The sequence below is a fragment of the Cyanistes caeruleus genome, chromosome 2 (genome assembly GCF_971803275.1).
Source record: "Cyanistes caeruleus chromosome 2, bCyaCae1.hap1.1, whole genome shotgun sequence".
Classification (NCBI taxonomy): Eukaryota; Metazoa; Chordata; class Aves; order Passeriformes; family Paridae; genus Cyanistes; species Cyanistes caeruleus.
The window spans coordinates 108,440,029-108,584,207 of record NC_141702.1 but is presented as its reverse complement, the minus strand read 5'-3'; the positions used below and the strand labels follow the sequence as shown (position 1 = coordinate 108,584,207).

Below are 144,179 nucleotides of genomic sequence, written 5' to 3'. Positions count from 1 at the left end.
AGATAGATTATTTATATGCCATTTGTTTCTTTTATTTTCTGTATTACCCACCTTCTTTGCCTTTAAGCAATCTCTGGGAAGGGATATCTCTTATTTGTAGTTAGCTACAGCACAGGCATGTTTCTTGCTTTGGTTTTGATGGTTAATGAGTTGACTTTGCTTTTAAAATGGTGAAAGTTGTAAGACAAGATATCAAAACAAGTAAGAGTGCTTAGAAATTCTATGTCAGTTCACTAATACACACAATTCAGAGAAATCAGTGAAGTCTTTCCAGCTTTGGTTTTGTTTAGCTGAATATTGGTTGGTGTGGTAAATGTTGTCCTGCTAAAACTGTTGTATTCTCCATCTCTCAGCAAAACTTGAGAAGCATCCCTTTCTGAGTGCATGCTACTCTCAGTGAGGCCACGATGCTTTGTGTATGTAGAAACCACCTCAAAATAACACCTAAGCAACCCAGAGATGAACAGTCTGGGCAACACCTGTAGGGGGGAAAGCCTTTTCCTTTTAAGTGTGGCAGAGTCTGTCTTTTTTACCACATCACACAGAAATTCTGTTACAAAACAAGAACATGAACCTGTGTCACAAAACTGTCCTCAGGAGTTCAGAAAATGTCAAATTCATAAGCAGACCTAAAAAAACAAACCAAGGACTCTATTTCTGTTACCACCCGTCCTGGGACTACATATACCTGTTTGATTTTGTACATGAAACAAAACTACCAGCTTCTTTGGTGTGTTGAAAACACAGTCACTACCACGTGTGCACTGGATGAAAATTATTTATTTGCACTTGTCCTGGCTGCCTTCCCTGTGTGTCTCCACCTTCGAGCTGTACAAGAAAATGATGGGACGGCTACAGTATGGAAAAACATGGCTACAAGAGCCACTCCTACCAGGTTGGATGTAGGTCTCTCCCACTTACTGAGAAATGCAGACAGGCAAACAAGGCCAGAAACTAAATTAAAAATGATTGAAATATCACACATGCTTTTCAGAACTCCTTGTTCCATATGTCAGTGTCATTTTCCCTGAAGGGACATATAAAAGTCTCAACTTGGCCCAAATGAATCAAGATCTCCAGCCAGACTGAAAAAATAGGAACTTCTTCAGAGGTAGGAATAATTAGTTCATTCTCCCAGCTGTCTCCTTCAAAGCTCACCACAATCCCAGGGTGCTCTCAAAGACCACTCTTTTTTTGAGAAGTAGTCCCTAGGTAATGTGTAGAGAAAACTTCATCATGGAAGAATTTCTGTTTGGAGCAATCCTACAACAAACAAAATGAAAAAATTCCAAGTCCTTCACCCTGGATCTTTATTTTTTTTCCCCTTACTCCTCTAAGCAGCCATCCATTCTCATCATAATTTTATGTTTTTTCAGGGGACAGATATCTGTACTGGGGAGTAACCATCAAACTCAGAATGCTGCTAGCAGGTATTATCAATGGTATCTCACATATCTTATTTTAAGACAAGGACATGAATTCCAGGAATGTAAATTTAAATTACCTATTTAGAAGAATATTCAGAATCCAAAATCTATAAAACAGGAACTGCTGGAATCAGTACTGCTCAAGCAAGCAAACTTTTAAAGCAGGCATAAACTGTTGTAAACTTCTCCTCTGGCCCCAACAATTTCTCTTAATTACAGATCTCTGTATTTCTCTATAGTGCTTTATTGCTGGCACTCTGCAAGCCAAGGAGTTTCTGGCTAGATGACCCATCCTTACCATGAAAAGAAAAATGGGAGCAAATGTGCATGTGGGAGAGTTCAAGGTACAGTTTTTGGAAAGAGAGAAGTGCCTCTTAATTCTATTGACTGATGGGAACACAGAAAATTTACAGCATTCCTTGTGACCTGGCCCTGCATCCAAGTGTTTGAATAGAATTAAGTTACGTTTACAAAACTACTATTACTGTCAGCTGAAATAAGCACTGCTGGCAGTCAAGAGACCTTTTAGAATGATAACAACTCACTTTTATTTGACATGGAGAGACACTTCTTAAGTAACTCAGTTTTCTGTACTTGATGCTTTTGTTACTCACTGCTGAAAATACACCCTTTACTCTTCTAGGAAATGGTTCTAAAAAATAACCCTTTTTTCTACAAACTTCCCTACTGACGTGTTTATAAATTACCATGCATTACAGCATTACACAGGAACAGTAAAATAAAACAAATCCCTTCCCTGCTGCAAGCAAAAAAAATTCAAATCAACCCATAAAGGTCATTATCTTCATAACATTGCCAATGAAGGAGTTCAGTTAAAAATCATGGAAAAGAGGCCTGGTTATAAAAGCTGTGGTTGTTCTGTGGATGAACTACACTCAGCTGTGGAATAATTGCAGCATGTCATAACCTCCTGCCCTACCAGTCTGTCCTTGAAAGGGGATCATGACCTGATTTAAAATCCACACCAAGGAGGCAGGCAGGAAGGAGGCTCTGTGCAAACTCTGTGTGGTGTTGCCAAAACAAACGAGCCTGATTGCTGCAGGGTTTTCTGCCAAAAACAAGAGACAAAGGGAAGGGGACAGAGGAAAAAATTGACGTCTGGCACCTGAGCTGAGAAGGGACAGAGCATGGTGTCACCAGGGTAGGACTCCTCAAACCAGTGGTCATTACAGGAGGACCTTTCCTCTTAACTCACCCGGGGGCACCTTGGCATCCTCAAGGAGAGGCATCCTCAAGGAGAGGCATCCTCAAGGAGAGATGTCCTCAAGGATGGAAACACAGAGGCTTTGTGGCTCTGGCAACTTCCTCTGCTTCCAGCAAGTGCCTCAGAAAGATCTGCATCTACCCACAAACAGATCTATGTTTAATATTCAGCAATGGGGTGTTCAAACAGTACTCGAGGTCAAATATCTGTCCCTCAGCAGCCTGCTCATGAATGTGAATCTGGATCCTGACTTTTGTGTATGGAAATCAGTTGCAGATGTCAAATTATATTAATTTCTCCTCTTTCCCCTCCTCTTTCCAGGAATTTGATTTGATGATCCTTGTGTGTCCCTTCCAGCTTGAGGTATTCCATGATTCCATGATTTCATGACCTATTTTGCTTAACAATTTAGGTGACTTGAAGTTCCACCATTACTACCTGAGGTTTTCTGGAGCTCTGCTGATTCCCTTTGATTTGCCTGCTCCTCCATATGTGACAACAGCCTGTGAAACAGGTGAGATTACAGCAATCATAGTGAGAGCTGGGAAAGGAAACAAACTCCACAAAAGCTTTAGTCATAGAGAAAGAATTATTTTCTGAGGGCACGTTCAGCCACCACCCGTTCTGCTGGTAACTACCATTCACAAAGGAGAGGCTGAAAGCAGAGAGTGAAATGGTTTGTGAATAACATTTGCACTCTTCCCAAGCCCATGCTCAGCTCCAGTGCTTATGGGACATGGAAGCAGAGAGCACAATTTCTCAACAATCTGTGCTCTGCAGCACTGCAGCAGGTTAGTGCTGGGAAAGGTTATGTTGCCTCTCAATAGGGCTGAGCTCAAAGAAGGAGATGCAAGATCTGAACAGAGAGTTGGGATATTTGATCCTAGACTGAGACATTTTCAGCTAAGGGATATGCTTCTGTAAGCCAGGGCCAAGAATTCTGGAGGGGCTCTAGGCAGAGCACTAGTGCTGCATACCTGCATTTTGAATATGGCAGCTTCATCATGAGGCAAGGGACGTCTGGGAAACCCTCTTCTGGTCCAACCTCAAGTAACCTGCTCATGGACTTGCAGGACTTGTCATCCAGCAAACCATGACATCGTAAAATAGAAGCAAATCCAAATCTTTCAGATTGTAAGAGCAGCCTTCCCTGCACAAGTGATAATAGACTGAAGGAAGAATGTAATACAGGAGGGGGCTGATGCAAGCAAGCAGAAAGCAGTGAAAAAGCAGTAAGTGCTTTCCTGATAAGCTCTCAGGGAACATCTATACTGCAGTGAAAAACAAGAGAGCTGGCAGCAGTGCATGATGGATGTTACAAGAAATGTAGTTAACACATATCTGTACCCAGGGCAGAAACCAGTGTCGTAGCACTAAAGATATGGGACTTTTGATGAGAAAAATACAAGCCACAAATATAAAGATCACAGGTTCTTAGAGAGGATTCAGCATTTTTTTCTTCAGGTCACCTTTGCTGCAGCAGCACAAAACTAGCAGAACAAAACTTGAGTAATGAACAAACTCTTTTGTTCCCCTGATGTTTTCTGATCCCATAACTTCCAGATGGCCAGAGTGTGGGGAAGAAGATGGGGCACTTCTATGTCTCTCACTTTCTTATCTTCTTTCTCTCAGTCTTTTCTACCTTTTCGAAAAGACAGCCTTCCTACCTTTCCTATGCCATTCCTGCCAGCTCAGCCTGATTGCCTGTCAGCAGTGGCAGCAGGAATTACAGAAGTTCTGGCATTCTTGCAGTCCCTTGATAGCCCTCACATGGGTGCAGGGTGCATATCTTTCTTCCTCTGCCCTGCAGAAAGCAGTAGGACTTCACTGAGAAGGAGATGAATGCCCAGGAGAGATCTGACCCAGGGTGCAAGAAACACGTCGGGTTCTCCTTGCTGGCAGGAGCAGTGTAAGCTGTCCCACTGGTGAACTCTGTCTAGATGAGGTTTAAGAAGTGCTTGAAAAGCTGTCAACCTGCCATTGAGGAAGCGGGATGCATTTCCCTGTAGTCAGGCTCCAGCAGACAAGCAGAATCAGCCTGGAAGCACAAGCCATGGCCCCAGAGCAGCAGCCAGCACTTATTAGGAGCTCAGGAAGAATGAAGCTGGCAGGCACAGGGAAACACATTGCTAAAAATACACTTGGCAATTGGCAGGAGAGAAGCCAGGCAGAAACCTGCTTTACTCGGCGCTCCTTGGCCACATACCCTTGAAACAGCAGGAGGACCCACAGCAGGCCTTCCCTGAACATCACCTGCAGTGGGAGCAAGTAGTAAATCTGTATCAGTGTGGCCACACCTCAAATACTGCTTCCAGTTCTGGGCCACTCACTGCAAGAAAGACATGGAGGTTCTGGAGAGACTCCAGAGAAGGGCAGTGGAGCTGGGGAAGGGTCTGGGGCACAAGTCTGATGAGGAGCAGCTGAGGGAGCTGGGGGTGTTTGGCCTGAAGAAAAAGAGGCTTGGGGTGACCTTATCACTCTCTATAATCACCTGAAAGGAGGTGTAAGCCAAGTGGGTGTTGATCTCTTCTTTCAAGTAATAAGTCACAGGAGGAGAGGTCAGCCTCAATCTGTGCTAGGAAAGGTTTAGACTGGGTATTGGGACAGATTTATTCACCAAAAGGATTGTAAAATATTGGAACAGCCTATGCACAGAAGTGGTTGAGTCACCATCCCTAGAAGTCTATGTGGCACATGGTTTAGTGATGGGCTTGGCACTGCTCAGTTAATGTTGGACTCTATGACCTCATACATCCTTCCCAATCTACACAATTCTGTATTCCTATTGTATCTCACCTGCCAGCTACATCTGGTCAAGGAGTGTGGGGAAGGTATCAGGTAATTAAGTAACAAGCTGCAATTGCATTTTAACTGTCAAAGTTTTTTTCTCCAAACTTCCTAAAAGGTGTAATTTTGTCATCATAGCCTTCCATTTCATTGTGAAGGCACTGAAGCAGGTCAGTCTTGGCGTTTTATAAGGAAAGTTTAAAAAAATCCTCGTCAATAGGAAAGCTAGAAAGGAAGAGAACTCAGGGTGGGAGAGCAGATATGGAGGAGGAGATGAGGGGGAGGTGATTTTTATTTACAGTCAGGGGTGATATTGCCTCCTCGAAGAGGAAAAGTGCACAACTCTTTCAGGGCTTCTGCTGCTCCAAGTATTTGTATTCTGCCTCTTACTGCCTGATGCGTTTCACCCACACAGTGTGGTAAAACACTTGACCTCCTTTTGACATTCCCTTCTAGGGAATACCATCCAGGGGCAAATGGAGAGTGTCTCTGAGACAGATTGGGGTTCCTTGCAAAGACTTTTAATAAACCCTTGCACCTTCTTGTCAGATTTTTACATCCTGGATGCTTCTGTGAGGGCAGAGCTCCGATACAACTTTGGGGAAGATGAATCACTCCATCCCAGCGGCAATAATGCTTAAGGAAGAACTTTTCATGCTTTCTAAAGCATCACTTGCAGTGTCTAACTAGCTGACTTCTGACTCCTCAGGGGGTAGGCCTGGTAGAGCAGATGCAGTTTAGGAGTATCTTATTTCTCCTGGTTATTTTAAGTCCTCCACCTTGCAGGTCTCTGCCTTGGTCTGGTAACCAGAGTGGGAAGGTAAGGAAAAACTGCTTCTGGCAGCAGAATGGGAGGAGAGTACGTGCTGTCTCCTGCCTTGCAAAGTACAGCAGTGTTTCTGGTAAGAGTGTGGGTGTCCACAAGTGACTGCTGATGATGGTCTCTGTTGGAGTTTAAAACATTTTTCAATTTATGAAGAATAGCAAAGTGCCTGGCAATCCTGAGTGAGTCCCACACAATCTTTTGGGGTAAGGCTACTGTAGTTTGTACTCTTCACAAATACAAGTGGCCAGAAAAAGGTGTGCAGGGACGTGGCCCTCTTCATGTGACTCAGAGCTTTAAATCTGTCCTCTTGCTTAATCCAAGAGCTGTGATTGCAGCACAACACTTTGCTGGCAAAGCACAGTTCTGCTAAAAGCAAGCTGCTTCCTATGGGCCATTCCATGCAGAGAAAATCTCTTTGGAGAGCTTCTTAAAAGGTTAGCAAAAGAGATCCCCTACTAACTTCTGATTCACAATACAAACCCATGTTACCTGCTATGCAAATAATTCCTGCCAGGCTATGTTTCACTTCAGCAAAATTTAAGAGCAAACTGTAGCAAAATGAAATTTTTACATTAAATTGCCTCTGAAAAACAAGTTCTTCTATTTGACTGATAATTTAGTAAAAAAATTTATGACTGGTCAAAATCTAGATTTTCTGGCATTGATTCAAAACCAACCTGAACTTCTGTGTGTCAACAAGTTTATACAAGGTTGGGATTGGTGTATGGCATCTGGAGAAGGAGCATAATTTAGCCCATTCAGCTACTTCTTTTTGTAAGTATGCCTCATATTTTATAAATTGTTTTCATCATAGCTATTGTGACACCACGGATGTAAAAACTCAACAAACTGGCTGGAATACTGGAACTGGACTGAGAAAACCTCAGGACTTCAAATGATGCTTTTTCTCTTTTCTGTAAGTTACTGTGGGTATCTCCTGTCCCATATACTCCTTGCTGCTTTTCAGCACATAATGGTAAAAATGTGAAAAATCCCAGTAGAATATTAATTCCATTTTTCTCACCGTTCAAAAACTCTGAAGAGTCCACTTCAAAATGTTCTGTATTTTGCCTGTGATAGTTTCAAGTCTTTGTTACAGGATGCTGATGTCCCCAGTTCAATATGAGGAGACAGTAACCCTGCAAACAGGAGTGCTGCAGTTCCCTGCCTGTCATTAGTACATGTCAACACTTCATTAAACTGTCCAGAACCTGAAGCATAAGACAAATGGACTTGATTCTGCAAAACAAGCAGGAGCAAAAGTAATCATTTTTCATCCTCTGTGTTTTGTGGATTAATTGGACAGACATTCAACTGAGCAGGATAAGAATCTGAAAGGACAAGAAAGGCAGCAGTTTAAAATATCATATTCCTACAGCTGGAAGTCGGGTGTCTGTGATCCATTAGGCCTTGTAAAGGCTGGGAGATTGATGTTTCCTGGCATGGGCCATGAGCTAGCCACCTCCAGACACCCTGGGAAAATCAAAAGCTATCATGAGGTCCATTAGCTGCAAACTCCAGTCTGTAAGGTCAGGGCTGAGGCACAATGGATACAAGAGCGCATGAGGCATTTAAATTGGTGTTCTATCTCTTTTGTAGACAAAAGTCGTCAATTTCTGGTGGTATTTCTCTTGCTGAAAGCCATTCTGTATCCCTGAGTGTTTGTGATTTCTAAATGTAAATGTTGGGAGCTGCTGAATTGCAGTGGTGCATTATCTGTGGGCAGAGAGATCAAGGCATTCTGTGGAAACACACTGACCTCAGATCTGGGGAGAGAATAAGGGCAAGAGAAATGAAGCAGAAAGAGAAGCACATTTATGAACATAATTTTGAAAATGTAGAGCTAAAATAATATTTTGTAAAAATTAATTTATTGCAGACATTGAACATACTTTTATCAGGTTAAGAAGGAAAAGAAAATCAAGTATAGGGACTGAGCTTATTTTTAGTGTACAGGAGGAAGAGTATCTAGCAAAGAGGATAGAATTGTGGTAAAGTGATGCCAGATAATAGGGAGTGAACATAGAGGAGAAAAAGGATAATTATCATCCTGCAGTGGAAAATGAACCTTTGGGATGACAGGTGTTACTGTGTAGGATGGCTCAAGCCTCTTTATCCTGTTCAAATTCATGAGTGACCAAAACCATAACTTGTTTGAAGTCATACGGTGTTCTCAAAGGAAATCTAAAGTATTATTTCATTACAACTCTTGGCCAGTTTTTATTGGCTGAAAGATGACCTGGTTTTCCATGTCTACCTGATAAAACCTGGTTTTGAGCCTTATTACCCTCCTAGACCAACAATACTACTACTGGTGCTTTAAAACACTGGGTGATGAAAAAACCTGAAATAATCAGAGTGAAAAATACAAGAACACTGAAAATCAGTGGTGGTGGGGGAACGTAGCTTAACTCTGCAACAGTTTATGGGGAAATAAATTATTTAGGTAAAGTAAAACTAGATTTCCCTGAAAATCACAGATTTATTGCAGGGAGACAAAAATTGTTCAGAAAAATGGTAACAAGTGCACAGTCTGTGACTGTGAGATCCCAAAGAGATGCAGAACTCTTTGGTACAGCCATGTCCCCACCTCCACCCTAGGGCACAATATGGATATCCACCATCCCAACCAAGAGCAGAAAGTTGGGTGAAGGTGCAGGATTTCCAGATCTAAACAGAGTTGCTGTCTCACGAGAGAATAAAATCCCCTTTTTTTATCTGCTGTGTCCAAAGGGCACCATCTCATACTGTATTTCAAAATCGATCTTCTCCTGCTCTGCTTGCAGAACTTCCACCCTTAACACTGGAAATATTATAAACAAAGGCTGAGGGAGTGTTCATGGCTCTAGCTCCCTGCTCAGTTTTCATAACATAGACCTTGTTTCTTGAGAAAATGGGAGCTTTTTTCCCAGTGCCTCTGGAAATATTTTTTCTCCTGAATCTCAGTCTACTTAGAGACTGGAAAAAGACCCAGCTGGGCAAGACAAGAAAATGCAGCACCAATAGTCACAGAACTACAGCAGGTATTCATGACCATCACACAGGTTTTAGAGAGGGAAAAGCTTTCTACTGCTAGAAATTATCTACCAGAATATTTTTATACGTTTTGACGCTTTTGACAAGCGTGAGACTAACCCTGATAAATTACTTACGAACTCAGACCTATCTGAACTCATGCAGCAGCTGTCTGAGAATCTGAGAAGGGATAGCAAGCTCCTGAACAACTGATTTAATTGAATGCAATTAGGGACTAAGAGGTATCAGATGCATGCAATCATATTCTCTCAATTTAGAAATTCATATTAACAACTCTCAGAGAGCATTTTCAGATTTGCTATTTGCTGGTGCTCAATTTTTTTGTGTGCATGAGATTTGTTCCTGGGATACATCTCATTGTATTTAACCAGCAAATTCTGCTTTATTGTGTTGTTATTTATTAAAATTCTCTTCAGGGAACACAAGCCAGGCCTAGAAAATCTGAAGAGCAAGGGATTCTCTCTGTCCAGTGGAAGCTACCTAAAAGCTAAAAAATACTTGCTTCAAGAATTTCCTGTGAGTATAAAATGCAATCCTTAAAAAACATGTTTGGGCTCATTGTGTAAGTAATTTTCATGTGTTAACTACATTTATTTGCTCTGTCTGACACAAAGATTGGTTACCAGCTCTATCTCCAAATTATTTTGGCACAAGTTGTGCAGCACCCTTACAGAAAATACAGTCTGAACCATATTATGAACTAAAATATTAGAAGACCTAACAAGTAATTCCTTCTTAGCAAATAATAAAATAGAAACAAACATCAGATATTTACTATAGAGGACTATTATTATTTCAAAGCTTATTCTATAGAAGCAAAGTATTAAGAGAATTAGACCTGTCTGGCAAAATATTAAAGCAAGTTACTTTTCCCACCCATAAAATTGATATTTATTTTTTTAGGTGATGATGAATCTACCTTGTGTTTTACATATTACCCATTACAATTTCTTTAACCCATGTCAGAGGGTTTCTGTTTAACAGAAATAATTAAACTGAAATTACTCTGTGCAAAGCAGAGTAAAATAAAGGTAATAGTTTAAGAATCTGAACATCAGTTTTGGTGAAGTCAAGCTGTCATCACTCATTAAGAGCAGGCTGGAATCTGAAAGAACCAGAGAGTCTTTCTAAATAGAAAAATTAAAACCCACACTTTGGCAAGTGCTTCCTTGATGGGGGCCTGCGTTTGTCAGCATCACACAAAGACAAAGGAGAGCAAACATTGTGTTCCTGGAAACCTTTCATCTCTTGCTTCACTGAACATGCCAGACATCTTGAACTCTCCACACTGCTGGGTGTGCCCAGAATACCATCCAGGCATTCCAAGTTTCCATAGGTATATTGCAAAGGAAGGCTTGGGCTCTCTAGAATGGTGTGGCTCTTCTTCTATTCTCAATGTTGTCACAGAGTGTGAAAGGACAAAGGCCATCCAGGATCCCTAAGAAATATCCCCTGTGAAGAAGGGACCATCCCATGGCTTCCAGTCTGGGGTTCCTTGAAAAACTTCTGGAGCATCTAAGCTGATACAGTGGGATGCTCACAGGAGACACTACCCAGTTTTTGCAGTCCCTGCACTGTTTAAATGACTTACAGTCCTGTTGGCTCTTGCACTGGTAGAGCTGTTCCTCTATAGGAACTTTTAGGGAATACTGTAAATCCTTCAGTAATTTTATGGTCAAAGCAGTATAATGCAGTTATTTTGGGCTCCATCTCACAGTGCCATACAATTACATCACATTCTGCATTTTCATGAAAAAGAAATGGCAAGTTTCTTGCCCTTACAGAAAGCTTTAAGCTTTAAAATATGAAATTGATGCAATGTCATCTGCCTGAGGGCCTGAAACAAGAGCTCTAGAGAGACTGATGCAATGTGATATGCTTGAGAGCCTGAAATATGCTCCAAGGAGTGTGAACTCCTGTATGCAACTTCATTTCATATTTATTCCTGAATCCATGGTCCCAGCATAGCTAGCGACAACCATCCCTGCAAAGAGCAGTGAAAAGGTAGGAACAGATAATTGTGGTAAGCCCTGCCTTCTCACTATATCATTGTGCCCTGCAAATTAATGTAGGCATTACAGGTTACCCTGCTGCTCTTCCTTCTTCTTTTGCAAAAAATATGAAGAGGCTTTTATTTTCCACTGCTATTTGCTCTGGTTAGGTACGACCAGGAGTGGAAGGCTCCTGAGTACAGAGTCATGGAAGGCTCATTGGCAATACTTACGGGCTCTGAATTATTTTATTCCAGCCACCACGTATTGGGAATGTCATTTAATAAAAGGATGTAATGAAAAGTAATGTTGAAAGTTCATGAATGTTGCATAGCTTGGTAAACTGTTATTTTTCTGTGTAAAGAGCCCTGGAAGTACCCATGGGAATAAAGGAAAGCTGAATCTGTCTGGAAACCGTGTTGAACAATTAGGCACTTAAGGCTAGCAGCAGAAAAAACAGGACTCTGCAGAAAAGTAGGATTAATGAAAGCCATTCTTCCATTTGAGCCATAATGTTACCAGCCTGCTTTACTCCTACTTTATAGAATTGGCTCTTCTCCATTTTTTAAACTCAATTATGTGATATAACTGAAAGCATCATCTGGTCTTTCGGTACTTGTTACTATTTTCATCTGTTAAATCATTTAAGTATTTTTGTAATTAATAAAAGCTTTTAAGTGGGTTTTAAGTGGGGGGGGGGGGGCTCTTTAGGCAAAGCTGTTGTAGTTGCTCAGATTCTAATCAGCTAATAGTAGTTGGTTTGAATATCTGTGATCTGACAGTGTAATCTCAAGGGAATGAAAATGTGCGTATTTCTGATTTACTAGGAGAAACCACGAGATTTAACTGAGGTGTCTATCCTACAGTGAACTCAGTATAACCTTTGGTATACTACTGGCTTGCAGAATAAAGAAAATCTTAACAGGGAGTTAAAAGGAAAGAGAACTGAAGGTGGGAGTCACAGTAAACCATCTCCAATATGAATAGAAGCAGAAATATAACTATATAATATAACTATATGTGAAAGCACTTCTCCTTATTTCCCTCTCAGTAGCCCCATTTATCTGGCTACATTTCTGAGGAAAAGAAGCAGAAATAAAGAGATGCTCAGCCTTTATATTTTTTTAGGAAATAAGGGAAATAAATTGACAAACAATAGAAGCAGAAAGAATGGAGAACAGTAGTGTAGGCTACAGCCAGATTTGCTGCTGTTAGGTAAGAGGTTACTGTTGGAACTCTGCTCACCACCTCCCCCTCAGTGTTACTGCCTCTCCAAGATCTGCAGGCGTCGCTGAACATGCAGATTTGAGTTTTGTTCTCTGACTTCAGGGAGTCACTGAGTGTGTAACCCTGCCAGCAGCTCCAACGCAGCACCGCTGCAGGGGCAGGAGCACCCACCCAAGGATCCAGCCTTGGGGTGGCAGTAACCCCAAAAGCCCAGCTCAGCTGCCAGAACAGCACTTCTGACCAGCTACACTGGTGTCACGCCAAACCCACCAGATTTTTACTACTGTAATAAGAGCAGAATGTGACGCATAAAAGCTGCAAACAGAACGGGAACGAAAGTGCATCAGTTTGGAGGAATAGGAAATGAAGGAGAAAAAGTTTAGAGAAAAAAAATAATTAAATGAGACAGAATCTGGCTCAGATGTATGAACCATCTGTAGTGTGTATCAGTGTAGCAACAAAGATCACAGAAGCACAGAATCACAGAATATGCTGAGTTGGAAGGGACCCATCAGGATCATTGAGCCCAACTCCTGGCCCTGCACAGCTTTGTCCAAATGCTTGTTGAACTCTATCAGGCTGGTACTGTGACACCGTCCTGGGGAGCCTGTTCCAGCACCCAGCCACCCTCTGATATCTGATATCCTGATATCTAACTTCAAGTCCCCTGACACAACTTCAGGCCTCGGGTTCTGTCACTGGTCACCAGAGGAGAGATCTACAACAGTAGAAGCTTCAATGACAGATGGAAGCTGAAGAGACAAGATCAGTGGTTTGTTTATAACCAAGGTCTGCTCCAGAGGTTCAAAAGGTTCCAGGTTTCCAGAGTGGTCTCTGGCAGTGATCTGGGCTGCACAGGTTGCCAGTGAGTCTCCCTGAGCAACTCAGGTTTAGAGAGACTTTTTTTTACCTTTAAGGCTATAAGAAACACTACTTTTGCCAGATAAATATTTTCTAAGATGGAGCATGATTGTGCAAAGCAATCCTGGCTTTTTTCCTGCCTGAGTATGGATCTCACCATCTTGTCGATAAACCGTGAAATCCCTCAGTTCACCCTGCACAGAGGAGTGTGAATGGAGGTGCTGGGGTGACACACTGAGAGACCACTTGAGCACGAAGTCTTCCAGTTGTGATGCTCTCAGGATACCTGTTTTAGTGGGAAAAAACAACTGCTGAGTGCTCTCTCAAGAGCCAGTTGAAATGTGGGAGGGTGCTTAGCATAGAGCTAGTCCTCAGCACAGTAATCCTATAAATCCAAATAAGTTAAGGGAATAAAGAGCTGTTTTTCATGACTTGAGAGCCCCCTGTGGCTGCAGAGTTGGCAGCAGCATCTGACTTCATGTTCCAGAAATCTCACAAAAAAATCCTTATGGTGGAAAAGCGAGGCACATTAGATCCCTAAGCCTGGAACACATATTTCTCATTATAAACCCTGGGGGTTTTTGTCCTTTTTTGCAGGCTTGTGGATTAGTTTTGAATGTCTTACAAAAAGACTGTAGCTTAGTCCTCCATATTATTGTGCCCTCAATGCATACTTGCTTTTACCTCCTACAGTATTGGCAGTATTGGCACCCCATAGGCAGTCAAAGCATTTGACATCGTGAGTTGGCTTTGATACCAAGAGGGAAGGAGTCTTGTGCCAGCCCAGCTCCCTTCTGCTGGAGTCACTCTTTTTTATTTATTAAGAATCAGTATACTTTTCAAATTGGCTTCCACAGTTATGAGACTTTCCAGCACAGCACAGCTTTGAGATGTCATTTGGACTGGGCTGGTGACTCAGACAGAAGTGTGTCTTTGCTAATTCACAGTTTATTCTGTATTTTAAAAAGCTCCACAGAAGGGGCTGTCACTGTCTGAGAAGAGACTTCTGAAAAGTGACTACTCACTGTCATTTCATGACTTTCACACACAAGTAAAAGGCGTGTTCTCACCTCTATAAAATAAAGGTAACATGAGAAAACTTTAGACTGTGCCCAGGAAACCTGTGAAGATGAACAACTACTATTCTCTCCACTTTTAAAACCCCTTAATCTGGTACTCAGCCCACCCTGCACTGGGGTGCCAGCTCTACTGAGCTGCTTTTAGTACTGTAGGGATTGACCAGACCTTACTGAAAATGTGGAATACAAGAAGAGAAGAACATCCTGGCTGGGTGCCACTGCTGGGACCATCCACACCAAATGCTGGGTCACCAGCAGTGACAATAGGAGCAACCCTGAAAGTACCTGGGCCTGGGCACTTTTTTGCAGCACATTCCCTCAGTAATCAACGTAAAAAAACCCAAAAAAACTGTTGGATTTGGGGTTGTCCTGGTTTTAGTTAGGATAGAATTAACTCCTTGTCACTGGCTGGTACAGGGCTATGTTTTGGATTCAGAAGGAGAATAATAATGATAACACGCTGATATTTTGGTTTCTGCTAAGTCATGTTTATTCTATGTCAAGGACTCTTTTTTTTTCCCCCTATGCTTTGCCAGGGAGGAGGTATGGAAAACAGAAAAAAAAACTGTGAGGGGGCATAGCTGGGATAGGAGACCCAGACTGGCCAAAGGGATTTCCACACCAAACATCATGCCCAGAATATAAATATATACTAGGGGAGTTACCAGAAGAGGGAATGATCTGCATTCAGGAATGGGATGTGGCATCAGTCAGTGAGCTGTGAAAAATTTTATTATGCATCATTTGTTTCTTTTTTTTCCTTCCATTTTTTAAGTCATTATTATTTACTATTTTTATTATATTTTACTTTGTTTTCAGTTATTAAATTGTTCTTATCTCAACCTTAAAGTTTTACTTTTGAGTTCAGACCTTGCTATGGAACAGCATTACATCTTTCATCTCTTTTAAACCCATCTCCTGTTAGTTTCAATTAGTGTTCCTCAGCCCCACATTGCACAACTTGCTGAGTAACAGTTCCCTGTCCAGCTTAGAGTGTCTTTGTAAACCTCAGCTACATCCCACTCCTCCTCCTCCTCCTCTCCACACCAAACAGCCCCATTTTGGTATTTCTATGGAAATCAGTGGCTGCATCCTTCAAAAACCTCACTTTTATCTACACTGAAGCATATCTGCCACCTTTTTGACCTTCATCATCTGCCACCTTTTGTGACCTTCATCATCTGTGCCTTGTTTGACTGCTAATCTCCATAAACTTGGGGATATTAATTCCACCAGCCTTCCCAGGTTAAGGATGAAGTCGTTGAATAAAGCCTGCCTCACATCAGGTTTCTGAGAGAACTGCTGTTGACCCTTCTCTGCCCTGAAAATGGCAGTTTTGACTATCCTTTTTGCTTCTTATCACATAATCAGACTTCAAACCATAAAAGCAACTGTCCTCCAATCCCATGGAAACCTATTTTTGTAATACCTTTTCATGCCGAGTCTTGTCAAAGGCTTTTTGAAAACACAAGCATACCATGTCTACCAACAGTCTTTCCTGTAATTCAAAAATCCTCCTTGTCCTTGTAAGTCATCAAAACATGGGGTTACCACAAAAGAACTAAGCCCACTTGTCATTTAGTTTCAGAATTACAAGCACCTTTAAGTTATATACTTTCATTTCTCAATTCCACTGTGCAAGGAATAGTCCAGTTCCCCTCCCACATGGTGCACCTGCAAGCAGAAGGTGAGTGATAGAGCCTCACTTATATATTGGCAGCTCAGAGATTTTCTAAAATAACACCTAAAGAAGCAAATATATTCTTTGTTTCAGTAAAGAAGTGGAACAAATATATGGGGGGATTATTTGACGCCTAGTCAAAAGAGAAGTCTGGTGTTTCTGATCAAAAGAGAAAGTAACAATGATTTTAGGTCAACCTAAATAGTTTTGAAATAAAATACCATTATTTTGTTAGACTTTAATATATTTTCATGCCATCTTAAATAGTCAACTTCAAGGCTAAGCATTATTTTAAAATGAAAAAATATCACACCTCATTAAAATATATTATATTAAAATAAAATTTAAAAATTTTAGGATGTTTTCTGAATTTGTTGATAAAGCTTACTGGGCTAAATTCTGGTCTGGATTTACAAATAATTCCAGTTGAGCCAAAAGTGCATTATCAGCAAATTAATTTTTTGTATGAAAAATTCCAGCAAACTTTATACAATGGGTCTCCCCATTTGTAATCACAAACAAAATTCTGTGTACTACAGTATCGTGTGTGCTGACTGAATATCAAAATACAACGCTGTAATTCATGCACAAAGAAGTCTAGTTTGAAAGTAATTCACACTTCTTCCTCTCCAAACTGTGTAAAGTCAGACTTTCAAACTGCTCCTCTCACACGCTCACTGAGACCTTGCTCATATTGATCCAAGCTACAAAACTGAACTAAGTTGGTGATTTGAGGTTCATAGGGCTGGAGCCCCTCTCATGTGGAGACAGACTGAGAGCGCTGTGTTTGTTCAGCTTGGAGAAGAGAAGCTCTGGGGAGACCTTAGAGCATCTTCCAGTACCCAAAGGGGGCTACAGGAGAGCTGGAGAGGGATGTCTCACAAGGGCAAGGAGGGACAGGACAAGGGGAATGGCTTCAAACCAAAAGAGAGTAGGTTTAAATTATATCTTAGGAGAAATTCTTTACAGTGAGGGTGGTGAAGCATTGGCAGAGGTTGCCCAGAGAAGCTGTGGATGCCCCACCTTTGGAAGTGTTCAGGGCCAGGTCAGATGGGCCTCTGAGCAACCTGGTGGAAGGTGTCCCTGCCCATGGCAGGGAGGCTGGAACTGGGTTAAAAACTTTAAGTTTTCTCCCAACCCAAACCATTCTATCATTCTATGGATTTTCAGTAATTAGTTTTCAGATGTCAATCCTCTTAAAAGCAGATTTGTTTTGTGCCATAACTGTTTTCCTGTCCTTAAATCTGAAAATCCCTGGAGTGGGATGTATACCTGAATATGCCTCGTACTACATCTAAATATTGAAAATTTTTACTTATAACATCTTAGAAATCCAAGTTACAAGAGGTTACCATCGATACTCCAGTCAAAAAGTCAGTCAGAAAGAGGGATTTGCACAGGGTGTAAGTGTGGTAGGAAATCACAATCAACTAAGTATGAATCACTCTTTCAGAAGACAAATGCAGGTACTTAGTGATCTAACCACATGCCTAAGGGAAATTTACATGCCAGTGATGTACTCTCCAGAATTTAATAATGCATATGCATCATTAATGTGCTATTTAGCAAACCTAGGGAATATCATTTCTCAGTCAGGCAGAATTTCGCTTAGCTTCATTTTTTCCTGTTACCTCGCACTACAATTCAAAATGAACAACAATCTAAGTTTTTTACTTAATAAGAATTAATTTCGAAACATTTTTAGTATTCATAGGGGAGTTCTTGCTTATCACACAGCAATTTGGGGATATATTGAACAGTACAGATATTAACTGACTTACCTTTTACCAACAGCAAAAAGACTAGGGAAAGTGGGGAAAAAAAAGTTAAGGGTGTCAAAATGTGTAAGCAGGGGAAAAAAGACTATTTCAGCATAGAAAAATTGAAAAACATTTAGAAGAACTGTGCTTACTAGCAGGATTTGAAAATACCACAACAGGGATGCTCCTCCTGCAAACTTCTTTACAATACTACGTAAATTTGGAATTTTCCTAAAAAAGATTACAAAAATCTGCAATATTACTCTTTTGGTTTGAATTCATTCTTTTTTAGCAAAACACGGGAAGAGGGGGAGTATTGAGCAATCAGGCTAACCAGTGCTCTCAGTGTGTTATATAGTATACATATATATATGTGAGAAAACCCCATTTATAATGTCTTGTAAAGGACCTCAAAATCTTTTCTATTTTTTTGATTCTTAAATGTCTTTAGAAGTCCAGCTCTTGGACGCTAAAACAAAAAAAAAAAAAAAAAAGAGAACAAATATGACTGAAAGTCGCTGTATTTACATGATCAGTTAGGGATGGCGATGGTGTGGCTCCCTCTACTGCAGCATCCTGGATGGCGTTGCTGATCCCTGCCTCGGTTCCTGGCTTGGCTGTGAGAGAACAGAAGCAGTCCTTTTAAATAAAAACAAACCGACCAAAGATTACACCAGCAGGTTTTTGCTCACTCAGAAACAGCTTTATGATTCTCTGGAGTAAGTTTTCATTACCTCATTTCAGGCAGCAGGGCTGGCAGAAAGGCATAGACACTGCTTAAAAAAGAGACTCAGGTAAAGCTGGAGCCTTGTAGCTCCTTTTAAGGCAGGGAGGTAACTTAAGGAGAGATGGGGTATTCCTTCAGAATCATGTCTTAAAATTCCTTTCCCTTCTGCTTCCACTGATTTCTCTTTTTTCAACTACTTTTCTTTTTCTCTCCTATGTACTGATTCTTCTTGTCTCATTTTGTGTGTGTTGGGGTTTTTTTTCCCCCCTCCATTTATTGCTTTGGGTTTATTCTTTTTGATCTTTTGGTCTCACCACTTCTTTATATGGTAAAATGCTTGGAACTGAGTTGTTGTTTTTGTGACAATAACATTGACCATTGCCATAAAATCCTTAAAGTGAAGAATGCACTGGCAGCCCAAAAAGAAACTGGTTCAGCATCCTGATGCTGCATTATTACAGTGCACCAACACCATAAAAATTAAACATGAATCACATTCTTTCAGATGAGAGGAGTATGCTGGGGCAGATCTATGCTTTTACACGTGCCCCATCTCAGTGTGACCTGATGTCACATCCCTGTCCTACGCAAAGCTGGGTTGTTCTCAATCAATCAGGTGGAAGCAAGAGACTGAGGACTGGGGGCTGCAATTAGAGCTGATGTGGGAAATGGCTGAAGGACCACTGGCACTTTTTTTAGGCAGACCTGCTTGAAATCAAGCAGTGAATTTAGACCTGCTTTGCAGGCACCAGGAGTGATTGCAGTGCTTGTGCAGGAGGTCACTGCTTGGTCTCTCTGCAGCAGAGTGACGCTGTGGAAGTGCTGTTGCTCTGATCTTGGCACTGTCAGTGAACATCTGTGATCTGAGCTTGTGTCTGACTGTGTGGTGGAAATAACTGGCAGTGGAGTTGATCACCTCCATCTGAAGCAGGTGCAGAAGGTAACAACCATCCAGCTGGTGGATGACTGAGCACTGAGCTCTTGTGCCCCTCCAGGCAGGCCCATTAGAAGATGTACAGCTGCCCCCTCAGGCTCTCCCTGCCTGCAGGTACTTCCCACAGCTCAGTGGAGAGTTAATGGAAACAGACTCCCCTTTGTCCACTCCTGGAAAGCTGATCTATTTTTGGGAAAGAGAGCTTTCTGAATTTAACACCACGTGTCTGTGTGTACAGACACTAACCCATACCCACGGGCACATGCAGTAGATGCACCCCAGAAGGATGCAGGACTGTCCTGTTGTGCACTGCCACCTGCACAGCTGCAAGTCTCAGGGCTTGTTTTTTTTTTCCATGAAATTCACAACAGATGGCACCTTTCTGTGAAACCCAGTGTTTAAAATCCCCAGGATTACATGAGAATTTATTTGAAAGGAAGGTAAGTTCTTGACTTTCATTCTTCCTGGGAAATATTTGAAAATTAGACCACTCAGCACCTTGGATTGAAAAATCACCAGGCAAATTTAAAAGTTCATTATATTTTAAAAACCTGTTATTTTTTAATGCCCAGAGTTGGCAATGTAGCATAAGTCTGCTGTCAGCTCACAGATTTTACTTAAATTAGATACTAAAGGACTTCAGCAGTCCTTACAAAAAAAATATGGGGCCATCTGTTACCAATGAGTTTCTTCTAAAATTACAAATCTCCATTGCAAGTGTGCTGCCCAGCTGTAATTGGCTGTGAGGTAAGTAAGCCACCACCTGAGGGCAGAAAAAGACAGTGAGGAGAAACATCACCCAGAAAATTATCAGAATTTACTGCATCTATTTAGTCATTTTCCAACACAAAATGCTTCAAGCTAGTGAAATGCATTTTCCATTCGCAGAAAAGACATGTAAAAATATATGCATTAAAAAGTACCAATTCAATGATTAATTTAAGTGTGAAGCAGGATTTTCTCTGAGACACCCCGTGTTAAGATTTAAGGAAGAATGTAGGAGGAGACAGCAGATGCTCCGAGACAAGTGAAAATGATTGAGGTGTACTTCTATTAATACAAAACCTGCACTGTATTATTACTATGAGCACAGGATGTTCAAGACACGTGGAAACAGACAAGTCAAGCAGCGATGTGGGAGTCTTCCGGCTGAAGTTGCCTTCTTGAAACTAGGAATGAAAGAGAATGTGCCAAACAGAAGACCATTAAATGTGAAGCTAAAAAAAAAAATAGTAAGGAAAAGGAAGTGAGTAAAAATGAGGCCTTGTTTCCTGGTAACCCTGTGGATAAGTCAAACTTAGTGATAGAGATTATACCTTAAATTATGCATGAATGAATGTCACAACTATAAGCTTTAACTTCTGAAGTTCAGGCAGCACTGACAGCAGCAGACTTGTCATGCAAGTAGCGTAACCTCCCAACCATTCTGTCAAATTTGTGAAAAAGAGAAATATAGATATTTGCTGTCTGACACAGACACATGAACTCCCATTTCTAATGAAAATCACAGTTCACAGGTTATAGAGTCCCATAGACAAGATGCTTATCATTCATGGCTGCAGCAGTTTTGTTCACAGAAACGTAATTATCCTGCTTCAGCAAAAATATCTAAAACTCTCCAATTTTTTCAGAACTATATACATTGTACATTTTTGTTTCCTGAGTTATACATACAATGAACAGAGGTGCTGCCCATCATTTTTTAACACCCAGCAACGTTCTGCCAGAAGGGTTAGTTGGAGTCGGTTCTGCAGAGCAATGTAGGAATCCCATAGGAGCTATGGGGACTATTCCTCGGATGAGGAGGAGTGCCAGTGAGGTCATCCAGTATTTGAGGGGGAGAGCAGCCTGCATGGGGTCAGGATCACACCAAGGGGCTGCCTAAATGTCAGCCTCAAGGTGTGCACATGAGGACTGGCTGCACAGCCTTCTCAAGATTTCACATAGCAGGCTGCCTGCTCTGTCCTGGCAAAAAGCCTTACACGTGTCTCTTCCAAATTCTCCACAGGAAAACAGACAAGAAAGTACTGCACTGATCCTAAAAATGAAGCTTCAAATGACATTTTTGCTTGGTGCAGACCACCAGGGCTGCAACTGTCAGTGCAGCACTGCAGAATTCCAGGGTGACACAATTGACACTGGATCATGACTGGATTGTTGCCTTTAGCAGGCAGTTAAAGGAAGGGATGGAGGAGGACACCTTTTTATATTTGCTTATTTTAAATATGAATCAATCAATCAATCTTAGTGGTTTTTTAAAATAAAATAGAAACTTGCTTGAGAAAGAAAATAATTTTTCGGGCTGACCTATGGAAAGGATTAGTGTATTTGGCACTGTCCCTAATTTGTCCTTACCTGAAATGAATTAAATTTTAAATTCAGTGCCTCTCCAAGGTGTGCATGCCTGCTGCACAAATAGATCTAACAATTCTGTACCGTAGGCAAATTGACCCTGTGTCACTCCTTGCCTCACTGCTTCCCCAGCCTGCTTAATTGCCATATCATGAAACAGCCTCCATCCGGGTTCACCTCATGTATTTTTATTCTCTTTTTACCACTACAATAGGAGATTATGAGATTAGGAGATTATGAAACTGATTGCAGGTTGTAATATAACTTACTATGTACAAAAACAATTATACTAGTAACTGTTTTCAATAATCATTATTAGGGACACACTAGAAGTACGAGCTTTAGTATCTGATGCTTTGATATTTTTCCAAATATTAAAGCAGTATTGAAAAATAATGAACTGGGCTTTATGTTCAAATGTGGTAGTATCTGTCTGCAGGGATGCTACTGTTTCTGTTGAGTTATGGTGGTCCAAACTTCGTGAAAAGTAGGAGGGGAATGAGGACAGATTGATAACCACCTACAGATCAACACCTTACAGCATAACATTGTCCTCACGTCTGTGAACAGCAGCTTGGTGGAGAATATAATATTAGCACCCTGCATGGCTTCCTTCTCAATGAGAAAGAAAAGAAAAACAGCTCCAAGTGGAGCTCTTGGCAGAGACTGGAGAAGCCTATAGAGAAGAGTTACAGCAAAAGTTAAGTGATGGGAAACCTTGTGTCTGTAGCATGTGAAGGGAGATATGGTGTATGCAGCAGAAATAGGAGATAGCCACAGGTCCTGCACTTGTGAGGGGTGGCAAAAAAAAAGTTATGGACAGGAGCAAGTGAAGTAACACACAGAGCACTGCCATGTACAGGAAGGAGAACAGATTTACCATTGTAGGGATGAGCAGGATGAAAGCCCTGGTAATTCCATGGTGAGCTCTCAGCCTCCACGTTTCTCCTATTCTATAGGGGAATATTTCCTATATTCTACCACACTCACCAGGGAAGGATCCCTGCTGTGCCTTGGGCCAAGCATGACTTGTTTCAAGGAGAGGTCATTAGTGCCACCTCAGAGATCTCAAGCCCTGTCTCCCTGGAAGATTTGTGTTATGTGGCTCCCAAGCTCATCTGCTGAAAGACAACGTGATAGTGAAAACCAAGCTGCATTAAAATAGCAGAGTTATAAAACTGAGGCATCTTAACTGCCAGGTCAGAGAAATGAGTATTGAACCAGCTCCCTAGGGCACCTACAAGCACACAGGCAGTGAATTTCATGAAAACAAACTCCTATTAAGCTTTTGAAATCATGTTGTGAGTACCTCTGCCCTTCTGCCCTCTGTGCTGCTTTGCAAGCACTAACCTGGACATTATGGGGAAAATTCATTTCTAGACTCACCTCAACTGTCACAAGCTCAGTGTATGCGTGCTTAAAAATAAAGTTACATAACTACAAAGCTGCTAACAAAACAGAAACTTCAGGAAAGAGACCTCTCAGAGCATCTGCACAAAGAAGCCTGCAGAAAAGGGCTCAGAGTAGTAGTTCTAATGAGCTATTCATTTCCAGTAGGATGACTGGTTACCATTTCCTTCTAAAAGCACTCATTCAGAAAAGGCTCATAGTTAAACTCTCTCTCTTGCTAGGAAAACCAGTTATCCTCTGAGGTCAGAGTCAGAGGATGGATCTCACAGGGACAGGGCTCACTGGGCACAACACTCCTCCAGTGTGAAACTCAGAGCATCATGTGGTAGCAGAACAGGCCACCTCTCCCCATGTCACCTCACCCTTGTCCCAGCCTACACCCGCACCAGAAAAACAACTTTTGGAAGACATTTCCCCAGATTTAGTGCCAAAGTCACTTGGCAATAGATCAGCTCCACATAAGGAATGAAGTTATAGATTTTAAAAGAAAATAAAGAAGCCTCTTCTTGTTTTTTTGCCACGTTTTAATTAGTTTTAATTAGTGGGAACCAATCTTCCTTCGACTCTCCGAGCAGTATCTGGCAGGGATACAGGACTGAAGCATTTAATGTGGCCATTCTGGTTCTTCATCACCAGGCTGCTTCCCAGTTGCCTCTCTCACACATCACCAATGCTGATAGGTGATGACTCTGAGGCAAGAGGACATCAGGAATGCAAAATACAAATAATTTCTTCTTGCAGCACCGATTTACTGATTCAGTGCTGGGAAAAAGCTTGAAACTTGCTTAACCTTATCCATCCAAGCCCAAATTTATGTCCCCTGCCCTGACAGCTGCAAATATCTCATGGCATTTTATTAACAGACCATTGCCATTATCAGTCTTCACAAACCTTTAAATCAAAACTCTGTTTTCCACAAGAGATCATTTGATTTAAACAGGGATTGACTCAGGGAAATTCAGTGTCAGGTGCTATTCAGGTCAGACTGATAGCAGTTGTTTTTTTCTCTGGATTTGCAAGTTATTTTTTTCTTTGCAAATTGAAATTATCAAACTGTATCAGTGAAAAAAATCCACAAGTGTTCATACTATTAATAGAAGTACAATAAAACAGAAGGCAGGAAACAGGATAACTGTGGGTGGCTACTACACTTTCAAATAGCAGGAGCATCTTGAACCCAACAAAATCAGCAGATGAATGTTCCTGTTCTGTGGGAGCAGGATGGAATCATGGAAAAGAGTTTGATCATCTTCAGCCCTGGCCCATTTTTATTTTGATTCCTGCCTTTTTTTTTCATTTCTGTTTTTTTTAGGACATTCTATTATTATGATCTATACCATATCACATGAAAAACATCCAAATTGGAGATGCAGTCTGTCTGCAGTTCTGGTTGGGAATTAATTTCACAGGTTATGTTTAGACTCTTCCTGATTTTTTAACTCCTGTTTCTGGTAGTTCTGCTGCATGCTGTTCCAGCAGCTCTCATCTCACTTCAGATCTGCATCTATGAGAAGGTACAATATAAGCAAAGCATCCTAAAATGTCATTTATTCAGAAAACTTACAATTCCATCTCTTCCTTTTGGTGCTTTGTCATGGAAAAGAACCCCAGTTTAAAGGTTTTAGTCATACAGTCACATTAAAGGGACCCTAAATAAACATGCAGTTCTTGCCTCATTTCTCACTGCTGTACAAGCTCTTCTAAAACTAGTACAAGGAATCTGCCTGTCTGCAGACATGCAAAAAAGCAAGCAAAGAGGAAATTAATCATCTTTTGCTGCTAAAATAAAAATGGTTTCTCAGCCCAATTACAGGACAATGAGCTACTGCATGAACAGTCTCTGATTCACGTATGCTGGATGCTGACAAGTGGTAAACTTAGTGCTGGGGAAAAAAATGCCCTTTAAACACACTTTTAAAACACCCTACATTTTTCCTGGCCTATACAAAATGAGTGTATTGGAATATGTGACTTTTACCAGCCTACCAGGTTGATTATATTTAGGTCAGAATGCCTTAATACTCACAAATATTTTGGCATGGGCGTATTTTTCTAAAACTTAACATTTTCAGTGGTTGCCTTATTTGCAGTGTTCACCTCATGCTTAAATTCTCCTTTGGGGCAACTTCTGAGGAAGGTCAACATTGTCTTCAGGCCTGTCTATATCAGCACAATGAAACTGTTTCTGTGAATTGTTCCACCTCACGGTCTAAGATTGGCCTGGCAGCCTCTGCCCCCAAGGTAAGGCCTGCAAAGCACTTAGGTGAGCACCTCTGATCTCCTCACCTCTGTGGAGACCAAAGCAGCTCAACTCAGCCTCAGAGAAAGGACACACATTCCTCAGATGAATCAGTGGACTCCTCTTTGCACCCCCCAGAAGCTATTTGCATTCCAGAGTTATTTCACTTTTTTTTTTTTAATAGCTACTGGGTGTTTGCAGCAGCCCTATAAAACCAGTTAAATCCCCTGATCTTTGTCCACAGTCATTTCTTGTGCCAGAAATGAAAAGAAAAAGTATTAAAAATTTTTGAGAAAATGGGTTTAGAATAAAGGAGAAAAGTGAAAACCATTACATTTATCACAGTGGGACAACTGCAAAATATTGGGATGATAAATCTTAACAGTTTTGCTCAAAATGAGAAAATTCTACCTATAATAGTTAGGCCTTTGGGTTTTGGGTTTTTTTTTCTCTCTCTTTAAGAGCTTTCTGTTACCTCTGGAAGCAAATTTGTCACTCAGCTCAGCAGACACATAGAGAGGGGTAGTGCACATAACTGGTGCTTCAAGCACACACCAAAGTGAAATTTCCTAGACTGCTCTTGACATTAACTCTCACAGATAACACTCTCTTAGCAAATTTTGTCTGAAGAGCTTTCAGAAGTTTGATATCAACATTTTTTTTTGCCTTGAGGACCCAGCCCCTGCCTGAGCTCCCTGCAGCTTTGCCTGCATGTAGCCCTCCCTCCTGGATTGCACCCTGGATCTGATCCATGTCCTCACCTTGTCTGGGGCTGTTGTGCTGACCAGCACCCTGCTCCACCCACACAGCTCAGTGTCCATGTGGAAACCAGGAATGAGTTGGTGTCCCTCAGACTGGGACCAGTGATACTTAATACCTTCATCAGTGACATGGATAGTGAGATCAAGTGCAGCAGCAGCAAATCTGCAGATGACACTAAGCCAAGTGGTGCAGCTGAAGTGCCTGAGGGACAAGCTGATGTCCAGGGGGACCTGGACAGGCTTGAGGCCCATGAGAGTCACATGAAGTTCAACAAGACCAAGTGCAAGGTCCTGCACAGAGGTCAGGGCACACCCCAGTACTGAAGGCTGGGGGATAAAGGGGTTGAGAGCAGCCCTGCCATGAAGGACCTGGGGATTCTGGTGGATGAAAGATTCAATGCTTCCCTTGAATGGTCCCATCCAGCCCAGGCCAGTCTGTGATTCATATGCTGGGGGTCTGCATCAGCTGGGTCAGCAAAGGCTCTGCCTCTGCCAGGAGCAGCCTTGCTCCTGCTGCTCCCTAAACCTCACCAATTTGCTCTTGTCTGTACCTGACAACTTCAAGAGCAAGACCCCTCACCTGAGGAATGACTTTTCCTTCCTGTTAATGTATCTTCTAAAGAATATTGATAGATAGCAAACAGTACAGAAGATAAACAACCAGGAACCTGGCCTCAAGAGCACTTTGCTGTTCTGTTGTAGTTATTGTTTTAATTATTCCTCTTGATATAAATGACTTCATTTTTTTTTTCCAGAAAGATCTCAAAATTATCTTGTTAGCCTTTTCCTTATTCCAGCAACTAACAATATAGAAATTAATTATTCTAAGCTCTGGATGAAAGCCTACATACAGCAGAGGGTCACTGTATAATCTAGAAAACCCAGGTAAAGCCAAAGTTGTTTGTTTCAAAAATTTTGAGGTATTGTCTTCAAAAAAGACAAATCCTTGCCATTTCCAGTTTCTAGAATGGAAAATGTTCAGAACCACTTCAGGAGCTAAAAACCTTGGTTAAGGGCTGTGTGGGAGTATATGTGTATGCATTTTTGGGGGAGAGAGGAAAAGAATTATGATAAACACAGTATTTTTTGATGTACAGATGAGTTTTCTGTGAAGTCTGTACTACAGCAACTTTATAATTCCCAATGGCTTTCTCTTCAAAAATAGGAAATTTAAAAAAAAGGGAGGAGGACAGAGTTGTTTGTAGAGCTTTCAGTAATAAACTTTCGTAACCTATCAAACAACTTCAGACTTTCATGTTTTAATTATATTAGAATCTACCCCGTTGAGATTGGCAGATAAACAAGTAGAATTATGCATTTTACTAGGGAGAAGATGATGACTCTGTCCTAAAAACCCCCTCAGCTTGAGTTAGTGTAAATGGCTGTACCAGGCATGAGTGTGGATGGAGAAACTGGCACCAGGAACAAACAGGCTGAAGAGAGGGGATGTGTGTTGCCAAGCAGTAGCACGTGAGTGTCTGCCAAGAACTGATAAACTCCAGAGACTTCACAGTCCTGCTGAATCCACAAAAGCTGATAAACTGAGCACAGACACTCTGCCAAATCTGTCCAAATCCACTGGCATCAGCCATGGCTGTTGTACAATGCAGGCTACATCCACCAAGACTGCTGTATGCAAAACTACAAGACTGTCTATCTGTCATATCTATGGATATGAATATATAAAACACACACACATATATAAATGAAAAAATAAAATCATCTGGAGGGACTTCCTGAACGTCCTGACACATCAACACATGCCTTGGTTTTTAAGCAACCTGCTGGGGTTGGTTTCCCACCTCCTGCTCCACCTGTCAGTGCAGATGTTTGTGAACCACATGAGGGAATAAATGAATGCAGTGTGTAATGAGTCCCTTGTTATTAATAACAGCATAACAAAAGATATCTAATAAATGCTGTTGTGTTCTGTGTTTCCTCCAGCCCGATCCCAGAGGAGAGGGGATATACACCAATGCATTATTGCAAATTCAAATTTCTACTTTTTTGTGGATATCACCTTAGCAAGGCTGTCTGATCCAGACTTTCTAAATTACAGGCTTAGGTATGTTTCCAGTCTGGCATTTTTCAAGTGGCTGTCACCATAAGCGGAGGGATGCCCGGACACAAACACAGGGACACCTCAGATCTGGAGAACTGGTATGGAATGGGACAAATTAAAAACTTGACAAGCCCCACACCCCAGCTTCTGGAACATGTGGTCTGCAAAGTCTAAGGATCACAGTCCCTTTTTGACACAGTCACAGTGTAGCTAAATCAGTAACCTGTCCCTCCTCTAGCAGAGTCACCAGGACTGACTCGTGCTCCTTCCCAGCCTGAATAAACCCCAGGGCAACCAAACTCGACCCCAACAATAAAATGGTTTCTGTGCCACTTGTACCATCTTATCTCAGGAGGCCACCAAATTCAGATGACCCTTCATGTTTTCCTATCATCTCCATTCCTCATATGAACAGACAAGAGTCATCTCTAGGGAGAATCCATCAGGAGACTGTTCAAAACAGCCTTTATCTTTAAAACTGGGTCTGCTTTCTGCATTTGCCCAAGTTTCTCCCCTTCCTGTCTCATCCCATCTCCCTGCTTCTACATGCCAGATGGATGATTACTGTAATTTTCCAGAAAAAAAGTTAAATTGTGTTGCCTATTTACATCAAATTTTGACAAAAATTACCCACCCAAACACTTGTGCAGGTCCTGGTCCTGGTGAGTGTTTTTGCTAGGAGCAACACCTGCTGAGGGGGTTATCCTGCAGCGTGTTCCAATTCCAAGCGCTTCACAGGCCACATGCAGAGGAATCCACTACACTTTTCTCAGGAAAATGAATGTTTTTGTACTTCATTTTGAGGCAGAGACAACACTAGATTGTTTCTGAACTCAACAGATGACAAGTTAAACGGAAGTTATGCTTTGATGTTAAAAGGAAATAGTTCTTTTAGAAGGAACAGACTTTCAAAATCTTTCCGTATCAGCTGGATTTGCAGGACCTCTTGTGGTTAAAGCCCTAACTTGCAGTTCCACGTTTTTGTGGCCTTTTCTCATACAGTTGTGCAGAAAAGGAGGCTGTGGGCTGGAATGTTAAGCAGCAATGTTGGTGGAAGGAAAAGCTGTGCTGACTGGCATCTGGTGACAGCAAATAATTTTTGTGTGGATTTAAGCTTACAAAAATAAGTTGTTAATTTTGGTAAGTGCTCCTGTATCTTAAGTGTACCAGTCAAGAACCATGAAATGGAATTGTCTTACAGAGTCACAGAACCTCAGAATTCTCTGAGCTGGAAAGGACCCACCAGGATCATCAAAGTCCAGCTCCTGCCCCTGCACAGGACAGCCCCAAGAGTCACACCATGTGCACCTTGTGTTATAATTCATCAGAAAACTGCCTTTAAAGGACATAGCCTCACCAATTAATATGCAAAAAGCTCCCCAAACTGTAGGAAGAGATCCTGTTTTTTTGGCTGCCACTTCTTAGCTCTGCTGTGCACCTGTCAGTGAAACCAGCTGAGAAGTGGGGCCAGCAGCTGCCCAAGCTTCTTCTCTGGCCACATACCAGCCTCTCCTTTTCCCAGCACAGTGCTGCAGGGCAGGAAGGAAGCTGTCTGATGCCAGTGCATCTCTTTCCCTGAGGATGTTTTTGTGGGAAGGCTCCAGCTCATGCCATCACACCATTAACCATAACAAACACTGTGTGGACACAGCCACACAGTGGCCCTGTGGCTGGCAAGGAACGGGGTTTGGAGGGCAGTAGCTGTTGTCCCAAAATAGGTTCTTTGACTTGGCATGCCAGAGGCCAATCCACACAGAGTTGAGGTATTTGAATTATTCACAGTTTTGCATAGAAAGGGGTGCTGGGTGGCAAAGCCACAATGCCAGCATGACAACTATCGAAACCTTTCACTATTTATACATTTTAGTAAACAAAGGCATTAATATTAATTGGCTAAAAGTTACATGGTTCCCTTATTAATTAGTATTCTGCCTTCTGCTTATTAATGATTCTCTCGCTTCTTCTGCTAACTAGTCCCATGCTAAGACTTTCTCTTCTCTTGGGTCCGTGAGTTGGTGAGATGGTTGCCACCATCTCCCCCTGCCAGAATTACCTTTTACCCAATTGGAGCTGATACAGCAGCTGCTGGGTTGTCTATTTAGTTTTGGGGTCCTGCCAAATGTCCCTGTGGCCAATAAATTCTGCATTCTTTGTGTCCACTCTCAGCGGTGCATCCTGCTCCCCAGGCACCGATAACCTTCCCCGAGGTCGGAGATCACCTCGAGCCCTAAACCCTAACCAGGTAACTCTACCCACAAGTAATTTGGCTTGTGTTCGTCACTCGGGTATTGCTCGTTAGCTGCTGTTTCACGGGATAAATCTCCTTTCCTGTCGAGTAAGCTTGAAAGCATGCGAAGATCAGACATGACAGATGTCCTTTCTCACGGAAATGTTTAGATATTCCCCGTTCGGCGCCAAAAGGGACAGACGGGCTGGGCCGGGAGGAGCCGGTCCCTCAGCGTTTCCCGCCAAGGCTGAGGGGGGGCGGGCCCGGGGCGGGGCCAGGCGCGCGGGCGGCGCGGGTTTGGCGCGTAGGGCGGCCCGCGCTTCCCGCCGCGGCCATGTCTCGCCAGAGCACCCTGCTCCGCTTCTTCTCCAAGGCCGCCCCGCCGCCGGCCGGCACCGAGCCCCGCACCGAGCCCCGCCGCCGCGCCTCGGGGGAGCGGAATGGCCTCCAGGCCGCCGGCAGCCCCCCGGGCGGGGCGGGCCGAGCGGCGGCGCGGCGCGGTGAGAACGGCGAGGAGGGCGCGGGGGGCGGCGCGGCCACCAAGGCCCCCAGGTACCGGCGGGGACGGGAGAGGCCGCGGAGCGCGGGAGGGGAGGGGAGGGCGGGACGGAGCTGCAGCTGCCGGCGGTCGGAGCGGGACCCTCGGGCTGTCCGTGGCGTTGTTCCCCCCTCGGTGCCCCGGTCCCCGCCGTTCCTTGGCTGTGGTGCCCGGCTGGGCCCGCGGGGCTGGCCCGCAGCGGCCTGTGCTCCCGGCGGGATAATGGGACACCTGCGAGGTCGGGTTTTGCTGTTTGGAAGTAGTGATGCACTCGGGTCTTAAATTAGCTTTCCGTGCTGTGTCATAGAACGACGCAGTGGGTCAGGTTGGAAGATCCCACAGGTGGGGCCCCTGTCCCGAAATCCCTGCTCTGTGAGCAGGGTCACCCCAGAGCACATGGCGCAGGATTGTATTCAGGTTTGAATATCTCCAGTGAGGGAGACTCCACCTCTCTGGACAGTCAGCTCCAGTGTGCAGTCGCACATAGTCAAGTTCTTCCTTGTGGTCTGATGGAACATTCTGCCCTTTGTCTCTTGTCCTAACTCTTGGTGCCACCAAGAAAAGCCTGGCTTCATCTTCTTGGTAGCCCCTCATTTAGATCTTTATATATACAGACTAAGTCCCCTCTCACTTTTCTCTTCTCGAGGCTGAACAGGCCCAGCTCACTCAGCCTTTCCTCTCAGCAGAGATGCTCTATTCCCATAATCATCTTTGTTGCCCTCTGCTGGACCTGCTCCAGGAGCTCCATGTTTCCCTTGTGCTGAACACCGTGATGGCAGGTGCCCCACATGTCAGCAAACTGAGGGCCACAGCCTGCAGGAGACTCCCAGCCCAGGGTGCCCTGAGAAGCTGTCATGCTCTGTCCCTGGAAGTGCTCAAGGCCAGGTTGGATGGGGCTCTGAGCAACCTGGTCTAGTGGCAGGTGTCCCTGCCCATGGCAGGGGGTTGGGACTAGGTGATCTTTAGGGTTCCTTCCAACCCAAACCATTCTGTGATAAGGCTCTGTCTCTGTGGGGATCCAGCAGAACTTGGAGGAACAAATCAAAAAAGTTTAAGTGTTGGTGGTGGTATGGAAGAACTGTGTAATCCAGCTTGCACCCCCTGGGAGGCTTCCAAAGATCATGAGAGGGCAAAATGCTCAGCAGCAGTGTGCAGTAACATTTATGAAGAGAGCTGTTCCAAATGTTAGTGTTCCTTAAATGACATGTTTGTTGTCTCTGCAGTGTCTCCTGTGAGTATTCTCCAGGGGACTTGGTGTGGGCCAAGATGGAAGGTTATCCCTGGTGGCCGTGCCTCATCTACAACCACCCCACTGAAAGGACAATAGTCAGAGGAAAAGGAAAATCCACTCGTATCCATGTGCAGTTCTTTGATGACTGCCCCACAAGGGGTTGGATCAGTGTTAAATACCTGAAGCCATATAAAGGTAAGAGATAGAAACAAACCTGTTTGAAATGGAAATATGCCACTTGTTTTGGAATTACAAGCTTGGAATATAGGCTATATTATTCTCCATAGAGAAAGAGCAGCAAAACCAAGAGTAGAATTAAACATGTTCTGTGCTTTGTAAGTGACAAGTTTTTGAGGGTTATAGGTACATTTGTGTTTATACAGTTCTTGAAGCATAAAACAGTGAGCCTTTTTGTTTATTAGATTGGAACAACTAATTAAGCAAACTTAAAGTTTGCTAATGTTTTAGAGATATTTCTTTTTTTTTTCCTCCCATCAGGGTAAAAATTATGTAAAAAATAAACCCAGTGTTTCTACTTTAAGCTCTGAAATGCTTAAAATATTAGTAGTGTCAAACCCAGTTTTTAAGCAGCAATTTAGGAACTGCTATGTTCAGTATGTCCAGAATTAAAAGGCTAGGCCCAGGATATCGGGATAATAAAATTAATAAATTAATTAAAATAAAATTAATAAATAAATTAATATAATTTAAAATTAAATTAAATAATAAATTAATAAATAAATAATAAAAAATAAATAAACACCAGTATTTCTTCTCAGCAGTGCAGCAGTTTTGTAAATAAAGTATATAACTTGAGAATTGAGTGTTGGTGAGGGCAGTGTTTGTAGTTACACATTAAGAATTGGTGTTTGTGCTACTGAAGAAATGACTTGGCTAACTAGTGAAAATCAAATGTAATCAAGAGTTAACATTTTGCATAATAAATCTCACCTTTTTAGTAATCATAATCTGTTTCCCCCCTTTTTTTTATAATTTTACTGTTGCTGAAAATTAAATCACTGGCTCTAAACTGTCTTGTTAGTCAAATACTTCATATGTAATACAGTATTTCTGTTGCCCCATAGGATTTTCTTGTGTCACTGAAAAAAGCTGAATTTAAACAGTTTCTCCCTTTTTACAAGTCAGAGTCCCATCTCATGATCATGTAGCCACATTTTGTCTCCACAGTACTTCAGAGTGCTGTACTTCAGCCACAGTTTTAAATTAAAATGGTAATGTTATTATCATGAGTGTTGGCATAATAAATCTAATTTATTGCATGTAAATTGGTCCATGGTAATATTTGTCCTTCTTGAAATTATTTGAAAACAATCAAAGTATTTTAAGAGCTTGTAGTTCCACTTAGAAGCAAATAAAGGTAAGGGGAATTAATCTGTTTACCAAAAGAAAATTGCCAAAAAGGAGTTTAAGCACAGATGCACAGATCAATCACAGGAGAAGTGTTGAATGCAGAACAGATTAAAAATATTTAAAATACCTGTTTTGCTTTAAATTCAAACAAAAAGCATCTTTATACACAAAGGAAGAGTGTTAGGAGTCTTTGGGTAAGAAAATGGAGACGTTTCTTGGGTTATTTTTTTGTACCTGAGTAAATGCAGACAGCACAGGGCCAGAATTGTAACAGGTGGGCATGGAGAAGTGGAGGTGCATAGCAGTTGGTTAAGTGAATTTGCAGGTGTTGCAGTGTGCAGCTCAATTATATGAGAAGATTTTTTTCCTGACGTTGTTCAGTTGTATTTAATATTAATGCAAAATATTTTTAGACTGCCTCGTTGCATTTAGAAAACTAAAAGGGAGATCTGTGTTGCTAATGTGTTGCCTTTGTGCTGTAGAAGCAGCTACTTGTAACTCCCTGCTTTGCTACTGCAAACTGGGAGTTGATTGTGAGCAAGAATTTTGATTGAGTTGTTTCTGGGCTATTTGGCCTCCTCCACGTCCACTGCCTTTGTCTGCCACTGGCTTAGAGCTGAAGCTTTATTCAGTAGTGGTGGATGATGGGAGTCACAGGAGTGGGAAAAAGCACCCAAAATCAGTCTGTAGATTGGTCGTCTTTGGGTTTGTGTTGTGTGCAGGTGGTGGCAGGGGTAGCTGTGGTGCCCAGGGGCCGTGCAGGAGGATGAGGGAATGGAGCAGTTATTAACAGCAGGCTTTGTTCACTGCCCTGCAGGGTCAGGCTGAGTGGCCAGTGTGATTGGCCATCAGCTAATCTGGCTAATGAGCTGGGTGCCTGGCTGCCCTTAAAGCAGCAGTGTGGAGGCCAGCAGAGCTTTGAGGTCTGTGCCATAGGTGGCTTGTGCCTAGAAAGTGAAGATAACTCTGGCTGAACTTACCTGTCATTGCTAAAACAGCCCTGTGGTCTCAGTCAGGTCTGTGTGCTGCACAAAGTGTTAAATTCAGCACTAACGACAGGCAGTGTGAGGGTGTCCAGAGCTCAGCTTAGGAGTGCTCACATGTGCTAATGAGTTACAGAAATAGGCAGGAATTTCATTTGTGAGTGTGTACACTTTCCCCAGGGGTAGTTTATCAGGATGAAGGAGTGGGGGGGTTGCTGTATTTAAGACGTGGTGGGAATGAGTGTAGCAGCACAGAAGTTTTGTTCTCTGAGTAGGAATGTTAGTTTTCTGAATACATTTAAAAGTGGACTATGAACACTGGCTAAATGCTAGACTGGCATCAGTTTCTAACAAATCTGTGGTTTTTACAGGTTCATCAGATGGAGAAACTATGAAGGGAGGTACGTTTTACAGCACAAAGCCTGAAATTAAAAGAGCCATGGTGCTGGCAGATGATGCCATGAGCAAAGATAAAACCAAGAGGCTTGAACTGGCAGTATGCAATGAACCTTCAGACACAGAGGAGGAAGAGGAAGAAATGGAGGTAAAATGTTTCTTAATTGCTGTAATTTGCAGAAATATTACTAGAACTTAGAAGCTGTGACTTGGAACTAAGCGTGGAATATCCTGCAATTCTCTGGTACAGTAATCACAGCTTATCTCCTCGTTAATCTTGCACACATATGTATCCATATGTCTTTTTTTTGTACTGCTTCTGTGTTGTCAGGTCATATGCTGGTCTCTCATCTTTTCTAGCTGGAAAGACAAGTCTCTTTGGTGTTCTGTATGGTAAGGACTGACGTCAGAATCTACTTAACTTTTCTGACTCTTCACTCATGACTCTCTGGTGACCTACTTTTTCACTCAGAAATGCTTTTTTTTGGTGCATCATTTTGTCTTCTGTATTTGTTGTTCATAGTCCAAGTTGCCCTAAGTTTAATCTGAAGTTTTAGTATGTCTTAATGAATAAATTTTTAGCTTTTTGACTGTTCATCTAAGGCATTAAATTGAACTTTTGGAGCCCACCCTCATCTTGTGGAGTAGCATTAAAATACCAGTTCTTGCACTGTTAACACCAGTCTTGGTGGAGTAACTAAAAAGTGATGTTTTATTGTATTGTATTCATGTTGTGTTGATTCAGCTATTATTTCACTAGCACCATATGCCTTGGAATAGATTTCTTTGGAGAGGAATGGTATGAGGAGAGTTTCAGTGGGATGGTGGTTTCCCTTAGCTCCTCATCTACTCAGTCTCCAGTGTGATAGTGCCCTGAGGGACAAGTGCCACTCCAGGCATTGTGTCACATGCAGTGGCACTTTGTACTCATTACAGTCCTTCCACTGCTGGTTTTCCATTAAAGTTTGAGGCTGAAAAGGCAAATAATGGAGCTGCTTTTCTTTCTCCTATGCGTGCCATATTCTTTTTTATGTAGTTTAAATGCTTTGTTCACCAGCATCACCTATGCACAGTAATGGTTGAGCCTCTAAAGAACACAAATAAGAGGAATTATGCCACTGGCCAGTAGCAGTTAGTTATCCAGAAAAAACCTGAGTTTTGTTAAGGTAGATGCAATTGGCTGTGGCTCTGCTGTCTCTTGCTTGAAGCATCATAGGTACTGCGTTACTGCACATTTTTGCTCTTCTTTATGCAGCAGTATCTTTATAGCCAGAATTATCTGCAGACAAAATAATTTCTTTTTCCAGGAGATGAGTGAAAATGCATCAGGCAACAGTGAAGACTGCAACAGTGAGGAGGATGTGAAAAGCAATAAGCGAGCGATGAGCAGGGAGAGAGCAATAAAAGCCAAGAGGAGGAGAGTGTTGGATTCTGACAGTGACCACGATGGCTCTGATGTGGAGTTCAAGCCTGATGGGAAAGAAGCAGCAAGCAGTGAGGAAGCCAGTAGTGGGGTGGATGAAAATGAGTCTTCTGACACAGAGACAGAGAGTGTTGCAGAGAGCCCTGTAAAAGTCCCTTCTAAACGAAAGAGAAAAGAGGTGAAAAAGCCTGCTAAAAGGAGTAGCTTGGGAAATGAATGTTCTGACACGCCCAAAAGAGCAGCAGCAGTCTCCACAGAAGCCAAGTCTAAGCTGACATCGTTTGCAGCACCTGAAAGTTTTGAGTCTCAAGCAAGTGCTTGCAGTGGGGGCACTGGTGGCTTCTCAGTGTGGGAACACGAAAAGCTTGACTGGCTGCAAGAAGGGAAGAGGAAAGATGCGCACAGGAGGCGTCAGGGTGACCCTGATTACGACCCCTGTACTCTCTATGTGCCTGAGGATTATCTCAACAAGTGCACGCCGGGCGTGCGGAGGTGGTGGCAGCTCAAAAGCCAAAACTTTGATGCTGTGATTTGCTACAAGGTTGGAAAGTTCTATGAGTTGTATCACATGGACGCAGTCACTGGTGTGAATGAGCTGGGCCTGGTCTTTATGAGGGGCACCTGGGCCCACTCAGGTTTTCCAGAAACTGCCTTTGGCCGATTCTCCGATGTCCTGGTGCAGAAGGGCTACAAGGTGGTGCGCGTGGAGCAGACGGAAACGCCTGAAATGATGGAAGCGCGCTGCAAGTCAACGGGCCACTCCTCCAGGTTTGACAAGGTGGTGCGCCGGGAGATCTGCAGGATCATCACCAAGGGAACCCAGACCTACAGCGTCATGGACTGCGACCCCTCCGAGAACCACAGCAAGTTCCTGCTGTGCGTGAAGGAGAAGGAGGACTCGGCCGGGACGCGCGTGTACGGGGTCTGCTTCGTCGACACCTCCGTGGGGAAGTTCCACGTTGGCCAGTTCCCAGACGACCGCCACTGCTCCAGGTTTAGGACTTTGATAGCTCATTACACCCCTGTGCAGGTGCTGTTTGAGAAGGGGAACCTGTCTGTGGACACACAGAAGATACTGAAGGGCTCGCTTGTTTCTTGCATTCAGGAAGGGCTGACCTCAGGTTCCCAGTTCTGGAATGCTTCTAAAACACTAAAAGTCCTTCTTGAGGAAGGGTATTTCAAGGAGAAGCAGAATTCTGAAAATGGATGTTCTCTGCCTTCAGTAATCAAATCTCTGACTTCAGAGAGTGACTCCCTGGGATTAACTCCTGGTGAAAACAGTGATTTAGCTTTGTCAGCTCTTGGGGGCTGTGTCTTCTATCTCAAAAAATGTCTGATTGATCAGGAGCTGTTATCACAGGCAAACTTTGAGGAATATGTCCCTGTGGATATTGCTGCTGCAAAAAACATGAGTTCAAGTAGTTTGTTTGCCAGAACTGGCCAGCGGATGGTGCTGGATGGAGTTACCCTGATGAACTTGGAAGTCCTGCAGAATGGAACCAATGGAACCACAGAAGGTACTTTGCTGGAAAGGATTGATTCTTGTTGTACACCATTCGGGAAGCGACTACTGAAACAGTGGCTCTGCGCTCCGCTTTGTAATCCTAAATCCATCAATGATCGTTTGGATGCTGTCGAGGACCTCCTGGCAGTGCCAGATAAAATGTCTGAAGTCAGTGAGCACCTCAAGAAACTGCCTGACCTTGAGAGACTGCTCAGCAAAATTCACAGCATTGGGTCACCACTCAAAAGTCAGAACCATCCTGACAGCAGGGCCATCTTCTATGAAGAACTCAAATACAGCAAAAAAAAAATCGCTGACTTTCTGTCTGCCCTGGAGGGATTCAAAGTAATTAATGAAATTGTTGATCTCATGGAGGAGGTTGCCAGCGACTTCAAATCCAGAGTCCTGAAGCAGCTGGTCACCCGCAAAGCCAAAAATCCCGAGGGCCGCTTCCCCGAGCTGAGCGCAGAGCTCACCAGGTGGGACACTGCCTTTGATCACAACCAGGCTCGGAAGACAGGAGTGATTACCCCAAAGGCAGGTTTTGACCCCGATTATGACGGAGCACTGCAGGATATCAAAACCGTCGAGGAAGATCTTCGCAAGTACCTGGATAAGCAGCGCAAGCTGCTCGGGTTCAAATCCGTGCAGTACTGGGGGACGGGCAAGAACCGGTACCAGATGGAAATCCCGGAAAGTGCCGTATCTCGTAACCTGCCTGAGGAATACGAGCTGAGGTCGAGCAGGAAGGGCTACAAGCGCTACTGGACCAAGGAGATCGAGAAGATGCTGGCTGCCATGGTGAACGCCGAGGAGCGCCGCGACGCCGCCCTCAAGGACTGCATGAGGCGCCTCTTCTACAACTTCGACAAGAACAGCAAGGACTGGCAGACAGCTGTGGAGTGCATTGCTGTGCTGGGTAAGAGCTTTGCCTCCTTCTGACACGCAGTAGATCTACCCATGTGGTGATGAAATCTGATCTGAGGAAGCTTGTTGCCAGCTCTTAACTTGTCCTTTGAAAGCTCTTGAATGTGGTAAGGGCTTTGATAATTAACAGTGATTCCCTCTTTCCTTCCTGTGCTAAATAGCAGGACAGTTGCTGGGCCTGTGATGTTTGCAAGCTCTTTCTCCATTGTAGATGTGCAGCCAAGTGTTTTTCTCAGTTCAGTGTAGTCTGGTGGGCCTCACTGCTTCCAGAGGCTTGTGTGTGGATTAGTAGCTTCTGATTAAACGGAGGTATAAAAATCTAACCTGTTGGCAAGCTCCTTTCCATCTGAGCAGGATGCTTTCTGGGCATCCTTTCAAAACAAAAGTACTCGGTGTCAAGCCTTGAAGAAGGTAATTACTAAGAAGGCTTCCGCAAATCTTCCTTAAATTTCTGGGATAGAACAATCTCTTGTATCCCGCGTTCAAGACTGGCATACTTCTGTTCTATGGATTTTCTGCTAACATGAGGCACTCAGGGATGCCTTTGTTCCAGGGAAAAATGAAAGCACTTCTCTGAATGCCACTAGAGCAGAAAAGGGAGGGCAGGCAGGGAGTGCTGGCTGGGAATGGATTTCCTGGGATAGCTGGGAAGCAGTCACATCAGCTACACCACAGCCCAGGGCAAGTGCTGAATTGGTTCCCAGCAGAGAGGAATTCAGTGTCCAGGCTCAGCAGTGTGTACATAAAGCCTCTAAAATCATAAACAGTCTCATTGTGTAGGTGATCAGCTTTTAGAACCTCAGGGCTCAGCTAACTGAGGGGTTTTGTGCTGCTATTTTCTGCTAGACCAACAGAGTTAATAATTACAGTTTTCCTCTGGCAGCTTTAAAGCAGAATTAGGATTTTTCACAAAGTAATTCACTGTCACAGAAGCAGATTTCCTCCTATTTGTTCTAAATGAAAAAACAATGCAAGGAAATTGTATTTTATACATGTAATTTTGAAATGAAATAATGTGGATTTTAAAGACTCTTAAACTAAAAAAAAACTATAGGGGAGCATTTTTACCATGACATCTGTAGAAATCTGGAAGGAATGAGGAAAGACACTGTAAATATTCCCACCTTTTACTTGTTCTGGAGTCCCTCTTGGGTGTTTCTCCTATGAGGAAAATGGAATAAAATAGAAAATGGTTTCTACAAAATTGCTATTCAATGAGTAAATGAATTCCAGTGTATGAAGAAATTTGAAAGCATGACTGACTGAAATTTCTCTTGATTTTTGTAGATGTCTTGATGTCCCTTGCTCACTACAGTCAAGGTGGTGATGGACCCCTGTGCCGACCTGTAATCCTGCTGCCTATGGATAATGCTCCTCCCTTCCTGGAACTTCGAAATTCCCGCCATCCGTGCATCACAAAAACTTTCTTTGGGGATGATTTTATTCCCAATGACATTGTAATTGGCATCAAGGATGAGGGCAGCAGCAGTGAGGCTTCCTGTGTGTTGGTAACTGGCCCAAACATGGGTGGCAAATCCACGCTCATGAGACAGGTGATTGTCACGTGTTCCAGGGCACCTCTGGGGTTTGGGTAAGGGAATTACAGGGCCTGGCTCTCACGGTGTCACAGGAGGTCCCAGAAGTGGCCTTCAGGCTGTGGAGCAATTGCACAGGCTGGTAGAAAATGCCCATGTTCAGACAGATTTTCTGCTTTCTGGAGGGATAAGTTTTATTTGTCCTAGGAGAGGTGGTGGGGAAAAAGTGCTAGAGGTACTGTTTATCTTTTTCCAGTGACTTACCCAGGACTTGGCAGCAGCTGGCAAAAGATGCTTCTGCAGGTTGAACAAGATGAAACTAGAGATCAGCAGGGAGGTTGCTCTATAAACACTGCTTGCTGTGATAATTTGTGTTGTGAAGGCTTTCAGAGTAGTTCAGTCCTGCCAGAGATGATGATGCTGCAGCCTGGAGCTGTTAAAGCAGCAGGGAGCTTTATGTACTCCAGTCCTTGTTTTAGGGGAAACACAGCTTCGTGCCCTCATTGTGTGTGTGGAGCTGAAGCTGCAAGCACTAGTGCAAATGTGAGTGTCCCTGTTTGCTGTGCAGGCTGGTCTCCTGGTGGTCATGGCCCAGCTGGGGTGCTACGTGCCCGCAGAAGCCTGCAGGCTCACGCCCATCGACCGCGTGTTCACACGGCTCGGCGCCTCCGACAGGATCATGGCTGGTGAGTGTCTCACACACAGCTGCACAGAGGGCTGCTGCCACCAGCTTTCTGCTCTTGCTTCCAGTGGCAAGTTAGAAAGGGGACAGTATTTTGCAGGGAGAGCTGGGCACTCTTACTCAGAGTGGAGACAGGATTGTACTTAGGCTTCATTTTTTTTGTGTGTCTGATTTTTGACAGACTCACGGGATCACTTCCTAATGAATTTTAATATCAAAAGCCTAAACTCCCAGCTGGGTGCAAGTCTGAGGAATATATTTTTGTACAACTGATTATATTCTACTCTCATAAATACCTTTTTCTAAGTGTTCTGGAACAGGACAGTGATGCTGGGGCAGCTGTTGCACAGGAGTTGTTTTTGTAACTTCTTGCAAGGACTATAGAAGTCCCTTGTTTCAATCAGAATGCTTCATGTTTGAAATTTGATTTCTTCTGATGAGAAAGAGAGGCAGATGTCCTTCTTGGAAGCAGTAGTTGACAGTTCTTGGAGTATTTTGTTCCTTTAATGGAGAGGAAGACATAAGTGGAGGAGGACACAAAAAGTGAAATGGTAAAGTCTGCCAGTGGTGATGGGCAAAGTGCCACTGGGCTAGAAAAATAAAATGATTGTTGTGGTAATAGTATCACTGCTCATTTAAGGAGGGCACAGATTTTCTGTGATCTCTCTGCTGAAAAATGTGGGTCAGTGAATATGAAAGGAGTTAAGCCCACTGACCTTGTTGCACAGAAGGAATTTGGAAATGAATCATTCCGAGTTCTTAATTAAAAAAAAATATTTACACTTCCCCAAATCAAGGCTTTTCTTTGCAGCTAGAGAATGTTAAGGCTTTCTTTGCTCAGCTTGTCTCCATTTTGTTTAATTTCACTACAAGAAGGAATCAAAAGTGTGGAAGAATACTTAATGCTTATGGTAGAGATGAGAAGGGCCTTTCCTTCATGAGAGATGATCTAGCAAAATGAAGCTATTTTCAATTTTTTTTCAATTAACTGAAAACTACTGATTGTGAGGGCGAACACTGCACAGAATGAGCTCTGAAATCTGTTCTTGATTCATTTGTTTGCACACTGTGTAGATAGGAAAGCACAGCAAAAGTTTTTCCACAGCAATTACTTTGGATGTCAGCAGGACTTTTATGAGGTGTATTTATTAGTAATACAATTTTAGGGCTTTATTTTCTAAAGAGAATAAATGGTTATTAAATATTGTTAAAAACATACTAAATTCTGGTAATTTCTTTAAATAAACGCAGAAGATCAGAATTGGTGGACACTTGTTAATAATTCATGTTACAGAACTTATATTAGAGCAAAGCAGTACTCATGCAGCGTGAGTACAGGAAATAAATGCTTGCCTTTAATGGAATAAATTGCATTAATGCCTGCTACTTGTGATTATTTGTAATGATCCCCACAAAGAACAAGTAAATCCTGATTTTATAAGTGTGGCTTTATCATGTGGAAGAATGTGAATAATTGTGTACTTCTGCTCATAATCTGCTAAAACAAATTTCAGGTGTAAATTTCAAGCCTTGTATTATCTGGATTGCTGAAAATCCCATGAGATGCTCGAGCCTTAGCAGCAGAATATTGCTTTTGTCATACTTCATTAGAGGAGAGCACGTACAAATAAAGCCTTTATTATCCAAATAGTTCCCTCATGACATCACAACCAAACCAGTAATTCCAGTCTCTCAGTCTTTGATTTTCTGCTTGTTTTTTTACTGGAAAGCCACACACACCTTTGGCTTGTCCTGTGCATTTAGAGCAAGAAAGGGACAAAAATTCTCCCCATCTTGTAGCCTTTTTGCTCCTCTTTTTGTCCAGCTGTTAAATTTGACAGGTGCTGTTAAAAGTAATCAGGTGTGTTAGCCTGAAAACTTTGTGAAGTGTGCTGTACTCTAAAGGAACCTGTGTTTTTTCTGGCAAATGGGAACCTGCTGTTTTCACACTGGAAATAAAGTGTCATGGTTTTTGTTCAGCTTCAGTTTGCTACTGAGTTTCACTTTAGCTTAACCAAGATTCTAGTGCAGATTAAATGAGGTTTTAGTTGTGGTTCTCAGATCTTTGACTACTTCATGGCCTTTTTTTTTTTCATTTCCTTTAAAGGTGAAAGTACCTTCTTTGTTGAATTGAGCGAGACTTCCAGCATTCTGCAGCATGCAACAGAGCATTCCCTTGTTCTCGTGGATGAACTGGGTAATTAGACTATTTTGTAATAGATGGAAACTAAATCTGAGGGATGAAAAACTGGCTGCAAAGTTTTTGGGCTATCTGAAAAGCAACCAAGTACACAGGGCCAGTTTCATCATAATGCTGCTGGGTGTTTAACTGGTGTCTCATGAACACATCTTGGGTGCTCTGGGAAGTTGTCACCACCTCCCACCCCCACTCATTATTACCTTTATTTCCAACTGTGGTTTCCTGCTTTTCCTTTGCATAATTACTTGCAGCAAACCTCAGGAGAGCAAAAACATCTTTTTTCTGCAGTGCAGAAGAGGGTGATTGTTACAGGGCCAATACTCAGGTCATCTCTCCCTGCTGGCTCTCACCCCATACTGCTGTGTTTGTCTCGTGCACAGCGGGGAGGGGAAAAAGCAAACACTACAAATGCATTGCTGCATTTGTCTTTAGGGTGTCTGTCTCTCCAGCAGCATTGACTTTACTGTGCCCCTCTGGGTGTGCCAAAGCTGTCCCGTTGTGTCCCCAGGCAGAGGCACGGCCACGTTTGACGGGACAGCCATAGCGAGCGCGGTGGTGCAGGAGCTGGCGGAGAGGATCCGCTGCCGGACGCTCTTCTCCACTCACTACCACTCCCTGGTGGAGGACTATTCCCACCGCGGGGCCGTGCGCCTGGGCCACATGGTACGTGTGTGAGGATGGGGCTTTTCCTGCTGGGATTTCTCCTGCTTTTCTGTGCTCTTCTGGCCTAGGAAACGGGTGTTTTGGTAACAGCATATGAGGCCCCATGCATTTCTTAGGCTGCAGGTCAGTATTGCAGACTCTGACTTGTGACTTGCTCTTCCCCAGGCATGCATGGTTGAAAATGAGAGTGAAGACCCAAGCCAGGAAACAATTACGTTCCTGTACAAGTTCATTGAAGGAGCCTGCCCAAAGAGCTATGGCTTCAATGCGGCAAGACTTGCAGATATTCCAGAGGAAGTCATTCAGAAGGGGCATAGAAAAGCTAAAGAGTTTGAAAAAACAACCATCTCACTGAGAATATTTAGGTAAGGCCCTGGGTTTCTCTATCTAATTTGCAAATTGCTTACAGGAGCCCATTTTAATATTTGGGCAGTGGCTTTTGCTCAGTCACAGCACAAGGTGTATTTACAACTACTTTTGTGAACAGCAGATCTTCAGAGGAAGGGAGGGAGGTACTGTGGGAGGGCAGATATTATGAGCACTATTTTAAGCCTCAGGTCACTGCCAGTGTGAATTTGCACACAGAGATGCTGGGGGGGGTCTGTAAAGGCTGGCAGCCTTTACACTGGGCCCAGCAGCCATGTCTGCTAAAGCTGTTGTAGGAGTGGAAGTGTTAAGCTCTGCCCCTCAGTGTCTGTGTCAGTAAAGGTGGTTGTTTCCCTCAGGTACCTGTGCCAGGTGGTGGATGGAACGAACACTGATGCAAACGCCGTTCAGAAGCTCATGGTGATGATCAGCCGGCTTTAGGAACTCGCATGGGTTTCTCAAGAAGGTGGGAGCAGACAACATTATGATCTAATAAACTTTATTTTTTAAAAATGACCATTTTTCCATTGTCTTTCCTAGGAAATTAAACCCTTTAATTCATACCTACCCTCTACATAATGGTTATTGAGTACTCCACAATATATTAAGTCTAGATGTTATGGTACATGCATACACTTTCAGGCTGTTGATTACCCACTGTCACCAATACACATAAATGGAAAAAAGCTATGAAACTGTATAGGGCTGTATATATACTTGTCTCAGCTTCATTAGAGCAGGAAATTGCTGTGATTTCCAGCAGGTTATGTAAGTAATGTCCAGACTGTTCAAAAAAAACTATGAACAGAGTAAAGTACAAGACTGTTTTGAGGAGACTTTCTACTGTGTACTTTAAAACATAGTAAAATTTCTTTCACAAAACTTAGTTACATGGGTACTTTGTTTTATAGTGCATTATAGTCTAGGAAGTCTCATTAAAACACTTGCTTTTCTTTCTTTTGTTAGGGTGGTTTGAGTACAGACTATTGCTGGGGCAGGGGAGGAGATTATTCTAACTTCAGAGGACACCAGAAAAATTGCTGGATATAATTTAAGATTAGTGTTTTCTCTTTCATAGAAAGAACGTACATACTGGGACATGAGTACAGTTACAGCAAGTCTAGGTGTGCTAACAAAACAGGACACATTCAAGTACAATAAGATTTTTTGCTTGAAATTAGAAACAAACTACATGAGATTAAAGCATTAAAATCATATTTCTCAATCTGAATAAATGTTAAAAAATCAAAAGAAATGCAGAAGTGCTAGCTCACATTTTTACCATGTTACAAAAGCAATTGGTACCCATGTCCATAAAGGCAGCAACAAAGAATGCTGCTTGTCTACAGAATAGTACTACTGCAAATTGGACTGCGTTTCAATGCTACTTGTAAAAACACCAGCTCTCAGAAGTTGGTATCTGTACAAAATTGCAGCTTATTTTTCTTCACTTCTGTCCCTTCAAAGTCTTTGTTTACACAGTAATGCTAAAACGCCCAGTTCTGTTATCCTGAGTCAACATATTGCCACTTTCTTTTTTGGTAGGTTGAGCTCCATAGTGTCAACACCTCACACATCCGCTTTAATACAGTCTCTTTCTGCAGAAATGGGCAAGTGTAACTTCCTCCAAAAAAAAAGTTTTAATAGTTATGATATTAGAATGGCAGGACTTTCTTTCTGAAAAGGAATTCAGTTGTGCTGCAATGTATTAGATTCTATAGGTGGAGCAGAGTCATATAGTGTATCTGTATCGTGTGTAGGCTCTCCGGCGAGCGTACAAGGATTGGACAGTGTTCCAGCACCACAGTCACAGAAAAACCTACAACACAGAGAGACAGCTCTTAGTGGCCATTCCCTCCTGCTCTGGGAGCAGCCCCATGCCCTGGCTGGAAACGTACCTATCATGTCTAATGAATTCTACGTCGTGTCCTTGATGGCACTTCTTGATGCAGTTCACACAGATGGCGTTACGGTCTGTGGTGTTGCAGGTGTGACATCTGGAGGGAAAAGCAGCACGTTAGGCAGGAGCTAAAACCTGACCAGCTCTCAAGGGAAGTGTTCCAGGAGGCTGGAGGGCCACAAATGCACTGAAGGAAAGAGGGTGCACTGGACTGTGAAGTTGGAGAATTTTACACAAACTTGGATTTCACAGCACGCTTTTTGTTACTTGTGTCACAAACACAGTCGAGCTGTGCAACCCCTTGGGCTCAGGTTCACAGAAACAATCTCTTTTCCTCAAGCCCAAAGCCAATTCCAGGAAAAGGGAACTTGTTAAATCCTCTTCTGTTGCAGCTGAGGAAAAGCACACATTTGTGTGTTCACTGACACCCAGCAACTGTTCTAGGGGCCTTGCTGGAAGAGAAAGGGGGTTTATTGGAAAGCCTTACTATAGGTGATGGGAAAGAACCTGTTACCTGTAGAAGTCATGCATCGGGTAGCTGGTGTAGCTTGAGATCTTATATAAACACTGGCCTCTACTGACAGCTTTTTCTATGGCATCTTGATTGTTCATAATTTTGTTATCTGTTGGGGGGAAAAAAATCCAGGACTAATCACATCTGGATCAATGACCTTTTTTTTTTTTTTTTAATTTTCCTTTTTTTTCCTTGAGGCATTGAAGCAATTGGCCCATTTGGAACAGTTAGTTGTATACCTGCATTTCAGTTCTGGCATTTAAGAATATGAAATCCTCAATGCCCACATGCCCAGTGTGCCATGCACTCCTGAAGCAAGTATCACTGTTCCTCTTTGCACACCTGGCATGAAATACCTAATAGCCTCCATTTAAATACTCTTTTTGAACTTGGCTGTTAAATGCTTAGGTACACACAAGCCTTCCTAGCAGGTGTAAGTTTTCTGCTGAGGAGCCTGAAACCCAATGTTTGAAAGCCTCACATTTACCATAAGGCCTTTTACCCATCCCTTAGAAAGAGGAAAAGGATGACTCTTTCCCCAGGAAAGTTTAGGAATAAGGTACTTTCCACACAATGAAAGTGGAAATTAGGTCTGACCAGCTCCAGTACCAACTCCAGTACAAGATGTGTCCAAGGCAGAGCAAATTTGATAATCCCTCTGTTATTCAACTACCTGATCATCTGTCTAATCCCAAAGTGCACCTCAAAAAGTTTTGCCCACTCCCAGCAGCATCAGAGCACAGAGTGATGTCATCAGGAAGTCCAGGTGCTGAGAAGCAGGGAGCCAGAGCTTGTTTTTTAAGAGGCACAAATCATCCCCAGGAAAGGGTTTAACAGCTACAGTCAAGTATGTGAAAATCCTGAAAACAACCTTTTTCTTGAATAACCTCCTGGAGCTATCTGGCATTCAAACCATCATTCTCATCTCATCCAATAGGATCCTGTCTCACGCACACTTCCCCACTGTACAAGGAAATTTTATGTATGTGAACTGTTCATATTTTCTGAGAAGAAAAGTGTTTGGAATTGTGAATGTTCATGCTTTTAGATCCTTTAAGCCAAGTGATGCATGTGTCTTTACTGGACACCTGTTTTTTTGATATGAGAGAAAAAGGCTTTCCATTGTACTAACTCAGAACTGGAGTATGAGATGGGCCAAAGATCAGGAACCAGTTCAGAAGGGATTTTGAGACAAGAGCTGATTACAGAGTTTTAATATGACAACAAAACTTTAAGTTACCTTTGAATGCATCTGTTTGTCTAAAAATCTTAACACAGCTTAGTGTGGCTCATTACCTTCTGCTGAAACTTAGTCACAACTCTGCTTAAGGTGGTACCAGCTGTGAGCCACAGAGTTCCATGTACCCAAGACCCAGCACTAGACAAGTGACCAAACACAAGCCAGGAGGACTCAGGCTCACCTTTCATCGTGACATTGACACCAGATGCTAGAAATAAACCTCCAAAGCGGTTGTTGAAAATCTGATTGCCTTCTAATGTTGCAGTCGCGTGATTTGTTATTTCAATACCTTTAGTGGGTCAGGGGGAGAAAGGAGAGAAAAGAGAGTGGCAAAGTTAAATCCCTGGTGGTTGTGCATTTGTACTGCACTCGTAATCTACAGCTCGGTTGGTTGGTTGGGATTTTTTTTAAGCTATCATAAACTTAAGGGGAAGAAAGGAAAATGACATGGCTACAAAAATGCACTGTAATTTGTTACAAAACTGAGGTTCAAAAGCTGCTGTTGAATCCTTTCAAAGAGCTACAGCTGGCATGCACGGTTTCTGGGAGGAACAACACTCTCTTAGTTTATCTGATAATAAAATGGTACTATGATCATGTTTATTTTCAAAGGGGATATGGTTTTTGGGTGCTTAGAGCTGTCACCTTCATGTACATTTGAAAGTTCTTGTGAACATACCTTACCCTTTTAAAAATATCTTTTTAAAAAAGTTCTCAAGGTGGGCACCTAAAATTCATTTCTTTAATTCTTAGCTTTTATCAGTAACCCGTGTCTTCCAAGTCATTTGTCCGGGACTGCTCTTGACAGCAACCTATCCTTCCCCCCCACCACACTGAAACAACACCTTTAGAGGCTCTTCTCAGAAAACTTGCTTCTTCTGAAAGAAAGATGGGAGAAAACTCAAGAATGCAATTTTAGTTGAAATGGAATGGAATGCAAGACGTATGAAACTGTGATGATTAAACAGTAAAATTGCAAAAAATCACTGTTAAACATTCTTCATCTCTTTTGGAGAAAGAAACATTCATTTTTACAAGTTTTCAACTTTGTGGAGTGAGAAAGTTGCACTTGAGATGCAACTCAAGTATCTTTAAATGTGTATTTGCTCCATTTCCTTGGTTTTAAAGCAGTGACAAGATATTCGTACCAGCATCCAGCACATCAACTATGAATATGTCCTAGACAACTTTACCAATTGCCTCTAAAACAAAATAATGAAAAGTATTTCACAAAAAAATGTGAAGACAGGGTATGTGTCAGTTCCTAACATGCTGTAATTCCAAGACCGCTGAAAATACACCCTGACTACAATTCTGAATTCCCAAATGACTTCTGGAATACACTGAAGGATATCCCAGTCTTTTTAAAAATTTCTAAACACCATGGGGTAAAGAAACTCAGAGAAAGCTTTCTGAAGAGCTCACTCCAAGCTTCCAAATCTGATTTAAACAGCACAAACCTGCAGCAAACCCATCGAATATTCGGTTTTTCCTTAGCACAGGGTGGCTATTGGTGCTAATAAGAACACCAGCTTGTGCATTCCTGAAGATATCATTCTCTTCCAGAAGACCTATGACAGACCAATAAATGTTACATTTGAGCTCGGGAGCGCTTCCTGACCTGTAACCTTCCTGTGGAATCTTTTCAAAGGATCTTATGTGTGATAATCCTGCCAATAATTCCTTTCCTCTGGAGAACATGCACCAGTAGTACTGACATCAGTGATACCAGTTTAAAGTAGTTCTCAGTGTATAATTTTGGAAGTGTATTTTTTCAGTACACAGCATGGAATTTGCGATCATAGGCACCACTACAGAAAACTAAGTCTTTCTGCTTTCCAAATTTTTCTTTAATTTTCGTAACACCTCTCTCTTCTTGTATTCTAACATGAGCAGACTTTCAAAGCCAAGCATTTTTTTGTTATAGGACAGGATTACTTTAAACCACTGACTTAAAATTAAAGCTCATTAAGCGCAAATGATTATCTAAAGAACATCAGAAGCTGATATCGGGACACACAAGAGTCAGGGGATTTCAGACAGGGATCACTTCTGAATTTACAAGTATGCAAAACATTCCTTAAAGATCTGTGGGGTTTTTTCTCCTGAATCTTGAACACACTGGCATTAGTTTAGAACCTAAACTGCTCAGGTGCATGATTTTGACTACACGAATTGAATTCAACACCGTTTCAGTCAAATAACAAAGCTTACAAAAGCAAATGGGATAAAAGTACTGTCCTAAGCAGCAATCTAACATTTATCTTGGATGAGATTAATTACCTCTCTGCCTCCCACAGACTTCAGTATTACTAATGTAATTAAGGCTAAAAAGCATTAGGGTATGTTCGCTATAACTATTTTATCACTTTGGAAGACAAGAGCTATGTTTCTAAAGAGCACTTTAAAAAAAACCACTACTTAAACTGAAATTTAACTCCTATCCAGAACATTCAGTGAAAAACAGTAAGGGAAGAAGTTACCTCTTCCCCCATTAAATATACAGATGCCTCCATCTCTTCCATCATGGATTTTATTTCTTCTTAGTGTAGGATTACTGTCTGTTTTAATCCATACACCAGCCATTGCATTATCAAAAATTTCATTGTCTTCTATAAATCCAAGCCCTAAAATTCAAGGAAGGGTGGAAAAAAAATAAAATCAAAAAGTGTAATAAATGAGAAGATAATATAACACCACAGAACACAAACAATTCTGGATAAACATGGAAAAATAACCTACCAGAATTATAGACAAGAATACCACCATTCTGACCCCCCCAGATCTTGTTGCGTCTAATTTTGGGGTTGCTTCCAGTTCTAGAGTGAAATGTAAACAAAGAAGTCATTTAAAAGTCATTAAAAATAAGTAATTTATAGTCATTTACTATATCCCAAGGCCAAGCATCTCAAACACCTCTAAAAAAGTGCCCCATGGATCTCACTGCTTAAAAATCTTAGTAAAATACAGCTCTTTCCAAACATACAAACGTATTTTAGCTTTACAGACTTCAAGGGCCACACATTCCAGTCAATATCCAGGCTGTATTTGTGGTAACTTTCTTGTAGGTTAAAGCAGAGGGTGTTCAGATGTATTAGATTTCACAAAAAGTTATTTTTATAAACAAAATGACAAGAACAGCTAAAAAGACACAATAGAGCACATAACAAGCTACGTCTGTTTTGGCATAAAATCAGAATAAATGTTACCTTATCTGAACCCCTGAGTACATGTGATTATAGATGTCATTGTCTTCTAAAACGCCATGTCCATTGTCATAAAAATAAACTCCAACCTAACACATCAAGAATTATATTATTAGTTCCAAAGTAATGAGGCACAAAACCACAGGACTTTCTTTTCTGTGGCCCCCTTGTAACCGCAGAGCAAAACTCACTTGTTTCCCACTGTGTATTCTGTTTCTCCTCAAGACTGGAGTGCTCCCTGTTGTCACCCAGACTCCAGCCAATGTATTGCTGTAAACTTCATTTTCCTCAATCACACCTTGTCCTTTTTCATGCTAAATACAAGACAGTTTAAGAGTTAAGAAAGCCTGCCAATCACCAATACTCTTTTTCCTCCTGTACCCATCCCTCCCAACCCTGGCTTCTTTACTGTAGCAAAGTAATTCCTTTCCATTTGAGTCAGCTTTTTAGTTTTTTTTTTTTTTTTAAATAACAGCATATCATGATTTTGAATATTTGCCATGAAACAAAGAACACCCTGCATGTAAATCATTCTGTTTCAAGGCTCTGCAGTGGTATTTGTCAATGTCTGGCTGGCTGTTGGTAGGAGAGGTGCCTCTCCAGTGCTGTGCACTCACATGAAAGCCCTGGCTCGTGGTTCTTAAACCTACACCCTGCTGTGTCCCCCAGAAAGACAAAAAGCTGGCATGGCTCTGAAGGTCACCATCCCCACCACATGTCTGGGCTCAGAGGTCAAATAACCATTTTCTCAGTCAGGGGAAGAAGCTGTTCTGGTTAAATTTACTCAATGAAGAGATGAAGCTGCACACTTGCAGCATTAGCTGGACCTTAGATAACCTTTGGCAGAAAGACAGACATATTTCTGAAAATCTGGTATTGCTTAAGGGAACCTGACAGCTCTTTCAGTTCAGGTAGCAGAGCCCTTGCACACATTGGGAATTGTGCTTTATTTCCCACTTTTTCAATACAACAATTGCAATTTCTATCATCCTGAAGGCAGTAAAAAAATAAATAAAAATCTCTGAGGTTACTGGTAAACACATTACACTGCAAAAGAGCTGAACAGGTTTGTTTAGTTGGTTTTTTTTAAATTATGACATACTACTACAAAAACTAAGACTTCTCAAAAAGCTTTCAACCAAGCAACAATAAAATTCTGTAATCTATCCCATTTTAAATATTTTACTCTGTAATAGGAATAATTTAGTGGCATTCATAAAAGCCTTCATCTTTTAAATAGTAGCACCAGCTCCAGTCGCTTACCGTGAACCTGGTTTATAACATAAGAAGCTCAAGTATTTTAAGCACAAACGTTTCACATAGGGTACATTTTCCCCAACATTTCTAAAACTGAACACAAGTCTGTGCCTAGGTCCTAAGTCCTAGGCTGCACTTACTACATAAATTCCTCCATGTTGACCATCGTGAATCTTGTTGTGTCGAACGATGGGACAGCTGTTTGTTCGAATCTGTATTCCTGCTAATGCATTACCTGTCAACAAAAGTGTTATTTAATACAACTTACACATTAATTTTTCTCAAAAATCAATATGCAGCAAGAAAATCAGCTTACCATAAATGTCATTTCCTTCAATAAGGCCTCTTCCATCACCAAAGATATAAACACCACCTTGATTTCCATTAAAAATTGCATTGCCCCTAAGAAAAAAAAACAACATTTCTAAGTTATTCTAATACACTGTACAATACCACATACGTATGTAGTGGCCAGGACTGTACCCCATTCAGATTTAAAACAAAGAACTTATGTTTTGTTGCTTTGAGAAAGACTTACCTCTAAGTGCACACATAAATTAAAAATGCAGTTCAACTGAACAAAAATACTTTATTTCTACATATACAGGAGCATTTACAGCTCCTCATAATTAAATTAAAGTGCACCTATCCCATCCCCACCAAATCCTCTTCTTCTACATAGTAAAATAATAATAAGGAAAACAATACCTTATTGTCGGGTCACTGTTTGAGGTAATCCAAACACCTGCAAAATTGTTTGCATAGATTTTGTTCTCTATGAATTGTCCTCTTCCTTTTTCATGCACATAGATTCCTCCAGTCTGGCCGTGATGGATTTCACACCGCACAACTGTTGGGTTGGCATATGCTTTCACTTCAAAGCCTGCTATCCTGTTTCTATGGATGTTGCAGCTTTCAAAATAACCCTTAAAATATAAAACATGCAGTATCCTGTAAAAGTCCTTTTTAAAATGAAGGTTATTCCCTCCTCTCCCCTTGCTTTTAAATTCAATCCTCATTTAAAAGGAAACAGTACCAAAATTGACAACATGTAAGTACTTACATAGCTTATTAAAACAAATACATAATTTCATTTTTCCAAAAATAAAATAGTTTCAAAGATACTGTGTTTGCACTGCTATTTATGACTACTCACGGAATACCAAGAAAAAATGGCAATTCTAGATATAGCACATTGAATAGGATTCAGTATCAAATTTCTTCAGCAGTTCCTAAAGATCAGACTCCTCTCAAAGGCCATAATGTCCACAGGCCCAACACAGAAAGGACAATGCTATGGAGAAGACTACCTGCTTGTTTTCAGACCAGGAACTATATACATTTGGCAAAAAAATATGATTTCTTTAGGAAGAAGTGTGCTAAATTTCTTTGAAACAACTGATCAAAACAAGTAATACGAATGTGGGAATTCAGTCATTTTTCCAGGGTTGGACTGGTCTGAGTGGCCAAATGGTACAATTTGTTCCTTTTTCCCTTTTTTAAAATGGTGTACACTGAGACTCTGTGACAGCAGCAACAGACCTACACCACAACTGTATTTGAACAAGAGCATTATAAATATTGCTATGGGCAGGGGAAAAAAAAAGGCCACTGCACAAAGCCATCCCAGGCACGTTCCTTCCATGCCAACCAAGGAACAGCACCATGAACTGGCCCACCTGGAAGTTCATCTGGCAATATAATTGTTTCCTGCCTGATGATTTCTCCAATTCTGCTTCCAGGGCTTTGCTAAGTAACTGTCAGTTCTTGCACAGCATTTTCCTGATGTGGTCCTAGAACATTTTAATATTCAAATTCAACCTATTCTTAAGGTGAACTTTAATGGTATTTTGTACCTATTTTGCCCAACTAGAAAAACAGAAACTAAACTGAAAGACAGGAAGCATCTCTTGTTGTAGATGGTAGACAACTACCAAGTGATGTGCTGCAATTTGTGGATGGCTTACAAGCAAGCTCCTGAAAGCTCCAAGACTCTCTCCAGCAGGCAGCCATTTTTCCTGTAGCCACCTAAGTTAGTTACTTAGACCTCATGAGACTTGTTATAGTTGTGCACTAAAAAACCAAAAACAAACAAACCACAAAAAAACTAAACAAAAAACCCCCCACAATTACTGCTACCACTCAAAGTAACTGGATTCCATGCTTACATGATCTACTACCAGGAATGCTTCAGGCCTGGAGTTTCTACTACCTATCACGTGGAAATTGCTCAATTTAGTGCCAACCTAGGCAGTCAGCACCCTGTTTTCACTGTGCTGTGAATTCCTATGGGACTCCATCAAGCACTGACTACAAGAAAATCAGAAATACATCCAGTTTAACAAGGAAATCCAGACAGCATACTCTTATCCCTACTCTGAGGACTGCAGTCAGGAAAGGCAGTGCATGGATTAAAGATTCTGCAAATAGGTATTATCCATGTGCACAGCTTGGCTCCTCAGACTCCTCTTGGTAACAAATAAAGTCAAATGGAAGATGCCTACTTTCTTTAGTTTTTTTCAAGAACTTTGAAGAAATCCAATCCTAAGTGAGTCAAGATGGTTTCAGTCAAGAGTTCTCCAGGAAGCTACACACTAACAGACATGGGAATCCAAAGATCTCCTCAGAAATATGCCTTCATGCCAACAGGCAGTCTTCTGACTTATCCTGAAAGCAATCACTTCCCTAATTTTCACTTTTCCCTAATCTTAAAATTAAGACCTCAGAAAAACTCACCTAAAATGTTAATTTGGTATATAAAGGCAAGCCTGATTCTCCTGATGGAATATACAATTTAAATTAAAATATTACTAAACATGATCTGACATATTTTTAATTACTTCACACATTATTCTCCAAGTGCCAAATACGTTTTTGACTACAGCACCCTGATGAAAGGAAAGGGGTATTTCAGGTGTGCTTCATCACAGTCATTTTGGATTCCAGGTAGAAGCTGCAAACAAACAGAGCCTTTTACATGTGGCCTGCAGGATCTCCACAAGCTTCAGCATGCACCAGTATTTAACCTGAAAAATGTTGGGCTGCTGTAAGCCTCTGTGAAAGAAATGTTCCTCCAAAGGGGGAGAATAAAACAAAAGAAATCTGTATTTCAGATTCCTCTATAAGCCTGACTAGTGGGTTAGAAAGTCAAGGCTTTCTGCTGAGTAAGATCATACAACATTCAGTATCCATGAAGAGAAACTGAGTTGAAGAGCCCAGTCCACCTTAATCAGAGTCAGCTTAAGCTAAAGGGCTGGCTTAGTGTTGATGCAGTTAAACCCAGTGGATTTCTGCATCTGTTGAGACCAAGTCTGACCATCACATGTGTGCATCACTGTTAAACTCGAGTCAGCAAGACCAGCAGAGCTGCTGTTTGTCAGAAATGCATGCATTTCCATTGTTCTGAGCAACCAACTCATTCCATACTTCCTATTTCCTATGCCTTTGTTTCCTACAACATTCTCTGTTGACACCAGCAACTTTTTTGGCCCAAATTCACCTCCTAGAAAGCACTAATACTGACTTCAGTCTTTAATATGCCCCCAGGCATCTGGTATCTTTTCAGCCACCAGAGGCATTATTGTGCCTCTGAACTACAGCCTCTCAAAGAGGTCTGGTGATGAACTTGCGGATGCCAAAAAATCACACAGGGCTTCAGGCAAAATTTTGTCTCTGGAAAGTTAGTATTTTTTTAAAACGGAAACTGCATTTCTAAGTATGGAGTTCCATGACCCATTATCCAAAGGGACCACCAACACTGCTAACACCAAGCTCACTGCCAGCTCCAGCTACAAGTTACCACCATCAGACACAGCTGCTCCACTCAGCACACTCGAGCTGCCCAACCCTTATGCTCTGTCCAGCTGTTGGGCAGCTCAAGGCCAGATCCTTCAGGGAGACTCTGCCAGGCAGCTATTGAGGTCAGGCAGGTCAATACCCCTCCTCTGCACAGAGGGACTGCAAGCCTTAAATTGCCTCCACCTCCTTCTAAGAATGGTTTTCAAGCGTGCTGGGTGTTTGACTTGGGCTTTGTGGGGTTTCTGGTAATAATTTCACAGCTAACAGAAGAAGAACCTGGAGGGGACAGCACCAGACAGTGCCAGGATTGCTAAGGAAAAAGAGGTCCTTATGATTAATAAGAAGAAATAAAGCATGCATGTGGAAAAATTATTACAGTCTTACACAAAGCTTTCTAAAAACCCTAAATACTAAGAAGTGACTCTGTATATCAAATTTATTTACAATCCCAGGCACGGCATTAGCTGTGGACACAAAATGACAGCTACACTGACAGCATGCGTGGGCAAGAACACTTCTGCAGCCTGGTAAGATATAAGCAGGTAAAGGAATTGGAAACAAACATCACAACAATGATAATGCTGATGTCCCCACCTGGCACACACTGTTCAGAAAAAGATGTGATCCTGCACAGCTGGAAAAACTCAGAAAACTTTTTACATCAAGACTGATTCAGTAATTGAACTTGGATTTTTTTTTCTTTCTGCATGTTGTCTAATCTAACAAACACAGCTTTGAAATGCTTTAGAGTTAAAACCTTTAACTGATGAGATTTTGTTGCTGCTTTTCTTCTCAGATTTCTCTGCCCTTTATTTCTAAAAGGGTGCTTTTTTTTCCTCTCTGTTTTGAAGATTACAACGTTACAGAAACACAGAGGCATTTCATATTAGTTTGAACAGCATATGTATTAAAAGAGAAAAGATATACTTGTGTAAGAATTAACATTTCCCAAATATTTATTGACTCTGGTATTCCCAATAGGGTAGGGGAAAGAAAGAAAAAAATTTAAAAAAAGGACAACAGGAAACAAATACAGAAAAAGAGTAACTGCCTATTCTTACAAAAAATTTACCTTCCAAACCCTGGAAGGGTCCTTATTTAGGAGTTAGTGCATTTTATGAATATTCAAATCCAACATAAAGAAAATAACATCCAAGATGCAAAACAAACCCTTCATTTTTATGCACAGCAAAAGGCAAATTGGATTTTTAATGTAGTCTGTATAGAATCTGGCATATGCTTAATTTTTATTTTTTTTTTTTACTTTATATATATATTTTTTTTAAATTATCTGATTTGTAGTATTTAGAAGACAGAGATATAAACAAGGCATGATCAGCCTTAGACCCTTAGACCAACTTAGACCCATGCTGCTACACTTTTATTTCATCAGAAAGAAACCCCCCAAGCTCCTCATTTGGGGACAATGCGAACTGTTTTGCCTAGAGCTCAGCTTTAAACTGTAAAATTATGTTTATTCTTACATTTAATTGGAACTTCTCTGTTGTTTGCATGCAACTTCAAAATACAATTTATGAGAGATGCCTGGTAACTTATCTCAGGCACCTGAGTGGTCAGGATAAGGAACCCACGGCTGTCAATGCTACACTGCATTTTTAATGCCAGCTTGTTGCGTATTTGTCACAGCACTAAGACAAATGTCAGGATACTGCCAGTTTAGAAATAAGAGGTTGAGTTTCTACAAGTATCAAAACACAAAGAACAGTCTGAGAACATGAAACTGAAAAACAAAGCACTCTTGAACCTTTTGGAGACAGCGCTCCAGCACAGAAACCCAGGGGAAAAAAACGTGTAGGGTAAGAATTCAGCACTGGAATGCACTTATCTCACTTCACAGTTCCAAGCAATAACAAGAAAAAAAAAAAATACAGAAAATATCAGAAGAGAAGTGAGAGAAGCAAAAATACAAAATCCATGAAATACAAAATCCATGAATTTGTTTAGGAATATAGGACTTGTATCTGAAGGATACTATGTCACTTTGTCAGTTAACGAGGATATAAGTATGGCCAATGATGCAATTTCATTGACTCTATCACTAGACATGATGCAAATGCAGAAGGTGTTGCCAGACTGTGAGACATGGGGGGGCTGAATCTTTCAAAGGAGTTTATGACTATGAAATATTTCAATAATATTTTCAGTTGAGATAAATATTATTCATTCTCTTTCATGTGCTACTGTTTCCCTTAAACAAAAGGGAAACATTTATTTCCATTCCATTTTGCTTGTGGTACCACACTGATCACAGCTCTGAAACAGGCATTTCATAGGTAAGAAAAAAGATCAAATACATTTTTCTTTAAAATTAATCAAGTGAATTCAGCCTGGATTTTTAATTTTTTTAATATTTCAGTACTAATATATTTAATATTTATACTTCAGTACTTAAACAAGAAGCAGCTCCTACCCAGACTTTCCAATTAACCCTCGAGCCTACACACAGACATCTCCCCTGCAGGAGTTGCTAAAGCACTTCCCTTTACCAGTTTTTCTATAGCTGAAATCACTTCATCCCATGTTTCCAAGCCTGTTTAAGTCTTGAAGGGATGTACAGATATATGTATCCACTGAAGCAGATTAGAAGTGCTTGTACAGTATGTTAATACTGCTTAATGCAGTCCAAACAATGAGATAATATAAACCAAAGACATCTGCCACCACTCCCTGCAAACCAGCCAAACAACATCATCTCTAGAGAAGAGAAAATGATGTAAAGCCATCCATCACAAGAGGGCTGCCAGCAGGGCATTCTCAGCTGGTGCAATCTTGCCCAACACAGAACAAGTATGGTCCTCAGGATGTAACTGTAAGAGTAGAGAAGAGGCACCTACCCACAGAATCCCACCGTGTTTCACCTTCTACTAGCAAGACTTTATGCTGGCAGCAGAAACAGCAGCCCTGTTTGCCTTCTACTGAAACCAGAAAACTACAAATCCAGCAGCTACTACTAGCACAACATTGATCCTTTATCTCTGCCTCCCCAGCACCCGGGGAGGGTGAAAAAAGGAGAAATGCCTCGCTAGATTCTATCCACAGTGGATTTCATGTTAATGCTATTTCCTATCTGCCAACTCTCATCAAAAACCTGAACAGGTCCGGGTTAGAACTTGTTGAGGGTGCACTTGATCCCACTGTCTGTATCACTGATGAACGGTACAGTACAGACACTGAAAGACATGATTTAGCCACTGGCATCTACCCCCTGGATGCAAACAATTCCTCATCCGCTAAACAGTCTATCCATCAAACCCACATCTTTACCATTTAGAGAAAAGGATGTTGTAGGGGAATGTGTCAAGGCCTTACAGGAGTCCATTTAAAAGACATCCATAGCCCTTCCTTTCTCCACTGATGCAGTCACTCCATCACAGAAGGTCACTGAGTTGGTCAGGCAGGACTTGTCCTTGGTGAAGCTGTGCTGGCTGTCCCCAGTCACCTCCCTGTGCCCCATGAGCCTTAGCACAGCTTCCAGGAGGAGCTGTTCCATGATCTTCCCAGGCACAGAGGTGAGCCTGACAGGTTGGTACCTGCCAGGGTCCTCTTTTCTGCCCTTTATTCAAAATGGACACAATTCTCTTTTCCCAGGCACCAGGGACTTGAAAGTACTGTGATGACTTTTCAAAGGTCATGGAGAATGGCTTGGGACCGACATCTCACTGGGTTCCATAGACTTTTGTACATTCAGGCTCCTCAAGCAGTCACAAACGTGGATCTTCTCTTACAGGGAGTGCCTTTGCTCCCACTGTCCCTGCCTCGAGGTTCCTCCTAAAGAGGTGTGGGAAGACAGACTGCCAGTAAAAACTGAGACAAAATGTTGTTGAGTGACTCAGCCTTCTCCTCATCTCTTGTCACTGCTGTTTCTCATGGAAGGGGGGTGGTGTGATGTGTTGTTTTGTTTTTTTTGCCATTCCTGTTCTGAAAGACATACCTGCAGAAGCCTTCCCTTCCATTCCTTGCCTTGTCAAGTTCAGCTCCATCCATGCCCTAGCCTTACTGACCCCATCCCTACACAACTGGACAGTACCTGGACTCTTCCCAGGTCACCTGTCCCTGCTTCCACTGCCTGTCCATTTCCTTCTTGCTCATCCCAGCAGATCTCTTGCCTTCTTTTCCTGATTTCTCACACCTGGGGATCAAGAGCTTTTGCACCCTATGGAAAGCATCCTTAGAGATCTGCCATTTTAAGAGTGACTAAAAGAAAACTTCTTGTTTTGCCAGCTGAGCATGGGGAATTGGGAATTTGCCATTCAAGCAGGAAAAACAATGATTTGGCACTCTTTGTTAGACATACAGAATATTTTCCTGAAACAAATCAGCAAATCACCTTTTATTTCAGTGACAAAAATCTATTCTATTTCAAGAAATGAATGTCATTTCTCACTACTGTACATGTACTTGGAAGTGATGAGCTTCACCCCACACAAATAAACACATTTATGAAAGAAGGCCTGAATTCTGATAGAAATTCTGTGTTAAATTCCACAACTAATTCCCTGCTACAGAAGTCCTCTTCTTTCCAGAGAAGGTGTACATACCATTTCAGAGTTTTAACATTAAAATAAGGCTAAGTCTCCACAAAGCATGTTTTTTTTTAATTTCTAAATCATCTAGCACCTTATTTTTGTTCCATTTCAAAGAGAAAAGAATGAAGTATAAATGTAAGCTTACAGTTTACACCTTATTTCAAGAGGTATTTTGTCACTGCAACAAAATACAATGTAACACAATGCCAATCAATTGCAAAAAGCTTGCTTAAACCTCTTTCAGCTAAAATTGTCTTCAAGGTGAAGTCTCCCACTTAAGGGCAAGAGAACAACAGTAGGCATATTTTAAAGTATGTATTAATGAGTAAATGCACATTTTTAAAACTCATTTTTCCAATGACAGGCAAAATTTGAAGACTTCAGTTCTATAATGTGTATTTCTTTCTTCAAAAAAAACTATATTATACTGGGACTGCTGCCTTATTTTGGTCCAAGAAAGTAATCAAATATAGGTTACCATTCCGTGGTCAAAAGTGAAAACGCCAACGTCACGTCCGTGGTGAATGTGATTCCGTCTGATAATGGGATTTCCATGGTTTTTAACCCAAATCCCTGCTAACGCATTATTGGATATCTCATTGTCCTCATATATTCCCTGAGGGAAAAAAAAAAAGTAAATTAAGACAGGAATCAAGAAGAGTAAACAACTTTATCAAAGTAAAGAAATTAATATGGAAAATTACCTGTGCGTGGTCTGTAATATAAAGTCCAACATTTTCACAGTCGCTGATGTTACAGTGTTTAATAGTAGGACAAGCTCCCTGGCCACTAACACATACTGCAGAGCCAACTGGAAGAAAACAGTACAGTTACCATAGCTTCAAAGCATAGTGTATTTATAAATAGTCTGGCAGTACTTTCACAAAAAAAGTTAGTGTGAACTGATATTTTAGAAAGATCTGGTGTGCACAGAGCCAAAGCATTGCAAGCCACTGGCAGAAAAACACTAATGTCATCATTTTGCAGATGCAAAAACCATGGTAGGAGTCGCTTTAGAATCACCCTGCCAAGGTTAAACAGCTGCCAGGACAATGGTTTATACAATAATTCATGCTTATGAAAATTTTCACTCATTTATTTCCCCGTGTTAGGCCCACCATATACTGACTGTTCACAGCAGAGGACAACAGAAATCTAATAAAATTCTCTGCTAATTACTGCCTTGTTTTGCTTCCCTTTAAATTTTCACAACTCAGTACTTTCAAGAGGCCAAACAATAATTTTGTAGCATACAAAGACACACTGCCTACCCGATATTCAGCAGGACACAGATGCACAGTCTCGAGTACAGAACAAACATCAGAAACCAACAGGTCTCTTCCCAGTTGAATTACAAAAGTCCTTGAATTATTTCAGCTACCATACCATAACCAGAAAATAAATATTTTCCAGGAAACCAAGACTCAAAACTGTTCAGGACTTCAGCAGATTAGCTCAATTCCCTGAACTCCATGAAGTGTGACAACACAAAATTCCACAGCCTCTAAAATCAACAGTGATTTCTTACAGGCAGGAGCTCATCTGACGGAACCTGGCCTATATAACACACGTTCCCCACAATTAAACATCACCAAACAAAAAAGACAGTACCTATTCTGTTAGTCAGTTTTTATATATCCTTCTAGCAAAGCACCACAAAGACTATGCTTAAATAATTAAAAGACTCATTTACAGAGAGCTTATTTTTTTTTAATTCCTAAAGAAATTATTTTGATTGTCTAGTCTGACCTTATGAATAATACAGGCTACACTAATTCCCTGAATTAAGTCCTGCTTCAATTCCAGTAGCAGGAAGTTCAGCACATATCTTGTAGAAACATATTTAAATTTTGATAACGTAATGATTTCCAGCAACTGAGAAACTAGCATAAAGCCTGTTAGCTGGCTAGAGGGCCATTGTCCTTTTAATTTACACTTTAATTGCTCATCTGAATTCCTCCAGCTTTGGCACCCAGTTCTCTTTATACCAGTGTATGCCATACCCAATGCACACACATGTTCAGTGCAAGCAATTTGCTCCTTCAGCTTCCTCCTTGATAAAGTAGCAAATGGCAGTCACTGTGTTTTTCACTACAATCAAAAGTTTTCTGCTTTACCTTATATGACTTTTCATTGAACAGTTTCTAAATTTTCCAGCATGTTGCTATGGACACCAGAAAAGAGCACTTTATTCTCAAGCAGGACAAGGAAGAGGCGTTAACACAGTCTCTCTACTTTGACTCAGGATTCCCATAGGTGTAACTAAGGATCACATTGATTCTTTTGGCCACTCGACTACATGATGGCTCACATTTAGCAGTTTATCCACAGTGACTCTTTCCTAGCTTTCCAGGAAAGGGGTTTAGCACTTAGAAACAGGAACAAAAACAAGTTGCATGTGCAGCTTTGCACTTTGTCAGACTAATGTGAGTGGTGTTTGACAGTCCACCTACCAGGAAGGTCATAGCAATGCATCCTCCTGGTTATTTTTAAGACTGCAGTTATACTGCATTCATATTGTATCTATAATACTCTATAGTAAAGTCCTTGTTGTCTACAGGTCTCATTAATATGGATCTTATTTCTTTAGATATCTTCAAAATAAACACCAAAAGAAGCCCTTACAGTTACGCTGAAAGTTATTTTTCATTTATTTGGTGTAGGTTCTGGGCATTCTGTAGAACTCTAATTTTTAAGGCACTATGTGTCGATGTCAAATGTTTTTCAAGGATCTGTGCAATTATACTGAGACTGCTACCTTCTTTTGGTCAAAGAAAGTAATCCAAATGCCAACAGTATAATGCAACCATTGTAACTTTCTGTAAATACATACTCATTTGATTCGTCATACATTTTAAATTCTTGATGGACGAAACCCCTGCATTTATACCTCAACATTTTACCCAGGATCAAGAGACAGTACTCCTGCCATACTTCATCCTGTGTAGTCTTGCCCCTGCAAGACTTGTCCTCCCCCAGGGACAAAGACCATCTCATCAAGGTTTCAAGTTACCATTGATACACAATAGGAAGCCAGAGAATTTCTTGGCCAGTTCTTTCTGAACTCCTGCATGATTTTAGAATGTCTATTTTTACAGCTGTTTAACCTCATCCACAGTTATTGTCAAGAGTGGAACGTGTTTCATTATCCCTCTAGGGGATGAGGGCATTTATCATTCCTGCCTATTCTCATTAAATATGGAACAAAAATTACACAACACTTCGCCATTCAAATTTTTCCATTCTATGATGGATCAGCATCACTGCTAAAACTCCCTTTGTTCCCCAAATTAAGACACAAACACTGTCTCTTTTATATAGATGTTGCATCTTGTCTTGTTTATCAAGTTCTTTGTGGCAGTAAAGTTGTGTGGTTTTATTTTGGAGGGAGGTCCCCACAGTTTCCTTCAATCCCTTATTTCCTATTTGTATTAACTGTTAATAACTTCTTCTTTCTTCTGTTTCATAATTGGTTTCACTCTCCTTCCTCTATCTCTTTTTGTGAAACTGAGGAGCTATGGATTTTTGAAGCCCAGTGTGATGTTCTAATAGCGTACCTCTATCACATTTTGCTTATTTAAATGAAAGCAATCTTTATTCTGACTCATTTCACTGGACTTAAGTATTGATTGTTTGAAATTGGTCCTTTTGGAATACAAAGCACATGTACTACTGGTTTAAGCTTTATTTTGTTTACTTAGAATATAATGATTGCACACACTTTAGCAATATTAAAATTTGAAAAAAAAGGATCATTGCCATCCATTGATGGCAATGATTATCCATTGAGGTGAGGACTTACACAGATTTCTTCAATAATGGATGCAACAGAACCTCTAGACTCAGGATCTTGCCATTTAAACTTTATTTGAAAATATTTCAAAAGATGCTTTGGATTGGCAGCAGGAACCTCCAGCTTAATTCACTTGCACCTATATACCTCCCATCTTTATATATGACATACATTAAGAACTTTCCATATGACATAATGTAGAAATATTCTTTAATACAACTTAGACATCTACAGAAAAGGTATCAAGCATTTTTTAGGAAAAAGGTTTCGAATGCCTATGGTCACAATACTTCAGAGATGTCAATTATCTGGAAACAGTAAATGCCTTTTCTGGCAGACTGCCATTCTTCCTCCCTTTTTGCACAAACTCAGGACTTCCTGAGCAGGTAATAGCAAGGCTTGGTAGGATTAAAAAGTCAGTAAAACTTGGCAATTAAAAGTGATGACAGTAGAGCCTGCATATAGCCTCCAAAATTGACCAGAAATTTTAGTTTTGGAGAAGAGAAGCAACAATTCAATACAGTAAACTTTCAGAAATCCAGAGTCTTGGAGGAAGCAAAACTTCAACACTCTCAGAAATGGAAACTGATCATAAAAAATTAACAGAACTGAATTTTCATAAACAACTTGCACAAAAATATCAGGATCTAGTAGCTTATCTATAAGCATGTTTCAAAATGAAGTCATGCAGCTCTTCAAACTGTTTTAATAATCAAGCTGAATGAGGTCTTATCTAATTCCTCTCATGGGCTGTCAGGGTCCCCAACATTGGTATATGATATATTCCAAAACACCTTTTCTTTGTATATATTTGAGCAGCTCACTGTCCTTTGCTCCTCTTTTGTCATTTTTAACACTTCCAAGTATTTGCTGATGTGTCTCAAATAAAAGACATGGTGATGCAAAGCACAGAGCTGCAAAGCATAGAACTGCCTTGACCAAATGCAGTGCATTATAGCCCAAAACCTTCAAGAAAGCTCATCTTCCTCTAGAAGGCACCCACCAGGAATCCTTCCACCATTCTCATCATGGTTCCCTGCAGTATTCTTCACAGGCAGTACCAGAAAAATGTATTTTTTATATATAGTTGGAAAACCTTTGTTCTTTATGTTGAGCTGAGCAACCTCCATGCACAGCCTGCTGCACAGATCCACTCCCTCTCCCTAGCTGACCTTTGGGAAGTTCACATGGCCATTTCCACACGAAGACTCACTATTTTTATCTTCCTGAATGTCTTCTTTCTGACACTCCACTTCATCTGCCCGTGTTCAAAGATGTTCAAGCTGCCATGTCCTGTGTCTAGTGATTCCAAATTGTCATGTCTTCCTGCCAGTGACTAAACTACCATCCAGCTTCTCACTTCCAGACACTGACCCCTTCTTTCCACACTACCTGGACTACTGATTTTTCCCAAATCAGGTGGTGTAAATTCCTCATTGTCTCTGGCGAAATGAGTCTTTCAAGGCTTCTGCCTGTAAAGCTACTACTCATCCTCTGAATATGTCAAATCATTCCACTCAGAAGTGAGCTGAGCTTAGCAGTTACACCATGTAACTGTTTAATGCCATCAATCCCAACACTGAATATCACAACAAACCAAATGAACAAGTCCCATGTGTAACCCCTTCAACTGCCCCATCCTGCCGGCTACAACTGTACACCAAACCCAGGCATGTTTATTTAACTGTCACTTCTCAATTTCAAACCAACTGCCCAAAGAGTCCAAACAGATTCTAACAGAACACCAAGTACACATTATCACAGAGGTTTTGGACACAAAGAAGTCACTCTAATAGTGATGCTCCAAGGCAATTAAGGCTTGCAGACCTGTATTGAATACCTGCATCAAAAAATAGAAATATGCCAATAGTAATCATACTCAATTTGTTGTGTTTCTTCAAACAATAAAAAGCCCACTAACCTGTGCAAGTACTTCGAATAATACAGTGATCTATAATTGGACTGCAGTTCACGGTAATCTCTAAGCAGTGGTGTGCATTGTGGTGCTGAGCAGATTTGTCATCAGGGTTGAACTGAAAAGGAAGAGAACAGAAATGTTGTATTTAACTGCTCAGGCATTAAAATAAGGGTTTTTTTAAGATCTGCTTAAGGGTGTGAGTCTTACCCTGATTGTCATATATCCAACATAGGCATCTTCAGAACCCTCCATAAAAACGAAGGTGGAATCTCTAGTGTTTTCTATTATAACTTTATCTGCTACTTTTCCAGGTGCTGCAAAGAAAGCAATTAGGAAATCTTAGTTTATGCCACTGAAAAAAAAATCCTCAAAATACTTAACAGAATTCTGTTCAAAGCAGCAAAGGAAAATTAACACTACTGTTGGCACATAAACAGTCTTCCTGTCAAAAGGATCTTAAAAAAGGAAGTTTCAAAGACAATGAAGAAACTAGTCTTTAACTAAGACAATCTGGGACCAATTCAGTAATATATAGCACTTGTGAGAAAAAATCTCTCTTTTACAGAGCTAGTTTTTTTACTGCTACTTACAATGAACTGACCAACAGCTTAAACATGGCTACCAGGCTAAAAGTCAATTTAGCTCTGTTCCAAGTACAATTTCTTCTGGTATTCCAAACCCTTTTATTAATGCTAAAAACATACACTCCATCACTGACATGAAGCACTATTTACTAATCTGCTCATGACCTACAAGTGACCTCCTCACACTTCTCAAATGTCAGATTCAGAGTTTTGAATTGGTATCCTCATTATTCTTTATGAAAAAAACCCCAAATCTTACTGAATTAGATTGAACTATACTATTGGTAGTACGTACAGAAGGTTACAAAGTGGTTCACTTGCAAAATGCCATAATGTTTCATTTGATTTCCTGTGTTACCAGTGATGCCAGGTTGGATTCTTTACCCTTAATCCAAACACAGGTGATGTTTACCTTGGGATGGCAGAAGCCAGCAGAGGGAGCATCAGTTAACCTCAGCCACCCACTGGAATAAATTCAATGACGCTCATTCACAAGCAAGATCATTTGTCTGATTCAAACCTGCACATTAAACATGCAAGCCAGAAGCAGCCTTCCCTCAACACACCAAATACAAAGGTGGAAGTTTCACATACTACAGCAGATAATTTACCTGTGATAGCATTTTAAACTGTTCCCAACTCAACACAAACATGAACAGGTATTTCTCCTAAATTCTGTATTTTATTGAAAAGCCTACGCACAGGATTCCTCATGAGCACATCCTTTTCTGTTGTCTGTTGACATTAGTACAGACAAGTGGTGTGTCCTGTTCTTTATCACTCTGGCAGAAAGGTGTCAGTCAGAATGAAGCAACACTTTACATTATTATCCCGCTTGTTCTCACTATCTAAAAGTCCAATCTCCGCTTTCATTACTGCAGAGCTGCAAATATTTTAAGGTAGTCTGGCTCTCCTCTACACCACTATTCACTTGGTACTAGATAACAACTAAAAGAGGCTTTGATGAGGAGTTGTGTCATCACATGAAACAGATTTCTGTGGTTTGGGAACATTTCTATATATTCACTGTGGAGCAAATGCAGTGGCATAAACAATGTGCTTCAGTACATGAAAAGGAACAGCACCACAGTACTGCAGGTGAACCAAACCAGGAAACAAACAGAGCCCCTAGGAGGATATGAGAGCCATAAATCAGTATCAGAACTTTCAGGGTGGCACAGAAAAACTGCACTTCACTGAACACTATTAAACAGAGATTTATGGAATTGTTTGTAAAGCACTTGGATCATGTTCTCTACGGATACCTTCCTCTCATCACATGAGTTCCTAAACAAGTAGTAACTTCTGAGTTGGGAAGGTCCCAGAATACCCATTATGGAACATGCGAGTTAGTAAGATCACTGCACTTAGATCTCCCTAGGAAAATAGTGAAGACTTCCTTAGGCATTAGTTTCATTCCAAATGCACCAATGAAATTCTCTGCAACATTCTAGTGAATCTTCGCAAAATCATCATTCAGAGAAATATCTCTATTTCAGCTGTTGGCTTAGTCCATTTTAGAATAAAGAAATCAGTATTAGAAATGGAAACAGAAGAAAAGGGCCACTACTTCTGTAATCAAGCAAAACACAGCTCCCAAGAAGTCAGTTTGCTGGAACCTAAGGGAGTCATGTTCCCCAGGATCAGAATTCATGCTCGGCTTAAGGACCTGGATAGACCATTTAGAAATAATGAACAGAAAGCCTATAGTAAGGGACTGTCTAAAGAAATACAAATTAACTGGATATTGCCTCAGAATTATTTAATTTATCATAAGGAGTAAAACAATTTCACTTTTCCCTGCATTAGAAGACAAAAAATCACTATCTTCTGCAGGAACTGTGAACTAACCTGCCCAATTGTACAAAGCAAAAACCAGATACTCTTTTAGATCTTACGGTCTACAAGATGTAAACCACAAAGGTCTAAACCAGTCCAAAATAAAGCTTTCAATTCAAAGATGCAGAATCGGTATTTGAGGAACTCAGGCATGTGAAACTACTCTTGCACTCTAAAGTAAAAAAATATGCAATTATAATAGCTTTCTTACCATTTTAGATTTTTCCACCCTTAAAATGCCAATAAACATTCTTACTGGTTTTACTAATTCTTTTTTTCTTGACTGAAGGATCTTTTGATAATCCATTTTCACTTACTTTCACCTTATTTATGTCAAGTGGAAAATAAAGGGAAAAAATGAAAGCTGTAGCTCTGAAAATACACATTCAGTGAAGATTCTCACAACATGTCTGTACAACTGCTAAAACTCAGCAACTGGGAGATTTTGTGTCTCGAGTGAGATGAGCATTCCATGGAAGGCTCCTACTCCTGCAGCAAACACACCCCCTTCTCCAAACCTGGAAAATCGAATTCTTTTTAAAAATTCAAAGGTATTTCTGGCTGCTGAACCAGATGCAACTGTTTCCTTATAGAACCTCTCCTCTTGCCTCTTTCTTGGCAATTCAGTTATGCTATAGTGATAGTAATACTTCCAAAGCCTTCCTTCTGAACCAACTCCTTCCCTCAGATTTAGGGGAAGAAATAACCCCAAAATTAAACAGAGCAAAAAATCTCAGAACACCAGGCATTATTCTGTAAGAACATTTTGTTTATGTGACCAAGCAGAAGCTTCTTGCAAGCTCAAGGTATGTTAAGCTGCCTTTCTAATAATGTTGTGTTTCTTCTGAAGCCAGAAGAATTAACTATTAAAGAAATTTGAGTAGAAATGCAGAGAGATTTGGTGCTGCCTTAATCCTACCATTCTGAAAAGCATGCCAGACTGAACAGAGAAGAGGTAGTTCTCCAAGGCTTAGTGGTTCACTTTAATTTGTTTTCTTTTCCAGTCAAATGAAAATTGACTCTCTCTACAATGTCACTCACCATTCAGTGGAGAAAGTCTGAGGAAGTGAAGTCAGCAGTGCCAAAAACTGAAATATAAATACATCTAGCATTGCTGGATTCCTCTTGGAGGTTTTGCTCCCCAAGACAGCTATTCTATTACAAAAATACACAATAAAGATCCCTGGCTTTTAAAGGTCTGTACTTAAGATAATTGTTTTTCTGAACAACTTAGGTTAATTCCAGAGGAAGGGAAAGCAGATGGCTTTTCAAAACTTAAAAGGAGACAGAGAACATGCAGAAGTTTACCCAGATATCAAAGATTTCATTTCAAGTGTCATGAAGCGACTAAGAAATTCTGTATCTTTGGACAGTGCTAATCCAGTTTTCTCTGCATTTTAAACACTTCATGAATATGACCTGCCCTCTCTGTACTGTCATACTCTCTTCTGTGAAACAGAAGTTCGGAGTTCTTTGTCTGTGGCCACATCTCCATTAGCAAGCACTAATACAGGAGTGGTACCACAGAGGGAACCAGTGCTGAGGATCAGCCACCCCCAGCACATGCTGCAGGACAGGGAGGGGAGGACAGACTGACTTTGCACTAGTCCTTGCCAGATCCCTCTGACTGAACACACACTGGCTACTGAAGGGCAGTAAGAGTGTTCCAGGAACATGTCTCTTGAATTAGTCTCATCCAAAAGGAATCCAATTTGTACTGCAAAAGCTCTCCACAACACAGACCAAAGCACTGTAAGAGGGTATGTTCAGAATGTTAGCTCCAGAAATGTAGTCACAAACTGACAAACTCGCATACTAACACAGCCACATCTTGCGGATCTGTGGGGACAATTTTTCAGAATAACACAGGAACAATCTGACTGCATTGCTCAAAACCATTCTCCCTGCCAAGGCTGCAAAACCCAGGAAAGAAGTGCCAGAACAGTCTCACTCAAGAACAAAACAGTTGGTATGGAGAACAGATAAATACCCGAAAAGAGAGACTTCACAAAACAAATAGCATATACGTACAAAACACACCCACCAAAACAAACAAACCCCCTGCTCCCTTTACAAACAAACAAAAACCTCAAACCCACCACCCTCAATAAAACCCACAACCCAGCAAACCAAACCCACACAGAGAGATAGCTTCTCAGAAAACACAAACAGCAGGTAATTCACTTCTGGTTCACCACAGGAGCAAGAGATCCGAGACCCCTTAACCAAAATCTCTACCAGACAGTAATACTGAATTCCTACCAGTTGTCATGCTGGTAGGAATACTGGGAATTAGCATGCTCCTAGTAGTTACAGGAAAAGCAAGCAGCTCCACAAGTACCACAGTCTGCAGCCTGGTATATGATATTAATTTCCTAAACCCTTCCTATTCCTCCAAGTCTTATTTCCTTCTCCATAAAGGTTCCAGTTCAGAGGAACAGTTGGCAGAGAACAGAGGAAGAACCTCCAGTCTCAGAATCTTTCTGCTGGATGCTCTCATTTCCTTCCTCAAGATGTAATTATGATACTGAAGAAAATGGGACACATACTAATTTGGGCTTGTTCCCACTGCTGGATTCTACTCTGGAGCTGGGTTTTATATATATATGTATGTATGAATATAAAAATTTCAAATGTAGTCCTATAACTGAATAAGCTTTCTGGCAAATTCCATTTTTTTTCTTTTAATGAAATAACAAGATAAATTAAGTTATTCTGAGAACTAGCAAGCAGACAACAGCATTTAAGTCCGAAGCATCAGCTACTTTTGAGTTAGCAACACCTGTACAAAAAGCACTTATTTGCTAGGCAGATGAAGAAATATGGTCATTTATATTGGATATTTAATACACCTGCATATCATGGTAATTAAGGTGGTAATTAACACAAGTTTGAGACAGTGATGTTCCCAGTTTGCATACCTGCACCAATCATGGTGATTGGAGATTCTATATATATCCATTCATCAGTATATATACCAGAGTGAACAAAGATAAGTCCATCAAAATGAGCTTCTTGAACTCCACCAAGAGCATCCTCAATGGTATCATAATACTAGAAGGAAAGGAACAAATTCAGAATAACATCCATTTCCATTTATATTGGTATATAAATATTTTTAAGAACTGCTATAGAAACATACCAGCATATTTTCTCTTCCTTTGTATCTTGTAGGATTACTGTAGAAGTGTTCAGCAAAACCTGGCTTTACGTGTGCTCCTTTGTACTGAAACAAGGAAGAGAGTTTGTTACAAGCTTACAGACAGGTGGGCCTGAATGCACTGCTAGGAGATACAATAATTCCCTAATTAAAAAGCCATTTGCTGATATCAGTTTGTCCCAGGAAGTAAGCATCGTATACCAACCTCTAGGTACACAATCTGAAATGGCAACACCAAAAAAATATCTGAGCCTAAGGGAATGATCAAGCCAAGACTCCAACTACTTGCACAGCCATAAGCCTCAAAACTGACTGAAAAAGCTTCATACACCTGAAACATTCCACAAGAATTGTACTTACTTCCATCTCTTGATTCTCTAGCAGCTTGCCACAAAAACTGCATTTATATGGTGAGGAAAAGAAAATCCCATAGCTTCACCAGTGATTGAATACTAAAAGAAGCCACGTCAAGCATTTCTCAATGCACTTCAGAAATTCATTAACCAATAACACATGGCATTGTGTGATACACTCTATGTTTATTTGCCTACTTATGTCTTCCTAGTATCATGCCCAGCTATTCATTCAATACCTTTGGAATTCTGGATTAGAGGTACAATCACATTCCTGAAAGATGATTTGTTTACCTCCAGTCAGGCCAGCTGTAAAGCTCTGTTTAGCCCAAGTGATATTACCAATAAATGTTTGGTTCACCACAGGAAGGTGCACATGAATCTGATAACCGGCACACACATTGATTTAGTAAGATATGACAACAGCATCTTTCACATTGTCATGGTCTGAGACTCACAATCTTGTACACACAATTTCAGTGATGCAAAACCCAACACAGCAGAGCTGGATACTCAAGGATTCCACTTTACCATGCGCTGTCTCCCTGAAGTGTGCCTCAAAACAGGAAATAACTTCTGAATTCCCCCTACTGCACAACACCGCAAGGATCTTAAAGTCTAAACCCAAGATAATTACTGTTGTCAGCCACATTTCAGAAGTTGGTGTTTTTACTTTTATAAATACCCATAAATTTGAATATAAATGAATAAAACTGTTACCAGCTGCTGGAAGCTTTCTTTCCAGGGATTTGGATGTTCATATTCTTCTGGATTAATCTGATAAAATTTACCAGGTTCAGGATGCATCATTGGACGAGTGTATTCAAATACTTCCATATATAATCTTTTCCTGAGCAGAAAAGAAAATCAACACATTTCTGATTACTCTTCCATTTTAATATAAAGCCAGTATAAAACCTGGGGTTTTTTTGAACAGAATTTGCCGGTGACAGTGACTATGACTAAGATCAGTACCTGCCACTTAAAGACAAATTTTTTGTTGGACTGACTTTTGTGTTTTTCTGACAAAAAATTTGTATGTGTTTTACAATCCAAGAGAAAAAGTTTTCATGAAGAAACTTCAGCAGTTACACTATCTGTGAATCAAACTGCGCATTAACTACAGCATTGCTCTAACACTTACAAAAGCTAGGAGCAGAAGTATAACAAAACTGAAGACCAAGCGTGCCACCACCTCTTCCTCACCTTGTCAAAAGAAGACTGAAAAATGCATTCACTGAGAACAAGTGATGCACTGTACTCCAAAAAAAGTTCATCAGTGAACAAATTACAGTGGTTTAAAAAGAAGAAAACAGCACACAGCAGTTGGATTCTTTTCATTAGTGCCAGAATGCAAATAATTGCAGTCTGAGCCTGCTGATTTTAAGCCCAGACTTACAGGATGCCACTGAATCATAGAAGTTGTAATTCATCTGACAAGGCATCCCCAAAGCTGTCTTTAGGGCAGAAAAAAAGGGGTAGTTCTGTGATGTTATATTCTATTATTTTTCTTTTTGTCTTAATCTTTACTTTTAAAACAAAGCAGCTTAAGAAATCTGTTGGGTTTTTTAACCCTTATAAAAAATTACAAATTTAGTTCCCATGTATTCAAACTCTCAATAACCCAGGGCTAGAGCAGACTCATACGGGGAAAACAGCCCAAGTATCCAACCATTAAACAAAACTCAAACAAAAACCCCATTTAAGTAACGCTAGACAAAGCTTGCATCTAAGTTGAAGAAATGTTTTGTTCCTTCTATGTGAAGTAACACAATCCCCAGAGTAGCCTGAAAAAGGTTAAAGGGAGAAGAAGGAATGGCAGCTAAAGGAACTGATTTCTTTAAAACAGGCATTGTTTAACTAGTATCTATGTTACTAGAGAATCAAGTTTTACTGTTTAATACACATAATCAGACATTCATAAGTAACAAATAATGCTTAACTAAACCAGACATAATAAAATACAACTGGTTTTCCTTCAACTAATTGTAACCAGAACTTCAATTTTTCTATTGTACTGGCATCTTGAGAAGCACATCTAGTATTTCTCAAGATAATGAGGAATAGCTTTTCACTTACCACAAAATTGGATCATTAGCCAGCTCACTGAAGCGTTTACACACACAAGCTGCTCTACAGAGATCCTGCTCCAGCAGGTAGGAGAAGATCTTTAGAACCACTTCATCTGGCAACTTCTCCTGAAGATATTGTTCTGCAGGTGCTGCTATTAAACAGTAATCAATAAAAGGTTATTGATGAACTTAGTGAACTCAAATTCTGACTGCAAAAGATTACCAACTTGTCACTTGAAAGATTCCCATTTAAAATGCCAATTATCTCAAGGCAGCCTTTTTTCAAAGCTTGTTTCTTCTAAAACCAAAGGCAAAAAATCTGACAGAAGTCACAGATTTCAAGTCCTCTTTCCAAACTTCTTATTTCACCTTTTCTATTGGAGGAATCATTCTGCAAACAAGTGCAGATGTAAAGCAGGCTACTGTGCATGTTCCAGAAATGCTGGCCTCTCAATGCTATATTAGCTTCATTGTGGTTCAATTAACCCACATTATCCATACAATAATAATAATGCAGTCCCAAAGCCAAAATGTCTGCAAATGTTTTCAAACACAAAAGAATTTAATCAGAAATAGGCACTGTCTGGAAAACCTACTAGGAAGACTTCCTTGTTCTCCCACGATGAACACTTTAGGGAAAGAGGACATCTGGGATGTAGGAAACCAAGAGTCATCAATAATTCCCAAGTCTCCTCCTTCCACTTACTCCCATTTATGTTCTTCTTTTTAAAATGAAAAATCAAAACCAGAAGTAGTCTTGCCAGATGCATTTCTTCAGAGAGGCTGGAGAAAGTTGTATTCCCATGTCATTGTGTGGAGACAGGAGTGCACTTTGCTAAACCCCTGCTCGTGGGCACATGGACACTCCACACACAACAGTTCCTTTGGGAATGCCCTGCTTGCAGTTGGTGTTCTCAGCAGACCCCCCTGGGGCAGGAATCCTCAAAGCAGGCAAAGTCCACTTGTTTGGCTAATGCCTTCAGGATCCTTTCAATGATCCTAAAGGCACAACCACACAGAGCAGCTCCCTAAAGTTTAGAGGATCTATACGCAAGGAATTGAAAGTTTGTGTCTGCTAAATTCACAGCACCATTATATCTATGTAATGCCCCTCACATTATTTTTTGTGTTAGAACATCTAAGCCTAAGGAGCAGCAGGATTGTCATTTTGGCTACTACAAGAAGCCTCCTGAAGTGACCTTAAGAAAAATGACCTACTAAATACGAGGGAATAACATTCTGAAAAACAGAATCCATGTGAGATTTCACATACAAACAAAACAAAATAAACAAAGAGCCCCAGGATTCCCCTGGGCAAGGCAGCACACAGAAATGTGTTATTTCCAGCTGTAAGATGGAGAAGACAGGAGCTGCAGTCACCAAACTGTGGCTTTTTTATCACTCCTTAAACTGGGGTCTGCAGACCACATCACCAGAACCTGTGTACTGTGACAGAAGTGATTAGACCTGTTTTTCCAGGGTGTCATGCTTACATCTCTAACCAGACCAGATAGTAGAGATTCTGAAATACACCTGAGATTGCAGCACCTTCCCTGCATCTGTTCCTTATTGTGTCACCATAAGAATGTCCCCTTAGTGATTCCAGAATACCAATTTCATCTCAGATGCCAGAGGGATATTTATGCAGTTGACAACTCACAGCAGTATCACAGTTTACAGCTATAAACTATAGACACATGCCACTTCAACCAACTAAAATCTATGCTGTGCCAAAGTGGCAAGTGTCATCATTCCACATGGCCACAGCTATTTGTTCCCCCAGTATCCTATCTTCCTCCAGAATTTTTTAATGATCAGCTCCTTGCTGTGGTCCATTGCAAGCCACAGAATTGCTAGCATGGGACACAACGGAAGAAACAGGAATGAATGCCCAGAAGTTGGCCAAGACAGTTCTCCTCTGCAACAGCATTATTAATGGAAGATTCAAAAATTATTTTTATTCAAGAAAAAAAAACCCCAAAACAAATCAAAACAAAACCTTATGAGCCAGGCTGAAGCCAGTAATTTGGTAAAACTTAGGAAATGCAAGTAGTCTAGAAAGGCCTTCTGCTCAAGAGACACTTGGGGAGCCTGAAGTCTGAAGAGCTTAACAGCAGCATGTAAGGGGAACATGGTTGGGCATCACCAAAATATGTTACATGCACTATCAACGCTGGTTTTTAAAAAGGTTTTATTTCTGCTGGAGACATAAAGGGTCCTTCCTGTGTCAAACAGGCAGGAGCAGTTCGTTCTACAGTCCTAATTACTCTTGAAATGCATCACAGGGTAATTGGACATTGCTTCTGAATTAATCTTTTTCTGGTAGCTTTCCAGTTAGATGTAGTCCTCTACTGTCTTACTGAAACCTGAAACATTATACTGCACATGCAAAACAGTAAATCCTCCCAAGTCTTCCATGGCCTCTCTTCTCCTTTTAACACACAAATCCCTAAGGCATACAATTTAAGCAGTTACTTCCATAAACAACCTTCAGGTTTTTTTCTTCCTTTATCTATGTTAGGACCTTGAATATTTTTTTATTGAATGAGGAAGCTTGCTAATATAGTGCCTTCCCACTGCTCCAAAGTTCACACTCCTGTTTTCCTCCCTAGGCTCGATTTCAAAATTAAAACTGAAACCCAGATGTGCTTCCTTACTGCAGGCGACAAGGACTAACTTTGAGAAAGTGTCAAAACACTTGAAATAAAAATAATAAAAATTTAAAAGCCTCAATTAACCTTCTTGCCCCTGCAATTTTTCAAGTTGTATGTATTTACTTGGAAACTTAGACACTGTTTTCAAAATGAAGATGATGATTTTACAGGTGTTTGCTATCCTTACCCAGCTTTATTCAAAATCCTGTAGAAATGAGCAATTTAATTTAAATTGTCCTTCTTCTCAATTAAGCAGTGGTTGATTTAAGATTTCTCCACTCAAATCACTGATATAGTGATTACCAGGTGAAATTCTCCAGTATAATTTGAAAAAGGTAATTTGCTTCTAAACGTGAAGATTTCTCTGTATCCAAGAGAGACCTACATGCTTTTGTTCTATAAATCCACACGTCACATCTTGGATGTCTTTCAGTAATGTGTCAAAGCAAGGATGTAATCAATGTGTTCTTCCTCTCAGTTTACAAAAATGAGCCAAAACAGTTTTAAAAGGCTTGTCTGGCCACCAAATCAGAAGCATTTATATGCTTCTACTCCTGACAGTTTCATACCTATTGATGAAGTGATGGTAATGTACAAAATGCATACTCATATTAAAAGAAACCAAACCAGTTTTCCAAATAAGTGTCAAAATCAGACAAGAATAAAAGTAAAAATGAAATGTAAGAGGTCATCACCAATCCAAATGTTAGCTGACAGTTGAACTATTTATGATTTAGTAAGAGTTAATAAACTGCACATCTGAAAGTCAGAAACACAGCTAGTTATGTCTTTCAGTTTCCACAGGATATGCATGAAGCTAATTCAGTTTCAGTTTTGATCACTTAGCTGATAGGGACTAGCAAAGTAATACCAAGACAAAGAGCAGGGAAAGCTGCCTGAAAGTGAATTCCCTTCTTTGTATAAAGATGAAGAATGCCATGCTAAGAATCTAAAATTGTAAATTGTCTTATATGGTTGCCTTTTTTGTCCATTTTAGTGAGAAGATGGAGGCAAATAGCTTTTGCTCCATAAGGACGTATTTAGTAAAAATCTTTCCTTGTTAAGAAACAGAAATATGTCAGAAACATAGCATGTATTGTTCTTGGGAAAGTATCTTAGGAAATCATCTTAAGAAATCAATAGGAAAAGAAAAAAAAATCAATTTAAAAAGTCAGTAAATTCTGTAAACTTATGCATGTTCCTAGTGTACAGAACAATCAGTGAGTGAGCCAGTAACCTCGAGTCTCAGTATGTACTGCAAATCCATAGTTCAGTGAAAACAGAAATTTAAAACAGCAACACTCCCAGCAGATCTAACTGAAATCTGTATTAAAATACACATTTTTCCAATTCCTGGCTCTACTCCAGTTAGAAACTCTAGTTGACTGGCATTTCAACTTTGTTGAATTTTCCTCCACTCACAGTCTGTACAACCAGGAATGGTTTTCCACCAAGAAATTTTCCTGTACTTTTAGTCCCACATGCCTTCATTTTGCCTACAGTTCTAAAATAAACACCTGTACAGCTCAGATGACAATGCACAGTAACCACTCATGGCAATCCAAAGTCTTAAACTCAATTACAACAGCTATCATTACCTATGCCAACAAAAATTGTGAGGTGAAGAGGACTGTGTGTTAAAATAAATCTCACAAGAATTGACAGTCATACAAATTTAGAGGAACCTCTTAGAAACTCAACAGAGAGAATAAAAAATAACCGTCACCCATAGTGGGGAAGAGATTAATAGAAAATGGTTTGAGGAGGACATGCCTTCCTTACATTGCAAATGGTTTGAACACGGTCTTAAAAGTAAAATTGTAAAATCACTGTTTACAATTCCTGTTAATTTCATGCGGGAGAAGCCTCCACAATCCCTGTACTTTCCCCACATGAGCTCAAGAATCTAGCAAATGGAATGAGCAGTGAAAGCATGGAGAATTCCTCTGGAAATCAGTGTCATTCATGTTGGAAAGTTACACATTTTCACTAAAGAAAGGAGGAGAGTAAAAGCACAATGACGAACACAGCAAAAAAGTGAATGAAATAGAAGTAAAACTAAGAACTGTCAAGAGAAACACAGTCTGTGACAAGACAACTCTGCAGAAGGCTCCAGAGAACAATAAGGAAATGAACCAATGCAAAATGACACACGTTTATGTCCAACTGGTTCTGGCTATTTCAAGAATATATATCTGAAGTTAAATGGTTCCTAAACAGCTGCTGAGATTAACCATTTATCAAAGAGGGAGAAAATAAAACGAAGGGAGAAAAAGACAGAGATCTAAAAAGACAAAAAATATGCTACAGAGAAAATGAGAAGCTGGAAAGAGCAGACCTCAACAGAAGCAATGAAAACAGACCCAGAGCCTTGTTCCAGCTGCTCAGTTTTAATTCACAATATTAAGGGAGATGTGGACTAAAAGAAAAAAAAACAGAAGCAAGAAAAGCAGGAGAAACCACATCGATGGGAGCTGGCAAGCGTTGGTGTTGATTTTCCAGGCAAAAGTGACAGCAAATCTCCTGAAACTGAACAGTGTGTCAGGAGACAAAAAAGAACAGAAGCAGAGAAATTGAAAAACTACACAGAAAACAGAACAAGCAGGGGGTGTGTGCAAAGAGCTATGTACATTATGTATGCAGGTATATCTGGTTTTTTTATTTACAAACACACCAAGTCTTTCCCTTCTCTCCACAATGAAGCGCTATGATAACATACCCAAACTACCCCTAAAAATGCAATAGAAGAATGTCATCAATATGAGAAATGGCAGTTAAGCATTGCAGTATTATTGCTCCTAACAGTAGCTTAGATACACTACACTGTGAGAATAAAAAACAACTAAAACACGTTGCCTGCAGTGAAGCAGACAGAACAAAGGATCAGATTCTGAAAATTCCACTTAAAATCATGCTACCAAATTTCAAGTCCAGAACAAGCTTTTAGTTTTGTTTTGGTATTTTTTCCCCACTGCTGTTTCTTAGTTGGAGAACACACAGAAAAATAGTTTGGGGACAATATGTGTGGGAGAATGTGTGACGTTAAAATGTCTACTCCTTTTCCTTCACCCCCTTTTTTGTACAAAAGTTATTACCTGATAAATCCTGGGATTTCCCAGATACTCTAGCACGTTTTGCTCGGTGACCAAAGTTTTCAGTAGCTGAAGTAGAAGCACCCTTTAATGAAACCAGAATAAATTCAGGCATTAGATAACTTAAGAAAAATACTAACTAGTTTCATATTCTTGAAACAGTAAAACTTCCTTTACAATTAAAACCAAAGAAATTACCTCCATACTGCTCTTTGTAGGGCAAGCTGTTCTTTTAGGTAAAAGAGTTTTTCTGCGAAGTTGGTATGGACTGTTTTGTGCACCAGGACCTGATTCTTCTGCAACCATATCTGCAGGCACATCATCATCTGCAAACAGAAAAAAAAAGAAAATAAATTTGGTAACTGGAATTGTAATTTTGCTTTATAACAGGAAAATGCTACAGAAATTTTCAGGTATATACATAGTCAGGGTGGGGAGGAAGTGCTAGAGAACAGAGAACTTTTAGTTAGAAAAAAAAAAAAAATCAGACTATCACAGCATACAAATCTAAGTTCCTTCATGTGTACTTTCTCCATACATACACAGGATCTACACCAAAAGCAGCTTAAGAAAAAACAATCAAAAACCCCAGGTTTTCGGTTTCTCTGCAAGGATTTAATCCACTATGCTAATTCAATCACCTCATCACTTCAAATTTTTTACCTAACACTCATCAGCAGAATGAGGAACACTGAAGTGTCAATTATTAACTAAATGATATTAAGAAATCCTTCAGTAAACATAGCACTTAGTACAAAACTCAAGACTGAGTTTTCATCAAACATTTTGGGAATACCTCAGGCCAGCACACAAAACCTTCTAAAATGGAAGTAGCTTTCAATACACATACATTCTCTTCACCTAAATTACACTTGAAAAATAAGAGCATATTTTCTCCCTGCCCTTTAAAAAAGAAGTGCAGAAACTGTCATGAGTATAATTTTAAAGGTTTTGATTCATTAGTTTCAATTTTCCCTGTTCATATATTTATGGAACATACTTGAAATAAGCAAGAAGTAATTACTCATCACTGCATGCCCTATAACTAACATTACATTATAAAGTTGCAAGAATTTTAAAAAGGCCAGAACAAAAAGCATCTAGAAAATAAATTAAAACCAGCTCCACTTAAGAAAAAGGTATACTTTCTGCAGATGCCTAACTGCAAGAAAACAATTTTGCATTTCCTTTTCATTTTAATTGACTTTTTCTTCTTAAACTGGGCAAAATGTGATGTGCAAATAATAGCCATAAAAACAATGCCACAGAGCCAGCAGTTTTTCTGAATATATTAGGTTGAAGAGATGAATGTTAAGAAAAAAAATATCCACAAAAAAGAACTCAATGCGCCACCAATAAAACTCCCCTAGTTTTCCAATACTACAGTAGTATTGGAAAAAAACCACAAAGCAATACAATTCTGAAGAGACTCACTTGCATTTCAGTATCTTAAATTCATGATTTTCCTTAGGGCTTCTGGTTTGGGGGTTTTTTTGACATAAATTACAAAACATTATGGTCATATTGGATTATACATACCATGCAGCCTGAGCTGCTACATCAGTGAAAAAAACCAAACCAAAACCCCAAACTATTTTCCCCTTCCTTAGCAGATATTTATAAACTGCAACCTTGCCATGTACCATTAGAGAACACAACACTGCCACAACATTCAAATACAGGACAGATGTGCGAAGAAGAAGTTCACTGGTGATGCATACACTGTCACACAGGCTCATCAGAGCAATAGAGGAGAGCTTCATCAGCTCATTAATCCACCTGAAAATTAACCTGCAAGAACCTCAATGATCAGCCCTCAGCCAGCCCAGCAGCTGGTCCAGCTCAGCACAGCCACAAGACTATGTGACGGGGAAGAACCACCAACAGCACAGATTTTTAAGGACGGAAGTGAACTGTGAAATTTCAATCAAGACCCACCACTTTTTAAAAGAGAGCCACCTTCAAAACTTCAGCTAGAAGTTGGCTCACACACCTTGCCTGCTGCTCACATCTGACCACTTCACTACCTAAGAAGGGCAAGTATTTATGAATTATGCAAAAAGCCTAAAGGATACTGAGAGATGAACTGTAGTGAATTTTCCTGTGAAGGCAGATCTGGCCCAGCATGGGGATCACAGCCTGTGGGAGGTCAACCATCTCAGAGCAGACTTAATGCATACTCATGGTTCAGTCACTTGGTTTTACCCATTTCTTTGCATCTCTGATCAAAAACACCCTCTCAATTTAACAAGGTAGGCAGAAGACAGAAGCTGCTACAGGAGAGCTCACAGCCTTCCCTGGCACACCAGAGCAGAAAAGCAGCCGTGGGTGTGAAGCAGACCCTGCCAGGATGAATTTAGGCACCATCAGCCCCAAGGCTCTCCACAGCAAAACACCCAAATGTACTCAGACACTGCAGCAGGGATTGATTTTGCAGCCCTTGTTTCTATTTTAGATTTGATACAGTACCTATGATTACTCTTGCTAATTTCCCCCAGAAACTACCTGGGGACTTGGAGCATGGTGTCTCAAGCCGCCCACTTCTCCCCTATTTTGCGCAGAAGACACAAGATGACAGAACAGCTGTCCTGTTCCCTCCATTCTGGATGGTCAGTACCACAGTTCAAAATTGCCACATGAAACACAGCAACACCACAATAAGTAAAGATAACAAGGGGGGAAAAAATATAGATCTCTCAGTAGGTGATGGAACTCCTATCAGGTCTTCAGAAGAACACCCATGGGGGCCACAAAGGACAGAACATATTGCTGCTGGAAAGAGACAGCAGAAGCCTGTGGGGTAAAATGGAAGGGAAGGGCAGTTTGGCTGATGCACTGAAGGACTGGCTAAGCAGAAGAGAAATACATTCATTTTCTTGCAGTGTGCTTAGGAAAATGGCAGGAGTCCCACTAAAAGATCACTTTTCTAGCACAATGACATTAAGGGATATGTACACACTCACAGCAAGTATCAGAAGATACTTTCTCCATCTGAACACCACCAAGGAAGATGAGGAAAGGGTACCATGATGCCTCTCACATAAGCACTTTTTGCCACACTTCTGAGGGGCTTATGCAGAGATTTCTGACACTTCAGGATTAACAACTGATCCTATTTTTCCACAGATGCAGCCTGTGTAGTTACTGCCAAGTGAAACAGTACCAGGAAACCCGAAGGTCGAGTGATCTCTAAGAGCAATAGCCTTGGTTTTAGCCTTCCAGATGCTCCCAGTAAGCCCTGAACAATCTAAAGCAGCTACACTGGGAGCCTTCAGAGAGATGCTGCTCACAAAGTAATACTTCAACCCTGCACACTGCCCTTCCCCGAGCAAGAAACTCTTAAACCAGACTCCAAGAGCTCTATTTTGAAAATCCTTCCCTAAAAAACATTTTAACATACACTTGCTTTAGAGCAGAAATATCTGTTTTAAAATACAGAAGCTCAGTGCCTCCAAAATATTTCGGAAAACTGCATTTTAAAGTGTAACAGTATCAGGCAGTGACATACATAAAAACCATTATAATCACATTTGTTGATGATAGAAGCATAAAAGTCAATAAACAAATTTGGAAGAGTGCATGTGTAATATTAATATCATCATACAAACACCTGCTGAAATGACTGCCAGATGCTGTCACAATTTTAACCAAGTCATTATGTTTGCAGTTTTTAAGAGATTAAATTAAGCTGAGTCTGCTCTCAAATAAAAATATTTACCCAAATATTTTATGCCAATTATATTGTACAGTAAGATAAAGTAATTTTAAATAAAATCATGTTTACTGAACTTTGTGACTCTGAGAGGTCAAAACCTAAATTTAAATTAAGAATTATCTCATCTGATAGTTCAAAATTACTCATGAACCTGAACTCTAACATTATAAGCTTTAAGACCCACAAAAGACCAAAAAGGACAAATGCTTCCAGGAGTAAAAGAATAAGAAAAATCTGCCATTCCGGCAACTGCTGTTGAGAGTGTTTTGCATTTCCACAGATGCTGTGGAAGTGAATACATTAAAATAAAGAAAAAAAAAATATACAATTCACTTCTTTTGTTCCATGGAGACATAAGTTAGAAAGAACTGACAAAGTGTTGTCAAGAGTTATTTATTTAAAAATATACACACCTAGGTCATTTCTAGAGAAAACTTATCATGTCCACAACATCTTTTCCAAAACATGTGCACATGGCTTCATTTCTACCTTCTTTGCATTCAGGTAGTATTTCCAAAAAGCATCATAAACATAAATGATGACTATACAGTTGATAAATTCTTTAAAATAAAAAGAAAAAAAGCTTTAAATTCCCCCAATAGACTCATCATAAAAAAGGAAAAAAGGGAGAGAGAGTCCCAAGGAAGGCAGCTCATACACTAATCTTTAGGGTTTGATCACTTAAGTTTTTGCTCTGCAACATCACATTTTTGTGTTGGTTTTCTTTACCTTCCCCAAATGGGGCAGAAGGAGCAAAATCAACCAAAGATTTGGAATCAAGAGAAGCAGAGTCCTGGGGGTGACACAGCACTGAAATTGCTCCTGCAGGCTGGGGGAAGAAAGCAGTGAAGAACATAACCAACCAGTTTTAAGACAGGAAAATCTGTATCAAATTGAGAGTAGAACTAAAAGAGCATCTCTGAAAAATAAAGTTAATCCATACTGAACCTATCTGAATTAAGCCATGGTTTGTCTTGCCTATCAAACAAATTTTAACAGGAAGAGTTAATTAAGCACTGCTTTAAGCAGAACCAGTACAACTTCAGAACGAAATAATAAATTATTGAAACAAACAACCAAAAAATCCAACACTGTCCATCTTCATAACTAGAAGAAAACACGAATTAAGCAACTAAAATGTTAATTGATACAGCTCATTTGCTCTGGATTGAGCTCATCTTGCCGTATATCTGGCAAAACCCATATCAAGCATCTTGCCAGCCTGTGAGATGACAGCTCAACTACTTGATTGGATCCACTTCTGGATTAGAACAAAATTCCAACAGAGAAGAGAGGATGACACAAGTTTAAGAGAGTAGAGAGGAAGGTAGTCCCAAGAGAGCTAACAATGAAGGTAATTAACTTATAGAACAGAAATACAAGGCAGCTCTGTATTTGCACTTACAGCAACATCTCTGCAACAAACTGCAGACCCTAAAACAAGCAGAACACACCCACCATTTTTCTTTAAGGAGCAAGTCTCTGGGCGTGAGCTGTTAAATAAATGCATGCATCAGTAGTGTGACTGACACTCATCCTGTGCCCTTGAAAACATTCCTAACAAGTGGCTGACATCTGAAAGCAGATACAGTACCAATACATGAAAGACACTCAATATAGAATTTGCACATACTGCTCTGTATCTCAGAGCAAAGGTTTCTCACACCAGTAGAGGCTTACCCATTGATTCCAGGCAGCATTTAAGGATTAGTTTAAATTATGGATGGCTTAAGGTTGCTTTTGAAATGGAGACCATTTTCTTTTGAGAGCTATCTGAGGGCCTCTGAAGAGGAAAAAAACCACTAGCTTAGGACCCACACCCAAAAAAACAAGTGAAACCCAGAAACGCCCACCCAAAGCAAACAAAAGTCTTCCAAAACTGAAAAAGATGACATGCAAAGTTCACACAGCTCAGATCCAACATGTCCTTAAGGCAGGAGCATTGTGGTGATCATTTACCACTTCACTACAGTGGATTTGGAAAAAAAAGTCCATAAAAACTACAGATACTCCATTTTATGTTGAATGTTAAAAACATGGTATTAAAATATGGAACTGCAAACTCATTTGCTACTAACATCAAAGATATTAAAAAATACTGTGATACATTTTTTAATTATTATAGAAAGAAACCCTGCAGTATTTTTCAAGCATTATCCAGAGCAGCTCAGCTCACAGAAAAGTAAAATCTAAAAGGTAGTAATTTTGTGTAAGGTTCTGATGGCACTGGTCAACGAGAAGGATTAACCTCTGACTGGAGACAAAGCTGTTTGGTACTGGAAGAGACCCTGCAAGACAAAGATTCTGAGTCAGAACTGCTACTCACAGTAGCAGGCTCTCAGACTGGAAAGGGGAGAGACCTAACATTAAAAATGTATGCTTTCGTAAAGACTATGGAAAGATCAGACTTCCTGAACACCATATGGAATAAAGAGATTCTGCCTTCTGGGAAGCAACAACCAGACACAAAAACCATTACTGACTACCAGGATATTTTAAATATACACACAATTTCTTATTGACAATAAACCAAAGACATACAAAAATATGCAAAGCACACTGTAGCTTGTAACAGTTTATAAAATAAACAGAAATTGTGTGAAGACTTTAAAATTTTCCTGTATGAAATTTATTTCTTAAATTGAAAGAGAGGAGAAAAATTATTAAAGTCAAGTACTTGTATAGAGCAAAACATAAGAAACACACATATACCACACCACCTTCCGCCCAAAGAATCAAACAAGCACCTTTTTTGCATTTAAATTTTAAGCTTTTAAACATCAATACCCAAAATAAGACATCTTATTACTCTCTCTGGAAATAGGTCGTGCAGTCATGATGACCTAAAAAGAGTAAGAATAGATCAGACGCTCATATTCTATCTGTGTTTATCCAGAAGCTCATGTTATTTTACAACATATTTAGAAGTCTTTTCTACAAGAAGAAAAGCAACTACTTCTAGCTACACAGAGAGTTTCTTAAAGTTAATTCTTAATGTTATTCTTAGATAAAAATTACTTTCTGTGAAATCCTAAGAATCGGATCTTCTCTTCTCCTCAGCACATTGTGAAGCCCACTACGACAACCTTCACACAGGTCACTCAAACCAGCCAGAGAGACAACACCCCCTCACAGGTCTGCAAGGTCAGCCAGAACCCCCAAAATGCTGCACAGGAAAACACGGCTTACACAGCAAGGCAAAAATTTAAGTTCTTAGAGTTGGCACAAAACAGACTAATAGAAAAGGAGACAACTGGGAAAGATACACTGGCTGCAAGCCCAAAACTTGTCCTCATCTATATTTCTTTAAAAATTATCAACAGTTACAAATAGCTATTCACATCTTTACACTTGATTCCCGAGGGAGCCCACAGTCCAAAACCACCTAGCACAAAAAACATGTGTTAATACCAGTTTAAAAACTCTTCATCTACTATGAAGAATATATTCCTTTTCAGAAGTCAGGATCAAAAAGTGATAATGAGGATTTGATGAAAAATTCTGGTTTCTTTCTACAACCACGCCCCCAAAAGAGATATTTAACATCAGGTTAAAGACTGAATTTCCAAAAAAAAATTATTAACATGCACATTTTTATTAGACATACAGAATAATTATGCAAGTACCTGCATACTTGAGCTACTTGTTAACTCATTTTAGAGAGGTAAGAAAGACACCTCTTTCTTAGTCCAAGCAGCTCTAATGATCAGCACTAGCATGTAGAACTGATAAACTAGAATTAAAAGACAAACTTTATTTTCTAGTGTTTTTTTTAATTACATTGTTTTCCCAAATAACTGTGTTATAGCACCATCTACAACATTTAGCGAAGTAATAAACAACTCTCCAGGTGGCTGCTGCACAAGTATTAAGGGAACTTCCCTCCCTGCTTAATAGGCAGCTTGACTTCTGCTCTGACAAGCTTTCATTGAGAAGGGACAAGGAACCCTTTTTGGGTGCATTCCTCATTAAGAAAGCAATACGTTCCAAGCTGTGGCCTTGCTGCATGGCTCCTCGATGCTACAGTGAAAAAGCTGACCAAGAAGATTTTAAGGGTCAGAAGTACAGTGCTAAGAGCCTTTTACTGTTACATTTCTGAATGACAATAAGTAAAATCCACTATTACAAGATGATTTATTTTTTTTTCTATTGTGACAACTATATTCAAGACTCCAAGTAGGAACAATTAAAATTTCTACCTGGCCAAATTGCTTCATTTGCTTGGGCAGTCAGATTACCAGTCTCAATGGTCATCTCCCTCTCTGGCTGAAATACAGCAACTTTCATCTCATTAGAAAAACACTGCCAGTGAGAACAATAAAAAACACTGAAATAGGTTCAAGTATTGCCACTTGATTATGACCAAGAAGATGCTTCTGATCAATCCTCATACTTCAACTTCTCAAAGTATTTCAAGGTGCCTGAACAAAGAGGTGAGAACGGAACCCTGTGACCACACCCTAGGAAAGTGTCTCTCAAACAGGAAGGGATTATAGATGCTCCAATAGCAACACCAAAGTCACCAGAACATGTAAACAGAGGAATTGTGGAACCAGTCATTGGTACTTAAAAAAAAAAAAGGCAAACGCAACCCTCACCAAAACAAACAACCAAGCAAATAAAAAAACATAAAGAAAAAAATTTTAAACCCAGAGAACTCGCTTCCATGAACAATGATGTCAGTCAAATGGCTGGACTCTACCAGGACAAAAACCAGCCTCCAAAACTCAGGAGAAAAATGCTCTAACTAGCATATGTAAAATTAATAAGAGATACTTATTTGTGAGGACAGATTATTTCTAGTAAGCAGAGAGTAGCTGAACTATGAAGCAGAAACCTTACCTTCTTAAATTAGACTAAGTCTGGATATACTTGATACCAACAGCTCCAGAAAAATAATTAGAAGTTTGTCATTTCCTCTTTGTATTAACTTCTGGCAGCAATTATTTTCAGCCTCACCTCCTTTAGCACTGCTGAACTGAAGAAGGAGCAGGACACTATTCATTTCTTCTCTAGCTGAGTTTCTGATATCTTTGAAAAAATCTGGGGCAAACCTACAGTCTGGGAATGAGTAAATCCAATGGCAATGCAGAGATTTCACTTAGCGCATCTAGAACTTACACTTCAAGTTTTCTACTGATCCATTTACAGAAATTTTCTGTGATCCATGGGAAACCAAGAGAAACATGGCTCCTCTTGAAAGAGCAATAAAACAACTCACTAGTCTCATTATGAATTAACTCCAGTGCAGCTATTCAAGCATAACCCCTGTAAAACACCATCTCTGGGCACCATCATTTCACCTAATTTTCAGGAAATGAAAGCCTCCCACAGATTTCGCTGTCATGTGCCACATCTGCAGAGCACTGTTGTAACACAGGCAGAAAAAAACCCCGTATCTCCTGCTACTAAGTGTAGTAGCAGATTTGGAGATATTTGCCATGCAAAGCCATCTGCCTTCTGTGGACTCTCCATCAGAAGTGAGTGACATCTATCAATACATTGGCCCAGCTGAAACCTCATTATGTCAAAGAGCAGTTTTGATGAACCTTAGGAAATTCCTGGTTTAGTGTTTCAGAATTAAAAGAGCTTCTGAAATGCCTAGCATGACAAGGAAAGGCAGTCACAGATCTGTCTTGCAGCAGCAAAAAGGCTAAGGAAAAAAACAACTAAGATGAAAAGCCAGACAGCTCTTTTTGTGTGCTGGGGTATAGTTAGTATTATTTCCTCTAAGAAAGAAGCAAAAGGAGGAAAACTGCATTAACAATACTTTTCAGCTTACTGGGTTTGGTTGGCTTTCTTCCCTACTGTACACCAAGCAAAGTTTCTAAGCTGACCATTAGTCTATGAAGAAACAGAGAAACACCACGAACAGTCCAGAGGAAAAAATATAGACCTTGTAACCTTGACAGATAGCTGGGAGGAAAACATACCTTGTGCTAACACCCCTCACAATTTTGGATGTTTAAGAGGCATGTCTCTAGAAAAAGACAACTGTGCAAACTACAAAAGGAAAAAAATATTAAATCTGCTCCCTTTTTTGGTTATTTCCCCTTACTACTACGCTGATATTAAACAAGCACACAATCTTTCTCCTGCTGCCCTAGTACTACAATCAACACACAGAATTTCACATTAAATGAAAAAAATAAAACCCAGTGAAACTCCAGAACATACATCCCCCAAAGAAACTGTGAAATACCACTATAAGAACACAGTAACTCACAACAGTATCCTGAAAACATAAATACATTAGACTGGAGAGGAAAAAAAAATTAAAAATCATTAGTTCCTGCCAAATTATTTCTCTTTTATTCACCAAAAAGACCCCTTGTTACAAGACACAGTTATTTTTAACCTTTCAAGAAAGGCTATTTAATGAAAATAATATATATAATGTGTGTTATAATGTCAGAAACATGAACATGTAAAAAAAGGAAAGCAAGCACTTCTTATCCTTGAATGAGTCAAAAATATGTTGTATCTGACATACATCATAGTAAGGCTGAATTTTACAAGCCTAACTGCAGCAAGGTTTACACACAGTCACTTATCTGATCCTTACTCTGAAAACTTCTCAATGACTGCTCCTATTATTCTGTTCCTTAAATTACCAACTCTAAGGTGCCTGTCAAGAGCAGGAAGGCATGGCTCTGTTTAGCTTCAGGGAAATAACTGAGAAAACAACATGTGGAACCATAGCAAGTGCCAAGTATCGTCAGGGTGCAGGAGGGAAATACTTATTTGCCAGCATATATGTTATTAAGACGGGTTAAGAAATCTGTCATCGAACTATAAAACGCCACTGCAGTAGTCAACATCTGATTCAAAACTAAATTTGTTAAGAGCTACAGTAAAAATAAAAAATTGTTGACAACACCAAGTACTGTAAGACTAAGGGCCTACCTAAACCCAAGCTGCTTTGAGAAAAAGTAAATCCTACAGAGAGAACAACTATAATTATTCAAATTTACTCTGGGAGATAAAGGCTAAATAGCTTTTCTACCAACTTTTATAGTATTAATACATGATTTAAAGACAAATTGGAAGAACAGGATCATCTGTTTTCCACTGCTGCAAAACAAACATGAGCAAAGCTGGAAAGAAGGTTTTGTATTATATGTTCATGGAAATAGGAGCACAGGGAGAACACTGCTCTTCCTTGTCCTGTAGACTAAGGATCTCCTAAACACCCCAAGCTAGAAGTTATTGCTCTTGGATATCTGGAGAAAAAAAAAATAAAAAAATTACATCCTGATTTTATGAGAAAGCCACATGGCATAGTTTTGATACATTAATCAAGTCCTTACCTTCTTTTTTTTTTTGCTCTGCCTTTAAATAGAACTTTTTTTAAACCGGGTTTATTTTTACAGACACACACTTCTTTTTTTCAAACCTAAGCACTGTGAATTCTGCACACATTAAGTTATCCAGCCCATTCCACAACACTGCATAACCAATCTCCCCACAACACTCAGCTGGTTTAACTTTCCTGTTTTCAGCTGCAAGGAAAACAGGCTGTCAGATGCTGACTGATGATGTACCTTTGCCATTAAAAGCAGTATTATGCATTAAATGCTGCATCAATGAACTTCTAAAAGCTTTTTTTAAGTAGCTATTAAATTTCTATTAGTATTTTCTATTAACACTATCATTTCACATTGTGAGGAACTGTTATATATATAGATACATAAACCCATGCATATGGGTTTATGTATCTCTATATATATCTAGAGATATATAGATATCTCTAACAGCTGTATGTATGTGCATTCAAACTTAGAAACATGCTTTTAATGAATAACTCAACTGATTTTGATACAGGAACTCTGCTTTTGGTAAAACTTCAGAGACTAAAACACCAACAGCTATCAAGGTATGTGGGTGGTAGTGAAGGGCAAAAAGCTGTGTATTTGGCTGTTCATTATGTCATTTGGTAATTAATTACACTAATTGCAGATATATTTTTCCTGATAAATTCTGAAGTTAAATGTAATAGCTGCATAATTTGAGAGTTTCCAGAATGAGACTTCTTGCAGTGAACACTCTCAAGTTTAAAACCACAGATGATGCCCTGTAGCTGATGAACTATTTTCAACTACTGACAATTTCATTTAAAAATAAATCTAGCTTCTTTTCTTAGTATCTCTCAGCTGCTTTTCTTATGATCCCAATTTGACTAAAGCTCTGTTCCACTAAACAATATGGAAATGCCCATCTAAAAAAAAAAAGTCCTTATAAATTCTTCCTTACCAAAAGAAGCAGATGCTTATTATTTCCATTTCAAATTTATTCTTAACAACATTAAGAGGAAATGAAGTTCAAGCAGGCAGAATAAGCTTGGTTACCTGAGAGCAAGTGTAAGTTACAAAATGGAAAGAAACTACTAATTTTTTTGGTTTTGTCAAAATTGTCCAGAAACACTGGAAGTTTTCAATAGGCTTGGTTTTTCCTCTTCCACAGTCATTTATGTCTAGTCTTTTTGTATAACTACAGCAGAATCCTGAATTTTTCATTTCTTAAACAGGACCTCCTTCTCATGCACCTGAACCCAAATTCTGGATATTCACTCATTTTAAGACCACACAGAGGGGGGTTTTGCCATTTATTCTGTCTCCATTTTGAAGGTCTGAGCCACCACACTTCCTACAAATTTGTAATGCCTCAGTATGATAAACTTCTACTCAAAAAGATATTTTTAAATCATGTGCATTAACTGTAAAAGTTGTTTGAACACATGCAGCAAAAAGCAATAGGGAAACAGTATGGTTGAAGAAGAGCCCAGTAACAGCCCCCTCCATCCAGACTCTCAAAGCCCTCCATTACACACAGTAATCCTGTGTTGTGAGCCACTGAAAGACAGATAGAAAAAGCCATCAAAAAATAAACCCTATGCTAAATGGCCATAAGGCCCTTAAGCAGTTTTAAGAGGAATGTTCTTTCTCACTACGCCTAAAAATCAAAGATAATTTAGAAGTCCCACATTAAGATGGTCAGTTTTCTCCTTTCACATCTGCACAGTTCCATCATTATCCACTGACCTCAAATATTTTCCCTTGGGTATCTACACCAAGCAGCGTATTTACAGACCAGGACACTTTGGAGAGACAGTAGACAAAACATATGCAGAAAAAAAGGGAATTTATGATAAACTCCTTTTGTGGTCATTTTACTACATTTCTCAATATTATTTTTTCCCAAAGAAAGATTTAAAAAATTTAAAGACTGATTAGAAAGTATTCAGAAATGTCAAGATGTGGCGTGATAGCTGCCCCATGGTGAGGTTCCCCTTCATGTCTTGACTAGTGCTGACTACCCCTTTATCCCCACATTCCCAACATGCCTATGCAGTTTGATCTTGTTCCTTTCAATAATTTTTAGTGTTGATGAAAAGCTAAATATGTACAAAATAGAATTGTAGCTATGTGTGTATGCAGAGCTGTCAAGGCATTCTTCTGGAGACATATTTTATATATACACAAAAACCACACTTTGTGAGAGAAGAGTCACAGGTGCGCAGACGTGAAACAGTTCCAAATACACTGATCCACCAGAACAGAAAAACACCCCTTGTTTAGCCAAAGTAATTTTACTAAGTGCATCAACAGACTAAGTGAGTCACAATACCTTGGTTGAACAGGGCTACCATTTCATAGTACTAATTTATTGTGTTTTTTAGGTCATCTGACTACAGCCTTAAAAAGCTGCAGGAATAAAGAGTATTAACAATAAGAAGGAACATCATATTACAAACAAGACAGATGGCCAACAAACCTTCAGATAAGTTTTGTATAACCATCTTATAGATAATTCTTTCTTCTGCAGGACAAACTGCTCAAATATTGAAACTAAAAACAGACTTCCTTGGCCCAAAGCACTGCAGAAGTTCACTGACTTCACAGTTGTTCACAAATAAGGTGAGAAAACATTTAAGCAGTGGAAGGACATCAGGAAAACATTGCCATTAGGAGACTTTTTTTTTTTTTTTTTTTTTTTTTTTTTTTTGACTGTGAGAATGACTAAGCAGCAGCACAGGTTGCCTGGAGTTTGTGGAGTCTCCAAACTATATGAGTCCCTTCCAGGAAGGCCATGGCTTTGTTAATGCAGCAAAGGCACCATCAGAGAACAATTCAAACGCCACTTGACTCCAGCATTCTCATCAAGTAAATGCTCTCCCATCACTGCTCAACATACCAAAACCTGAAGTATTTACCATCCAGATTTCTATTACAAGGCCTTACCATTTGCCTTCACTGAAGCTCCAGTCCAACTGTTTTGCTCTAAAACATACAGTTGTAGTACTCCAGTACTCCAAAACTTCAGCCCATTTTAACTCTGCTGAGTAGTCCACACTTCTAAAAAATGCCAGATATTGTGACATTAGGACAGGAAGACAGACCATAGTATTTTCAACCATACACATGTAGAAGTACACTCCTACATGAACATATTTTCCACACCAGTGTTCCTATGTTGTCAAATAATCTGTATCAAAACATGTTTTGTCAGCAAAAACTCATTATGAAGAAATACTATTTTAGGTTAAGTCAAAGCATCCTCAGCACAACAATTGAAAGATTTGAAGTACTAAAATATAATTTGTTTAAATAACAGAAACTCCCTCCTTCTCTTAGATTTCTCCAATCCTTACATTCCTTCCCAACTGTCAGACTCAGTTTCATTTCGTCATCTTCCTGGTCCAGAGGTTTGAGAGGAGAAAAACACCACTGCTGCACATTTTGACCGCAAGTTAGGGTGTAAAACATCGCCCTATTGAAGGGCCCTTCAATACACTTGACCAAGCAAGTGGAACATCACCAAGTCTTTATCTGTGTGTTTTTCAACAGTGTTTTGGTAAAGGGAGAGCAACTGATAGGGTATTATGATAGAATAATGTTTCTACAAAACTGAATGCTGATAAGAAACGGATAGAAACATCCTTCCTTTTCAGTTTCTTTAATTGTATCTACAGAAAAAAATTCAAGTAGGTCAATCTCAAAGCCAGTGTGTAGAAATTTTAAACAGGACTCAAGCTGCTTCTCTCCTCACCTTTCCACATTAAAGACCAAAAGGTAATGAGGTATTAGTGTTTACCTGGAGACCAGCATGAAGAGGTAAACAAACCACTGCCTGTGTGATCTTGTTTACACTGCTCAAATGTGGTTGTAACTGAAATAAAAGCTTTGATTACAGAAGATTAATCCCTTACTGCTAGAGCTGAGAAAAGACAAACTCTAAGACATCCATCAGACATTCATTTAAGAGAATGAAGATTTCAAAATCGCACTGCTAGGGTGGTAGAAGAGCAGGGGTAATCTCCACTTCTGCTCAGAAGTGAACCCTCCCAGACAGTGAGTTGAGCAGAAGGTCGTGCCCAGTGAGCTCTCCCAAGGCTCAGAAAGGACTCCGGGGTATCCGCAGCAAGCTGCGCTCCATCCCTGCTTCTCTTCTCCCTATCTCATGCTATTACAGTCATTTCTGATCACACCAGGATGAATGACATACAAGTACCACCTACTTAAGGGTGATCTCCAAAATAGTATCTACGCCACTCACCCTATGTCTTTCACCTGGAATGAGGTAATACTAACACTATTACTGTAAACCATCTTTGCACAAACATTCACAAGGTGAATGTCCTGCTGGTACAGAAAGAGATAAACCACTTTTTCTCCATATTATTAAGCTCTCAGCAGTTACAAAAATAATTTAAAAAAAAAAAAATCAGTAAGTGCTACTGTGTCAATTCATGGTTTCAAGGATCTTTGCAGCTGTAAATTGAAGTATGCTGGAACACATGCTGGCTGAACACACTGAAAAACTCACCTGCTAGACAAGATCACACCAGCTAGAAAGTCAGAGTATTAATACATTCTACCTCCTACACCTTCACTCTAAATTATAGTCAATTTGCTAAAAGCGAAGCCACACACAATCACTCTCCCTTACAAAGTATGTTCCCAAACTAATGAATCTACAGGCTGCACTAAGATGCTTATATAACATCAGCAAATTGAATTTATTTTCCAGGCCCTATTTTCTGTCAGTCTTTGTAATCATCACTTCAGTTTCAGCTTCCTTCATCAAGTCATCCTGTCACAGTTTCACCTGTTCTGAATTTACCAATCTGACACACCTGCAAACTACTCAATTGTTCCACTGTTATTAATGTGCAGGAGCAGCAGGAGACACAGCCAAGTCAGTCACTTCAAACACAGCAGAGGGGAAAAAACCCAAACTTACCCTGAAGAGCTCATGGTTGCAAGCAAGACTAGAACAGGAGAAACAAAGATAACACAGAGGCAAAGTGAGTTTGTTTTCACACAGGCTTAGACTGGTGTATTGACCGTGCAGTGCTTTGGGGTTATGTGAACAGTGTTCACACCTCTGTCCCTGCTGGCTTATTCCTTCTCCTAAGTGATAATCAGGGATGAGATGATGGTACATTGTTTAAGAAGTCTGTACTCAAAAACTTGCTTGAAACTGCTGGAGCTAAACCAGAACTGGCTACTGCCATCTTGGCACACTCCACCTGATTAATGAGTTAAAGGATTAACATCTTTCAAAAGTAGGTGGGGAGGATTTAAGACATTGCTGCTTGTATTCTTTCACCTGCTGCTTCTTTCAGACATCACTATTGTAAAGCACGAGTAGAAAAGGTATTTTCTATTAACTCATTTAAATTTAAATACTACTGAAAATTACAGGTGAAAATAAAAGAGAATCTAGTGAACCACGGTTTCCAATGTTTGACCTGAATTACTTTACCTTGTGTTAGCACGCAGGAGGAGATCAGTACCAAAAGTCCTTAATTTCATTAAGCACACTTATTGCACGTTTTTGTTTACTGAACTGGACAACTACGGAGTCACACTCGTTACTGTGCAACTGAAGTTTTCATAGAGCAGCCACCTCCTCCCTCCAACCCAAACCTATCAAAACCATCTCAATGCCGCTCCTGTGCTTCTGAAACACCACCCCCAAAAGGGCTTTGGGCAGCAGTTAAACTGGGAAGAAATAACATGGCCCATGGCCACTATAATCCCAGCTAAGGCCTGGGCAAGTGGGCATTATCCAAATGCTGTGAATCCAAAAGCCTGCAGCCAGCACAGCTAGAATGCAGGCAACAGAGAAATACACCTTGAAGAATCCTGTCACTGTACTGGAGCTGCTTGACAATATTTTTTTCTTTAGATGTCAGAGCATATGCCTCCACTGATGACTAACAAGTAAGGAACACAAAGAAATTTTGGTGCATCAGTCAAACCATGGTTGAAAAACTATGAAGCCTGACATCAAATCAGGCTGCTATCTTTGATGTGTAGTACTTAACAGTCAGTGAATTATTTCATGCCAGTGCTGTGTGCATTTCTGATACTGGCACAAGATGAGAAACAGGCCAGTGACTGAACTATGATGGAATGAATTTTTACTTCTGTATGGTAGCCAATAGACACTTGTAGAAGATGGATATACTGTACTACCTACAATGATATTCCAGGAAAATATGATGGTAGCTGCAATGTCCAGTTATCACCAGAAATCAACAAGTAAACAAACCATAGGGATTAATTTCCCTTAACAGATCCCTCTCATTTGCCACATGTAGAAAAATATTTCCAAAAAATGATATTCTACTTTATATCTCAGACTCTTGAAGGATTTACAGGAGGTCCTGTCTTTAACGGAGGGAAGTTCAAGACTCTTGTCACATAGCAAGAGCTACACATGCTTGCATACATATACTAGCTAATTAAAAACAAAATAAGAACCAACCATAAAAACTTAGAAAAAATCGTCAAAACCACTTCATCCTGCTCCCGTCTTTTCATGTTTCCTATATAATTTAGTCCTAGAGAACTTCAGTGCTTCAGGGAACACGGGTCAGTGCCAACTATTCAGCACCAACCTACTACTAACCATCATTTCTAAACAGAAGAGGTTTTTTATCAGCTATCTAGCATCTTTACCTTGAAAGAAGCCGCTCAAGTGTCTAAGTGTTCCTAGAGGAAAACCTTGCATGCAAAGCATCTACAGACTAATGATCCTGTCTTTACAAAGCCACTCCATGTCCACCTTCTCCACAGACCAAGGTTTACCATGGGACAGCAAGATCATAGATGCAAACTCAGAACAACGAATCACAGCAAGTTTCAAATCCTACATATGTAGAATGTGCAAGACACTGTCCATTTGGAAGCACAAAAAGCCCCCCATTACACAACTACATTTACATAGTCTGTCAGATTTGAAGTGCCAGCACAGACACAAGCAGATTCATTATCACTAAAGACTCAAAAGAAAAGAATCCTTCATGAGCTGCTCTTGAATCACGAGCATTCAAAACATTTCTAACAAGTGAAATATATTTTGTGCACTCAGCTAGAAGTGTGCCACAAGGATCATGAACACAGTTAAATAAACTAAATAAATGGGTATTTTTCTCCACTGAACTATACAATACTTGTCAACCATCAAGTACAGCATTTTTACATCTCTGTTCACTGTTTTTCTAGAGGCAAAACTGCATTTTCCACATTCTAATATGTATCAAAGATAGTTACAAGTGCATTGAACTTTGCTATGTTTCCCCCTGTATTTTGGTTGAGCACACAGAGTATTAGTCATCTTTGTTATATTCATGCTAAACTTAGCTAAAAAATTGTCTTAAGATGTATTCTAAGCAACTGTCAGATTGAATTCTTGACATGTTTATTCTCAAACTATGGCTAATTTAAAAAACAAACTGTTCATATTCTATAGGTTGTTTTTTAAACTTACACAAAAAAAATGCTAGTGTGTTTATTGGAATAATTTGTTCACGTGTAATTTTATAACTGTTTTGCACAGAATACATATTTTAAGAGTAATTCTTTAAAATACTGCAGTATGTCTCATCATTCTGAATTTAATCAAGAAATTACCTACAGCAACCTTTACTCATTTTCCTCCACATATACCAGCATCCATCCTACATCCAGATGCTGTAAATATGGTGTTTTGGGTTAATTTTCTGAGGTTTAGTTGATTACTGAGGTTTCTTCACAAACTTGTATTTTGGTAGGACCAAGTGCTGCTTCCAAAAACTTTTACCTTAATTTACATGAGCAATCCAGCAATCCATACTCCTCAAAAAACATAGGCACTCTCCAGAAGGAACAGTCCACACCATGCCTCCAGGCAAGAGGCTGTATAAGCAACATACACCTGTCCCTTTTAATTAAACATACAAAGAAGTAAATCATGCAGGACCAGAATGAGCCCTGGTAGAAATACAGAGTACAGAAATAACAAATTAAATACTTTCTGATCAAGTGCACTAGTCAGATACAGTAATCAGAACAAAAAAAATTAAACATTTATAACAACCTAGACTGAGAGAGTAAAAGTCATTTTTAGAGCTCAGACCAGATTTATTGCCAGGCAGTAAACTGCTGAATACACATAATTAAGCACACAAAACCAGTATTATGCTAACAAGACTTTAAGAGCAGCACTTAGGTGAAAGAGTAAAACCATCTTTCACAGCAGCAGTCTCTATTCCAAGGGCAAGAACCATTTATGCTATACATAGTGCCATCTATTAGTCAGAAAATGTCATTATTGCTGGGAACAAAGTAAAGAGCTATGAAATAACAGATTTTGAAAAGTTTGTAAATAACATTTCACACTTGAGAGCCAGAGCCTTCAAACTTAAGAAGAAAAATAAATCATGTGCATCTCAAAATCAAAATCTAGTTTGGCTATTTAAGCATATATTTTAAGACAAATGAAAAACCTTATTGAAATATTTTATGTTCTTTAGGAAATAAAGGGAAAATAAGTTTTCACTTAATTAGAAGTAATCAGATGCGGCTGAAGACCTGAAAGCCTTCAATTATAACAGTGTTGGGAAGAAAAATCTTACGAAATTAAAACTTCTAGAACAAACACAGCAATAAAACTGTAAATGACACAAATGACAAAAAGATCTGTTTTGTGCCCTCAGTGGACAAATACAGAGGTGCAATCATCTTTAGTACAGAGGAGTTCAAAACTAATTTTCATCTTTTATAAAGCCAAACCTTACTGCCAACTTGCTCACTCTCAACTCAGAAGACTTCTGGTTTCCCAACAAAGAACAGCCTTGAGATATAAAGGAGGGACCAAGTCCCACCATCACATTCCTCCCCACTCAATCACAAATGACACTGGAGACTGGAGGCACATGTGTATTAAAACACAAGTTAAAAACCACTAAAAAATACTAATACCAGGAGTCCCCCCCCTGCAATGGGACAGGGTCAGACAGTTCCATACATAAAGCTGTCTCTGATGTGTACCTATTGGAGAGCATGGTACTGAGTAAAGATCAAAAGCAAGGCAACTATGTCACGGGCTTGAACATCTCAAAATAAAGACAGTATCAGGCAAGTTCTTTATCAGAAATAATTATACTGGAAGAAATTTTCAAAGTGCCGATGAACTTCATTTTGCCAGTATAAACGAGTACAATACTTTAGCAGTGCCCCTTCTGGATAATTGTAACATTTTATTCCAAGTCATTATGACTTTATTTTTTAAATCAACTTTGAAAAGTAAAGAGAACCAAATATAATTTCCTGCAAATCTGAAGCAATTATTAAAGTCAAATGTTCCCACCACATTTACAAGTAAAATAGAAAATTGCCATCAAAAATTTGTTTTCCTTTAGCAAACAACATAACTTAGATTACAGAAAATTTAAATTCCAGACTGTTCTCTGAGCTACATGTAGCAGTAAGGGGATGTCCCAGACATGTTCTATCACATGTTCATAAAACTCCAACCAAGGGTAGAAGCCCTACCACTTACTCCTAGATTGTGAAAGGCACAATCAATACTCTGACAGATTCTGAGACCAAACTATGGACTCATACCAGAGTAAAGTCAATAAATGCATGTTGCACATATCCCCTTTAACAATCACTGGTCCAATGGATGGAGAAGTTGACAGAAGTGGATAAAGCACCCATATGCCAGGTATCATCTTTATATAGGTTCTTTTAGGGCAGGCCAGTAGCAGGATCAAGGTAGAGCAGAACATCACCCGTACCAGCCCAGATTACTGTTGAGTACTAGGATTCCATTATTTAAATTGTGCTGCTTCCTAGCCTCTCGCCCCAGCACATCAGCTGGCTGTACGGGATGACCAAGTTATAGCAGTTAGACTTATGCCAAGAGCCACTGTAAATGCTGGGCTCACTAAGAGTTTCCAGAACCACTCAAATATTAACTCATGCCTAGTCTTGGGGAAAAAAAAAAAAAAGAAAAAGAGCACCAACCACCAAAAAAAGAGGGAGCAGTACTTCCCCTTCTGATAAAAATATTCAAAGCATTTCAAATTAAAAGCCATATACTGTTTGACTGACAACTGCAGTGTGTTCTCCAACTATTTATTTTCCCAACAATTAACCTCTATAAACTCACAGTCTTCCTCAGATAAAATGTTACCGATGTTTTTTCCTCTTTCTGCAATGTGCCAATATGATCAATACCATTAGGAGTTTCCACATCCCTACTCAGAAACCTACGATAAAGTTTCTAAAGAACCAGAGCAAAATCTCAGTGTTTAAATCTTCCACATGATCTGTAGGTCATCTCTCAATGCACTTCCTTCGGTATTTGTGCTTTCACAATGTCACACTGCATTTTAGTACAAACGTGTAATTTTATCATGCCATACATATGGTTCAGTGCAGCCACAGGCACACCTATGGCTTCACAACTGTCAAGATGATGCATCTCAAAAGCACAAAAAAGAGTCTGTAAGGGCACAGAATGCAAGTTAAAAGAACATTATTTATTTTCACAGAAATGCCCACTGTTCCTCTTAGGATTTTTTAAAGTTAATTGCGCAAACAGTTAAAACAACCCCTGCTCTCTGCCTTACCCACAAATAAGGGCTTTGACTGACACACACTGGCAAATAAAGAAAAAAAAAAAAAAAGAAGTCTGCCAGGCAAAGCAAGCCTCAACCCTGCCAGCTGCCCTTTAGAATGGAAGTTGTTGCCCCAATGACAGATGGCCATACAGCTCACGTGGCACTGCAAGAGCAGCTCCAGTTTTCAGCCCAGCATAATTAAGCCAACCAACTGCAAGTCTCCTTTACCTTCCTTCATATGCTGCCCTGGAAGATTAAAGCACCACCACAGCCATTCTCAGCTGTTCAGTGGTCCTTGTCTTGAACAAGGATCAGCTGGGAGCACAGGACAAAGGACAACTGGGAGCAACAACTTCCAGTACATGCATCCAGATTTTAGCCTGGGACAAGCTGAGCACTAACAGAAGTTCAGAAAGAAAACAGGTATCGTACTAACTGACACCATGTGGTTTACAACTAGAGTACCAACCACAGGAACCCAAGGACATCACGTTCAATTCTGTGCTTTGCCACAGATGTGGCTCCATGATAAAGATAAAACAATTTAAGTGTATAATACTGCCAGAAAGGAGGGTGCAAACCTTTTCCCACCAGCTCCCACACACAATACCCAGTGATTGTACAGGTACACAGTCATTAAAACAAAGGAAGAAGCAAACCACTGAGAAAACCCCTTTTGGTGGCCATTTGCAATCACACTTAATCACACTGCTTAAAATATCAGTGAAACTGTGCCTACAGACTTCCCTGGTGACTTTGGGCAAGTTATGCCATTTCTTCACACTTTCATTTCCCACTGCTGATTTCACATCTGATGGTACATCAGCACATCCCAGGTGTGTGATGACAGCTACAGACATGATTGAAGGCCTGCAAGACACAGAGTTCTGCAATACAAATATCCAAACAAAGGGGATCCTTTACCAGTATCTGAAATTACTCTAGGCAATCAGTGGTGGCAGAATAACAGGCATTCCCCCGTGTTTATTGCAACTCCAACACAAGACCTTCAGGCAGAAGGGAAGGATTAAAGTTGAGCGCACTGATTAGTGTTCTTTTTACATCACTGAATGCTTAAACAAGTAAACTCTTAGCATATATAAGAGTAAGGACTTCTGTGAAAAGATCACTAAGTCAGGACCTTCTGGACTAGAAACTGCTCATTAGTCTTACTCCACCCACTGCAGTGCTGTAACTAGAAATACTAAAAGAGGAAACAAAGAACCACTGAATTGTTCCTCTCACTTTAAAAATTAAATAAGCATACATGTATATAAATCTACTCCTAAAAGAGAAAGAAATTTCTTATTTGAACTCTTAAGGCCATTAAGCCTACTACAGTGATTGTCTCTAAGAGAAATTTTATCTAAATGGGAAAATTTTTACCAGCTAGGTTTGCAGAAAGGGATACTTAACAATTGTCTCCATGTATATATAGTGAAAAGTACCTGCTAGAAGGGAGGAAAAGGCAAGCCTTGGGAGGAAATATATTGCTTATATGTTTTCATAAAAAAGGAGCAGGTTGATTTTTTTTAACTGAGCAAAAAACACAAGCAGGACACCACATTCTTAAACTTTGCTCTTATGATCCCTTTACACTTTCTCAAATCATATGCTGATTTCAAAAGCTAGACAAATTAAAATTCATTTTCTCTAATATATTTGGCCATTTTTGTAATACTAATGAATTTGGGGAAAAGATAAAATATGCCCCAGAAATCTTAAGGAAATCTTCACCAGGCTCAAACAGTTTTCCCACCCACCATAATGCACACACAGCATTTATATTACTGCAAAACAATCTTTCTGCCAACAGGACCCTACACACGTTACAAGAAATAAATCTTAGTTAATGTTTAATATGTAGTACATATACATAATTTTAGTGACTACATCTGCATCAAAACATCATAAAGACAATAAGAAAAGGAAATGGTCTGTTATTACTATTTAAAACTTGCTCATTATCAAAGTGGTAATTATTTCTACCATGCAAGTGACATGAAGAGTTGAAAATTTCTGCCTTTCACAGACTATCTGCTAATAGTGGTAGCACAGAAGAATGCTTAGGGCCAACTTTGTTGATAGATAGGGAGAAAACATTGGGGTAACAACTAAAGTGTGTTTAGCCTGAAAAATCATTGTGCCCAACTCACTGTGATTCAGGTAATGTTCTTGACTTGACACAATTGTGCAATATTTCTAGATCTTACATGCACACAAAAATATACCAGCAACTCTCAGCACTCTTTGTGATACTGGTCATTTAGTCAACTGAAATTACCGAAAAACTATGCATGCAGTCTGCTGGGATTTACCCAAGAACATGGCAATGAATCCATTCTCAGTAGCAATGGATAACGGGTATTGTTTGGCAGGCCTTTGAAAGACAGGAGTTAAAAATCATGCTTTTTCCCACACACTACCTACTTTTAACTTCCATTGTATTAATCAGCATATGAGCAACCCACAGCAGATAGAAAACTTTTTCTCAAAAAAGTTATCCAGAAAAACAGAATGAAAACTTAATGAAGAGAATATGAAAACTGATCTTGAACTGGAACACCACATACTATTGAGATTGAAATTTTAAAATAAAAATTTGTTTGAAATTAATTTTCTGTTCTTCTCTCTCTTTCCCCCACATTTTTACAAATTTCAACATTAGTATGACCAATACATTTTCCTTTAAACTTACATATTAAAGTTAGGTTGTCTGTAACTGAAAAATCAGAGTCATTTCACCTCCTTTTCTGGCATTTGAAAAACAATTTTGGAGAAGATGGGGCTGTTAGTAAACATTACTTCCTGTTTAGACTTTTAAAGTTAACAAGCTCAGATGTTCAAGCATTATTTAGACAAAATGGGAGAGCCAACATCACACTGACAAGTACTGTGATGAACTGATCTTCAGAACAGAGCTTCATTAGACAGACACACACTGAACCTACTGGAATATGCCTTTTTCAGTTAATTAAACCTTTCAAATTTAGGTAAAATTTGACAGTGATAAACAACCATACTGATAATGTCAAGTTTATCAGCAGATTATTGATCACACACTGCTGATCAATGAAGAGAAATTTGGCAAGATATGAAAGGTTCTAAATTTGTTATCAAAGGCTGCTTGAAGTTGCTCAGATATCACCTATTATCACAATCACACCCATTCTTCTTCTAGTCATCCTGACAGCAACAGTAGCCCAAAGCACTAATCCTCTCTCCTCCCACTGATGCTTAGCTGGCCAAACAACTCTAGTGTTGAAGGAGGTTCTCTCAACAGCAATCCAAGGCACATACCTTAGAGGCTCAATTATTGTAGAGCTGTGCAGAGATTTCAAAGTGGAACCAGAGAAACCTCCAAACGGATCTCAATACAAGAGGGGTGAAATTAGGTGATTTTTAAGGTCTCTTCCAACCCAAAACAGTCTGTGATTCCACGGAAAGCAGTACTGCCACAATGGAAAAACCACTACGCACTTTCACACACTGCAATCACCCTGGACCTTCGGTCTTCCAAAGTCCTAACAGATGAAGCTCAGCTATCTCTTGTCCCTACCCACAGTCTCAACTTGGACAGTTGCAGCCAACACAGGTCCAGAGTAAACTCTGGTTTAATTTGAATAACTGTTCTTCAAAGACTGTGGATGAATATCCAAAAAAATGGCCACAGATCTTACCACCTTCAGAGAAAGGTGAGGCACCACATCGTGACAACGATTAATGTAACAACCATCTAAGACCTGTAGTCCTTCCGCCAAGATGGCAACAATTGAAGGAAATAGTAAACATTAATTTAAGCAGCCACTACACACAATTTACATTGATGACCCAACAGCATTTGGGTCACATTTCTGGTCTCTTGCTTTCCCAATCATCAGGAAAGGCTTATTTAGCCAAAAAAGCATTCAATTTTATCCTCAGCTCTTAGAAACAATTACTAAAATCTGAAGTTTTCCTGTAAAACTTCTGGAGCATAATGCTCTTTCTAAAGGTACATTGACAAACTAAACTTTTTAAAGGTATGTTGATGAACTTTCCAACTATTTATTTCTCACAGGACTACAGCAAAGTCTGCACCAAGACCTATCTCTCAAATTTCAGTTAAAGAAGAAACTTACACATTTCCTCTCACTTTTCCAAGTACAAGAAGCTTGGGAACTGTAAATTTTACCCAATTATCTCCTAGAAAAAACACTTATTGACCAAATAAGAGGGAAAAAAAAAATGGGGAGGATACTTTATATACACACAGGATCAGTAATGCAGTAATTAAGTAAGGAGATTAATCTGTGTAAGAAGAGGAAATGGAATAGATTCAATTGACAACTCTGAGTTTCTCTTTGAGAGCCCTAAGAATTCAGTAAGGCAGCAAGACCGGGTGGCTGTATCACACTACTGAAAAATATCTTCCCATAAGCATTTAAGTAGTATTTTAGATCTTTAACAATTACTGATGAACCAGACTGGACTGGATTTTCTGTTGCAAAATCAAATTTCAAATAAGTACTAAGCACTAAAAAGAAAATCAATTGTTTTACCTTTCATGTCATTTCAGATCAAATTCAAGTGCCACCTGTAGTAAACGGGAATCTTTCTTTTAGCAAGGATTTCAGTAGGCTTTGAATGAGAACATCAAAAATTGTTACTGAAGTGTTAGAATTATTTCAATTACCAAGCATCGTTTGAAAGAAACCAAGGTAAAACGTACTTCATCAAAAACAACAAAGAAGTATACCAAGATACCATGAAATAAACAACTTGTTTCATGTGTTTTTAAATGCACTAATAAGGCTTTGTATCGTCTGCTAATGGAAAGCACACCTGACTATTGTAATATCTGACTGGTTTTCAGGATGACATCTCTGTAGGATTTATTTCTTCAGCAAGGTACATCTCAAAACCACAGCAATACAGGAAATTGGTGAAGTCCTCATCCTGCTGTTGCACAGATACAGCCAGACTCGCTGAGAGACAGAAACTGCATTATTATTTTAGCCAAGGCTCTTCAGCAGGTCTAACAATCCACATGGAGAAGGGAGTGCCTTGCAAGAGCATAATGAAAGAGGGTCAAGCTAACTCAAATTACCTTCCATTTGCCACAGGCTAAGAGCATACACATGAACAATTACTGTGAATCAGACACCACAGATCAGCTGACATATGGTAACCTGTCATCCTACGATAACCTTTCCAAATACAAAGATAGCTTGAAATCTAGACATGCTGTAGAGGTACAACTCTCTTGTATTCAGAAAGCAAGACACTAAACCCTGGAACCTTTGCTTCTGGATGTGTAAGCTGAAAACAAGCAACAGAATAGAACCCACAAATGATAGCCCTTAAGGTAAACAGGCTGTTTCCAAATACTACAAACTGGGATTACCAAAAGGAAATAGTTACTGTAAGATGACCTATTCATGCTAACCAGCCCTTCAGTATAAAAGCATGCACACAGCCTGATGACCATGAGATTGCAAATTCAGCTCTTCTGCTGGTGTGGACAGTGGTTATTCAAAATAAGTATAGGAATTCCAAGTACAGTTGTTGATCTGGCCTTGTTACCATGCAGTGGCAATTTAAACTAGGACAAAACCCAAGCTTTTGTTTCCCAACCTCATTCCCAGGAGTGCTCTTTTCTCTATGCTGTGTGTACCTACCAATCTCAATGCAGTCAATCAGCACAGAAAAAGTAAGGAAAAGCTTTATATACTCTACCAGCACTAGACTGGCACTCACATGGTACAGCTGAATCAGTTTTTTGGAACACAGAACTGGTTGCGCAAGAAGATAAACACTACTATTATTTTGATACTGGAATACCAGTGATATCCGGTATGTATGGGAAGCATATCTATACTTCTGTGGAATAACCTACATAGAATCAAGGTACAGCTGCTCAACAGAAACAAACCTAGGAGCCTAAGTGACAAGGTTTCCAGGCAGAGCTCAACTATGCAGCAGTTTGAGCTCCCAGAACAAAGCAGTGCCTGAACTCTCACATATAAGACATCAGAGGGACCTGACAAACCTGGCAACGGAATGGAAACTGCAGGTTTCTGTTACAACGAACAGTAGGTTTCATTGTATATCCCACAGCACAGAGCAGAGCACAGAGCCCCAGCAGCCTTGCAACAGCTCCTCTCAAATACACAGGACTAGCACCAGGCCCTGGGGAAGGCTCCAATCCCACATGACAGCCAAACTGATCTAAGCCAAGCTGACCGGTGAGGGCAAGGGCCGTCCCACTGATCACCAATTCTCTTAAGCACTCACCCAACCCTGCAGTTAGACAGCTCCAACAGCTAAACCAGCAGGTAACTACTCTGAGTGTTTTGGAGGCTTGGTTTCTGTGGTGATACGGTTCAGGGAGCTAAGGATGTCAAAGCAAGGCAAAGACTGAACATGGAGTTAGAAGCAGGAGAACCAGGACAACCCTTTTATCTAACAAACAGGCTCTACAATTACTTAGCTCTCTTGGAAAAACGCAACTAAAGGAAGTATCCCAGAGGAAAGCACAAAAAATAGCTCCCAAAAGCCTACTGAAAGAACTACATGTTTTATAAGTGTTCATTGCTTGTTTATCCCAGCTTCTATCCACAAATGAATAGTAATTTTAAGAACAGGCAGCAGTATAATCAGGAAAACTGTTACTGAGAGGAACTACAATAACTACTATTCAAGCTATCTTTTAAGAAGGATTCATAGATTTTAATCACCTCAAGAAAAGTTCATTAAACTTTCTAACAGGAAGTACAATGCACATAATAGAAGATGCCTCTAAAGCATTTTCTTTACTTGAGGGACCTACATCTAGAACTTACTCTTTTCTTCTACAAAAATTTAAAAGCAATAATATACTACAAAAGCAGAACTTTAATGTTCTGTATTTTCACTGTATGTTTTAATTTGCTTTCTTTCTCTCCCCTCTCCTTGGCCCCCATTTCACAAGAATTAAAGGACTCAGACTAAAAGCCTAGATAATATTCAGATACTACAGCTTAGTACCATGAACAAGAATCACCACGTTTTGCTCCCCTTCCAATCCAAATGCTGAATGCAGAAACATCACACAAGTAAGAAACAAAAAGAAATACTAATAATCTGAAAACATCAAAGTATTAGGTAATGACAAATTCAACTGAACAGACCTTCCATTTTCTCAATTCCTGTTAGTTCAGACAGTTCACCTCTGCTTTCATTACCTATACATTGCACAGCTCTAGTTTAATTTTCCTATTGTGTCCGTTGTAATGTGTAAGACTAAATATATTTAATCACTAATCAATACAAAGTTAGAAACCTTACAGAAGCACACTACCTCCCCCTCCTAACAGATCAAACAGTTTTACAGGCACAGCTTGCAAGAGGAAATTTAAGTGTTGCCACAGGTGATGCACGTTAACAACACACCTGGTACACCCTCCTTCCAGTTACCCCAGGGACCCAGAGGAGTGTGGGCCAAAGGAGTTGTCCTGGCTGCAGTGGCATCCCAGGGGCTGCCACCATTGCGTATGTGTGTGCTCAGTGCACTGAGCAAACACATGGCACGGCAGCGGCTCTGCACAGGCACTGCACATTCAGCACTCGCGAGGCACAGCAGGCTCACCACACTGCTGAGGGAGCTGCCCATGGAAAATAGGCTGCCAGCCTGACCTTCCCAGGCAGCTGCTGGGCTGACAGAGCCTTCCTAGTGCCCCAATTCTGTGCATATACATCAAAGCTTCATATCCAGTGCACAGAATGTTAATTTATGCTCAACAAATGAGATGCTTCATGCCTGCACACCTGCAGAAAAACTTGACATGCATTGCATAGCTTTGGTCTACTCTGTGATTGTCCCAGGAAACACCAGAGGAAGGAGGGGGGCACAGAACATAACCTTCCCCCAAAGCACAAAGATATAAAACAGACTCATGGAGGAAGCTTCATTATGTCTTAAACTTCTGGGCTCCTAGTTTTTGTAACACAGAAAGTAAAAAAAGATTTGACATTTCTGGGAAACTATAACTGATGTTAATAGTCTTATGATTGACTAAAATACAGCAAAACTATAGGCAATGAACACTATTGCGTATGGCAAGAACAAATACACTTGATTTTGATCTCTCCAAATGAAATAGAAAGCTTTAGTATATGTTTACACACTTGTCCTAAATGAAGGACAACAAAGGTACACCAATACTCCTTTGTATTCCTAATGCAGAATAAGGCTTTAGGAAACAGAAGTTGTACATGAAGAGTCAGGTTTATAGATTCTAAACTTTTATCTGTAAGGTAGACTTTGTAAACCATTGCAAAACCAAGAATTGTATTTCCATATGTGAATATATCTTTTCCCAGCCTACGACTCACTTTCAAGAAATACAGAAAAGCCTTAACTAGATTTCTTTCCATGTGGAGCAGCTGATGCCTGACTTGACTTCTTGCCCTAAGGGATGACCCTACAAAAAACTAAAACCCATTTAGATGCTTTGATGCAAGTCTGTGCATTTGCTTCAGAATAATTCAATTCAGTTACTGTTACTGCCCTGCACCTACCAAATAAGCCTTTTGGTGAATATACTAAAAAAAATAATCATATATAATCATGCATGTGCTTACACACATACACTTGAAACAGAGCCAAATAAAGACTCCTTACCATTCCTAAGATACTTATCTCTACATTACAAAATTCAAACGTTGTGAGCAAGGTCTCTACTGGAGCTTAGTTTCTACACGTTTGTTTTACAAAGCCTAACCTACTCTTTTTCCCAGTACGTCAAGCTCGTGTCCCCTATACAGACAAATGACTAATTCAATTACCTTGTGTGCTGACAGGCCAGCTGGTTGCTGCTTCTTGGCATGGGTAGAGAGGGTGAGTTATAAATGTCTTTCCCTCATTGTCTTCATCCTCTGCCCAGCCAATAGTTTCCACAAAACTTAAGTTCACACCCCTTTGTCAACTTTGGCTGAAACGAGCTAACAAGTTCAGAAGTTGCAGAGTGACACACACTGTATGGGTGTACATATGTTGTTTTCACTGGAAAATAGATTGGGGCAAGGAGGGGAAGCAAACTTGCAAGGTAGGTTTACATATTGCATGTGTTAAATTTGCCTCAGCTCCAAAAGTATTGACCCAGCTTAACCCAATCTCAATTGGAGCTGCCACAGTTCCACCACACCCACAGGCGTTCAGAGTTATGCCTTCCCTTGTAGCAGCACTCGTGCCAAAAATCAACCTGGGAAAAAAAAAGGCAGTTAGTGTTTGGCGCAGGCAGCTCCGGAGCCAGCTCCCCGCCTTGTCACATGGACACCGCCACCACGTAACAGCAGCACGCAGCACTGTGGCAGATGCAGCTGGGTACTTATCAGTACACAGGAGCCGACCCTAAGAGCACTTAATTCTGGACATACAGCTCAGAACCTCATTAGTACTATATCCAGTGATGTGCTGGTTTTACAGAGGCACATATTCACTAATGGAGTTATTATTTTGAGAAGAACAGAAACAACAACTAAAAAATATTTATATGATAGCTCTGAGGTTGACAGCTTCAGCTGCATTCTAGACAAGATCTTTTGGTCTTTTAACTAACTGTCTAACCTTGTCTTGTTCCTAAAACTAACCAAACCTATACTCTCAAGGAAGGAAAAAACAGCACTATAAGCAAACATGGGAATATTTAATCATAAACATAACCGAGTCCAGATTTCCTTTTGGGTAGATCTTTGTCCTAAAGAAAATGAAAGGACATAGCTATTCTATATCCTTCATGCGGAATTGCAAAACCACTGAATAAACCACTGTTAACCCCACTGGAGACTGGGGAGTGACCAGGAGGGAGTAGGTAAAATAGAAGTAACATCGTGTAGCCAGAGTGGCTAATTTAGATGGAGAGAGGTGTGAACAGCAGAGCATAAGGCAAAATATCTTGGGAAGTGTATCCTGATGACATCTTATCTTGGCTGTACAACACAGTGAGTCTGGGGGAGAAAACATTTTTATCTGCAATCATTTATGATCTCCCTTCCCCACTAATCAGAACACAGATACACAGCTATTGTTCATCAATGTGTAATATAGACAGCACAGTTGTCTACTCATTAGATTTGTTCCTACTACAAACATAAAATGAGAATCACTTCAGTATAAAGCACAGCTTTGTGTGATTCTTAAATTCTTATAAGGAACCTTTGAGAAAGGATTTTTATAAAAGCATTTTTTCCCAGTGATCTATTTATTAACAACAGGCAACATAACTTGATTTTTACCCAGTAGTGAACCTGTAACAGCTGTTACTCAGTTGTAAAACACTGTCTACTTACGCAGCATTAAATAATAAATAAAGCTCAAGACCTAGTACATGTTTTACTAAGCAATCTAATGATATGAAACAAGAAGTTCCAGAGATTAACTGTGAGCTGTATTATCAACTCTGTCCCATGGTATCTGTGCTTATAAGTACACAGCTGTAATATGAAGGAGGAAAGAAATTAACAATAACAAAAAATAATTTCTGTTCGGTCACAGCTGCAATCACAGTACCCAGTAAGAGGGTTTTTTTAATGAAAATTTGAGCTCAGTAGAAACCCTTTCCTAGTAACTTATTCCTTTGTACAGCCTTTTTAGGATGACCTACATTGCTTGGGAATAAAGGTGAAAAAAGTCAACACTTATTTGCATGGTACAGTCTAACCCCAGTATATTGGCTTTTAATTTAGTAGCATTATTCATCAGCCTTTACTGCAATAGCCCTGCACAAAGCGATCAAAGTCACAGGTAATACTGAAATCACCTTCCAGATACAGTGGATCAGACCTTGCAAATCCTGAGATAGAACAGAAACTGCACTAGAGACACCCCAAATGTAGATGGAACACTAATGACAAAAAAACCTTAATGCTGTTGATACATTTTTGGCCAAGTGAGACCTAGTACAACTGACCTTCAAAAATGTAAGGAAAAAGCTAGCAGTGATCCACATGGAACAATAATTTCCACAAACCATGGAATTTGATTTTGTTATAATTTGAGTGGTCAACAGCACAGAACAATGTAAAAAAAAAAAATTAAAAAAAAAATTAGGTGACTCTAGAATTCCAGAAACGTCAGAGTAATACAAACACACTGCAGCCTCACATTTTAATAAAGTTTCTGCCTACATCTTTAGCAAATTAGTAACATATGAAGAGTGGCAGTCCAACGTAAAACTGAATAATCACTGCATTTAATCCATAAGAACATCATTCTGGATGCCTTTTATAAGTTGTATTTTCATCTGTTTAAAAGGCAGAGTAAGCCATGCGGTTGAAAAAAATCCCCATATTCTGCATATGGAATATCGATGATGAAAACCCTCGGTGCACGTCTTTGAGAGGAAGAAGTTCTTTTTGTTGTTGTTGTTGTTTTGCTTTATTTTCTGTGTTGTTGTTTTTCTTTTAAATGTCAGTATACCAGAGAAGTAATTTTAATCATATAATTACTTAAGATTTTGGAAGGTTTACACAAGACCCATAATTGGGCATAAGACATCACATCCTCTGGTTATATACACAGCAATCTGGTCTGGGTAACATTCTTTGCTCTGACCAATGTGTGCGAGGGGGGGCGGGGGAAGGAAGGGGAGGGAGGGGAGGGGGGGAATGGAGAATTAAAAATACTTCCTCAGATTAAATTTTCTTTACTTCATTTACTTAAAATGTTCTGATTGCATAAAATGCACTAAAATATTTATCGCGATGCATCTCCGTAGTTAAAATACCTTGTTCTCAATGTGCTATCCTAGATACTCAAACAAAAGACATTCAGCTGACAATGAAGCCTTTTCTTTTTTTTTTTTTTTTAATTTTAAAAAGGCATTTGTACACCTAAGACTGCACCACGGATCAGTCTCCTTTATCACTCCGGAGTTGTGACAGGTAATGCATGAAAAATTAAAATCCAATCCACCAGATAAGACATGCAAAATGTCTCCTCCAATCCCACCCCCATTTCGCCTTAAAAAAAAAAAAAAAAAAAAAAAAAAAAAAAAAAAAAAAAGCCCAGCCACCACCAGCCCTGCACATTCGGATCACACTCACAGTGGCACCCCCAGAGCCACCACTGGGGCGACAACGACAGGCCCGAGGGGCCGCCACCCCCGAGCCCCCCCGCACCCCGCTCCGGGCTCCATGAGGGGCGAATCCCACCTCGCCGCTTCCTCATGCCCTCACACAATGGTGCTTTCCCCCATTAGCTCCGAATTGTCAACATTTTCACGCTAGGCCCCGGCCGGGCAGGGCTGAGGCGCGGGCGGCCCGAGCCCCCGCTCCGGTCCGGGGCCGCGGGGGCGGTGTGGCCGGGGGGGATCAATGGCCGATGGGCCGCGGCCCCCCCGCCGCCGCTGGAGCCGGAGCCCGAACTGCGCAGCAGGCGCGGCGCGGCGGGCCCGGCCCCGCGGAGCCTCGGCCAGACCCGGGGCCGCCGCCCCCGGACACCATTTCGGGGAAGGTGCCGCCGCAAGTCGCCCGGCACCACCGCCTCCCCCCTCCCCGCAGCCCCCCGGGCGCTCTCCCCCCGCGCCCCTCGGGGGCCCGGCCCGCCGCTCCCCGCGGGGAGGCAGCGGTGTTCCCGGGGGCCGAGGGCGGCTCGCCCGCTCGCGGTCCCCGGGGACGGGGCGGGGGCTCGAGGGGGTGTCCTGTCCCGAGGGGCCGCGGGCGATCGACTCCCCCCTCCCCGGCCGGGGAAGGGGCCGAGCCCCCGCCTCCCCCCGAGCCGGGGCAGAGCCCGAGCCAAACAAAGCGCGGCCTGAGCGGGAGCCAAGGGTGAAGCAGCCTGGGCTTTTCCTGCCGGTCCCCGCGCAGGGCGGGCCCCGAGCCCGGCTTACCCCGATCCCCGGCGGCGGCGGCGGCGTTGTTCCTCTCCTGCTGCTGCTGCTGCACCGGGCGCGGCCTGGACACTCGCCTGGGTCTCCTGTTGGCGGCTCGGACCGAGTTCATTTGCCGGCTCGTGTGGGCGGCGGGAGGGGAGGGGGGGAATCCTCCGGCAACCGGTGCCTCGGCGGGGACGGGGGCGCTCGGAGGGAGCCCCGGGGCGGCCGCCTCGCAGGCGCGGGCAGCAGGGAAGGGCGGGGGTGAAATCTCCGGGCGCAGGTCCCGCCGCCGCTGCCGGCTCGCTCGAAGGCAGAGGAGCCGCTGGCTCTCCCAGCGCTGCTGTGGGGGACGATGGCGCCGCGCCCCCCCGTCCCGGCCCCCGGCGATCCCGCGGTCCTGCCCGGCTCAGGCCCGTCGCTGCTCCGTGGCAGGAGGAGCCATTGACACCGCCAGGGACGCGCTCGCGAGCGGGCGTCCGTTGGGCGGCCGTGCTCCGCCAATCACCGTGCCCCACACAAACGGCCGGCGCCAGGGCGGCCAATCCTCGCTGCCGTACTATCGGTGCGCGGGTAGGGGAGGGGCGGACGGGCGGCGCGGCGCGGGGTGGGGCGGCACGGTGCCTATAAAAGGCCGGGGCCGCGCGTGTGGGGCGGCAATGGCGGCGCTCGGGCCCGGCTGTGGCGGCGGTGCCTGTGAGGAGCCGGCGTGGGAGCCCGGCCAGGGGCAGCTCGGAAGCCGCTGGAACCGCCGGCAGCGGACGGGTCGCGGAGGGGCCCGACAGGCTCCGTTCAGGCCATGTGTGATGAAGGAGAGAGGGCGGGTGTCCGGCGACGGTGCCTTGTTGTGGTGCCGTGCGCCTTGGTAACCCTGCCTGAGCTAGGATTAGCTGTCCTGTGGGTGCCGGCTCGTTTCGGTTTCCTGGCTGGTTGTTAACCATTTTTTCCCTTTGGGTTTCTGTATATTCCTTGGTCGATGTGCCCATTCGTGTTTGTGCTACCATTTGCTAATACAACCATAATGTTCTTTATTTTGGGTTTTAGTCAAGTGTATGAAGCTTTTTCCTCCTTTAATGTATTTGTTGTGTTGTTGCTCAGCTGATGGCCTCAGAGCAGGGGAAAAAAGTAAACGAAGCTAGTTGTGGTCTTTTTCCTTTTCAGGAGTCACTTAATAAAATGGATGGCACAACACAAGCAGTAAGGAAGAGATCTTCTCTTTATAGGGTTACTCAGGAATCTGCTAATGAAGGTGGGTTTGTGTTAAGTCCTACTTAAATTAAGCTCTGGGAGCTTCTGGAACCAGGGCCCTTGTCTATGCCTGAAAAGCAAAAGAGTGTTATCTGGTATAAAATGTAAATAAATGATGGTAATTAAAAACACATTAGGTAGAACCTTGTTTCAAGCTGACAAATGAAGGTACAATATAACTAAAGGAAATGACAGCTTTTAAAAAGAAAAAAAAGCTTTAAAAACATTTATACTTGAGATTCTAAAGGAAATGACAGTGACATTCTAATTCTCAGCTCATATTAGACCAAATATAAAAGTATGAGAAATCTCAGTTGTTAAGGAGCACGTTCTAGAATTAACATTTTGTTACCTTAAAGAATGTCTGGAGGAACAGTGGAGGATGTTTATCCATGTCCGAGGGAAGTAATTCTTGCCAACTTATATTAGAGAAAGAAATAATGAAGTCAAGTTCCTGTGAGAAGAACTTTGTAGGGAAAAAGAATATAAACATCAGTCTGTTTGGGGCCAGTTTCTGATTACCTAGATTACCAGGTTACTGTACTGAACATTCTGTAGATCTACATAGTTACATGTAAATATCATTAAAGTATTTTTATTTTTGGTAGTAGCATTGTGAAACTCTGCTTTAACTCTTGAATGGGAAGAATAACCCTACCCAAGTATTATGCTGACCTTACTGTGTCATGATTAAGGATTTTTTTCCCCTCATTGAAAACTTGTAATCTTTAAACTGATGTATTTCAATTGTTTGAATCCATTTCTGTTCAGCTGTTCTAGCTGTGCTTTCTTCACCAAGCAAATTAATTCTTGGTGTCACAAGATTACCTGAAATTGCTCAATGTAGGTATACTCCAAATTTTTAGTGCTCTAAATCTTTGACAGCTTGGTCAAGGATGGATGACAAGCTAATTTTCACATAGAGCCTTCAAGAATATAAAGGTTCTGATAGTAGAATAAGACTTTGTTTAATCAAAGCAAACTCTAAACTTCCTTAAGTAGTCTTGAACTAGTTTTAAACTGAATGGTCTCTTGTCCTATAAAAACACTTTCTGTAATTAGCTCCTTAAGGTCCAAGATGTACTCTCACTGACAACCAGAATACATAGAGGGCAATCTATAGCAGCTATGCAGAAATTTGAGTTAAATGCTCTGAGTTGATACAATGAGAACCTCGTGCTGAATAATACACACTTGATTCAGATTCAATAAATTGCTGATGCAAAAAAAGTGATTCCTGTAAGTATTCAGTGTTTGCTTACAAGGCATGGAGTAAAAAAATACTTGCAATGCTCTTGTCTGACATTCTTGACTGTGCTTTAGAAGGCCAGACAGTAGAAAGCCTGAAAACTCACTGTCCTGGTTTAGGACTGTGACATTATTAACTAAATCTCTGTATCTCTTCTCATAGCTGTTAAATGTATCCTGTCTGGGACTTGTTCATAATTTCAGATTTGTTTCTCAGTCTTTAAAATGTTCTGCTTAGCCATCCTGTGTCTCCATTGCTGCTGTAAAGCCTCTGAGAAGCAAAACACCATTCTGTGATGGAAATGGCACTGAGCCCAAATTAATAGTTTGGGCTTCATTGTATTGACCACTGTGGAGGTGCTATAAGCCATCCTGTATGATGTGCTAATAAGCCATTCCTGAATGTGGGTGTGATTTATACAGGCAAGATAATTTTGCCTTTGTCAAGACAGCTTTTTCTTTATTTAAATTGGGAAGAGAGGGAATGGGAAGTAGAGCTAAACTGTACGGTGATCTTTTTGCATAATTGTCGACAATAGAAATGCTTGCTGGGCTGGTTATGTTGGCCACAAATCACCTTTTGGTGACCCTTGAACAGCCTCACATTATGAAGAGAAAGGTGTAAGACCTGGGTGAAGAGCTTGCTTGAAGCATTTATAGCATAAGCAATTTGGACAGAGTTGTCAAGTGCTAGCTCATCATATTCAGGCCATCTTCTAAGCTGCACTGAACTTCAAATGCATGTGTATTTAAATGTTAATGATAACTGGTTCTCTGCTTCCTCTTGAAGAGTTGGCTGTTGCTTTGAATAGATCACTTTCCTTCCTGCATGGAGGAAGAGATGCCACAGAGTGCTTAGTGATAACAGTAACTTGCTAGTTATGTGTTAACATAGAGTTAGAGGTGAGGCAGCTTCATAGAGAGATGTAGTGCAAGTTGTGGTGAAGGGGATTCCTATCTGAGGGTGATGTGCAGAGACAGAAGAGCAACTTTGAGTCAGCTGATTTTCTCTAAAGTGAAGACAGTTAAAACAAGTATCAAGATAGCAAATCAGTGTTTCTTTTCTAGAATCTCAGAGTATTGCTGAGAAATTAGAGGTGGTGGGGTTGCAGAATAAACAGGATTGGGAAATTACTATGGCACACTGTAAAGTGTTAAATCAGTAAGATTGGTTGAAGCCAGGCTGTTCTGCAGGAATCACCACTGTTTTATTCTATTTAATGTATGTGTCCACTAGCAACCTGAAAAGCCTCGCTTCAGAGTCTGTTAGAACTATGCTTTGAATGTGGGACAGATTCATTTAAGTTGTCATGATCCATGCTTACCCTGAAGATGTGGGTATTGCTTTAAGAGTTGATCAAATCTAGGATAACAGTTTTCAGTGAATCTGTTAATTACTTCTAAGGGGTTCACGAAATGTAAAGGACAGACTTCAACTTGTATATGATGCCCTAATTCTTTATTTAAAAGTTATTCAGAAACAATTTTGAAAACTGGGGGAAAAAAACCCAACAAACCCCCCTACTGAATTGATGGTTTTTAATTAAGTGCAAATGCACAGTTATTCTCCTTAGTTTTTGCTTCCTAATATTTGTGAGAGAACAAGAAATATTTTGAGAACATGGTTATAGTTTATTACACAAAGCCCACCACAGAGCCTTTAGCTACAGCTTGTGGATTTGAACAAGAAATACAAGGAGTCATTTTTTTTTATTGTGTTTTTTAATCGATTCAAGTGGTTTTGCAAAGGAACCACATGTCTCTCCCTCTCTATGGATGAAAGTGAAGTAGAAAGGGCTGAAATGACTTGTCCAAGAGCATTTCCAGGCTGTTAACAGGGCTGTGAACAGAACCCAGGGTACAGGAGTACTTATTTAAGGCTTTCTGCATGGTGCCATGATACTGCTTTCAGAAGTAAAAGAATTTTGCCTATTATTTCTAACCATCTCATATGCTGCTAAAATGTCCCTCGACTAAAAATACTGCATTGAAGATTTGGGACTGACCCAGTGTGAATTTCTGACTTGTAGCTCTTTAAACTTGGAGGACTCCAATCATAAGATTGGAAGATGTGGGCCTTTCAGAAATAGCTAACAATACCTAGAACTGGTTGAACATGCTTTCTGTGCAGCTCAAAAATTCCCATGTCATTTTGTTGCAATGTATCTGACCCTCAGTTCCTCTTAATTGTGTTTTACAGCCCATCTCGTGCAGATAGAATTGTCTCACTCTTGCAAAAAAAGATTCTTAAATCTCTCCTTCTTTTACCTGGATTCCATGTCTCCTGAAATCCAGCTTGATGTTAGCTGACCTTCCTGGGTTGCCTTCTGGGTGAATGTCAGTGGCTGGGATGTTTTCTGTTGCTATACCAACCTGGTTTCTGCACTAAAAATAAAGACCTCAGGGTGGGGAATGTGTCTTGTTTCCTATAAGCTCACATGACTGTTGCAACATGTTTATCCAACATGTTAATTCTAATTCTGCCCTAACAAAAGCTCTTTGGAAGCATGAGTGGTGCTTCAGTTCTCATTAATGTTTTTTAATAAAAGTAACTTCTAAAAAAAGTCCTGGAGGGATTGTGCCTGACTTTTAAAGCATTATTAGCTGTCTTGGTATAAATTTCATAGCTAGATAAATATCTACACAGCTGCCTTCTGTATTTTTTGGGAGTATGTTCAGGGAGGGAGAGGGAGTATGGAGTTGTTTCAAGTATGCATTCTATATTTTCAGCCCATTTATCCTGATAACATCCAATGAAATCCCCAAACATGGTCCTCTGGATTGTACTGAATTTAGGTGTTTCAGATAGTCTGACCTGATACAATGCTTCATTTTTAACACTAAAATAGATTTGGTATAAATCCCATAATTTTATGGGTGGCAAGACATTATTTTGACTCGGTGGTTCTCATTCACTCAAGGTTTGCTTCTTGCTGTTCATTTTCAGTCATGCATGTACAGAGATCGAGTATGGGCTTCACTCAGTTGTTATTCCTTGGAGCCTACTTTTGTTTTGCACATTGCATCAGCAGAGTGTCCGTATGATGAGTTCTGTCTTCAGAGCTGGGGCTTTCTGCCCCCCAAATAAGACTGGTGTGGGTGTTATTTATACTGCCGTGGAGAGGATGCAGCTTGAAGAGATCTTTCAACATAATGAATTGAGTCAGATCCCAAATGAGAAATGTTTACAAGAAGTACATCCAATACTCCCAACTGGAGAAATCAATCATTTAATACCAGGAGGCTGGAGTTATATGAGGGCCTGGCTCCAGATTTAGACCTACCAAAGGAAAAGAATGGCTTCTTTATGAAATTTCTTGCTGATTTGTGGGGGGTGGTTCTTCCCTGAAAATATCTCAGTGGGATTCTGAACTCCTCATTCTTATGAAGTACTTACGTTCCCTGGAGCTGGTCTATCCTAGGCCTAGAGGGGCAGGAACAGTTAGGGACACTTTGCTTCACCTTTGTTATGAACAGCTAAATACGAAGCAAGTATGAGGAATCCCAGTCTTCATTTTCAATGTGTCATAACAGTTAGCAGCATTGTCGAGCATCTAAAAGTGGGGTGCTTAAATGGGATTTGGTATCTCCATACAGAGAAGGGTCAGCAGTGAGAAGTGATGCTGCTTTCAGTCCTGAAGGCAGGAAGACAAAGTGGTCTCGCCATCAGCACATGAATGCAACTGCCTTCATTTCAAATCTGGAGAGCAGGTGGGTGTGGGTTTTATTGGTACTGACAGTTTTAACCCTAACAACAACTGTTTTTGTTAACTGGTGGGAACAAGTTCTCCATGGTAAAAAGAGAGCAATTACAGTTTTTCACTATGCTGCCTGGTAGACAGATGCCATTTTAAATGTCCTGCTCCAAAGCTGTATCCTTTTCTACTGTAAGAGTTCTCTCAGTAAAGAAAGATTTGACCCGCCCAGGAAAAAAAGTGTAGCATATTGTGTCCATATGTCTTGCCAGCTTGCTCCTTTGCTGGTTTGAGCAGGTAGAAGAGAGGAATTTAAGTCCTCTTTCTCCATCTTGCTATCTCAGGTGGACCTCTTGGTTGTGCCCTATCTGATAAGTGGGGGTAAGGTCTAATTACTCTTATGACCAAGAGATATTTCATCAGAAAGCATTTTTGGATGCCCTGAATAGCATTTTACAGTTGAGGTCCAAGTTGCTGTTGCCCTTAAGAAGCAATCCTGCTCTTCACAGTTAAATTTTTGCTGCAACTACCCTGTACCCTGTTCTGTCAACCAGCATTGTTAGGCAGATCAAGGAGGTAAAATGACCACAAACTAATCCAGCTGAGGCACAGCTATTTTTCAGACATGTGCAACAGTAGTACAGAAAAATGGTGGGAAAGGATGGCCCTTATGTGAAGGAAGCTTGCAGACAGATTGGCTCGCTGTGATCCTGGAAGCATGCCTTTAGTATTTCCCTGGGTCTGTGGATGAAAGTCATTCCTAATTAGATCTGTTTTATTGGAATGCTCTCAGCCATAGCTGTGCTGCTGTAGGACCTGTCTGGGTTGCTGTTGAAGCCCCACGTTCTGCTCTGTGGTTGAGCTGTGCATCCAGGCAGGTGGCAGCACGTACTTCAGAGATGACCAACTTGGGAACACAGCAAGTAGAGACTTTAAGCTACGTAATGACTTTAAGCAGTTAATTTCTCTCTGTTGCCACGTAGTGGTGATGTTGGTTGTTGCCTTCAAGGAGCTTTGGACTTCTGCTGCTGAGGGCACGTGACAGGTAAGTTGGCAAGAAAGGTCTTACAGACCAGTATCTATAGGTGACTTTCTCCAGAGCTGCATGGTTTATCCAGTTATCCACATGGTGGTGTTTGCTTCTATTTATCCTACATTTTCCATGTACACATTCCTACACCTCAGCAGGGTCAGCTAATCAACAACAGGAGCTGTTTTCCTAGGAATAACTGACAAAATGTAATACATTTTAAGGGTAGCATGCTGCCAGTATCCCCTTTTGAGTCTACTCTGTTGTCATCCTAGGTTATTCTATATCTAGAAGATTTTCCTATCCCATCTTTATCACATCAAAGGCTTGGTTTGATTCCCCAATGATCCTGTTTCCATGATGAATCCCTAATGTGTCAGGTTTTTATCATTATCTTATTTTATGCTGATAAGCAGACATGGAGGATAGATCATTCAGAAGAATGTGTGTATAAATTAGATCAATGGCACTGTAAAATCCTCTCCACCAACTCTTGGTCATGAGCATGAGTGTGATCTAGGCCTTAACAAAATTTATATAGCATATGTAAATGCACATTCACTGTCAGGACAGCTTACAGAACAACTGATTTAAATATGTTAAATAAAATCTGGTTTTCCTCCACTTGGCTGTGTCCAGTCCTACAAACTCAGATTTACTGAGTCACTGAGTTCCTGAGTCTTAAATTTTGTTGCTGAAGTTTTTACGGTTTTTTTTCACAGCAAATCAGAAAAGAAAAATGGGAAATCAAGATTATTGTATATTTTCAAGTCTCAGCTAAGATGAGAAGGAAAACTTGAGTAAGACTAGTGTAATATTCTAGAGTATTTTCCTTCTAGGAATTTGATAAAGGGAAGTGATGTCTCTACACTGTTTTGTGCAAATAGATTACTGACTGTCACTCTAAGTTCATGTTCAACATCAGTAGAGAAGCTATTACTTTAGAAGTTTATAAATGTTCAACCTTTATTGTTTGTTTTGTAATCTTTGTTTCTTAACAGCTCGCCCTTGTCTTTGTTTTTTATCAAACTGGTCATCTCATTACTCTGTGATTAAATGGATGACTTGGTCCTGTGAGCTGCCTGGCAAACCAGGCGTATTTTGATACAAGCTGGGTTTGTTTCAGATTTACATCTGTGTACATGGCATTTCTTCTGTGAACCACTTCAGGTATGGACTAGTTAATAGTTGCTCACAACAAAAAAACTCAGGCATTTTAGTCTTTTCTTTTTTTTTTTTTTTGTAGTGAGGAGGAAAACAACTGAGTAGAAGGAAAAGCATCAAATCTAATTTTCTCTCTCCATGCTCTGTTCCAACGTGACATTAGGTGCAGTAGTCAGTGTTGGGCAGTACTGGGCTGTGGTTGCTCAGTGCCAGAATTTTACATAGCTCTGAACATGTTTGGGTGGAAAGGGGAGGTCCAGCTCTCACAATCACAGAATTTCCACAGCCTGCATGATCATCTTGACAGGTCACTGATTCTGTTGCACCACACTCTGTTGGGCTGTGTGTGTGCAGGGTTTCCATACTCAGCCTGTGAGGCGTGGAAAAAGGTGGCAGTCCAATCTATGAGTCAATTTTTGGAGGTGTGGAAGAGTAGTCAGTGAAGGAACATAAAAAGGTGAAGATTGGGGAATGGAATGTTTGGCGTTGGTTTTAATTAGAAACATCCTGTTCATCACTCATATGTGAGATAAAAAGGGAAGAATATCCAGTAATAGTACACTGAAAGAGGAAATATCTGTATTTTAGTGAGCAATTCTAATGAAGCTGCCAAGTATAATTGAATTGAAATACAGACCCTATTCCAACAATATTTGCTTTATTGTAGTGTATTGAGTGAGAGTCAACTGGCATTGTATTTATTCCTAATCTTTCTGCAGCTGATGACTTTTGTCTAAAATCCAAAGTACTTCAGCACTAACTCAGTATTAAACTTAGAAATTACCTCTATCAGCTAAAAGATAAATACAGCTCAACCAACAAACCTTTCTTTCATAAACACGAGGCTTCTTGTACCTGTCCGATCAAAAAGGTACAAAGATGGCTCTTGTACTGTGACCTGGAAGAGCAAGTGCGTAAATCAGAGGAGGAAGCTGATACTTGCAAAGCTCAGAGCTGAAGGTTCTCTTGGTTTGGGGTGTGAGGGGGTTTTGTTCTTGCCAAGGAGGAACCAACCACTGAACTCCTCTGCTCACGTTCTCCTGGGTGTGGTGCTGTGACTCGAGGAGAGAGGTATGTGCTGCCCGTGACTGCAGCTAATCACCTAGAGTGACCTCTGGTCTCCCTTCCAGCAAACCAGCTGCACTGAGACTGTTACTGGAAATTAGATTAAAATCTGCTGCTCCTGGATTTGGTTAATTAGCTGACAGTATCTTTAAAATAATTTTTAGACCATTTGGACAGTGATGTGAAACATGCATCACTTTCAAGGCTTAAAGCTTACTAAATTAAGTGAAACAATCTGAGATCCTTCCACATGTCAAAGGGAAGAGTTTGAGAGGTTTAAATTCAGAGTGTTCTACGTTATGAAACTTAACAAATATCAGTATAAATGGGTACAAGTAGTCCTTCCACCCTCTGGTTGATACAAAAGACTTTCCTCACTTTCTATGAATGTATCTATGTAGACTGAAGCTTCCTCTGAACCAAATATTTTTTTTTTGATTCTGATTAAAAAACATGTGAAGAGATGTTGCAGAGTAAATAACTTTGAATTACCATAAAGTTGTGTCATATCATACCTAAAAATAGTGGTAGAGAAAACTCTTAATTTCTAAAGTTTTTCTAGAATATACAGAAAGACATTTTTGACATTCCTTTCAGGTCATCAAATTGTAACAAGCTATCATACTACAATGTAAGACATAAATTTTAAAAGAATGAGAAGTGCAGGAAGTTTGAATGATGCATGACCGTAAATTTACTCATCTTTTATATAATGCCTTCTTGAGGTGCTGACATCTTCAGTACATTAATTGTTCATAATGAATACTCTTGCATAAAACATTCAAAGGTAATTTTCTGAGGCCAAAGAATGACTAAAAAGTTATTCACTAAAGACCAATCAATAATCTGTATCCAAAAGAACACTCATGGGATGTGAAATAAACTGATGTAACAGGTAGAGAAGTTTGCATATATAAAATAATCTGCCCTTTTTATAGGTTTGATGCCCTAAAACAGAAGCCACAGAATTGGGTGAACTGGTGTAGAGGCAAAACCATTATGTTCTAATCATGTTTCATTGAGGGCAAGGAAAAAAACAGTGTTGGGCAAAATACCCATATCTGTTGTGGCAGAGATCCAGGAGATAGCCACCTCTGCTGCAGGTAATACACGATTGCTTTTGTGCTGTATACTTCAGGATGGATAATAATAATCATGGAAAATATGTTTAAAGAATATACTAAAATATCAGGAAAATAAATTAATTGATCTATCAGGCTTCTTCCAGGCAATAGATTTTTAGCAGCTTGTCAAATATTTCTTGGCTGTTCTACCCTCATAAGATCTTTCCCTGGTTCATAAAGAAAATTAATGTGAAATCAATAATGGTGTTTAAAAATTCACCAAGCACTTCCCATCCAGTGAAAGTCTCACTTTCAGAGTGCCACTAATGCAACAGGCAGAGTGGGAAAACCACACAGACTTGACCTTAGTGGTTAAAACAGAAGCCAGTGCAGAGGGAAAGTGCAGTGAAGAGATGCTTTCAGAAACAACCAGAAGAACCTGCCTGCTTCCTCACAAGAACAAACCTCTAAAAAGAGCCACTGTGAGCATCAGTTTGCAAAAGTATTGTTTGAAGATGCAGTCAAGATGCTATGCTGGCTTCCTGCTAGAAGATACAAAGTGTCCTGAACAGCAACAAAAAAAAATAAAAACAACAGAAAAAACCAACCAGCCAAAAAAAAATCACATAAGAATGAAAACCACAACAGAAAAAAAAAAATATAAATGTTTCTTCTAGCATCATCCAACCCTCTAAGCTGCTGGATTTCAGACAACAAAGAGGGGAACCTTTGCTACTTCAGGTTCCTTCATTCTGCTCCTGCAGAAAACCTGGGATCATTGTGGAAATGTGAAGAAACAGCCATAAATTAGATTTGTGTGTTAGTTTATATTTTTAATAAAAGTACAGAGAGAAGTTCTACAGTCTGTGCTGGGTTTTGTGCCTGTATCTGCATTTAGATGATTTCTCTGGTGAAGGAGATACACTGTAGTTACCATTTATGTAAATTAATACAATTGTAATTGCCCACAGTTGCCACATTTGATCTGTGAAAATAAATAGGATTTGTCAGGATCCCCTCTTTGCCCCATTCCTCCCCTAAGTAATTCAGAGCTGTTTTCCAGCTTCTTGCACAGAGTTGTTCAGCAAGGGTGGAAGGTGAAGTGCAAGTCTGCAGAATTTGGGGGTGCTGGTCTCTTCTGAAAGGCTGATGTACTGAGCTGCTGCATCCAAGAGCAAATTTCAGAGTTTGCTCAATACTGTCATCTCCAGGCACTCAAGCCCACATTCTCTTGGTGGTATTCACAAAGATTTTCAAATATACTGCTTTGTTACTCATGGTGGCATCTAGTTTTGGGGGGTTCACATGTGTCACACCTCCCCAGGCTTTTTTATTTGACAGAGTTAAAAATTGTTTTTTTCTTTCTGGGTTAGAATTCAGGTTCACATGGAAGCACTTGACTCCCAAACTGCATCTTCAACCAGCAGATAGGAGATGCACGATAGAATTGGCAGAATTGCAGTTCTCTAAGCACTTTTGGAGACATATGCTGCTTTTCCCACTCCTGGAAGTAGTCCCACAGATGTCTCATGATTACTCACTTGAGTCATGGTTGCAGAGTTGACTTTTTGGTGGTTTGGATTCCCAGATTCCTGCACTACATATTTAATAGAAGAGCAAATTCTGACTGAAGACCTGCCCGGCAGTAGAGTGGATAGGTTTAACCAAAACCCAATGTTTTGAACGCCAACTAAACGGCCTGACGGCTGAGCACGCTGTTTGGTGGAAGCGAGACATCCCCGAGGAGGAGGAGGAGGAGGAGGAGGAGGAGGAGGCGGCGATGCGAACAATGGCTGGGGGGTTGGCGGTGCTCCGCGGGGCCATTCCCGGCGCTGGGCACCAGGTGGCGCTGGCCCGCGCTCCGAGAGCAGCCGCCGAGGCGGGCCCAAAGCCCTCCGGCCCACAGCGGAGGGGATTTTTACAGCCGGATCCCTCTGGGGACTCTGGGTGTTTATTTTTCTGGCTGAGCTTCTCCCAGGCTCATGTGCTCCGTGGGAAACGTGGGAGCACTGAGCCTGTGCTGAACTGGGTGCTGCGAGGCTTTAATATCTAGTGTATCAACAGAATAATGGCTTCTGTCCCCCCCCTTCTTCCCCCCGCAAGGTGTGCTCTTGCTGTTAAATTAATTATTACATGCTGCACCATCAACAAATGTTGAACAACCCGAGAAAACTTTAATTTGCTTTGTCTTTCAAAAATCCCATCGGTTTGGTTTGTTGTGATTTCTTTTCTTTTTTTTTTCTGTGGCTTTTGTTTTGTTTTGCTTTTTTAATGGAAAAGGAAAATAAATTCTCTCCATAACAGTCCTCTACAGAGTTCAGAATATTACACATACCCTGAAAGTGGAGATTTGAAGATTATTTGGATATTAGAGATGGTCTGAAAATTATAAGCATTTCTCAGTGCTTTCTCTTAAATTTTTCACAAAGCTTCTTGAACATTTGAATCAACTGACTCTAAGCGGGTTCAGTTTTCAGGCAAGGAGAGTTGTTTTCTCTTTCCTCACTGGTAGTATTTTTACAAGAAGTGAGGACAAGATCAGGCAGATGGAAGAGGGGAAAAAAAGTGTGAAGGAATTGTAACATCAAAATCTTTAAAACTGCATTATTGGTTTGAAAAAATGAAGACATTAGTTGTGTAGCTCCTGCGTCTAAATTATGGAATGTTTTTAAAATGCCATTTTAGTTTTAAAAATTGCTGCATTTATTCAGAGACTGCTGAGAATGAAAAGTATTGATAAGCTTTACTAAGCATTTTCATATGGAATCTATTTTCAGCCACATACCAGAAAATGTCTTTGTTATTTTTTTGAATGAGACCCTAATCTCAGAATGACTTTTCATTTATCAGAGCCTTTTAAGTCTGCTATTGTGTTTCCAGTCAGATCCTTTCCACTCACTTCTTTTTTCCTGTGTCAGCCTCTTACAAACTTGCCATAGGGCAAAGTTCGCAGTTATTTTCCACAGGCACAAGGATTTCCCCTCTCAGGGGTGCACTTGGGCTTTATGCAGTGGAAGCCAAGCACAAATTAATGCCAGCTCTAATAGTTTGTGATAAAGTTTCTTGTGGAATATAATTCTTAATAGCAAACACTACAATTTTTGATTTAACTTGTTAGCAATTCAAAGGCTTTTGTTTCTTGTGCTGTTTAGTCAGATGAAATGGCTTAGTGGTTTTTTGCATCACCAGCATTGACATTTGTGTCTGTGTTGGTGTTCTTAGTTAGCGTTGTGTTGGTTCCCACTTCAACTATAATTTAGTAATGTTCAGATACCACTTTCTAGGAAAAAAAAAAGTAAGTTCTGGCATCTGCAGTTAAGGAGTTGGAAAACGTGAGTGCAGTATGCCAAAAAAATCCCCAAAGAAATATAATTGACTCCTCTTAAAATTTCATTATTTTTCTGTTTCTTTTTTTGGGGGGGGGGGATGGGAAGGGGTGGATTACTAATGTAGCACTTCAATTCCCTGAAATATATTTATTTTAACCTTTTCCAGGGTGTTCAGGTTTGGTTTTGTATATTTTATGGGCAAGAAACGGCTGAAATTCTCTCAAGGGGTTAAAAAAAATCACAAAACCTGCTTGTTCTCGCCTAATTCACTGTTACAGATTTTATGACTCCTGGTATCAAGAAGGATTTGTGTTCCTACCCTTGACAGAAACTTCCACCTCCCCATCCTTCTGCAGTGAGGCTGTGCCAGCTGTCAGCCTGGCTGCCATCTCCCACCCTCCTGCAGCTGAGCAGAGCTTTTAATCAGTCTTGGAAAGTGCTCTGCTGACCCTTCCCTTCCGACAGAGGCTGATGTTCAGGCTGTAGTTCCTCCTATCAAACGTGCTTTAGTGTCTCTCGCTGGGCATTCGCTGCCTTCAGCTGGAGCTGGGACCAGCAGTTGTTTGCCTGTGTCAATGACCAGCTAATGACAGGAGTGAGCAGAGGATGCCTGGATCACAGACAGAGCCAGAGCTGTCCTGCTTTCTGGCACCATGGGCCCAGATTGCTCAGTAATGGTTTATCAAGTATCAGCGTGAAAAAATAATCAGTCAGGTTGTTTAGGTAACCTAACTTATCTGTTAGAGGCAAATAAACATCTGCGTCACAAAATGCAAGCAGTGGGCAAGAAATCTGGGGATTTGTGCAAGTTCTGTTTTGGAAGAGCCGGGCTGGTCAGAGCCAGCTCCCCGGGAAGGTGGCACCAAGGACCAGTGCCCATCAGCTGGGGCTCCAGAGGCTTGCAGCCAGCACAGCCTGGCTCTGCTTCCTCCTGACGCCAACAGGCGACCTGTGGCTGATTCCCTTCCTGTCTTTCCATCCTCTAGTCTCCAAGCCTGCCATTTGATTGCTTTGTCCTGTTGAAGTTGAGCTCCTGGGCATGGGGAAGGCTGCAAGTTCCATTTTTTGGGTGTGTGTGAAGCCCTTGGCACCGTAGCCCCTGAACATCAGGCTGCTGCACCAACAGCAGATGCTGCAAGGAATAGCAAAGGCAAGGAGTTGTAATAGAGTGTGGAAGGGGGAATAGCTTGCCATTTCTGATGTCAGGTTTAGAGTAAGAACTGCATTTATGTTATTACTGATCATCCTCTGGAGAACTGTAAGCGTCTCCCTGGATAGGGATCCAGTTTCTGCCTTTACCCTGTATAACCTCATCAGTTTCAAAACAAGATTTAATGACATTAGAGCAAATTGGCATTAAGGCAAGGGATTTTGTCCAAGGAATTCAGATCGTCTTTACTTATTTTTCTAAGCACGTGGCACCAGAAGGATCATTGAGAAATTTACCCAAACCAACCTTTCTTCCCAGCTGTCTCAGGTCCAGCTTGTGTCACCAACCTTTTTGCCTATGCTGCTTTCCATTGTACTAAATTGTAAACACCCTCTGAAACATCTTATCATCCTTCAGGATATTTTATACTCCCTTTGCTCAATCTCATCCAAGCACAAGGGACAATTGGGTGGTCTGGTTGTCAACTGGGAACTCAGTCAGCTCTCCTCATATTTTCAAGATTGGTTGTAGATTAATAATTCTTTCTGGTATTACTGTAAATTATAACTCAACAACAGACAAGTGTATATGGCTAGCATTTAGTTTTATGCATTTCCCTTCCTTTTCTGCAACATTTTTCATTTCTGTAGTTTAATATGGGTACCTACTTGAATGACAGATTGTGTCTGGAATTCCTGAAGGAGTCATTTAGGCTACCCTACTATTGTTTTCTTTGCTTGTACTTTAGCACTTTGAAATTTCTGCATTTCAAGAAAAGGAAGAAAATTCCCTCCAGTATGGAACTGCTTAGATTTCATCAGTAGTCATTTAGTGTTTCAGTCAGTGCTTTGTCTCCTGGTAGGTACAACTGCTCAGTAAATGTCTCTCTAAAGTCCTTCAGGACACCTCCTAAAAGAATGTGGAGTTAATATGACTTGCAAATTGTTTTAAGTGATTTGTTTATTGGGTAGCCCGGGCTTAGTTCATTCTCCTTGGCAAAATGTAATCAGTTGCTTTGCATCATTCCTCATAAGCTGCAGTTAGAATATTCTTTTGTTTTTCCAGAGAAGGCTCTGAACCCTGACCCCCAGCAGCGCTTTGAAGTCTTCCCTGACAGACAAAGATGAAGCTTGAGGTATCAAAATGTCCTGGGAGGGACGTGACCCTTCAGTGAACAGGGAGGGACCTGATGGGGTGGGCTTGTTGCACAGGGCTAGAGATGGGGAGGAGGGTTACTCTGCATGGAAGTGTGGCTGCTCTGGAGCCCCTGTGATGGCAAATTGTTGCTGAAAGCAGGGGAGAAGCCAGGAGGGTGTGAGGGGCAGTGGATCATTTCCTGGTGTCGTTGCAAAAAGATTAAGATGTATGCTTTAACGGGGAAAGGGGTTTTATCTTTGGATAAATATACATGGATGCCCATGTGTTTCTTGGATCTAAAACAAAACAAGTAGAAGATTTCCACTATGGTATTTTGATTCCAAGAGAGACAGTGGCTTTGATAAGCAATGAAGAAACAAGGCTTACTGTGATTCTTCCTGCAAAACTTTCAGCAGAATAAATAGAAAGTATGGAAAGGCAAATAAGAGGTTGTGATATAGGAGAAGATTAATTCAGATCACATAGCAGATGAGGGTGTTCCCAAAGTTCAGGACATTCTTTTAGGAACATCCCCACATAGAAGGGAAGTGTCAGATGCCTTAACCAAACTTAATCAATCTTCATGACATGACATGTCTGTGGGCATTTAACATCCTTGCTGTAGCACCGTTGTAACTGCACTCTCCTGTTGCATAGATGTGTCCCAGGCATAAAAAGTTGAAGAGATAAACATTTCATCTTTATTGAAGCGTAGGCTGTATGAAAGATGTTAAAAAAATAGACCCTGGGACTTTTTTTTTCAGAGAGCCAGAATACATGAGATAATGTCAGAGGTAAAGAAAAATTCTTATATTTGCAGTGAGAATATTTCAAGTGAAACATTTCCATCTGAACCTAGGAAAAAGACAGAGGAATGATAACAGCAGATTTCTTGTCAGAGATCAGCTGTCAGAATGAAAAGATAATACTTACTTAATGGCATCCAAAATAGAAATTCTCCAGATCAATTTGCACAGTCCCCGTAAAAATAACAAAAACAGAAAAAAAAAAAGAGTAATTAAATACTTAAGAGGTTTACAGTGACAAAATGCAAGATGAAATAAGGCTCTGAGAGATTAACACAGAACAGTTATTTTGCCTTTTCTCTCTTTATTTTCCTTCCACTCTTCTGCTTCTTCTTTTCGTTTTTTTTTTCCTAAGGCATATGTTAAGAATGTTTCCAGTGAGTCATTTCAGACAGGTTGAGGAGATATCTAAGGGAGCAGCCTTTGGTAAATCAAGGGGGATCATACAGGTAGAACTGGAATTCAGTGGCCTAGGCTGAACATCCCTTTGTAACTGAAAGGCTGTGCTTGTTCAGTCCCACAGATGCAGCATGGCAACAGGGATGTGACATATTGCTTATTTAGGGGCATGTGCCAGAAATTGTGAAGGGCAGATCAAGCCTTCTGAAAGAAAATCAAACCAATTAGAATATTGTCTCATGTTTAATTGCCTTAAAACTCAGTCTCTTGTTTCTAGGAAGGAGTGCTTGTGGGAATGGAGGTACTTGGATACCAAATCATTTTCCAAACCATTTGGAATTCGCTCTGATAAGAGTGGTTTTTGACAGAGGTTTATTTTCAGCTAAACTCTAATGTAAGGGGCCAAGCAATACAAACCTGTATGAGCTGAAAAGAGGAAAATCCTACTGGTTTCTGATAGCTGTATGTTGAGCCACTCATTGGAGTTACTACAATATCTGAACATCTCAGTCTTCAATAAGTGTTACTTCAAAACTTCTGTATAACTAGAAGTTCTTTTAAAGGTCAAAACCAACTTCTTAGAAGCCACTTAGAATGTGAGAACCCATTTCTAAGATGAGTTTGCATGCATATCGCATATAACAGGTGAAGATATATTCCAATATGCTGGGGGGTTTCTGATTTTTTAATTTATAAAATGTATTTTTCCCAGGCTTACAACCAGCACAAAATCAAATATAAAATTCACCTAATAAGCTGATAAAAAGCAGAACATCATCCATGACACTTCAGTCTGCCAGCTCTTATATTTTTCACCCACTTACGCTGTTCTCAATATATCTTTTTGCCTAGGGAAAAACACAAGATTTATAATATACCAGGAAAGAAAAAAAATCTAGTTCTTACCACGCTAAGGTGAAAGCTCCAAGTAAATGGATTATCTCCCAATGTATCCTCGCCCATGTTTATTTTAGTCTAATCTACTCAGATTTTGTATATTTTTAGAGCATCCTTCATCATCATAGTATTTGATCATTACCTCCTACAGACCACATATGGAAAGAAATACTCTGATATATGGCTGGTAGATATTCAGGAACAAATGGGAGTCCAAGAGGAATAAGCCTAGATGGCTAATGACATCTTTAATACTTGCAAGCATTTGCTCAAAATGCAGCAAGTTCTGATCTTGCTTCAGGAAGATCCACCCCTGAAGCCTGAGTGCTGCTGGACAATAAATGAGGAGCCGCATTTTTCAGTTCCTCCAAAGCTATAGTGGAAACCTGTAGCTGATCTGTGCTGTCATGGGATGACTGGGTGGGGCAGAGCCAGAGGGGGAGATGGGTAGCTCAGGTGATACAAATCCCCTTGGCTTATGTATTTAATAAGGGGAGCAGGAGGAGCATCTGTGCCTTGGCTGCAGGAGTACCTGTGAAGCAGCTCTGAGGAGGCTCAGTCCCACTCACAGAATGAGCTGCATGGAGCAGTTGTGCCCAGTTAGGATAGGGGGAGAGAGGGGCAGTGCAAATCCATAGGAACATCACAGAATAATTTTTAGGCCTTGCATGTTGTTGGCATGAAACTACTGTGAATGTATCCTGCCTTTTCAATAGGCTGCGCAGGGCTGGGAAAGAAACAGCCCTATCTAGTCATTTCCTTAATGAAACCTGAAAAAAAAGATGAAGTTGGACTCTGTAATGCTATGCTGACAAGTGATATAATATTCTTATTCATCTTTTAATCCTGTTCTTTCAGGTGTCTAATTTGGTGCTTCCCCTATTAACTTTCCCATTTCTTCCTGTGCGGTACATCAGAGGTCACTGTGCCTCTTGTCATAATATTTCCAGTTTATAAGAGGGCAGAGGGAGCAGAAAGTAACTACAAGGTAGTTCTGAATCTTTCATCTTCATTTCTAAATCCTGTAATTTCTTTAAAGTACATACTCTCCTTCTTTCTTAGCACCAGAAACAAGAACTTATTTGAATGTCAAACAGGGCTTTAATGAATCTCATAAGATAATCATAACAGCAGCTGTCCAAGTTAGTTTCTTTTAAAAATTCTGTATGATTTCACTTATGTTTTTAAGTGCTAACTCGAGAGTTTCCCTTTTTCTTCCTCTCACACATCCCTTTGAAAACAGGGATGTTAATTTACTAGTTAATGCCTTTTAAGTGCTTCTTCACCTAAGATACTGAACACAGCTCCTCAAATGTGCCAGCTGAAATGGAGCACGTACCATTGAGGAGAGAGGCACTCAAGTAGCTGATATTGCAGTCATGACATTGCTGATATAAATATTTAGAAATATCTTGAAATAACGTTAGTTACCATCCAGCAAAGGTTGGCACCCCTAGAATGGTGATTGCTAAATATTTTTATGCTTTACTAACTTGGTTCAGCAAGGCCTAAAGGGTATATTTCACCCCCCCCCCCCCCCCCACTCTGAGGAAGCACTGAGCACATGCAGGGTTTTTCCTCTACCTTTTAAAAGTCTCTCCTACAAGGAAGGGCAGGTGACAGTAAGCTGAAGTTTTGTTGACTTTTCCTTTAACATCTGGGTGTCTTGTGCATCGCTAGCAGATGCTTGTGCCTTCCTTTGGGCATAGAAGAAGTCTGAGGGTGTTCTAAATTTGAATCACTTAACTCACACATACATCCCAGTCCTAAATTGAGGATGTACAGCCAACATGTAAGGCAGTTACTTCATGTAGGAGTCCTAGCCCAACATCTCTGTCTGCTTCCCAAGTGACAACTCTTAACGCCAGAATTGCTTTAACGAGAAGCAAGGCAGACAGCCAGTTTCCAGGCTGTTCACATTGCCTCCTCTTCTCCTGAGCCTGCCAAGGTACAAAGTCCTTGCATAACCCAAACACTGAACAGCAAGAGAGCAGGTTTAAGAGATGGGAACCTGCTTGCACACTGTAAGGTAACATTAGAAGACTTTGTGGTGATGCTGCCCGTGACAATGTGCCAGCTTATCTGTTAACAGAAAATGTAATTGCAAAGCTTTAGCACTTCACTTCTGGCCAGAATTTCTGCAGCTGAGCTCTTATCCTATTTATTTGTTTCTGCAAAACAGGTAGGAAACAGCTTTTTCATAGTGCACTGATACTGTTACAATTTATCTTGAAAAATTTTTCAATGTGTACAGTGACAGGCTTGTTCTCAACGATTTTCATTCCCAGCGTGATCAGTTACACAAATGGGAAAGTTTTTACTTCATGGGGACATTTTGTACTTTATTTTGCTTCCATCCGCTACTGAGGCTTCACCCTGATGACTTGCAGGGCATCCCTCAGGAGTGCTGTGTTTCACACATGCTTTTCTCAGAAGAAAATAAGAATTTAGTTTTTTTCTCTAGTATCTCAGAGCTGGCTGTCTCTAGTCCTACTTCACCTTTTCCCTTCAATTGTTTCGATTGATTTGCAAGTAAGATGCCACTAGTAACATAGGAAGGCTGCAGTCACTTCCAGCCTGTTCTCAGCACTGCCTACAGACTGATGCAAATTGGCACATTTAAAGCCCAGGCAGACAGCAGCTGTGTAATCCAGTGGCATTTCCTTCTAAAATTTTCTGCACAGAAGAGGAGCTTGAAAGGAAGTAACAGTTTGGGGAGAAATCCAATTCCAGCCCCAGAGGCAATGCTGCACTAAGCAGTAAATCTTCTTGTCTGTGTCTACAGAAAGAATAAGGAACTCCTGGCTTGCTGGCTCTGTCTCTGCAGCCAGGGAGGAGCCTGCAGACTTGCTGTCCCACTCTTCTGTATCAGAAACCTATTTGACCATGCTGCAATTCCCTGTCAGTGCATGCTCCAGGTTTTCTTTTCCACAGAAACTGGGACGCTGCGATGAAGGAGAATGGGAGAGATGCTGTGTACCTTATTTCAACCTGACATGGCTTTAGGACATGAGCAAAAAACAATACCAGAGCCAGACACAGCTCATTTTTTAATTTTTTTTTTTTTCCAGCTTGCTAGGTATCCAATAGTTTCAGGGAATCAGACAATGTCTGATGTGAAAAACAAGCTCAAAAATTCTGGAAGCATCTAATTCATGCAGAAAAGTACCTACTAAACTGGGGGAAATAGAGACTTAAAGCTAGTCAGTGCTGTAAAGTCACAGACACTTAAACAGCTTCAAGGTAGCAATGCCTCCCATCTAATTCCAGCACAATCTGTCACTTGGCTTTGGGAAAAGACAGCGTGAGCAGCAGTCACTCACTAGCGGAAAACACCGACATCTATTGTGCCTGCACCTCAGTATTGCAACGATGATTTCTGCATCGTTTCATTCCTGAGATCCCACTGGAGTTTTTTTGCTGTTCCTTTTTAGTAAGAATAGATCCACTTCTAAATTTCTCATTAAAACCATGTTTTTGATCAAAAATGCACTTTCTGCCACATGAGCAATTCTAATGCACTAACAACTCTTTCATCAGGCAATGTAAAAAAAAGAGTCTTGCGTTTAGGGTTGCCCAACCTGAGCTTACTGTCCTTCAGCCTGTTGAGCTGGAAGGTAGAAGGCTGAATTGCTCCCCTGCCATCCTCCAGTCTCCCCATTCCAATGACTGCTCCAACACAAAACACGCTTTTCTGGCTTGGCTGAGTCAAGGAGATTGCTGTAGGTGGTGCGTGGCAGTGACATTTTGGGAGAAGGAGTCCAACGTAGGAGGCCAGACCAGAGAGGAGACACAGAAACCCAGGCTGCAGCTCAGGAGACGTGGTTTCCCTGTGCAGCAAGATGTAATTTAACTTTGAGCTGACTCAAAATAAAAGGCTGAAGGATTTTTCTCTCCCACCTCCCTTTTACATCACATGGGTATTTTTCTCTTTACCAGCATCTTCAGGCTTTCAGTTCCTCTACCCAGCTACAGCCTGTTCTGCTTCTGGGAAAATTTGGGGAAAGGAACTGCAAATAGAAAATACGTCTCCTTGTTTCTATCCACCTCTTCCCTCACATGCTTTGGTAAAAGGAAAGAGTGTAGATCTTGCATATCTTTTTTTTTTTAAGTCCAGATTCTTCTCTTAATGTTTTCTCTAGTGGTTTCAGCTACACTTCTTTCTTCAAGAAGAAATAAACTAGTTCACATTTAAAAGTCACAAACTGTGGCTTCCATTTTGTCAAAAAGGCTGGTCTCCTTCCAGGTTTAGAAATACACTTAAATCTGCCAAGTTTTGTCAAACATTACCTTCCCTTAACAAGAAATATTCATACTTTTTGGATTAAAGAGAGAGAGGAGAAGCAGCCATTCAAGTGCCTTTTATAAGAGGGAACATTCTGTATTTTCTTGGGTGCAGACATGGGGGAGGAGGAATATGGAAAGAAAGGAAAAAAAAAAAAAAGCAGACAGAAATACACAGCTGAGGGCCAAGCTGAGTTTATAACTGGTATCAGATTCTGCCAGTCTTACTCATGTAGTGCAACTCCTATTGATTTCTGGGGGTTCCTCACAGGGTAAGCTAATGTTTAACATAAATAAGGGTTACTGAATCTTGTCCTTGAGAAGTAGGGGTCAGGAAGCTCTTATCAATTGAACTGCTCTATTCCTGACTGGCAAGCCTGCTCAATTCAGGGTTAATTGACTGATTCCTTAAAGTGGAAGTGTTGTGGAGAAGCATGACCATTGCCACTTTTTTTCATTCTAATATGATGTATTCCAACTCCCTCTCCACCAGGTCTTACTGAAAGTGATCTGGTGAAGGAGAATGAAAAGTCTTTGCAGAATGATCTTGAATTCTGCCAGGTATTCTTAGTTTAAGTTGTCTGGTGGTACAAGATCAGATAGCGTGAAAGACAATAATGCACACATTTTTTATTCCAGACTATTTTCTAAGCTTGTGTGATACAAACCCATCATTGCTGCTTGCTCACTTTCTACATCAACCTTTGCTATCTAACCCACTCCAATGTGCAGGAAAGAAACCTTGATTTGAATTTTACCAAGATGCCATATATCTTAATGATGCTCTGGAGTGATTGGCATGGAGTCTGGATTCCAGGAATGCAGTAATGCTGCCAGGAGGCAATGTTGCAGACAGGGGCTACAGCTGTGGTCTCTGAAGGGACCTGGCCACTCTGTCCATGTATCCTTTCCCTGTGTCTTGCAGTGCTTGAAGGTACTAATTTTTTCAAATTTGCCTCTGTTCATTAATGCGTTCTGTCCTTAAAAATTCAGTTTTTTAATATAGTTATGTGTATTCTTTAGTTGAAAGATTAATCACAAGGCAGTGCTTGAGGTGGGAAGGCTTTTCCAGAGAGGTGCTACATGTCAGCTAGTCACTCTTAATGGCAGTTTCCAGTAGGTCCCCTAGCTTTTGGAAGTGACATCCCCTAGCTTTTGGAAGTGACATTCAGCCTGACATGTGCCAGCCATGCAATCTACCAAACCCTGCAAAGTGCAAATATTAACATAAATGCCTATTAAGCTGCTGTGTGTTAGCTCTTAACTGAAAGAGAAAGGGGGTTCCAGCAGAGGCAAATAAATAGCATTGATTTATACTGGCTCCAGGATTTGGCCCATCACCATCTCCTTATACAATTCTTGCAGGAGCTACAAACTAGATAAAGGCTTTTACTGGAACATGGCAAGTAACTGTATGTTCAGGCTGACTAGTAGTAAAGCTGTGGAATCTTTCTCAAAAATCATTCTGCTGGATAGCTGATTCTTCAGGTAAGAGCTACTTATTTAGCTAAATCCTCCCTCCTGGTCCTGCCTCTCCGGTACATCTTCCTTCTCAGCTATCCCTCTGAAACTGAAGTGGATTCTGAAGAACAGCTCTGATGATCCAGGAGATCTGTGTGTCTGGTCTGTCTTTTGGAGGAGGTCCTGGACCAGCTGCACCCTGGCAGCATCTCACTCCCAGCCTGCCTGTATGGACCAGGGGCAAAAGCCACTCCAACGCTTTCTGAAAAGCTCTAGTGTTAATGCACAAGTGCAAAACAAAGCAAAGCATGTGAAATAGCACAGATGCTTCCAGAAAATATCACCCTTCCTGCTCAGAGGGGGTGTACCTGCTCTGTGCCCACAGTGTGCTGGGGTAAGGGTCATGTGCTGAGCACCCTGTGTGCTGTGGCCACCCTAGCAGCTCCCAAGTGTCTCCTGAAGGACTGTGGGTGGTTTTATCCGCTTAAAAAGCTGATTTTGTTTGTAGCATAATTTGATGGCAGTTTTCTTGGGTGTTTTTGCCACTCTAATAAGTACGCTGTGAGTACATCTGCAAGCATTCATATGTTAAGATAAAATTACTGGTGGTGCTCATCTTCCCCTGTGCTACTGCTTCTACCTCCAGTAAATGCTTGTGTGCCTGCATGCCTGTGTACAGACAGATGCATGTGCACAGCACCTGATCCTGCTTCTTAATTATTTTTAGCCCAATTCCCAGAGTTGTTCTGCTTCCTGCTGATGAATGGGAAATTCTAGTAGTGCTGTTTCATTTCATTTCATTTCACCAGCCTCTCAAGTGTAGAAATTATGGTAAATTTGAGAACAAGTGAGATTAGATTGATAGTTACACCTCCTTCTTTAATTAGCCAACCATGGGATCTGTGGAGATGAGGGAGGGGAGTAAGAATTTACCATGGTGAGAGAGCTGGAGGTTCTTTCTTTTCTGTCCTTTCTCTTTCTTGTCCGTCTGTTCTCACTGACAGTAGCCCCTTTAGTGATGCGGGGTTTATTTACAACTGCCCTGACTGTGCTACATCAATGGTTTCCCTGACCTTGGCTCAATGATTATGCAACGGAGCGTTGTAAATTATCTTGTCACCAGAATCTCTATTTAGGCAAGTATAATCACTTCCTTGTAAGATCCCAGGCCTGGTGTACAGAAACAAAAAATTCTACTGCATAATAATGAGTGCAGAGCACTGTTAGGGATGAAAAAGCCCCTCTGCCATATGGAAAACTACAACATACTGGCGCTGGGAACCTGAACGTCAGGAATTGGTGCAGAGTGCTTAGCAATCTTTGGCAAAAAGGTGCAAATCGCTGTCTGTAGCTGCCCCATAAAATGCAGCAGGGAGCCTCTCTGTGCCTCGCTGCAGTGACACTTGGCAGTGCTGTGATCCCTCCCTGGCAGCGCTTCTGCAGGCTCCATATTGCAGGGTGCCTTCTTCGCCTTATTGGCTCTCGGATCAATGTGACTTGCAGCCTAGTTTTTCCACACCCATGGCAATAAAAGATGGAATGCTGGCTCTTTGCGATGCATCAGAGGGGCGGTGCGGAGCGATGGCATTCTGCTTGCTCCCAGCAAATCCCATTATGGAGATGAGGTATCAAGGGGCCGCGTGGCTGCAGGTGGCTGTGTGCACACGTGTGCCTGCTGATTCCTTCAAGGATTTGTATCCTCGCTTGGCTTTGCCAGCTGGGCTGCAGGGGATGTGACAGGGATGGGCTCTGATAGGAGTGGCTGTGTCCGGGGAGCTCAAATCAATTTCAAATGCAGCATAGCTGCTAATGCCAAACCTGCTCCTGCGTTTGCTTCGCTTCAGCTGAGAGTTACACCTTCCCTTCTCGTAGCTCGGAATGATGGAAAATGTCCCTCCTGTGAAACAACCCTTCAGTATATCTCTGGACCAACTCATCAGCAGCTTCTCATTTCTCCCTCCAAAACCTTGAACGTAAAACCTTGGGCTGCTGAATTATTATTACTGTATCTGGGGGAATTGCACTGTCTTGTTCTTACCCCAAAGATTTTACAATTAGTCCTCCAGCACAATACCATCTCCTCTCCCTCTCCATAGTAACAGGGGAACTGTTATTTTTGTATATTTGTTAGGAATGTAGTTAGCATTCACTGAATAAACTCAGAAAGCAATATTTCACATAGAATAATTATGAATATGTATTTACTTGAATAAGCTGTTGATTTTGCATGAATTCTCCACACTGTTTCTTAGGCAAATATGCTAATGATTGATGTGTGAAAATTTACTTTATTTTGGGCTTGTCAGACTAACTAACACAGTGATCCAAATCCAGAAAATTGTTTCCTTACGCCTAAGGAACCATAACAATTACAGGAATATTCCAGGGAAGCTGATTACTAATACATCAAATGCTTCTCTATGGATATGATGATTTTGCAGCAATATTTCCAAACAAAATTTACTTTGCTGCTGTCTCTTGGTATTGGTATTCAATCAAGTCCTCATGGCTGTATCAGCTGTGCCAGGAGACCAATGACATTAGAATCCTTTTACATGGGGTCTGTGACAAAACCTGGGGACCACACCGTGGGCAGTGATGCCAGTGGGCACTGAAAGGGGCAGTGCCAGAGGGCCATGGCCATCTCAGCAGGCACTGGAGAGCAGTGGGTGGTGTTTCCCTGAACTTCAACAGGGCTGTTGGCAGCCTCCTGTAGTACCTTGGCTGCTGAGATGGAGACAAGAGGACTGAGCAGGAGGATGAGTGGAAAATTGACTGGACCCCAGGGATCCTATGGAGCAGATCAGAGTTGAAGTAGTGACTGGTTACTGGTGGTGCTCCTCAGAGTTCACTGCAGGGCCTGATATTATTTAATGTCATCGTTAAAGCTGGACAATGGAATGGGATGGAATCTCTCCAAGTTCTCTGACGACCAAAAGCTGGTGGAAGAGTCAATGCACTGATGGCCAGGGCATCGATGTGGGATGACAACTGGCTGAAGAAATGGGTTGAGAGAAACTTCATGAAGACCAATAAAGGCAAATGCAAAGTCCTACACCCATTAAGGAATAATGTCCTGCAACAGCACAGACTGGGCTTGCTAGAAAGCAGCTTTCAAGGCAAGACCCAGGGGTCCTGGCAGATAACAAGTTTGATGGTGAGGCACTGGCACAGGTTGCCCAGAGCCATTGTGGATGCCTCCTCCGTGGAAATATTCAGGGTCAGGTTGGATGATGCTTGAAGCAACCTGGTCTAATGGAAGATGTCCCTGCCCATGGTGGAGGATTGGAACGATGTGATCTTTAAGGTCCCTTCCAACTCAAACCATTTTATGATTCTGTACTGGGTCAGGTTCAGCAAAAACCACCAAGATGCTCAGGGTGCTGGAGCATATGGAGTACAAGGACAGGCAGAGAAATCTGGTTGTTCATCTGGAGAAGAGATGGCTCAGGGAGTATCTAATTTCTCTCTGTAACTACCTAATAAATGGTTATAGACAGGATGGAGCCAGACTCTTTAGGGGGTGCACTATGAAAGGCAAGGGGCAGTGAAGCTGCAGCAAGGTGGATCCCAATTAGAAATAAGGAGAAAAACTTCATGGTAAAGAAGATCAAGTGCTAGAATAAGTGCTCAGAGAGGCTGTAAGCTCTCCATTCTTGGATATACTCAAAACCTATCTGGATAAGGCCCTGAGTATCCCATCTCACTTCAAAGCTGACCCTATTTTGAGCAAGAGTATGGACCAGACATGAAAGCCGCCTTCCAGCTTATTTTATGGGGAGTTTATGGTGAACACTTCTAGTGAATTTTGCACTTGGAAAACTATTCCTTTTATCTGCATTTTGGATATCTTTCATGTCACAGTAAATTTCACCAGAAAGGAATCCAAAGAATGGGAGTTTTGCCAAAGAAAATGAGTGCTGAGACTAATTTGTATCATGACAGTCTGGCTATGAATTTATAATTGTATCACTCTAAGCCCAGTCTGGTTCCATACCTACAGTTCTCTGTAGCCGAACATTAATCACCAGCTTCTAGGGATGAAAACCTTCTGGAGCTTTCATCCCCAACTTGTGGGGGATGCAAGCTGTGCCCTTCAGTGGGCAGCCACAGTCCCTGGCTCTGTGTTTCCAGCCTGCCTGCCTTCACCGAGCAGAGGTCTGGGTCTGACTGCTCTTTAGAGCAAGTGTCAAGGAGCCAAACATGCAGCCTGAGTGTCTCCCACGTCAGTTGCATGTGGAGAACTATGCAGAGAACTTCCCAGCTGTCCTGAGTGCTAGTCATCAGGAACTGTGCTGTTGGCATAAATGACACCAAGATTTCACAGTTCTCTTCTCTTAAACATGTGCATTCAAATCCTAGAGGCAATGTGTAATGCAAAAACAAGTTAAATAAGCAGGTTTGCACAAAAACACTACTTTGGTGCATTTCTTTTTGAAATGTGAATGGGACTTTGCTTGCAAACTGAATTTAATTTTTCAGTCCTGATGATAAACCTGAAACAACTGTCTTGATGCGAGTCTGTGTCTGGAGGAGCATGCTTTGCCCTTTGCTCAGCCATTTCAGTGGCAGAGCATCTATCAGAGCATCTATTCTTCCAATTCTCTGGCTGATGTGCTCAATGAAGCATACACAGAGAAGTGCTCCATATTGTTTAAGAAGCTTTCTTAAGCCCACAAAGATCATTTTAATCTCTGTTTGTATGGCAAACAAATATGTAAGATGAATTAAACTAGTGGGTAGCTGCATGTTACAAGATTTTTTAGCATTGCTCTATTAATGTGACTGATTGAGTACAAGACGTGTTGCTTGCCATTTCCTGGAATAAAAAAATGAGCTGTTGAGTCTTAATGTGCTATTCCAATTATGGTTATAAAATACTGAATCAAGTCTTTCTTTTAAAAAAAACACATAAAAAGAGAACCATTTGGAATTAAACAGTTCAACAGAATTAATAATGATTCCAGATGGGCCTGTATTTGGCACTAAGAAGTGTGTGAAAGGAAACATTTTCAACCAGAAGCTTGAATGATTTATAAGAGTTCTTGAGAGATTTTTCACTAGTAAAGATGCCCTTTCAGCCTCTGCACATTTGGAGCTAACAAAGGAAGTGACACTCAGCGAGTGAAAATCTTGGCATTGGTGAAAAACACACATATGTTCACAAGCAGAAGTGCCTGAAATAGCACAATTAGCAAAGCCAGGTTCTTCACACACTCTCAGCTCCTTGTTTCCCTATGAGTAAAAGAGGAAGAGTAGCATTTCCTCACCTTGAAAAGGTACTGAAAATAGGAAATCTTTTGTGACTGTGGGGTAAATAGATACCATGGTGCTGATAACTGTAGCAATATGGTGAGAATAAAAGCAACTTCTGCTTGCAGGTTAAACCTTTTC

General features: G+C 40.7%; 2 protein-coding genes and 2 long non-coding RNA genes across 23 annotated transcripts; 3 read left to right on the top strand and 1 right to left on the bottom strand.

Annotated features, from left to right (window-relative positions):
* Positions 1 to 3,297: 3,297 nt before the first annotated feature.
* On the top strand, positions 3,298 to 12,952 carry LOC111926669 (uncharacterized). The gene is made up of 3 exons (XR_002863107.2): positions 3,298 to 3,443; positions 7,080 to 7,181; positions 9,718 to 12,952. It is a non-coding gene; the product is annotated as an uncharacterized LOC111926669 (long non-coding RNA).
* A 17,942-nt stretch (positions 12,953 to 30,894) lies between these two features.
* Positions 30,895 to 44,947, top strand: MSH6 (mutS homolog 6). 5 transcript variants are annotated; one of them, XM_086879005.1, is made up of 11 exons: positions 30,895 to 30,985; positions 31,098 to 31,164; positions 32,374 to 32,576; positions 35,107 to 35,279; positions 36,439 to 38,977; positions 40,273 to 40,538; positions 41,089 to 41,206; positions 43,310 to 43,399; positions 43,911 to 44,065; positions 44,231 to 44,430; positions 44,791 to 44,947. In XM_086879005.1, the coding sequence occupies exons 3-11, from the start codon at positions 32,417 to 32,419 to the stop codon at positions 44,870 to 44,872; spliced, it is 3,783 nt and encodes a 1,260-aa protein (XP_086735131.1). In that variant the 5' UTR covers positions 30,895 to 30,985; positions 31,098 to 31,164; positions 32,374 to 32,416; the 3' UTR covers positions 44,873 to 44,947. The 5 variants fall into 5 exon arrangements, with proteins under 5 accessions (XP_086735131.1, XP_086735134.1, XP_086735133.1 ...); XM_086879008.1 differs by having other exon boundaries at positions 30,897 to 30,959; positions 31,118 to 31,164; XM_086879007.1 differs by having other exon boundaries at positions 30,918 to 30,959.
* On the bottom strand, positions 44,914 to 115,689 carry FBXO11 (F-box protein 11). Of its 15 annotated transcripts, none has more exons than XM_086879020.1 (24): positions 114,150 to 114,310; positions 94,315 to 94,428; positions 80,557 to 80,684; positions 80,362 to 80,443; positions 74,620 to 74,761; positions 73,261 to 73,390; positions 72,170 to 72,253; positions 71,949 to 72,081; positions 66,812 to 66,918; positions 66,608 to 66,719; positions 61,598 to 61,704; positions 61,372 to 61,509; positions 53,257 to 53,474; positions 52,865 to 52,950; positions 52,689 to 52,783; positions 51,483 to 51,605; positions 51,295 to 51,380; positions 50,828 to 50,904; positions 50,569 to 50,712; positions 49,546 to 49,656; positions 48,267 to 48,374; positions 46,846 to 46,954; positions 46,330 to 46,428; positions 44,914 to 46,250 (listed from the first exon to the last, which is right to left on the bottom strand). In XM_086879020.1, the coding sequence occupies exons 3-24, from the start codon at positions 80,662 to 80,664 to the stop codon at positions 46,121 to 46,123; spliced, it is 2,529 nt and encodes an 842-aa protein (XP_086735146.1). In that variant the 5' UTR covers positions 80,665 to 80,684; positions 94,315 to 94,428; positions 114,150 to 114,310; the 3' UTR covers positions 44,914 to 46,120. The 15 variants fall into 15 exon arrangements, with proteins under 15 accessions (XP_086735146.1, XP_086735142.1, XP_086735141.1 ...); XM_086879016.1 differs by having other exon boundaries at positions 74,620 to 74,764; positions 114,150 to 114,283; XM_086879015.1 differs by lacking the exon at positions 114,150 to 114,310 and adding an exon at positions 95,900 to 96,168 and having other exon boundaries at positions 74,620 to 74,764.
* On the top strand, positions 115,590 to 121,015 carry LOC147655105 (uncharacterized). Of its 2 annotated transcripts, XR_015283801.1 has the most exons (3): positions 115,590 to 115,705; positions 115,970 to 116,057; positions 120,902 to 121,015. It is a non-coding gene; the product is annotated as an uncharacterized LOC147655105 (long non-coding RNA). The 2 variants fall into 2 exon arrangements; XR_015283802.1 differs by lacking the exons at positions 115,590 to 115,705; positions 120,902 to 121,015 and adding an exon at positions 119,505 to 119,614 and having other exon boundaries at positions 115,968 to 116,057.
* Positions 121,016 to 144,179: the final 23,164 nt, after the last annotated feature.

What these genes read in the sequence shown, in the direction of transcription:
- MSH6 (XM_086879004.1), top strand. Translation starts at nt 30,947, where the DNA reads ATGTCTCGCCAGAGCACCCTGCTCCGCTTCTTCTCCAAGGCCGCCCCG. An exon ending in TGTTCTCGTGGATGAACTGG is followed by an intron (nt 43,400 to 43,910) that starts GTAATTAGACTA and finishes TTGTGTCCCCAG; the next exon opens with GCAGAGGCACGGCCACGTTT. An exon ending in ATCTCACTGAGAATATTTAG is followed by an intron (nt 44,431 to 44,790) that starts GTAAGGCCCTGG and finishes TGTTTCCCTCAG; the next exon opens with GTACCTGTGCCAGGTGGTGG.
- FBXO11 (XM_086879009.1), bottom strand. Translation starts at nt 114,938, where the DNA reads ATGAACTCGGTCCGAGCCGCCAACAGGAGACCCAGGCGAGTGTCCAGG. An exon ending in TTGGATATATGACAATCAGG is followed by an intron (nt 66,720 to 66,811) that starts GTAAGACTCACA and finishes CTTCCTTTTCAG; the next exon opens with TTCAACCCTGATGACAAATC. An exon ending in TATTCGAAGTACTTGCACAG is followed by an intron (nt 61,705 to 66,607) that starts GTTAGTGGGCTT and finishes GTTTTCTTCCAG; the next exon opens with TTGGCTCTGCAGTATGTGTT.